Source organism: Pongo pygmaeus, chromosome 5 (genome assembly GCF_028885625.2).
Source record: "Pongo pygmaeus isolate AG05252 chromosome 5, NHGRI_mPonPyg2-v2.0_pri, whole genome shotgun sequence".
NCBI lineage: Eukaryota > Metazoa > Chordata > Mammalia > Primates > Hominidae > Pongo > Pongo pygmaeus.
In genome coordinates this window covers 100139185-100283363 of record NC_072378.2, presented here as the reverse complement: position 1 = coordinate 100283363, position 144179 = coordinate 100139185, and the positions used below count along the sequence as shown (strand labels likewise).

Below are 144179 nucleotides of genomic sequence, written 5' to 3'. Positions count from 1 at the left end.
GAAGTCAGGTTCCCCAGAACTGGAGTCCCAGCTGTACCCATTTACCAGAGCTATGCAACCTTAGACAGTTTTCTTTACCTTTGTAAACCACAGTGTCTTCATCTGAAAAATGGTTTAAATTCAATAACTTACATTAAATGGTTAACAGAGTGTTTGACAAATAGTAGATGCTTAACAAACATCCATCCTAATCACGACTATTTCAGCAGTGCCTGTGAGACTCACTTAGCTGCCCTCCCCTTCCCTTTCCAGATGTCATCTCCAGGTAAACCCCGCTCTGCTTCCCCTATCTCTGCTCCATGCATGCTCATTTTAATTATTTTGACCGCGCACTTTGTGCCCAGGATTTCTAAGTCCACAGCTCTAGCCCATACACTGTCTCCAGAGCCCATTTTCACCTGAACTTCTTGGCTTCATAGTAGCGCCTCACTTAAAATGTGTTCAAAATTAAATTCATCACCTCCTCTCCAGCTCACTTCTCTTAAATAAATGACAACCCTATTGTTTTTGCTAACTAAAATAAGGTTTTAGTTGTAGTATAATTTTATAAGTGGATACAGTGCTTGAAATCACATTTCCATTCTTCCAGGGCTTGTGATGACAAAGAATTCCGAATCAACAACTCACTGAAATTGATTCCAACTTAGTAGAAGAAAGTCTCACACACACAGTCAGCCCCCATTCATGTTTCCCCAACACTCAGAATCATCCTAGCTTTGTCTGGTAGATAGAGTGTCAAGTAGAAAGTGGATAAGAGGTAAAGGGGTATTAAGTATTTGCCTAATGTTAATGTTAAGCTGCTAATGAATGTCAAGGATAATTTATCCTCCATGTACTAAAACAACTTTTATTGTTTAGATCGCTGAGTATTAGATCCCTATAAAGGACTTTGGGGATTACTTTGGAAACTCAGGCATGCTCTCCAGTTGTTACCAAAGGCATCCCCAGTCTGGGGAGGAGCATATACCTGTTAGTCCTTATCTGCCAGGAAAACTGCTGTAAAAGGTAGTGAGACACAAGGAACTCCTCCTAAGCTCAGTCATATGAAGTATATCAGTGCAAGCTACCAGGACTCTCCAATCCATTTGCCTGGACCATCCCTTGGCCTTAGCCCCTGTCAGGTTTGGATCTCTGAATAGTCACATGGGCTTGCCCACTCAAACTGAAAACCAGGCCCACAACCTCCAGTTTGGCCTGAGATGCAGGATCTGTCTTTGGCCTTGTTCCCTGCCATCTTGTACAGCAGTACCCCCTTATCCTTAGAACATAGTTCCAAGACCCCCAGTGGATGCCTAAAACCATGGATACTACAGAACCTGATTACCATCAATTAGAACATGTTTCTGTTCATGTCTTCTACCCATACATTTCATAACTTTCCAATCTTAACTAAGCATGTATCATGCACTGAGGCATAACTTCTGCAGTTTGAGGTGTGACAGCAAAACTAACATAAATTTATTTTTTCTTCTTCACAATTTCATGGACAGACTATCCTTCCTTCTTATTGTATGCCTTAGCAACCTCAGCATATGATTTCTTTTGTTTTCTTATTAAATCAAGAACATTCACCTTTTCACTTAAAGGAAGCACTTTACAGCTTCCCTTTGGCGTATTCAAATTACCAGCATCACTACTCTTATACGTCAGGGCCATTATTAAGTAAAGTTAAGGTCTTAGAATATATTCCCCACAGATAAGGGGGGATTACTTTATGTTTATCTGATGTTAAAACTGGTTTTTTTCTCCTGTACCATACTGTATTTGGTAGATGTGCAATAACTTAGGCAGAATGTTGTTATGATCACTGTAATTAGATTTTTACCTATATTCTTTAATAATTATTTCTTGAGTGCACTGTGCTGGGGCTAGAATTACAAGGAATGATTCCAGATTCTTGCCATCAATAAGCCTATACTTTAAAGGACAGATGGGTGAACAGAGGATTAGAAAAGGATGATGGTGGAGTGTGTCAAGAACAGCAGAGGCATAGGAAAAATACTGTCATGCATCACATAACAGGGTTGAGTTCTTAGAAACGTGCCCTTAGGCAATTTCTTCATGTGTGAACATCATAGAGAGTACTTACACAGACCTAGATGGTAGAGCCCACTACACATCTAGGCTATGAACCTGTATAGCATGTTAGTGTACTTAATACTGTAGGAAATTGTAACACAATGATATTCATGTATCTATACATATTTAAACATAGAAAAGTTACAGAGTATATGGTTGTATAGTCTTATGGGACCACTGTTGTATATGCAGGTTCATTCGTTATTGATCAAAACATCATTATGTGGTGCTTGACTGTACCTACAACTATCTGGCAGCTTCATTGTAAAAAGTAGCATTTGAATGAGACTTGTTGGATGAATAGGAATTTCCCAGAGGGACAAAGTACAAGGAATTGTATTTGTTTAAAAAAAGAAAAAAGAAAAAAGAAGAAGAAGAAGGAGGAGGAGGAGGAGAAGGAAACATTTAAAAGCAAGAGTCATTGTGGGAAAATATCAGTAGCTACGTATTGCTCTACTAAGAGTACAGAGGGGGACATGGCCAGAGTGAAAAGCAAGGATCAGACAGATCAGAGGATGCTGACTGTCATTCAGAGAAGCATCAGTTTTTTTATCCCCTACACAGTGTAAAACCATTAAAGAAACGTAAGCAGAGGGATGATATGATCACTTCTACCTTCTTACAGTTCACTTCAGTAACACCATAAAGTACAGATTGAAAAGAAATTAGATAAGAATAAAGAATAATTAGAATTTTCCAGGAGAGAAACGAAGGTCTGCACTAAAACAGTGGGGGCAAAGAGAACAAGACGACTAGGGAGTAATTGAGCAGAGAAACATGTAGCAACATTTTGGTTCAACTCAGTTGGGGAGCTGCAAAACCTTTTACCATCACAGATTCTTGGTCTCTCCACTTATGTTTTCTCTAAATTTAAACAAGATAAATAATAGTTTTCTATTTATTATATGGCTTTTTTATTTATTTCATATAAGTAGCGAGCATGATTTTTTTACATTTTCACATCTGGATCCTACAGTGAAAAATTGTGGGGAAATCTCATAAGTTTTATGAAATCTTTCAACTTCATCATGAAAACTTCAAAGTTAAGAACATGTGGTTCATCCATCTAGCTCTTCTAGTATGTGAGCTTTTGGTCTGGAATTTATTTGCAGTCAAGTTGCAATGTAAAATCACAAGTAAAATTGCCATAGTTACTCCACATTGCAAGTTCTGACATCATCATAATACTGCATTAGGTATAATTACTCATTTCTCTTTTCCTTTTCTCTTCCCTTTGTAAGACTCAAGAGTTGTGACTTGTGGACTACTCTTTTTTTTGTCTATGAGTAGCATTCATCATGACCTGTTGTCTCATATACTTCAAAGAAAGACAAAGTATATTATCCTGCTGTACAGAGAAAAAGGAAGAATATAAGTGGATTTTCCCTAGATTTATAAATATGTACATTCATACATGTATACACATTCATATACACACACATATATAAATATACCTATTATACCAACATTCTGCCTTTATGATGTATATCTAGCAGGTTAATGGATGCTAAAGACCAATTTAACCATGCCATCACATGAATCATGATATCCAGAAATTTTGATCCATTTCTCTGTAATATACTAAGGAAACCATAGATTCATTTAGCCAGATGTTTTTTAAACTTTCACTTTTTGTAAATTAGAGAACAGAGTGGGATATTCAATGCTCAGAAAGAAAATGTTTCTCCATCAACAGTACTAAGTAGTATAGCAAATTAATTTTTACAACATAATATGCGTTAAAAATTATTTCTAAAAGTCCACTAACAACAGATTTTGTACATTTTATAAATATTTGGCTGTCATTGAGATATTTACTATTAAAGTATCATTTTAATTATTTGCTAGGCATATCTAATTTCTCCTGTCTTCATATCCTCATTTCCCAAAACAAGAGTACAGTACTAAAACTGCATAAAATAGCTACCTAAGATCATGATATTAACTTATGTGTCTTTAAGTCAGCATTCTCCAGAATCTAATTTAATTGAAATAGCTTTGCCTGTGTAAACTTCGCCTTTGTTTAAATAAGATTTCACTGTTTAGTTTTGCCTTAAGCAAATGCAGCCTTTTGTTTGTCCATAAAACATTAGATTAAATGTATAGACTAATATGAATAGCTTTTCATCATTCCACATGTACCACTAGCAGTTGCCCACTTTGCTAGTGTGTGGTGTGGTGTATTATTGACAGAAAACCAGGCCTCTATCTTTAGCCTGTTCTTTGGAGAAAATAAATTTTTGGCAAGAAAAACTATCTCCTTACCATTATTGAGTTTAAATTTGAAAGACTACATGAGATTCACTCTTTAAATGCAGCTGCTAATGTTCTTAATACAGTGAATTATATGAGTATTTGCTCTCATAGTAAGTATACTGAGTTTTTATCTTTGTTTTAATGCTAGCTACCAATATTATGTAGCTATCCCTGCTGCCCTAACAAAACTTATTATTTGGCCCTTTTTAGGAAGTAATGTACAGTAAATGCTATGATCGGATTTGTTCCCTGCAATCCAACTGTGATTTATTTTCTGGTTTCTATGTTGATGAATAGTAATTTAGAGATATAATGCTTGGTTTCTTTGTTTTTTGTTAAAGCTAACATCAGAATCCCAGTGGAGGGGGCAAGTACCATGATATAATTCTTGTAACGTGTGCATTTTCCCTGGTCAGGCAATGCTGGACGTGGCTGCAAACCAGGGCTGGCTGGTGACTGTCCTGAATATCACCAACCTGATTCAGATGGTGATCCAGGGTCGGTGGTTAAAAGACTCTTCTCTTCTTACACTACCAAACATAGAAAACCATCATCTTCACCTTTTCAAGTAATTGTTTTACTTTTCAATGTAATTGTTTTGTTTTGATTTCAAAAAAATATTTTTTATATATGTACTCACTGAAATTTTATGTTATGCAGAATACTGATTATTGACATGGAAAATACTCCTGTTTCCCAGAGTGAGACATGGCCAAGTGACATAACATTCTTGTTTGGAATTTGATCATCAGTCCCAAGCTGAACTACAGTTTAAACTTCTCCTATCTAAATCATTTTCCATTTGAAGCATTGGAAACATTTTTATGTTAATTGTGTTTATTCCTTTACAATATCAATCTTCATTTAAGGAGACATCATTAAAATGCTTTGTGATCTAAAGCAAAATAAATGACCAATGTCTGTTATTGTCGAGGAGACTTGAGATATCTGAAATCCATTGTCAAAAGTAAATTGTGCATCTGCAAAATGTCCCAAACTAGGTGGTTATATATATTAGGTGCTCAAGATATAACCTATACGTAAGAGTTTATGTTAGCATCAATTATTTAACCCGTAAGTCTCATGTACATGACTGAAATATGTTTGCAAGGAAAAGAACAGTGTCTAATACAAGCAGGGTTGGCAATGTTTAATTGGATATGTTTCTTTCACACCAGTGTTTCATGCCAGTTAAGAGATACTTTGCAGCCAAAATATTGGTTCACAGTCATGTAGACAAGCAAAACAATCTGGCTGTAGCTTGCCATCATGCACTCCCTACTCCTGTTCATCTGGATGAGGGGTGGCAGTTATTTGAGACATCTAGACACAGATGCCAACAAGAACCTCAGGCACACACGAAGTCTCCTTAGGAAAGTCCCTCAATTTGATGCAAATATATTGGGTTCCAGGGCAGTTGTCTCCATAGTACTTGGGTTCTTACCATGGGATGTCCCTAGAAACTAAAAGACACTCAGAGAGTGTGCCATACCAACAGCAGGTGGCATGGGGAGAAAGGCAGATAACCTCCTGCGTGTCTGCAGCTCAGTTTCAGGAGCCCTTCCAGTATGGTATAAAAGTTATGGGAGTAGGGTTTCAGCAGTAAAGAACGCACATTAGGGTACTACCACACATAGCACGCAGGTCTGCTATGGTAGCTGCTTGGGGCCTAAGAGATTTGATACAGTTTTCACAGCACTCTTAAGAATGCTGTATTAATGCAATTTCAATTATATTTTTCTTCTTACTGGAAAATTTATGTGGCCTGTGTTTCTGGGATCTAGCACTACTTGTGCTGTAAATCTCAAAAATTCTCAAAATGAACTTTTAACTTTATGTTCCCAACAACTTATAATTTAAAACTTTATTTAAGTAATTATATTAAAGACATTTGCTGTACCCATTAAGCACATGTCGGGGGTCCAGATCAGTACTTCATCTACATGGAAGCATTACTTCACATTAGTGCCTTCCTGTGGAAAGACACCCAATGTCTGTGAACCCTAAGTATTTACTGAGCTCACACATAATTAATACATTTGATGCAGTGATAACAGTATTGCCTTGGGCTGTTATTCTATACAGAATGCTGGCTGAATTTTTAAACTCAGCATAATGGTCTTAAAATGTTATTTCTTAATTAAAACAAAAAAAAGTTACCATTATATAAACCACCATTGTCAGAAAATCTTTGTGCTGTGAAACAATTATTTGGTTGGTTTGATATTATTTCCTAGGAAGTGGAAGCCGATTATGAAGGGCCCACATGCTAGGGGTCGGACCTCCATCGAGTGCCTTCCTGAACTGATCCATGCCTGTGGAGGGAAAGACCATGTATTTAGCTCCATGGTAGAAAGTGAGCTACATGCTGCAAAAACGAAACAGGTAAGACAATCTCTTAAGTGTTTTGAAGGCTTCCCTACTCTGAGAAGGTGTACCAAGAGTTTTCTAACTTAGAGCATGGATTTTGGAACCAGGCTCACCTTGAGTTAAATTGTCTCTGCCATTTACTACTATGATTATGAACATGAAAACATACATGTCTCAAGAAGTTCTTGTGAAAATTAAGGAAGATACTCTTATGTAAACTGCTTTATACAGTTCTTGACATAGAGTAAGAACTCAATAAATGAATACTAAAAATAATGACAATAATAGTAATTAATAGTGGTATTGGCATTATGAGAAGTTGTTTCAGTATAAATGCTACTAAGCTGGCTGTGAAAACCCTCATGTAGCTTGTCCATCACTCATCTGCATTATCCTAGCCTTCTACTCCCTCTCTTCAGGGTAGTGTTTCCTTCTGTATGCTTGGGTATATTTTCATGCACTGCCCTCAGTTATTTGTTTATGCCCCTCTCTTATTATAATCACTTTGCTTCTAGATTCAAAAGTATCCTTTCAAATAAACTATGTGTGTATGTGAACCATATAACTTACATAGAAAGCTAAATCTGTATTGCGGAAAACAACAAGGATCATGTCTCCAAACAATCTTTAGGAAGACCAAAAATATGAATGAACAATGCCAGAAATATTTGGCTATCTAGACTTCAAGTCTTAAGCAGTTTTACCCTAAACATGTCAAAGTAAACGTTCAGGATTTATAACATAATTAACATATTGACTTGCAAATGCAGGTATTAAGAAACTTCTAAACCATGTCTTTTTTTTTCCAAGTGGAACTTATTTTTGAGCAAGACTTGGAAAAAGTGTAACAGGCATTAATGTCTGATTGACTGTTCAGTTTCTGTTGAACCCAAGATTGGCACAAAATACTATTTAAATATTCATAATAAATGCCTACCTTTCTAACTAAATTATCATCAAAATTATGAATAAAAACAATATATTTAAATCAAAACAAAGCTTCTGTTAGCAACAACAGATTTCCAACATAACATACATTGATTTCAAGCCAAGTTTTAGATACGATGAAAAATTAGAACATTGTTATAATTAGTTCAGGGAGAACTCAGAAGTAAACTTACTTAATTTATTTGCATAAATTGCCATTCTGTTATCTTTAAAACCAAATGCAAATTGGCTCTGTCTGATATGATGATGGTTATTTGGCTCAAAAGTGCTTCAATTTGCAGAGCAATCTGGTGCCGGCTCTGCAGTGAGGCGATCCCAGGTAACATACAAATCCCGAATTATTCCAGAAATTAGTATGTTTAAAGCATCAATTTAAGTGCTAATTGCAGTAGTAATGAGAAAAAGCAGTACGACTGTGAGATTTGCATCTTCTACCCCATCAGTATGCCTGGAACGGCTGCTGACTGGCAGAGGATTTGGCTGCTAATTAAATAATTGTATGCATGGTAGTGCTCTTGCCTGATTCAATAGATGAAGATTAATCCTCAGATAAATATGTTTGGCTGGTATTGAAATGTCTTAGCAGTTTCTTTAAAAATAGTTCATGTTTTATATACATAAATATATATATATATCTCCAATAAATATATGTGTACACATTGTAGATTGAAAATAATAATAACATTAAGTCCTACAAAAATTACATATATATAAAAGACAGATATGACATTTGGGGACTTCGTAAAGTAAAATCCCAATGAGTTACTAATAACAGAACATTATATTGGTAACTAATTTAATGGTACAGGTAAAGAAACATAACAAGCCTTGCTTCATGGGGTAAATGTTACTTGTGCTGTCTGACAAAGTCAAATGCTTTACAGAAATTGTGTTTTTAAGTCCCCTTAACCCCTTTTCCAGACTGGCCAGTCCTAGAAGAACATCTAGTGGTACAGCTTCTATACTTAGTGACTATGGGTTCTAGCAGGAGATAGACCATCCTTTGTACAGATTGTACAGATTGAAGTACAATCTGTGGCTTGACTACTTCAAAATCCAGTTCAAGACATGACTTCAGATTCATAAGACAAGTTATAGGATTGGAGTTGAATTGAAAATTTGCATTGAATTTACATTTTTTTTAATTCCTAAGGGGTAGTTTGGTTCATCAGGACTACTTCATTTCAATTAGGTATACTCAGCAGCACTAAGCAAATCAAAGCCTATAAGGAAATATATAGTATATACTAAAGGAATAAAAGAAAAACCAAAATTAAAGTACCATGTACTTTTAAAAACTAACTTAGAAGGTAACAACTGATAAAAAAAAAAAAAAAAAAAAAAAGCCAATGTATTGAGAAGTTTTCTTGACTGATGGTGATATTGCCATATAATTGTATATGTTAGAAAAAGAGACCTCAAGTTTTTTGTTACATCTTTTCTGTAGACCTAGGTATTCTCATTCATTCATTCATTCATTATTGTTGAGCACTTGCTATTTGAATACGATTTTTTACAAATGTCTTTCCACTTCAAGAGCAAGTATAAAGTTAGGTAAAATATCTTTTAATGTGTCATTTTAATTGGTATTCTCAGTATGATGATGCCAAAAATTCATATTTGTTTCTAGAAGGAACCCTAGACTTATAGAATTCCTTATGATATATAGAATATAAAGAATTTTTTTCTGAATAAATAGGGCAAATTTGAAATATGGGCCAAAAAATGTACAATAAGTGGTCAATGGAGGATTCTAACATCAATAATTGAATTACAAAAATTTTTTCAGGTTTCCCTTTTATCCCCAAGTAATGCTCTCCATCTTAGAAGCCACATGAATGTCTGAATAGATGCTTCTGTAAAACAAACCAGTTCGACAACAAACATTTTTTAACTTGTTTTATTTTAGTATAGTCAACAGCTGCTCAATATCAGGAGGGATTTACAATAAAGGAATCACAAGTTTAAATAATGATAAGCCCTCTTTTAGTTATTTTTACAAAGACATTAAAAAGACTAAAAGCACAATATTCTTACACATACATACATATAGACACAAATACAAGAAAAATTGGGGAAATCTGAACAAAATCACTGGATTATGTTAATGTCAATATCCTAGTAGTAATAAGTACCGTAGTTTTGAAAAATGCTACCTTTGGAGGCAACTGGGTAAATGGTCCACAGAATGTCTCTGTATTATTTCCTGCAACTGCATTGGATCTAGAATTAATCTCAACATTAAAAGGTTAATTTTCTTCTAAAAGCACACTATTTCTTAATTGATCATTGCATTTCACAGAAACTTCCTTTATTATGTTTCTTTTCTGTTTTTATTTAGGCATGGAATTTCTTATCTCACTTGCCAGTGATAAATGTTGGCATAAGTGTTAAAGGCTCGTGGGATGACTTAGTTGAAGGACATAATGAACTCTCTGTCTCAACTCTGACTGCAGACAAACGAGATGACAACAAATGGATCAAATTGCATGCTGACCAAGAGTATGTGCTTCAAGTCAGCTTGCAGAGAGTCCACTTTGGGATCCACAAGGTATAGTGTTTGGTTTCCATTCTCAAATATTTCACACCAAATACCAGCATGCGCCACCACACATATCTGTTATATGACTAATGTACCCGTGTCATTCATGAATCCTGCTTTCTCAACTGGTCTTAAGCAGCGAGAGTTAGTCTTTTGAAATTTGTGAGTTCTCCTCATGTGCCATTTTTCAGCCCCAGAAAATCTACCTTACATAAGAATATATTGCCTAGAGTACTATTCTCAAAGTATGGTATACAGACTATGGCCAGCAGAATTTCCTGGAGTGCCTTTTAAAGTGCAGATTCCTTGGCCCCACTCCAGACTGGCTGAATCAGAACCTCAAGGAGGGGGGAATCTCAAAATCTATACCTTCACTCAGTGCCCCACATAATTTTTAAGGGCCTTAAAACTTGAGCAGTACTGCCCTAGAGGCACTTTGGTATACAGGAACCACATTGGGCTAGATGTAGATGAGACTGAAGCTTTACCACTTAGCTCTGTGAATTTGAATAAGACATTAAGCTTTTCTGAGCCTCAGTTGCCACATCTGCCTGCGTCCTTCATTATAATGCATAGGAGAGCTTTGTCAGTGTTCATACAGGCCAAAAATGTACAGTATTTTTATTTTAGATTACTATGCTCTTTTCTGTTGCCTCTGATTATCTGGTCCTCTAAGAATATTAGTACACAGCAGGTGGGCAGATTGGTTTTTAGTGCCATAATAATTAAAATAAGAAAGAATTAGTCTTCTTTTTGGTCCAGTGGATTCAGGGCTTTCCCATATCTAGAATAAGCCCTCAGGGGTGAAGCTGTAGTTCATTAGTATTGTCCCTTCTGTTCTCACACACAAAATGATCGGTAACTTTCTATTCTTAAGATGTTCTTTCAGTATTGTACCTTCAAGTCTCATCTCATTTGATTTCTAATTCTAAAAAAATCTGTCAGTGTAAGTATTAACTGATTGGCCTCTGGCATTTGAGAGGCTTTAATATAAGCTTTTTTTTTTTTTTTTTTGATACGAAGTCTCACTGTGTCGCCCAGACTTGGCTCACTGCAACCTCCACCTCCTGGGTTCAAGCATTTCTCCTGCTTCAGCCTCCCAAATAGCTGGGTTTTACAGGCATGTGCCACTACACCCAACTAATTTTTTGTATTTTTAGTAGAGATAGGGTTTCACCATGTTGACCAGCTCATCTCGAACTCCTGACCTCAAATGATCTGCCTGCCTCTGCCTCCCAAAGTTCTTGGATTACCGGCATGAGCCACCACACCTGACCTTAATATGAGCTTTCATTTGTTGGTTTGTTTGAGACGGAATTTCACTTATGTTACCCAGGCTGGAGTACAAGGGTGCAACATCAGCTCCCTGCAACCTCCGCCTCCCGGGTTCAAGCAATTCTCCTGCCTCAGCATCCCGAGTAACTGGGATTACAGGTACCTGCCACCATACCCAGCTAATTTTTTGTATTATGTTGGCCAGGCTGGTCTCGAACTCCTGACCTCAGGTGATCCACCTGCCTTGGCCTCCCAAAGTGTTGGGATTATAGGCGTGACCCACTGCACCCGGCAATATGAGCATTTTTTAGATGACTTAATGTATTCCAACTTATAAAAAAAGTAATAATTATAAACTAATAATAGTAATAATCATAAAAATAGCAATAATCATAAAGATAAAATCATGGGGGAAAACTATGATTTTTTTACCCTAATACTCTACTTAAAACTTAGATTTAATCATGCCAGAAAATCTCTTAATTTTTGTTTCTGAATGCTGTAAAAATATATTACTCTCTGACCCCCTTTTGAAATACTATAAGTGAAACATCTCCCTCTAGAATACTGAGTGAAGTCTGAGAATGTATCATTATTACTATATTTTATGCCATAAAGTCATTGTCGTAAAGAATCATTAGAATAATCTTGGATTTTATAAAAATTTATCTAAAATAAAGACCTCAAGTGCAATGATTATGTTTATATCTAACTTTGGATTGTGGTGATTAATATATTTTACAAATTGCTTGACTTAAAATTGCCCATTTCTCAGAGAAGGGACTCTTTAATATTACCATATTAGAATATGTGCTTTTTTATGTGAGTTTTATTCTTGGATGAGGGGGAAGGTATGTATTTGATATAGCACTCATCGTCTTGGGGTCCAGAGTCTAGTCTTGATTGGCTTTGTGTTTTTGTTTGTTTGTTTTCTTAAGCATTCTTTTTTTGTGAATAAGGTTTTGGAAGATTTGATTAACAGTCTCAATTTGTTCATCTACCAATGTGGTATTAAAGTTAATTGTAGGAATAGCATGAGAATTTGCTAACTTGATATCAAGATCCAGAGTTTTTATTCTAACTGGCCAAATATTCTGATAGTTACAGCCACGAACTAGTGTCTATAATGTGCTCTGAGAATCTTGAAGTAAGTTAAATAATTGCATATCAAAGACACCAAACCAGAATGGAAGAAAATTTAAAACATCTCAGATAGATATGCTGAACTATGTAGATATAGGGCCTTCAAGTAAGACAACGTAGCCTTAACCGCAACCAAGTGGTATAGAAAGTCTAGATATTTTTAATGTTGTATCTTTTTTTCTGGTATACAGGGAAAGCCAGAGAGCTGTGCAGTTACTCCTCGATTTCCCAAATCAAAAGATGAAGGATGGTTTTTGATATTAGGAGAAGTGGACAAGAGAGAACTTATTGCTTTGAAAAGAGTAGGATATATTCGAAATCATCATGTTGCTTCCCTTTCTTTTTATACCCCTGAAATACCTGGAAGGTAAGAAGAATCCTACTACCAAAGTTCTTTTTTTTTTTTTGAGATGGAGTCTTGCTCTGTCACCCAGGCTGGAGTGCAGTGGCGCGATCTCTGCTCACTACAAGCTCCGCCTCCCGGGTTCACGCCATTCTCCTGCCTCAGCCTCCTGAGTAGCTGGGACTACAGGCGCCCGCCACCGCGCCCGGCTAATTTTTTGTATTTTTAGTAGAGACGGGGTTTCACCGTGGTCTCCATCTCCTGACCTCGTGATCCGCCCGCCTCAGCCTCCCAAAGTGCTGGGATTACAGGCGTGAGTCACTGCACCCGGCCTCCTACTACGAAAGTTCTGAAAGAATTAAATATGACTGTGATTACAAAAGTGGTTTAATATTTTTCTTCTATGTTTATATTTTAGGTATATCTACACATTATATTTCATGAGTGACTGCTACCTTGGCCTGGACCAGCAGTATGACATCTATCTCAACGTTACACAAGCGAGTCTTTCTGCACAGGTCAACACCAAGGTCTCTGATTCCCTGACTGACCAGGCATTAAAGTAACTTGACCTGAACAATCCATTTGAAAGGAGTGGCTGAGAATTCTCTCTGTTCAGTCATCTAGACAACATCGAATTACTTGATGTTTGCCTTGAAAGAATCAACTTCTAACCTCAACCATCCAGGAAATTGACAGTGGCTGCAGTATTGACTCCAGTGACATAAAGTTAACCACAGTGGCCTTTTAACAAATGTTGCCTTTTATAATGTTATCTTTATGAGTTTCTTGATATGTAAGATGAAAAAGCATTTAGAATAATCTTTTAATTTGTGTATATTTGAGATGATATTTAGGAGCTATCAATCAAATTTTACATCTCACAATGTACTGTTTACATGGATATTGGCTGCTTTTTCTTTTTTAAGGAAAACTGCATTGAGGTGTGACAAGTGTTAGGACTTGTCACAGATTTCTAACTCTGCCGCATAAAATATAAATCTGTAAGGTGATACACAGTGTGTCTTGTTAGCAAAATTTATACTTTGATATGATCACATGTAGAAGTAGCTTCAAGAATTTCTTGTAGTCATAAATGTTTAATAATATATGATGTAAAATTATATTATGGAGCCTAATGATGATAACAAAGAAAACAGAATATACTGATCTTAGAAAATGTAGATACAGTTCACTGGGAAATAAAATATAGAGTGGCACTTAAAGACAAGCTGACTCAATGTTTTCTTCTGCTCCCTTTAAATAATATCCCCTTACTCATCTGTTCTTCTTTTCTTTCCCTTCTACTTCAAGGCTTTATTTCCATTATCTTTCTGACATATTTATTTACACAAGGAGAGAAGTATAATCTAATTCATGTTGTAGCACTTAGAGATCATATAGTACAATTATTTGTCTTTATGCTCTCCAGGAAAAATCTGAGACAGAAAATTTTTCACCCCATGGGTAGGTTTTCACCTGTAATAAAGAAAATTTCTCTATGTCCAAACAAATTCCATCTTGAAAAATACTTTTTCAAACTAAAAACTTGTTAAAATTCAATGTTCATATAATATGCATTCTAGTGGAATGAAATTCTACCTTTGTGAAATAATTTCAGTTTTCTTAGCCCTAAAATGAATTATTTTAAAACATTTTCCAGTGTCATTGTTACAAGTACTAGAATTTAAGTGTTTCTGGAATTTGAATGTATTGCTTGTATATATCCTTTTCCATGCTTAAATAAAAAAGAAGAAGAAATAAAAGTAGGTTGCAGGGGAACCAGGTATTCACTTCCCAAAATTAAATCTAAGTAACTATTGTGAGCAAACCAAGTATAGTGAGAATGAGGTGTCCCAAGGACTCTAGTCTGAGAAATTTACTTCATATAAAGAGTTCTCTCTGTTTTTTCTTTGGCAAAGTTTATTACCTAATTGGAATTTATATCTTAACCACTGTTTTAGTAGAATTAAAAGAAAATGAAGAATATATATAGATAACAATCACCAGTCCATACAGGAACCTGAGGGGTAACAATCTCACTGATTTCATGTTTACCAACATCATTCCTTTTTATTAGAGAGCAAGCCGACTTGGGAAGTCTCCTTCACTGGACATATGACACAGGACGTAGGAACAATAAGAAAGTATTTCTGTTGTCCCCTTTAGAGAGAAGAGAAATAATGTGACAAATTTAAGTTAATCTTATTCCAATGAGTGACCGACACTATCTACAACTTTATTCACACTCATTACTCAACAAAAATTGTAGTGTTAAATGTGTCTTAGAATATATGCCAACATATTCAGATTAGCACTACTATTTACAGATCTGCAAGTCATTCGCTTCTCATAACTTTTTTAGTGGCCAAGAATTTTGTCAGTGTTTAAAATAATTCCAAATGCTGATTATTGAGAGAATGCATTTGTTCTAAAGTGTCTTGGGTGGTTTTGTTTTTGTGAAGATAAATATTGTGATAAAAAGGTTTCAGGGCTGTATTATAAAGTGCTTTCTTAACTGATGTACCCACAGCCCACTTATCTCAGAACATGCACCTCTGGGCTGGCTATTACACTATACAACTCTGTTTTCATGGCAGGTCATTTCGTATTTCTCTGGAGTTTATCAAGTCAAAATAATTGAAGTTCCAGTCAAGGATTTGTTGTAGGCACTGTGTTGAGTATTCTGATACCCACATGAATCAGAAACATATCCTGCCTTCACAAAGGGTAGCCTGGGGATGAAAAGATGTCATAATTATAATAAAAAAGTAATCGCACTAATACTAGTGATGGGAGGAAATGCTATGGGAGTTCAGAGGTAAAATATTACTTAGAAAAATCATGAAGTGACATTTAGGCTGTTTTTAAGATGCTTAGAATCGGGAAGGCACAGACGAAAGAGGACCTTCCAGGTAGAATGGGATTAGCAAAGTTTGGATCTAGCCCAGCCTGGAGTGGCTACATCTACATCCTCAGAGACATGAAAGGGATCAATAGGCAAGAAGAAGTGGAAAGTCTGTGAAGTGACTGTGAATTAGAAAGTAAAGACCATAACTCTTATGTGAATACAATGGAATTTCTTGGCAAGTCACCAAAGGTTAGGGTTTGGCTATGTGGGAGTTTTCTTTATGAAAATTAATCTGGCCTAGATGTAGAGATGATATGACCAAGCAAGGAAGTATAGCAAGAAAAGCCAAGGAAGCAACATTCAAAACCTAACTGCAGTAAGGAATCAGGTAGGACCAGAGAAGGTTATGATGAAGAACATTCTGAGAGTGGAACAGCCAGCCAGTGCAGAGAGGAGACAGCCAGGAGCCTGGCAGGACATGCGTCGATGCCTGTGGTAGGTGATGAGTACTAAATACTGACAAGAGGTCAGGGAAGTGAGAAGTCAAGGGTCCTGACTTTGGGAGCGGTGGATCATGAATGATTGTTAAGAGAGTAAGTTTAGCTAAATAGGAAGAGAGAAAGCTGAGATTTCAGGAGGTAAGGACCAGAGTGGGCAATACTGGAGAGGCAGTGAATGAAGAAAGTAATTCTACAGGCTTCGTTCAGCAAAGATCCAGTATTATCACCTGCATTGAAGAAGGTGATGATAGAGCAGACAGGAATTGGTAAGAATCAGCTTGTTTTCTTTCAACGTTCTCCCCTGCAACCACCATTCCTGAACACATACAAATATATGTATTTGCCCTCATCCCCACCATTACCACTATCAAGCTGAAAGCTAAAACTCCTCACACATTTCCCAAAATACTTGGGTTGTCCTTAGTCTTAACTCAAGTCAAGGTGGATTCCAGTTGCCTTGCTTACAGGCCTTCCTCTTTCTTGTTACATTTAGAAACAACTGGAATTCAACTTTCATAAACAACCTTCACATCCCCACAACCCCTGACACCAAAACACAGGAGACTTTAAGTGTGGGGATCCTTCAGCCCCAATAATAAGAAAATTTAAAGAGGGAAACTACCTATTTCCTTGACGTGAATAAGAAGCCCTTCTCGTACTTTAAAGTTCCACTGCTAGCTTTGATGGGAAGAGAATATAGTGGTGGGATATTCAGTCACCAAAAATCATCTGTCTTCTCTTCCTTTTACACACACAAACAACACAACAAAGTCCAAATATGCGAGATTGACCCCCTCCCTCTAATTTTGACTGCCCCTTCTCACGATTTAATCCAATAGCCTTAGAAAATTACGTGTCACTTCCCAAGCATATGCTCCACACATACCTCCAGTTGCTCAGAACCAAAACTTTGGAGTCATTACTGACTCTGCTTTCCTAATCTAATAGAAATGTAATTAAAAAACCTCAACCTACATCTAACCTGTCAGCAGACCTTTTCAACTCTACCTTTGAAATCTATCTGAAATCCCGCCACCTTCCCCACTGCCACCCTATCCACTCCACCTCCTGGCTGGCCTCTCTGCTGCTACTCTTTCCCCTTTTCAGTCTTTACACAACAATTTGTTTTTGAAACATAGGTCTGATCATGAGTTCACGCTGCTCAAAAGCTTCCAATGCCTTTCCATCTCAGAATAAAAGCCAAAATCCTTACAGTACCAAAAGTCCTGCACAGTGTTGCCTTCTCCCCTCACTACCCTCTGACCCTCCTACTCGCTACACACCAACCACAGGAGTCACCTCCCTGCTTGTTGAACTTGCCATTTCTACTCCCCCATTTGGATGAGTGTTGCCCCTAATCTCCATATGTCTCACCATCTTATTTTAAATGGCAAACCCACCAAACCTCCCTATCCCCCTCTCCTGTTTGGTTTTTCTCCGTTGTTTTATCAACACTATTAAAATATGTGTTGGCTTATTATTAGTCTCTTCTGACTATGCTTCAGGAAAGCAGGGATTTTTGTCACTTTTGTTCACTGCTACAAAGAGGGACCTACATTTCCTGGCATACGGTCACTCGATAAATACTTTCTCAATGACTAAATGAACACAGAGGCACACGGGAATTCTAAACTACCTCTGCCCCCACCACCACTACTGCCTCCACACACACAGTTAACCACCTATTCATCTAGAGATTACAAGTACTCTCACACTCACCAAAAGCAAGGTACTAACTGATCGTCTTGTATCTTTTGTCAACAGAGGAAAGGTATACTTAATTGGTAGTTTTATGATGATGATTGTTATAACTTATGGAAAAGGGAATAGAATGAGTTTCCGTGTAGTAATGGATCTGAGGTATTACAGATATTTTAAAACTTCCAATGATCATAGAATCTTTCTCACCTGAAGTTTTAGCTTTCTGTCTTCTCTCACCAGACCCTTTCCTTCCCTCCATCGCTGCTGCTATTTACAGTGAAAAGACCCCCAAATAGGATCTCCATATAGTTAAGAGTATAGATTGATAGTAATTTTGGGCCTTCTGTTTTTTAGAAGTAATCCAAAATGAATAGGCAGAAATTATTTCATGAGCTAGCTTCTTAAAAGAAAAACCTGAATTAAGTTGCACATCTTTCAATTGAGCATTACTGAATATAGAACTTGGCTTCAGAGATGTGGATTAAGCCCTTGGATTAGCTTTCTTTTTCTGGCTTCAGAAATAGAAATTCTAAGTCTAAGCAACACAGGAGATAAAAACATTTTGAGTTTCATAAGTTTTAGTTATATTATTTTCAGGTACTCAAAAATGCCGAGAATGAATGCTGATTCCAGGTTGCCCTGGAAGCCTGTTTTTTAAGCAGTGGAGGAACAGCTATCATGAGTTCTGGAAAGATTTAGTCCCACAATTTCAGCTTCAGTCCTTCCACTTTTCATCATGGAGCATTCGGTACTATTTCTGAAAAATAAAGTTGTTCAAACTTGAGGCCTTTAAATGAAGTTTCAGGGATTCTATTTTGCTTGAATATTCTTCCCACGACTTTGCATTCCAATTTGAGAAAGATCTTGCAGGGGTGCTGTTCAGATATTAGATCCAGGCTGACCCAAGGTCAAGCTTTTGGCTAAAAAGACAGACACATTTGAATGGATACTTAAATTTGTATCATTATTATTCGATTGCCCTGTGATTTGGAGAATGTGTTTAAAATGCACCTGATTAAAGTTTCCTAACACTGTGGCTGTAAGTTGTTAACCATTCCATACCATTCCATGGAGACTTCCTGAAGAACATGATGGACCGTAGATCAAACCATGGTGGTTGAGCAGAATCACAACTTATAATTGAAAGTTCTTTGAATCCCCCAAACCCATGTTTGTTTACTTGTTACTTTTATTACTTGGGTGTCCTTGATTTTACTGATACTTGCTAAGCCATGTAGGTGCCACTCTTGACCATTGAAAACAAGTACAGTCACCTTGAATGATCATACTTTTTGGTTCCAAGTTATATTGGAAGGAGTTTGTAATAATGTGAGGATTGCAGAGCTGAGCTAAGATGAATTTCATGTGTGAGCTTCCATCCCAAGTGTGGCTGGCTCTTGGCCTCACAGAACTGTAGTTTCCAGGATGTAGAGGATTGTTCTAGCTGGTTTTGGAACTACCTGCAGCTGATAGTTCATTTTTCCAAAAGGCCTAGAATATGCCAAATGTTATTCCTTTGAGGGATGAATGGAGATGCTGAAATAACCAAATAATTCCTGAGAATTAGACAGCTAATAACACTGAATAATACTGACTACCATAAAAAACAAAACTGCTTTTCCTATGATGACACTAACTGCAGTCAGAAGGTTCTAAAAATGTTCTTTATGTCAACACACCAGGATTGGTGCATATTCTCCAAAGTTCACCTGAAAGTTTATTCACCTAAAATGACTCAATTTATTTGAATGTGTAAGTTCTAGGTTTGTGATTGCTTTTTAGTCAAATAGCATGCGTGGGTTATTACTTTTTTTTAAATGTCACCAGAGTGGACCACCAAAAAAATAAAGTGTGTTTAAATTACGGAAGAGAAAGTTTGGATTGAAGTGAGAGAAAAAAATACAAAATCTTCATGACACAATTTTAAAATAATGAACAAGCAAGCTACCAATGGAGATCTTCATTTATCAAACATGATCTGCCTTAACATAGCTGTCTCTTTCCATTGGGCTCCTGGACACACTCGAAGCCCATCCTTGCATACTTCTTTAAATGTCTGAAACTGATATTGCATGGAAGTGTCTAACAGTAATTTTAACAAAGAATGCCAGTAACTTCAAATGAGCTTTCAAGTAAGCTCAAGTACATACAAAAGTGGCCTAATTACAGGCTGTCTACCAGGAATGTGCATCTCTACCTGTGTTACTTTAGCTGGTAATTATTATCAGAAAAGATATTTGCCTATTAGAACACAATTTCACCAGGGATCTGGAAAGAATAAGTTTTGTTTTTAAGCTAGGTTTGCCATATCAAGAGAAGCAGTTTAGGGTTTTGGCTTTTTTTCTTTTTCTTTGTCTTTTTTTTTCCAGACAGATGGTCTTGCTCTGTTGCCCAGGCTGGAATAGTGCAGTGGCGCAGTCACAGTTAACTTCAGCCTCAACCTCCCACTCAACCAATCCTCCCATCTCAGACTCCTGAGTAGCTGGGACCACAGGCACATGCCACCATGCCTGGCTAGTGTTTTGCTTTTTAATGAGGTTCTGAAATGCTACCTCACCATATGCTATATTTGGTGATCCGGCCACATTTTGTAAGATTTAGGACAATGTATCTGATCAACTTCCTTCTATTCCCATTTCCTCACCTCCAAAAACAGAGGTAACACCTGCCCAGGCTTCTCTCAGAGTCATTGGCTCCATCATGATAAGAAGGGCAGTGAACGTCATTGCTGTACACACAGTACCTAGAACATAGCAGGTGTTCAATTAATTTTGTTGAATGAATCATTTATGTGAAAATGCTTAGAAAATGATAAAGAACTATAAAGAGAACTATAATGTAAATGGAAGTCTAAGATGATCGATAGCAAACAAACTTATCCTCAGGATTGATTTTATGTGTCAATGGGGTGGTAAGCTAAGAGCCCCACCTCACCATCTCTACCCCCACCCCAAACAGAAAAATCGTTGTGCCCAGAGAGAGATTTGTGCTCCATTCCTTTTTTGCTACAGGATTCCCACCTGTCAAAATGCAAAATACATGTACACTTTCAGGCGTAGCTCAGCACTCACATGGGAATGTGAATTACTTCTCAGAGCACTTTTTGGGAACATGTTTTGATGGGACAGTAAAGGGCACCTAGGATATCCAGACAGTGGAGGTGAAGCCTGACTGCTTTATTACTTCCCCTCTGGGTTCTAAGGACAAACTTTAGAATCTTGCTAAGGGCCATTTTTTATATCCAAATTAATCAGAAATGGATCACTCTGGAAGCAGAACAACTTTTGAGAGCAAGAGTGGAGGCAACTCACACTCTCACTGAGTGTTTTGATCATAAGGTATGTTGCACCGAGAGTGAAATGAAAATTTTAAGCAAGTTCTGTAATGTTCTTTAAAAGCATTAATGTACTTTCCTTAATATTGCAAGCAATACCCATTCCATCCAATCTTCCTGGCAGTCATGTTGCTTTCATGCTTGTATAAGCATGAAAATCAATTTAAATATATTCAGTAAAAACCTAAACCCTTCCCTTTTAAAAGCAAATATCTGATTTTTCTTTCAGAAGCAATCATTTTTACAGTATTTATTCAACTTCTGAAACCTAATTCTATCCAAAAAATAAGGAGAAAAAAAAATATGCTACTGGCTTCTAATATAGGGCTGTTGTTACCAGAAACAGAGAATAATATAGACATCTTAATAAAACCTCAATCTTATTTCCTGAGACTTTAGAAAAATGCATTCCTCTAAAAGCACATTACCCCACAAGTGGCCTTTGGAGAAACTGAAACATTGAAGAAATCCTTGGATTGCAGCAAAGAACATTCTCCGTGGACAATTCTAATCAATTATAGAAACATAACTGTACCCAGATCATGTAATATACCACAGTGATGATCCTGGCTTCTGTCCATCTTATAAAATGCTACAACTCATAACATCAGACCCACTGCTGTTTGCAGCAATCCAACCCAGAAAGATTTACTCTCAATTGATTGTTACTTTTCATGCTGAAAATGATTGTACATCTGCATTTTCTATTTCAGTTTTGTCATTTCGTTATCTTTGCCCACTGTGTTAATTATTTTTTGATGCTTCATCCCATCCCCAAACAATATATTTGAAACACTCATGAGGATGCATTGCATAAATATTGAATGTGCTAAAGACAGAGTCTGAGGTAATTCAGAATGAATTTAAGTAAATTGATTGGAATCAGCTTTTATTTAGGAAATCTTCTAGGGACAATCCTGACATATTTAAAATAACTAACAGTTCACAGAGATGCAATCTGCAGGTGCATTTCAATGAATCCATGAATCGGCAATCAGAACAGAAATGCTTGATTTTAAGTTGTCAGAAAACAGCTAAAAAGGGAAGCAGAAAGACATTACCAATTACAGCAATAAAAAAAAATCTGGAAAAAGTCCTTTGGAAAAAAATGTTTTTTAAAAAAATCAGATAAAGATAATGTAACAATGAGTTGCTTAATCCCGAGTTCCAATTTGATTGCACTGTGATCTGAGAGACCGTTATGATTTCCGTTCTTTTGCATTTGCTGCGGAGTGTTTTACTTCCAATTATGTGGTTGATTTTAAAATAAGTGCAATGTGGTGCTGAGAAGAATGTATATTCTGTTGATTTGGGGTGGAGAGTTCTGTAGATGTCTATTAGGTCTGCTTGGTCCAGAGCTGAGTTCAAGTCCTGAATATCCTTGTTAATTTTTCTGTCTCATGGATCTGTCTAATATCGACAGTGGGGTGTTAAAGTCTCCCACTATTACTGTTGTGTGGGAGTCTAAGTCTCTTTGTAGGGTTCTAAGAACTTGCTTTATGCATCTGGGTGCTCCTGTATTGGGTGCATATATATTTAGAATAGTTAGCTCTTCTTGTTGCATTGATCCCTTTACCATTACGTAATGCCCTTCTTTGTCTCTTTTGATCTTTGTTGGTTTAAAGTCTGTTTTATCAGAGACTAGGATTGCAACCCCTGCTTTTTTTTTTTCTTTCCATTTGCTTGGTAAATCTTCCTCCATCCCTTTATTTTGAGCCTATGTGTGTCTTTGCATGTGAGCTAGATCTCCTGAATACAGCACACCAATGGGTGTTAACTCTCTATCCAATTTGCCAGTCTGTGTCTTTTAACTGGGGTATTTAGCCCATTTACATTTAAGGTTAATATTGTTATGTATGAATGTGATCCTGTCATTATGATGCTAGTTGGTTGTTTTGCCCATTAGTTGATGCAGTTTCTTCACATTGTCAATGGTCTTTACAATTTGGTATGTGTTTGCAGTGGCTGGTACCAGTTTTTCCTTTCCCTATTTAGTGCTTCCTTCAGGAGCTCTTGTAAGGCATGCCTGATGGTGACAAAATCTGTCAGCATTTGCTTGTCTGTAAAGGTTTTTATTTCTTTTTGCTTATGAAGCTTAGTTTGACTGGATATAAAATTCTGGGTTGAAAATTCTTTTCTTTAAGAATGTTGAATATTGGCCCCCACTCTCTTCTGGCTTGTAGGGTTTCTGCAGAGAGATCTGCTGTTAGTCTGACTGGCTTCCCTTCATGGGTAACCTGACCTTTTTTCTCTGTCTGCCCTTAACATTTTTTCCTTCATTTCAACTTTGGTGAATCAGATGATTATGTGTCTTGGGGTTGCTCTTCTCAAGGAGTATCTCTGTTGTGTTATCTGTATTTCCTGAATTTGAATGTTGGCCTGTCTTGCTAAGTTGGGGAAGTTCTCCTGGATAATATCCTGCAGTGTTTTCCAACTTGGTTCTATTCTCCCTGTCACTTTCAGGTACACCAATCAAATGCAGGTTTGGTCTTTTCACACAGTCCCAAACCACTGCTCAAGGAAATAAGAGAGGACACAAACAAATGGAAAAACATTCCATGCTCATGGATAGAAAGAATCAATATCGTGAAAATGGCCATAGTGCCCAAAGTAATTTATAGATTCAGTGCTATCGCCATCAAGCTACCACTGACTTTCTTCACAGAATTTGAAAAAACTACTTTAAATTTCATATGAAACCAAAAAAAGAGCCTGTATAGCAAAGACAATCCTAAGCAAAAAGAACAAAGCTGGAGGCATCATGATACCTGGCTTCAAACTATACTACAAGGCCACAGTAACCAAAACAGCATGTTACTGGCATCAAAACAGATATATAGACCAACGGAACAGAACAGAGGCCTCAGAAATAACACCATATATCTACTACCACTTGATCTTTGACAAACCTGACAAAAACAAGCAATGGGAAAGGATTCCCTATGTAATAAATGGTGCTGGGAAAACTGGCTAGCCGTATGCAGAAAACTGAAACTAGACCTGTTCCTTACACCTTATAAAAAAATTAACTTGAGATGGATTAAAGACATAAACATAAGACCTAAAACCATAAAAACCCTAGAAGAAAACCTAGGCAATACCATTCAGGACATAGGCATGGGCAAAAACTTCATGACTAAAACAGCAAAAGCAATGGCAACAAAAGCTAAAATTGACAAATGGGATCTAATTAAACTAAAGAGTTTCTGCACAGAAAAAGAAACTATCATCAGAGTGAACAGGCAACCTACAGAATGGGAGAAAGTTTTTGCAATCCATCCATCTGACAAAGGGCTAATATCCAGAATCTACAAAGAACTTAAACAAATTTACAAGAAAAAAAACATACAACTCCATCCAAAAGTAGGCAAAAGATATGAACAGACACTTCTCAAAAGAAGACATTTATGTGGCCAGCAAACATATGAAAAAAAGATCGTCATCACTGGTCATTAGAGAAATGGAAATCAAAACCACAATGAGATACCTTCTCACGCCAGTTAGAATGGTGATCATTAAAAAGTCAGGAAACAACAGATGCTGGAGAGGCTGTGGAGAAATAGGAATGCTTTTTTTTTTTTTTTTGAGATGGAGTCTCACTCTGTTGCCCAGGCCAGAGTGCAGTGGCATGATCTCAGCTCACTGCAGGCTCCACCTCCCGGGTTCATGCCATTCTCCTGCCTCAGCCTCCCGAGTAGCTGGGACTACAGGCGCCTGCCACTATGCCTGGCTAATTTTTTTTGTATTTTTAGTAGAGACGGGATTTCACTGTGTTAGCCAGGATGGTCTTGATCTCCTGACCTCGTGATCCACCCATCTCGGCCTCCCAAAGTGCTGGGATTACAGGTGTGAGCCATGGTGCCCGGCCAGGCATGCTTTTACACTGTTGGTGGGAGTGTAAATTAGTTCAACCATTGTGGAAGACAGTGTGGCGATTCCTCAAGGATCTGGAACCAGAAATACCATTTGACCCAGCAATCCCATTACTGGGTATATACCCAAAGGATTATAAATCATTCTAATGTAAAGACACATGCACACGTATGTTTATTGCAGTACTGTTTACAATAGCAAAGACTTGGAACCTACCCAAATGCCCAACAATGATAGATTGGATTAAAAAAAATGTGGCACATATACACCATGGAATACTATGCAGCCATAAAAAGGATGAGTTCTTTCCTTTGCAGGGACATGGATGAAGCTGGAAACTACCATTCTCAGCAAACTAACACAGGAACAGAAAACCAAACACTGCATGTTCTCACTCATAAGGGGGAGTTGAACAATGAGAACACATGGACACAGGGAGGGGAACATCATACACCAGGGCCTGTTAGGGGGTGGGGGGCTAGGGGAGGGATAGCATTAGGAGAAATACTTAATGTAGATGATGGATTGATGAGTGCAGCAAATCACCATGGCACGTGTATACCTATGTAACAAACCTGCATGTTCTGCACATGTATCCCAGAACTTAAAGTATTAAAAAAACTGAGAAGTTAAAATGAAAAAAGGGATATATAAAGTACACCAAAACTGTAATTATGCACATGTTTTATAGATTCAGTAAGTAGACAGAAAAATAATCTGCCCTGGTGAACAGAGGAAGAAAAGTGGCAACTATAATTAAAAGTCAAATATCTTGGATTGGAGTTGAAATTATTTCTTGTTTATGACACCAAAGGCACAGACAATAAATGAAAAAATAGACACTTGGACTTCAAGAAAATTGAAAATTTTTGTGCATCAAAAGACACTATTAACAGAGTAAAAAGATACCCCATAGGATGGGAGAAAATATTTACAAATTATACATCTGATAAGAGATAATATCCAGAATACTCCTAAAACTCAACAATAAAATAACCTGATTCCCAAATTGACAAAGGTCTTAAATAGACATTTTTCCAAAGAAGATATACAAATGGCCAATAAGCATGTGACAAGATGCTTAACACCACTAATCATTTGAGAAATGCGAATCAAAACCACAATGAGATACCACTTCACACTCACTAGGATGGCTAACCGAAAAATAATAAAATGAACAAACAAAAAATAACCAGTGTTGGTGAGAATGTGGAGAAATTGGAACCCTTATCCACTGATGGTAGGAACGTAAAATGGTACAACCACTGTAGAAAACAGTATGACAGTTCCTCAAGAAAATAAAAATAGGATTACCATAAGGTCCAGCAATTTCAGAAAAATTGAAAGCAGGGTCTTGAAGAGATATTTGTATACTCATGTTCATAGCAGCATTGTTCACAATAGCCAAACCTTAGAAGCAACCCAAGTGTCTGTCAAAGGATGAATGAATAATCAAATATGGTATATACATACAATGAAATATTATTCTGCCATATGATATGATGTGAATGCACCTTGAGGATATTACACTAAATGAAATAGGCCAGTCACAAGAAGAAAAATATGCTTTGATTCCACTGATATAAATTACCTCATATATATGAGTAGTCAAATTTACAGAGACAGAAAGTAAAATGGTGGTGCCAGGGCCTGGGAGGAAGGAAAATAGGGAGTTATTGTTTAAAGGGTAAAGAGTTTCAGTTTTTCAAGATGAAAAGAGTTCAGGAAATGGTGGTGGTAGCTGCACAGGAATATGAAGGCACTTAATACCACTAAACTATATAGTTTAAAATGGTTAAAATGGTAAATTTTATGTTATATACATTTTTTACCCTAACACAAAATGTTCACTAAAAAAAAAGTCAACTGCTTTGAATCAAAGATGAAAAATTACAAGAAAAAAAATGGCACCTGATATAGTTTGGCTGTGTGTCCCCACCCAAATCTCATCTCAGATTATCTCATCTCAGATTGTGATCCCCACATGTGGAAATGTGGAAGGAGGGACCTATAATCCCCACGTGTCAAGGGAGGGAGGTGATTGGATCATGAAGGCCGTTTCCCCCACGCTGTTCTCATGATAGTGAGTGAGTTCTCACGAGATCTAATGGTTTTATAAGCATCTGGCATTTCCTTTGCTTGCACTTCTCTCTCCTGTCACCATGTGAAGAAGGTCATTACTTCCCCTTCACCTTCCGCCATGATTGTTTTTTGAGGCCTTCCCTAGCCATGTGGAACTGTGAGTCAATTAATCTTCTGTCCTTTAAAAATTACCCAGTCTCGGGTATGTCTTTATAGCAGTGTGAGAACAGACTAATACAGCACCCACAGGTTTATTTAAAAGTTCTGGATAATACATTATGGAGTCAGAGTTCTATATAAGCAAAAGCAAACTTTCTAAACAGAAAGCTTACCGGATCATTTCACCAGTTTATCCCATTGAAAACATACTTCAATAACCTATTAAATGCTGGATCTGGAAATCACTGTTTCTAGATATTTTATTAAATGGGGTGGAGCAACTAATTTTCATTCGTACATCCTTTGCTACTCCTTTTTCTGCAAGAACCCACACCCACAAATTAGGTGAGTCAGGTCTTCTCACAGTATGAGGGTGAATTAGGATCCCTGACACTCAGCCTAAGACAATGCTAAAAAGTTATTGGTTGGTTGAGTAGCAGTCACTTTGTGACACCCAAGTCCCCAGTAAAGTGAAACCCAAGCAAAACTGGCAACCAAAGAGCCAGGTCTTCCTTCTCCCTCATTTCCAACATCTTTTTGTCAAACACTTGAACCCAACATTTCAAGCCCAAAGGAAATAGCATAAAAGGGTTTTAATTATCTGTAATTTGCTCATTATTTTTTATTATGAAATATTTCAAACCTATCTAAAATGAGAAATTAACAAATGGACATCCCTCTATTGTCTCCCAAATTTATTGTATTATAACATTTTCCACACTTAATTTATAAAAGAGAAATAAAACATTAGATGTATAGTTGGTGTCCTGATATACCCTTTTCCAATGCTGTTCTCTTCTTCCATTCCAAAGCTAGTCCTTATTCTGAATTATTATCTTTCGTGTACATGTTTTAAGCTATTACTGATATTACCACATAATTTTGTTCTGTGTTTTTATACTATTCTCACATACCGTATATCCAAAAGTAATACACAGCAGTTGTGGTGTGCAGCCTCCAAGATGGCACCCATTGATCCATGCCTCCTTGTGCTCACACCTGTAGGCAATCCCTTCCCCTTGAGTGTCTGCTGGACTTAAGAGATTCACCTCTAATGACTAGAATACATAATGGGATGTCACTTCCAAATGTAGGTGATAAGAAGACTAATTTCCATTTGGGTACTCTCTGTCTTGCTCTCTCTTAGTTGATCACTTACAAGAGAAGCCAGCTGCTATGTCCCACTTTGTCATGGGGCAGGCCTGGGGAAAGACCCACATAAGTATACATGGAAGTAGATCTACTGAGGCCTGCAAATAACCATGGAAGATAGCCTGGAAGCAGCCTCATGAGAGATCCTGAGCCAGAAGGAACCAGCTCAACCACTCCTGAAGCCTTGACCCACAGAAACTGTGATGAAATAAATATGTATTCTTTTAAGCTGATACATTTGGAAGTATTTTGTTACACTGCAATAGATAACTAATATGGCAGAGTCTAGCATGTTTGTAAACTTTTTTCACTGAATATGGTTGTTGAGATTTATCAATGTTAATACATGCAGCTGTAGTTTAACTACATGTATGAATATATCATAGTTTATTCACTCATTTTTAAGTTCATGAGCTTTTTTATTTGTTTCCAATATATGCTACTACAAGTAAAATTCCTGCAACAAATATTTTTCTCACTTCTCACCTAATCATTTTTAATTTCATAACAATCACAAAGCCAACTAATATTCAAGTGCAGATTCTTCAGTAATCAAAATAAATTAGACACGAGGAATTTATTATTTGTCTATACTAGTATGACATGTTTACATTTTTAAGGCAATATTTAATCTACCAAGGTGAAGCCCTGGATTTCTCCACAAAAACCGATCTAAGTAGGTGATATTGGAACTGTAGAATAAAGGTGACCATTGAAGCATATTCCAATCCAAAGCTGAGTCACACAGGTAGCAGTTTCTAATAATTAGCCCTGATTTGAAAAAAATTGACCTAGTTAGCATGCTTTTCCTTCTCTGCTGTTCTAAGCTGAGATGTACTGCAGAATTTCCCAACAGATGTTTCTTTTGTGACTGAGTAGGAGACTTCTCACAGGTGCATTCTCTAGTAGTCACAGGAAGAAAAGTCAAGATGCAGAGCCCCTCCACACTGCTCTCCTGAGCCAGGAGATGGCCGGCTCTGCCCCGCGGCTATGCAGTGGGGCTCCTGAGATGCCTGTTACGCTCTTTGGACTACAGGGGTGAAGATGAAGTTGTAAACCTCCTAAGGAATGGGAACACGCCCTGTCATGTTCTCTCCTGGCAAAACAAGACTGGTTAAAATGTCATCATGAATTAACAAGCGTGCCTGCATGCTTCATGATGTGACAAAGGTCTTAAAAGATTCTCTTCTATTTTCGATTTACAGACTTTTGAAGCTGACATTAAATATTATTCCTCTCATAAAGTGTATTTGGTAAAATGTTATCACTTTAGCAGGCTCAGTTATTGTATTAAACATATTTCTTGATGTTTTTATATTTCCTATCACATATTGATAGGAAAAGAGAAACTAGCAAATGATGACCTCCCAGTTTTAGCTATAGCCATAGAAGTGGAGCACCCCAAACACCACTACCGCCCCCGTTGAAACATAAAAGTGCTAAATAAAGAAAAGACAGCTTTGATGAGAGATTTGGCAAATACAGTAACACCCCCACGATGAACAGCCTTGAATGACTGTAATTTTGATGCACACCCAAATGGGTGATCTATTTAAAGGGATGTCAGGCTTGTCAAAGCACCTCAGTAACCATTTCACCACAACCTAAGATTTATTCAAGAAAAATCAAAAAGATCACATATAACATTCCTTCATTATTTGAATCCTTTTTAGAAGCAATCCATATCTCTCTCAGAATATGTACCACAACTCATGTGCATCAATAAAAGAAATACATACTAAGCAAAACCTGCAACCAAAATTGTGTTATCCAGATACTTCTGAACAGAAGAGGCAACAAAGATCGGCCATAGGCGGTCTCCCTGGCCCTTTGGTCCTGTGCAGCTTCCACCTCGGTCTTGCACACTTCGGCCTCCCCCCGAGCCTGCCCCAAAAGCAGAACCCCTCTCAGGACATGAGTTTACTTTGTCTCCTCACCTGCATAGCACACAGCCTTGTGTATCAGAAGTGTTTGAAAGATGACTGTGGAACAAATACAAATTTAAACTTACAGGCTTAAGGATTAAAATAGACAATCAACTGACAGAGAAAAATGAACTTAAAGTTTTCTTGAGCACCCATTATGCTCATTGTCCCATCTTCTTTTAAAAGGATCAGTTGAGGTGTCTCCGGCGAAGGTCAACAGAACAAAATGAGGTTACCAAATATCCTTCCTGCCTGCAGGTCATTAGGCAGACAAATGCCTTCCTGTGGCGGGAAAGCTGATATGAAAGAGAGCAAAGTAAGCACAGAATCTAGGAAATTAAAGGTATTTTTCAGGCAATGAGTTCAGCGGTAAAACCTAGTCCCTGACGTCTAACAGACCCTGCTGGAGAATATTTTACAGCCTCCACCCCAGACTGCTATTCATTTAACAACACATTCGTTACTAAATGTGCATTGTCTAAAGAACTCAATGCTCTCCATAGAATAATTCTGGAAGGCTATCAGAGGAATTTATGAGCGGTGGCTTCTGAGGAAGGGACTGCAGGGAGAGACTTAATGTTTAATGTTTTGCACCATTTGATTTTTTTTTTAACCTTATGCTTACACAGTTTTTTTCCATTAAAAATAGTTGTTTGAAAATGTTTGATTTAAAAAAATAAAACACTCAAAATCATAATATGCCTCAAACGAACATAACAAAGCCAAAAGATAGCACTTAGTGTTTCCCTTACAAGCTGCTTCACTAGCTGTACATCTGAGAGGTCCGTGGAGAGTTAAGGAGAAAGCTTTAATTTCCTGCCGAGGACAGCTTTGGGGGAAAGGGGGTTATTTCTTGTTCACACATGTGAAAACACCCTCCTCAGAGGAGACACAGGTTCTCTGAAGGGTTTGCAGGGTATGGAGATGTCACAGTTGTGCCCAAAGCCCTCAAGTCTTCTACGACTTTAACCTGAGTGGATGGTCACCAGGGCTGACTCCGTATTAAAGGATGATTAAAACAAAGTCAGATTCAGTATTGTTCTTTAGGGAGAAAAACTGAATATTTCTGGGAAAGGGTTTTTTTTTTTTTTATGCATTTTCTACTTAAAAAATCTCAGCCAGGCGGGATGGCTCACACCTATAATCCCAGCACTTTGGGAGGCCAAGGCAGGTGGATCATGAGCTCGGGAGTTTGAGATCAGCCTGGCTAACATAGTGAAACCCTGTCTCTACTAAAAATACAAAAAATTAGCTGGGCATGGTGGTGGGCACCTGTAATCCCAGCTACTCAGGAGGCTGAGGCAAGATAATCACTTGAACCCAGGAGGCGGAGGTTGCAGTGAGCCGAGATTGCACCACTGCACTCCAGCCCAGGCAACAGTGCGAGTCTCTGTCTCAAAAAAAAAATATCTCAAGGTGATTTCTTTCCTTTCACCCCTGTTCTGGGTTGAATTGTGTTCCCCCCAAATATATGTTGAGGTTCTAATTCCCAGGACCTCAGAATGTGACCTTATTTGGAAATAGGGTCTTTACAGTGCCTTCCACAGTTAAAAAGGGGTCATTAGGATGGGCCTTAATCCAACATGACTGCTGTCCTTATCAAAAGGGGAGGTGTGAACAGACACACATAGAAGGCAGATGATGTGAAGAGACACAGAGAGGTTGCCACTGGAACAAGAAGGCCGAGATTGGAGTTATGCTGCCATGAGTCAAGGAGCATGTGGGGCTACAAGAAGCCAGAAAAGGCAAAGGAAGATCCTTCCCCTACAACAGCAGTCCCCAACCATTTGGCACCAGGGACCAGTTTCTTGGAAAGCAATTGTTCCATGGACTGGGAGGGGAATAGTTTCAGGGTGATTCAAGTGCATTACATTTATTATGCACTTTATTTCTATTATTATTACAGTGTAATATATACTAAAATAAATTATACAACTCACCATAATGTAGATTCAGTGGGAGCCCTGTGCTTGTTTTCCTGCAGCTAGACAGCCCTATCTTGGGGTAATGGGAGACAGTGACAGATCATCAGGCATTAGATTCTCATAAAAAGTGTGCAACCTAGATCCTTGGCGAGCACAGTTCACAATAGGGTTCATGCTCCTATGAGAATCTAATGCCGCTGTTGATCTGACAGGAGGCAGAGCTCAGATGGTAACACGAGCAATGGGGAGCATCTGTAAACACAGATGAAGCTTCACTTGCTCACCTGCAGCTCACCTCCTGCTGTGCAGCCTGGTTCCTAACAGGCCAGAGACCACTACTGATTTGTGGCCTGGGGCTTTGGAACCCCTGCCTTTCAGGTTTCAAGGGAGTATGGTCCCCCTACTGACACCTTGATTTTAGACTTCTAACCCTTGGAACTGTAGCACAATGCATTTCTGTTGTTCTAAGCCATTCAGTTTTTGATAGTTTTTAATGGAAACCGTAGGAAACTAATGCAATCAATCATTCCCTGTAACTTCTGTGTTTCAGAGGCTCTCGGTGAATCCTGCAAAGTCTGAGGGCCTGCAGCCTCTTGCCTCATTCAGTGCCTTGTATTTTGCCTCACTGCTCTTAGTCCTCTCATGCTTGCTGCACCTATAGGCCTGGCTCAGTTAGTCTCTGTGCTTGGCAGACCTTTCACCCCTTTGTGGCAGTGGACCTCTTGCTTATCCTCAAGTGTCAGCCCACAGGCATCTCCTCAGGCTGGCTGAACATTCATTCCCTGCTCTTCCCTCATCCTGCCTGTACCTCGTGGCTGCACCTGCCATGATGCTGAAAGCATGTATGGATCTGCATGGCTCAGTGGAGGGCAACCACCCCCTCAAGCCCTCAGAGCAGGTGCCAGGTCTCCTTCATCTTTTACTCTTAATGCCCAGCACATAGATGCTCCATGAATTGTTCCTGAGAAGAACAGCCTTCTTAGTACCGTCAGTAGCACACCATTAAGGAGAGACACACTATTTCCAATCACCTCCAATTAAGAGACAAGGCCCAGAATCTCAGCAGTCTTGTGGTGGACTAGAAAAGAAGTACACAACAAGGAGAAACTAGGCCATCTAGTGTGTTTCTAGCACTTCTGCAGCAATTGTTCCTCCCCACTCAGAGGCCACATGAGATAAAAGAGCCCAGAACAGTCAATGAGACCCCAAGAATGGCATCAGATGTAGGTTATAAATCTGTCTGGGGTATTTTTACTCCCATTGTCTCTCACTTGTCTACATGTACATCTGCATTGATTTCATTCGGTCATAAGTTCCTTTGGGGCTGTAACCTCCACCTCAGACAGTGCCATTCAGTGTCCTCTGGGAACTGAATAAATGATTGCTGAATTGAAACTCCAAAACAATGGAGACCAAACAAATGGGTAGATGTGAAAGCATTCCCCGAGCTAAGTGGTGGTTTCATTCCTCACTTCTCTAACACCAAAAGAACACGTTTAAAGAATTAATGATTTTGAAGGCACAAAAAAGAAAAGTAGAAATAAAAGCCCTATTTTTCTAATAAAAATTTTTCTCTTGATCATCCACAAATCATAGGACTACATATATTAGCATTCTATCTCATTAACAAGTTACTGCCAATTCTCCACAGTGAACGAATAAAGAAAAAGTTCACCTAATAAAAGAGGTTAGCTCCTAATTAGGACCAGGCTACAGAATTTGCCAGGTGTAATTTTCCACTTCGAATTGTTCTCGGGTTGACCTTGGCTGGTATTAAGGACATGGGTTTGAAAACACATCTTTCCTTTGCCAGCACGTCCCCATAAAGCACCAGCACCTTCCACAGACCGTTATTGAGTCTGTCTCCTCCCTTAGTACCCAACTCCCCATCACCCCGCATTGCCTCTAGCTTTTAGGAATCTTCTCAAAGAGGAATTAACTTGCACTGAGACCCAGGGGGTAGCAGAAAAGGCACAAGACTTGGAGTCAGACAGGCCTGGTGATTCTGCAATGCCTGTGTTGCGTGTCCCTCTGACTCTGATTTCCCAGTGGTATAATGAAATCATAACACCTACTTTCACGGGGGTTAAACACGAGGGTGGTTTATAATGGTATGAAGCAACTGCTCACACATGTTACTTCCTTTCTGTTTTGAGTCCTGTCATCAGCTGTGGCATTCCTTTCCATTCTGCCCTAGACACCCAGAGAAGCTATGTAAATCTCCTAAGAATGTGAAACTAACATACGGTAAGGGCAAGATTGAAAACGTTGACCCCCAAAATGTTCAATTTGGCTCTGCTGCCCACCCCATATCTCACCTTGAAAATTGACTGCACTAAGCACACTGTCTTAGCCATGTCTGCCATCCTTTGGGGCTCAAGCAAGTGAGTTTGGAGGGGAGGATGAGGCAACAAGGTAGCCCTGTGCAAGGACCCTGTACCTGCTTGGAACCCCAATGTCCTGGCGGTGCTGACACAAAGAATCTCCCTGCTTACCCTGCTACCTCTGCCCCACTGGATTCTGAGTAGATGGTGTAAATCCCTTGAAGGTATTATTTATTTATTTCCAGGAAATCATCACCACTTATCTTCCTATCCCATCCCAGTTGGTTCTCCCAAATGCCCCGTGAGGTCCCAGGTATGATTGATCTGTGTGGTTATTTCATAATGAGGCAAGGGTCAGAGCTTTATACAATCACTTCATCCATATCGATTGCCTCACCACATGAATAGAAAACCCATGGAAAAGTTCTATAAATGCACACCAAGCAACCCAGCTTCCTAAGTCAGCACTTTGGAAAACTTTGGGGCTCTGAAAATTTTCCAGTGGTTCCAGAGATGTCAATGTGACTTTCAGGGACAGGACAAGGGTGTGGAAGTTTGGGAGGAATGAAGGAACAATGATTTAGAGCTGAGGCCAATTCTGCGCCCACATTACTGTAATTGATAGGTATCTGGGAAATTCTTACAGAACTTCAGACTTCCCTCGATTCCTTTTAGGGCTTGTTATCTCTGTTTGTCCCAAGTGGGCCCTACTTTCTCAGCTTGAGGACTATGATCAAGAAAGTTATTTCAAGGAAAAAATCAGTTAAAATCTCTACAATTTAGAAATCAAGGACTGTAACAGGCTGTGGAAGACAGCAAAAAGAATGAAAAATAAGTATAGGGAGATAATTTTTCTTGGCCAATACTTATAGACTTAGCAGGTGATATAAGTTATTTTCAAGAAGATGAAGAACCTGAAAGCAAAGTTCTTAACATGCCAGTAAGTTTTAAAGGGGGAAGGAAAAAGATTTCTTTTTCTCTTGTATCTCAAAGGGAATTGTATAAATTTCAACAATCTTCCTTTAGTTAAAAAGACTTACCTGAATTTGGTTATATAGATACTCAAGTTTACAAGGGATAATTATAATACAATCCAACTTTTAGCAAACCCCCAAAATTGCATTTAAATTACTGTTATTTCCTTCAGTGTAATCATCTCCAAAGCAATTATTACCACAAGTTTTTTAAAAACTCCATTTCAGAATTATTTTCAGAACCTGAGGGATATTTCTCCTCATTAGTGGTAAACATTTGTTCTTTGAGAGAAAATTTAATTTTTGGAAATGGCCCAAAACCGATGTGATCAGTTTAGGTAAAAACAGCTTTGGTCAAATAACAAGATGAGACCGAGATTTTGTAGTCATTGATTTCAAAACCAGTTCCCAAAGAGAAGTTTGAAAGTGTATTTTCCACAATGGTAGCCTTGTTAAAATAGGTGTTTTCTTTCCCAAGATGATGGTGTTCACTTAGCTTTATGAAAAGCGTCCCTTCTCTTTTTGAGCCTAAATCTCAGTATTGCATTTTTGCTAGCTGCTTTTCAAAAACTTTTAATTAGACACTCATGACTTGATGATACTACTTCTTTCACCTGGGATCAGTAATTTTTTCTTTTATAGTGTGGAAAATTAGTTCTCTTAGAACTCACAGAACTAATTAGCTAGTAGAAAGGCCACTGTGGATTTGCTGGACTGCCTTATTCTTTAGTTTACAATATTTTCTGGCATTTGTAAGCTGTTAAGATTAGTGCTAAGTTGTAGCTTTACCACGTTTCTGACTCCAATAACATGTAGAGGTTAGGTGGGCCTCCTCTCTTCTCTAATTTAGGAGCTTATTAAGAGACTTTTACTTACTTCAAAAGTGCACAACCATTAAGGTTATCAAGTGCTAATCTCTGCCATGCCATCACAAGAGACAAGGAACAAAATTTTTCTACACCCACAGTGTTTATGCATGCTTTTGGCTCAGTTCCTGTGGCAATTTCTCTACATTCTGGGGAAAGATCTATGTTGGTACCTATGGGAAGAAAAGAGATACAGTTATTTAGAAATGATGTTCTCTCTGGACTCCTTTGGAGCATCTGTGTATCTCCCCATGGTCCAAGCCTGCCTTTTAAATTCAGTTGAGTAGAACGTACATGGGCATCTTCTCTGCTCCATGCTGAGGCCACAGCAGGCTGAGATGGGATCCTAGCCGAGTGTTTGGGAACACAGTGGAGTTACCCAGGCTACCAGGGGTGCCTGTTCCACAGAGGTCAGCTGTCATGAGCCCATCTGAAATTGGCATCAGGCTACAACAGGGTGTGTGTTCCCTTGGGCCATAACAGAGGAGCACACTCAGAGGAGGAGCCTCAGGCACCTTAGAAAACTCCAAGTTAAGAGGCACAGAGAACGGCCTGCACAGAGTCTTTTGGATGGCAGCTCCTAAGGGTGAGTGTTCCACCTACTGACCCAACCCGATATTTTGGGATTGGGGGTAGAGGTTTTCCACCCCATGAACAAGGAGGATGTTCGATGCCATGCTGACCTACTGTTAATGTGAGTGTTTACCTTCGTCACTGATGCTTACCTGGGTATTTTCATTTGATTCATATAATTTATTAATGTATGTAAATTGAGTTTGACATTTATATTCTTTTATTTACATAATTAAAATTTTGTGCCTCTAGATTAGAAAAGGGTGTCATGTTTATCCCTTTCGGTGGTTATTTGACATCACTAACCACTCAGAATGGCTTATCAAAATGGAAAGTGAAGACAGTTATTCTTCTAAACTAGTATCAAGTGAATCACTTGCTCAGGAAGTTGGAGAATATAAAGTTAGATTCTGAATTGAATCCCTAAGTTCTCAGTAATATTTGTATGTAGCACATTCTACCTACAAGTTTGCTGCAACTTTGAAACAGAATAGAATCTGCCCTGGAAAATGAGTTTTGCCTGGAGTCAGTATTTTCTGGTGGTCGGCTGCCTAAGACAGGGAAAGTACCAAAGAAGCCTCAGAATAACTGGAAAGATCACATCTTGTGTGCCTTCCCTCCTCTGTTCCTCTGTTGCTTGTTTCTCAATCTTTGCTTCAGAAGCTGGTGGTAACTTAAATACACATTGTTTATACAGATAACTCTACTAATTTGTCACTGTATTGTCAGCACAAAGAAAAATTTATTGAGAGAAATCTGCTTGCAAAATACCTCTCCTCCCACTCTGCTCACACATCAAAATATCCTCTGTTTTTGACACATACAAATGTGACTTTAATAAGAGAATAAAATATAGACTCGCTAAGCATTCCTGTACCATTTCCCATCCTTTGTTTCTTCAGCCTCTCTCTCTTTCTCTCTCTCCTCACTATTCATCTTTGAGTCTCCTGATTTGTTGGGGTGGAGAAGGGGTTGATAGGTCTAGTGTGGGGACAGCAGTGATGAAAATCTCTAACTCCTGAGAGACACAGGTCAAATTTCTCTGTGTGCTGGCAAAGAAACACACGGTCACTGCCAAAACCACAGAGTAAAGTCTTCTAAAAATCCCCTCAGACAGCGATGTTTTAGAGTTAAGCCTTTTCATTTATATTTGGATAACCACCTGTTGACTTCTACTGGCGCTTGTCAAGGGCGGGTAGATGGCGGGAACCTGGAGCAGAATTAGCCCATTCAAAGGGCTTGGTATTCCCCTTTGAAGAAGCTGCCACTGTTTTTAACTGAGCCTAGTCAAGGCTCATAAGATCAAAACATGAAAAACAAAAAGGAAAGCGTTTACTTGGGACAGGGTCTCACTCTCCTCTTTGAGATTATCACAGCATTCTCAGACCATCCCTTTTAATCCAGGAATCAATTAGAGCAGTCTTTACAATGTATTTCCTAGTCCTGAAAGGCAGTCAGTGAGAGCCAGGGGAAAAGACAAAGGAGAAAATCCATGCTGGATGTGGAGGGTGCAATGGTGGGTCCTGCCCGATGACTCCTGCTGTGGCCACACATTTTCCAGGGCAGGCTTTTTCTCTGCTACAGAGGAAGAAGGTGGGTTGGAAGCACATGAAGCCAGAAGTGAAAGAACGAAGTGCAAAGTATGCTTCAGTTAGGAAAGTCTCATTTCAGCCAAATTGCAAGTTTGTGATAGGAAAAGTGCCTGCCATAGGTTGACATCTTTGGTGAGATGCGGACACTCAGTACTGACTGAGTTACCTAATTCTCCAGTTGACCTAGATTAAGCCATTCCACCTACATCTCGGGGTTTATAATGAGCTCCTTATGTCTCAGGGGAATGGATCTTTGGTAGGTACTTCAAAGGGCAAATGAAAAACTGCAAATGTTCTATTGCAGGTGGTGGGGAAGAGTAGACAAGTCTAAGAAATGAATTAACAACAATAAATTCAAGAATTTATGAATGTATACTATACTCTAAGTCCTAAGGAAACACATTGATGAACCCATCATGGATCCTGCCCAAATAAAGGTATATATTATTGATTATTCTTAACAATCCCTAAACGAGATAAGAAGCTAAAACTCAAAACTGTTTAGCTGGCCTGGCATGGTGGCTCATGCCTGTAATCCCAGCACTTTGGGAGGCTGAGGTGGGAGGATCACTCAAGGCCAAGAGTTCAAGACCAGCCCAGGCAATATAGGGACACTTCCGTCTCTACAAAAAGCGAAAAAGTTAGCCAGGCATAGTGGCACACACCTGTAGTCCTAGCAATTTGGGGGCCTGAGGTGGGTGGATCCCTTGAGCCCAGAATTTAAGTCTGCAGTGAGCTGTGATCATACCACTGTACTCCAGCCTGAGCAACAGAGTGAGACCTTGTCTCAAACAAAATAAAATGAAACATAACACAACAAAAATTGTATAGCTGTTTTTCCAGAATAAAACATTCCAATGTCTCTCTTCTGGAAACAATCTTTTGGCCAATTCAAGAGCATAAACAGTGGATGATGTCTTTTACTTACCAATGTAACATTTATTGTGCACCTCTGCAGCGTCAAAATTATGCTAAGGGCTAAGAAGCATACAGGCAGCTGGGGTGAGAAAGGCATCTTCCCTCCTGCTCTGTGAGCTGCGACATTCTGACAAGGGCAGGCATGAAGGTCCACCAGGTTCCTCCTGTACCATGGGGGTGGGTTTTGCCACAGCTTGCAATTCATTGCCCTTTATTCTCATCCATGCCTACTCCAGCCACTCTTCAACCTAGACACTCAACTGAGCTTCCACAGAGCTGGGATAAAATAAGCTGGCTCTGCATGCTGGGGACTAGGGGACCAAAGCCAAACCCAGATGGTTTGTCCTTGACCTCAAAGTCAACATGGTCAGTAAATCAGGGTTTCTGTGAAGTGTTATGGGAATATGAAAGGTAAATATTTGCTTTTGGTGGGAGAGAAACAGAGACTTCTATAGTCCTGATTAAACACAAGATCAGCTACAACCAGGCTTGGGACAGGGCTGGAGCTGGCTAAACAGGATTAGAGCTTTGTTGGAGCTATGAGAGCCAATCGGGTGCTCAATTCCTCAAATTTATTTTTTGGTTTCTTGGTTACTTAAAAGTAGCATTGGGCTTTGAAAGCAGATAATGAACAGATGTGTCACCTAGACAAGGTAGCCTGTGGCAAGAGCAGGCACTCTGTACAGCAAAGAAAGTACATCTACACCTGCCCTTCATTTCCACCCTCACTTTGCTGCCCGTCATAGCCCAGTCCTTCATCGGTACTCTTTGTCTAGGTGGAACTCATCCTTGCCAACCATACTGCATCCTGCAGGTCGCTGCCAAATCATTTTCTCCAAAAGGCCCTTTGCACCTTGTCATAGCCAGATTCCAGCAGGAACAGATGGGCATATGCACAAAATTTAACTGGAAATAGTTTAATGAAAGAACTGTATACAGAAGTGGATCAGGATTCAGATACTACCAAAGGATGTCAAATACTGAGGGACTAGCAAAAGTAAGATCTTGCCCCGGTCTGAAAGGCTAAGGGGAGAAAGATGGACTCCCTCAACTAGTGAGAGCCATAGCTATAGAAGAGGGACTGCCCACCAAAGTCAAGGCCTAGAAAAATATGATCACTGTAAAAGCCATGGCAGGAAGAGGATGATGCAATGAACATTCCAGCTTTTCTCTCCCCCATCTCTCAATGGTTACCCACTGGTTAAACCCAACCAGAAGCTGAAGGGAACCCCGCTTCCCTCTGGAGTCCCTGCATGGGTTCAGTGTCTGTGACACAGAGCAGGGTAGAAAGGGTGGAGAATGAATCTGAAGGGGAAGGAGTTCTTTTATATCAGTATCTCATATAATTCCTATGGCTAAATTGTAGATTGGCATCTTACCCATTTTACAGATGATGAAATGAGGCTCGGTCCGATTATACATCTTAACAAAGGCCTCACAGCTAATAATATGGCCACAAAGAGTCAGAATTCAAATTCAAATTTGTTGTATGACTCCAAAATCTGTGTGCTCTAGCCAGGGAAGCCGCACCGATGACTGGACTAAGGGATTGGTGGGGTCTAGGAAAGGAGGAAGATGGGAGATCTGAAGATGTCATTCAGGGGTTGATTCTGTTGACTTTGATCACGTTGAGGCCATGAACTGAAATAGGAAAACCAGGAGGGACATATTAGTTTTATGTGCCCACCCATGCTGAATCTGAGGGCCCTAAGGGAAACAATCATTTAGTGGATGTGTCTAGCATGCGATGTGAACACAGGTCTGGAGTATCCGGAGGGCTCAAAGCCAAAAAGAAATATTTACAACCATGGAGTAGGGTGATGGCTAATACCTTGAGGGTAAAGGACATCACCCAGGGGACTTGCTGGGCAGAGATGAGATGAGGACTCAGGCAGGGCCATCCAAGACCCCTGCACTGAGCATTTCCTCATTACCAAGGGATTTCAAGGCATTTCATAATGCCTAGCCTGCCACAAAAGGCCTTCCTCCACTGGGCCCCAGACTTCAGCATTCTTTCTCACTGATTCCAGCAACCAACTCTCTTCTCTGGTTAAACCTACCCGCACTCTCCCAGCTCTTCCACTTTCCCATACCCGAAGCCTTGACTTGTCCATGCTCCGTTCCTCCTTTGAGGCACACTATGCCCTAGGTGATGGCTCCCTTTTATGACCTTCGGTAGTCCCCACATCTTCACCCCACAGCACATCCTGTCTTACAGACCCTGTGTGTTTTGTCTCCATCTGTATGAAGAATTAGGTGCTCAGCATACATTGGATGTAGATAAATCGAAAAATACTAGTTGGCTTAATCAGTTGCTTATTTTGGAGATGGCCAAACATCAGTAAGGCCAGCTTTTTTGTTTTATTCAAATTAGCTCACCTTGGCCAGGCATGGTGGTTCACACCTGTAATCCCAGCATTTTGAGAGGGCAAAGTGGGAGGATTGCTTGAGACCAAGTTAGAGGCCAGCCTGGGCAGCATAGCAAGATCCTGTCTCCACAAAAAATTTTAAAAATTAGCTGGGCATGGTGGTATGTGCCTGTAGTCCCAGCTTCTCAAGAGACTGAGGCAGGAGGATCACTTGGGCCCAGTAGGCTGAGGCTGGGGTGAGCCAAGATTATGCCCTGCCTGGGCAACAGAGCAAGACATTGTCTCTTAGAAAAAAAAAAATAGCCCACCAGTTTGGGCTACTTTATGTCCAAAACAGTGATCCAAACATAGTAATGGCAATATTATCAGAATATCTGGGTGGGCTTCCAAAGGGACTATATGAAAGGGAATGGCACTTATTGGGATATATATTATAGTGCCTAAAGTCATGATGGGCGCAGTAGGTAGTCACTGGTCAACTTCTGACCATAGCACATACTTCCTTATAATTTGGGGCAAGTTACTAAATTTCCCTCAGTCTCAGTTTCCTTACTTGTAATAGTGTCACTTATTTAATAGGTTTACCATGCAGATCAAATGAGATAATGCTTAGCCCAGGCCTGAGAGCTAGTAAGACCTTAATAAATGCTAGAAATCATTGTTATTATAATTACTTCAGCCCATCGAGTCTAGCTTATTAGAGCTAGAAGGAACTGCATAGAAAATTCAGTCCCAGCACTTAATTTATAGATGAGCAAATGGATGCTCAGGTGTCAGGACATGATCTGGTGGAGCTCAGATATAAAACAAGTCCTGTGTTCCTTCGTCCACTGGCCAGCACTACTCAAGAGTCTGTGTCACATTTTATACCTGCACAGGCCCATGCTTTACTTGTATTACATGCAGTGAGGCAGAGTGATCTAGATCTGTTTTTTGTTCATTATCTGAAGAGATACAACATTTATGTCAAATCCAATCTACCTTGATCAGACAGGAAAATATAATAAAACATTTAAGACAAATCTTTATAGAGCAAAAGTTATACCAGTTTGTAGTTACAAAAATCATTGCTGTGACCCTAATTAATACCAACACTTACGGGAATAACGAAAGCAAACATGTGAAGAGTAAGGTTGAAGTGAAAGTCACAGGGGTGTTTTGTGTATGACTGGTTTTTTGTCAGTTTTTGGGTTTTGTTTGTGTTTTTAGATCACTGTCTGGGTCAGAGAAAAACACTTGTAATGAAAATGTCCACCTATAGGTGGCAAACTTGTACTGCTGTCATTCTGTCCTTGAGTGCCCTTGCAAGTAAATGTCACTGGGAATGGAGATGAAAGTGAAATTTGAAGAAAGAAAACAAGAAATCTAAATGGATCCAGAAACAACATTCTCACAAAAATTTTAAATAAAAAAAAAACACATAATAATCTCACAAGATACTTAGTCTGATTCATCTGCAAGAATACCTCATGAAATTGCACCAAATGCATTTATTCAGGATCCATTTCAGAGTTCCTACAACATAGCACACCCTGGTTTAGAGTGGGAAAGACACATCCCTGCCTTGAGAGTGCTGACAGCTGGGAGCCTTCCACCCGCAAAGCACTTCCAGCAACTTCTCTCATCTGACTTTTGCTGTTGTCCCCGATGTCACAGATAAGAAGAGACGCTCAGAGACACCGGGGGAGTGGCAGACTGGAGCCCAGCTCCTTAGAGTCCAGGTATGTCTCTGTCTGCCACTTTATGCTACTTCAATGTAAGGCAGAAAGTGACAAAGTGATCCAGGACTGGGGGCCAGGAATAACTAATTCTTTGGGGTATATCACTCACAGGAAAGCCTCAGTGGTTCTTCCAGAGCCTTTGTAAATAGAATGACCTTGGACTCTCTCATTTCTGCCCTTCACCCTGGCTAACCAACACTTACTCCCTAATCGTGAAAGGGGGGTTGTTTCCCAGAGTGAGGGTCAGGATCCCCTGGGGACTCTAAGGAAAGTAGTGAAGACTTTAATTTACAGTGGCCAGGCTTGGTGGCTCACATCTGCAGTTCCAGCTACTCAGTGAGGCTAAGGTAGAAGGTTCACTTGAGCCCAGGAGTTTGACGCTGCAGTGAGCTATGATTACATGCCACTGTTCTTCAGCCTTGGTGACAGAGTAAAAAAAAAAAAAAAAGACTTTATTAACGAGAAATAATTCTTTTTTTTTTTTTGAGACAGAGTTTTGCTCTTGTTGCCCAGGCTGGAGTGCAGTGGCGCGATCTCGGCTTACTGCAACCTCCGCCTCCCGGGTTCAAGAGATTCTCCTGCCTCAGCCTCCCAAGTAGCTGGGATTACAGGTATATACCACCATACCCGGCCAGTTTTGTATTTTTAGTAAAGATGGGGTGTCTCCATGCTGGTCAGGAACTCCCGACCTCAGGTGATCCGCCCACTTCAGCCTCCCAAAGTGCTGGGATTACAGGTGTGAGCCACCGCACCCAGCAAGAAATAATTATTCTACCCTACTTTTAAAAACTTTTGATATAGTATACTCATTTAAATGTGTTTAATTAAAACAATATTGAGTGCCTGTTTAAATGTATAAAGAGGGTACAATGTGTTTTTTCATGCATTCCTTGCTCCTTTGAAGATTTTCCTATGTATCATCCCAGGCTTATCCCTAAGTATTTACATATATGTAGATACGTTAAGTGTGGATATAGAGAGAATTTTCTTTGCCCAATTCATGTAGTACTCTGCTGCTTGCTTTTTTCATTTAACAACATAGCTTGGAGAGCTTTAACTAGAAATATGTTATGCAGTTTAACGTGGCATGGGGTTTATAGTTTGAATGTACCATAATATATAAACCATTCCCTTCCCTACTGGTGGCTGTCTAGGTTGTTTTTGTTTCTCACTATTGCAAATAGGTCTGTAGTTAAGTCGTTTTACATATACCTGTGTACATGTACAATATCTCTGAAGGATAAATTCCTTAAAAGAAAAAAATTGTTGGACCAAAGCATAGCTATGCATTTTGAATTAAAAAAAATACTGTTAAATTAACTCCCACAAAGGCTGAACTGCCTTTTTATTGACCCTACCTCTCTCTCATTAACTTTCTATTCACAACCTTTACTGTGGGCCACTTTTATTCTGTTTTAACTTTTGTTCTGTTTTGTTTTGTTTTGAGACATGGTATCCCTCTGTCACTCAGCCTATAGTGCAGTAGTGCAATCATGGCTCACTGCAGCCTTGACCTCTTGGGCTCAAGGGTATCCTCTTGCCTCAGCCTCCTGAGTAGGTGTGACTATAGGCACAGACCACTATGCCTGGCTAATTTTTACAAAATTATTTTTTGTAGACATAAGGTCTTGCTATGTTGCCTAGGCTGGTCTCAAACTCCTGGGCTCAAGTGATCCTCCTACCTCAGCTTCTCAAAGCTGGGATTACAGGTGTAAACCACTGCGCCTGGGCCTATGTTTTAACTTTAATCTTGAAGTCTTCCTTCTCCCTCTTTCTCTCACCACACACTCATTTCACCGAAAACTCTGTTGGATTTACTTTCAAATACATCCAGAATCTAGCCACTTCTCACCACCTACTCTGCTATCACTTGGGTGAAGCCACCATTACCCCTGCACTGGATCCCTGTAGTAGTCTCCTACGCATCTCCTTGCTTCTGTTCTGCCCTCCTTCAAACTACTGTCAACACAGCAGCCAGAGTGACCCTATTAAAACAAGTCAGATCATTTCACCCCTCAGCTCAAAATCCTGCAACGTATCCTCACTTCACTTCGTGAAATCCTTATGATGACCTCCAGGGGCCTATGTGATCTGCACCTACATTCTCTTCTCCTATATTCTCCTCCTCCCCATCTGTACTCTGCCATGGACACTGACCTTCTTGCTACTCCATGAATCCTCCAGGCACACCCCACATGAGGGTCTTAGCAGTCCTCTCCTTCCTGATATCCACTTGACTAACTTCTTCACCTCCTTCAAGTTGGCTCAAATTTCTCTTTCTCAGTAAAGCCCTTCCAATACCCTTATTCAATACTGCAAACATCCCCACCAGCATCCTATACTCCTTGCTCTTCTTTTTCTTTTCCCAGAGCATTTACAACCCTCTTACCTGCTATGTAATTAACTTTATTATGTTCATTGCCTACCTCTCCCATTTGAATTTCCATGCCACATGGGTGGGAATCTTTGCTGTTTTGTTCACTGAAAAAAATCTTTCATAAATATCTGTTGAATTGGAGTTGCCATTCCTCTCTCCATTGCAATGGTGAAATAGCTTTAAAAAGCTGTGGTTTTGACACTGAGTCATTCCCTTGTGGATGATGTTGTCCTATTGCCTTTTAAAGATAAGTTTCAAAAAGGAAAAAAAAATAGAAAAATTGGACATCATCAAAATTTTAAACTTTTGCTTGTGAAAGACTCTGTAAAGGGGATGAAAAGACAAACTACAGACTGGGAGAAAATATTTGCAAATCACAAATCAAACAAAGAATATATATAATCTCAAAACTCAACTGTAAAAACACCACACACAGGCAATTCAATTAGAAAATGAACAAAAACAAGAACAGACATTTTACCAAAGGGGATACAGAGATGGCAAATAAGTACATGAAAAGATATCTAACACTATTTGCCATTAGGAAGATGTAAACTAACAAACACCACAATGATATCAGACCTATCTGAATGGCTAACATAAAAAAAAAATCACGTCAAATGCTGGCCAGGCAAGGTGACTCACACCTGTAATCCTAGCCCTTAGGGAGGCCAAGGCGGCTGGATTGCTTGAGCCCAGGAGTTTGAGACCAGCCTGGGTAACCCTGTGACACCCCTTCTCTACAAAAAATACAAAAATTTGTCAAGTGTGGCAGTGCATGCCTGTAGTCTCAGCTACTTGGGAAGCTGAGGTGGGAGGATCACTTGAGATTGGAAAGTCGAGGCTGCAGCATGCCTGGGTGACAGAGAGAGACATGATTTCAAAAAAATAAATAAATAAAATGCTAGTGAGGATGTGGAGAAATCAGATCACTCATACATGATGGTAAGGATGTAAAGTGGTACAGTCACAAATATAGTTTTACTTTTTCTTTTAAAACCAAAAATGGACTTCCCATACCACCCAGCAGTTGTACTTTCAGGCATCTGTCCCAGAGAAATGCAGACTTATGTTCATACAGAAACTTGTACAGCAATGCTCATAGCAGCTTTATGTATAATATACGAAAACTGGAAACCACCCAAATGCTCTTCAACAGGGTGAATGGTTAAAAAAACTGTGGAACATACATACCATTGAATATTACTCAGAAATAAAAAGGAATGAACTACTGATACACGTAACAATATGAACTGATCTCAAGAGGTTGTGCTGAGTGAAAACACCAATCTCGAAAAGTTACATTATATATGATTCCATTTACATAACATTCCTGAAACAAAATTATCAATGGAAAAGAGATTAGTGGTGTCCAGGGTTTAGAGATGGGGGTGGGGGGAAAGAGAAAGCTGTAGCTATAAAGGGGTAATATAAGGGAGTCTTGTGGTGATGGGTGCAATTCTGTACCTTAATTGTGGTGATGGTACACTAAGCTACACATGTGATCAGACTGCATAGGTCTATGAGCACACACACACAGATACACACACGCAGGCACACACACACGCACACTCATGAGTACAAGTGTAACCGGAGAAACCTGAATGAGCTCTGTTAATTGTACCAGTGTCACTTTCTTGGTATTTATACATACTGTAGTTATGCAAGATGTTACTGGGGCAGGCAAGGTAAAGTGTGCACCAGAATTCCCTGTACATTTCTTTGCAACTTCCTGTAAATCCATAATTATTTCCAAATTGAAAAAATAAAGGGCAGGGCGTGATGGCTCATGCCTGTAATCCCAGCACTTTGGGAGGCCGAGCACTTTGGGTGGATCATGAGGAGAGGAGATCGAGACCATCCTGGCTAACACGGTAAAACCCCGTCTCTACTAAAAATACAAAAAACTAGCCAGGTGTGGTGGCGGGTGCCTGTAGTCCCAGCTACTCGGGAGGCTGAGGCAGGAGAATGGTGTGAACCCGGGAGTCGGAGCTTGCAGTGAGCCGAGATCGCGCCACTGCACTCCAGCCTGGGCGACAGAGCAAGACTCCGTCTCAAAAAAAAAAAAAAAAAAAAAAGTTAAGAAAAAAGTTTCAAGAAGAAATCCAGGTCAGCTTTCAATTGGGATGTTTTCCCGTGGGGTTACTCTCCTTATTTCCAATACATCTAACTTTAACTTCTTTTTATTTGGTCTTTTTCACTTTTCGAGGGAAAGCCCGAAAATACTTACTTGAGTGAACATTATTCTTACGTGGTTCTGGGTAAGCTACTCAGCTCTCTGTTCTTCAACCTTTCCTTTGGAAACTTGGGGGAATATCATCTGTCCCCATCCTCATGGGAATGTAGAGAGTTACAAACTCACAGAAGTTCCAATTAACTCCTTCCATGCTGAAATCATAGAGCAAGTGGGAAGTGAGGTGAGCATTCTCCTCCAATAAGCACCCACCACATTCTGGTCACTGCACAAGCACTTCAAATACACTGTCTCACTGGCCAGGTTTCAGCTCATTCGAAAAAGATGTGAAGGTCATATATAAACTACAGCATTGCTGACCACTGAAGAACTGATAGCTGATAACATTGCTAAACAGCAAGAGTTCTTACTGGGTTTATACTTCTCAAATTTCCAATTAGTCAAAGCTATAGTAATATTTAAGTTGCTTTTTAAAAATGCACAAGCTAATTCTCTAATGCAATTTTCAAAATAAGCATACTTGGCTCTTTTTAAAGCATTTCCCCTTGAATTTGATCAATAGATTTTGGAACCATTTTAAACACGTGGATGTCCATCTTTTTGTAAAACTTTCTCCTCGGTGCTTCCCACCTCCATGTGTCCATCTCTTTTTCTTCCTCACAGTAGCATTTCTTTTCCTTCTCTACTTTCTCTGGGATATGCCCTCACTAAACAGATTTGCTCTGTCACCTCTATTCTTATACTCCCTGGGAATGAAATGTTACTTGTGGGTCACCCTTTAAGCACTGAAACTACTGCAAGATTATTCCCAATACATCATGACAAACATTCTTTGAAGTGTGTCACATGAGCCCTGAATCAGCAAGGAGGATAGTATTGCGAGGGCTGTTGCTAGACTATACAGTGCCTTTGTGCAAATTAGAAAAAGACCTCCCTCTGGATGGGACACAGGACTGAGCCAGGGCTGAATTTCAGTCTTTACCTGCATGGATGAGACACAACCTCCTCAATAAGATTCAGAAGCTATGGAAGGAGCTCTCAAAAGTAAATTCAGCTCATTATCACTTTTGTACCCAAATCCATCATTGACTTACAGTGGTTCCAAGAGTGATCACTTGACTCATTTGTGACCCAATTTTTTTCTGTGTTAGACTAAAAATCTATAAAATACTTAGACATGAGGTTTTACAAACCTGTCCTGGACACATTTCTTGTTTATCATCATGACATTTATCATCTTATTTATCATCATGACAGTGGTGCCAGTACTCATTGGGAGATCAGCAGATCACTCAGCTTTGGGACAAAACAGAGAGTTTTAAGTAAGACGGGGGTACACCAGATATTTTTATCCTTGTTTAGTTTTCCTCTTCCAGTGCAGTGGTCTCTGACTCAACAAAGCCCAACATTCACAACCCGCTGTCAGGGGCCTGATGCATGCATTGTCTTGAGTTGAATGAAAACATTTGACTCTTTCTGTCAATTTGCGGTGGAACACACCTTCCAGACTTTCTACACTATGTGATACCAGCTCTGAATATTTCCTATTCAGTGTTCACCTCTGTCAGCTAGTCTGAAAATTGGACCCAGAAACACTTGACAAATCACTGGCCACATTGTGGTTACAGGCGGTGACACATTGCTGCTGCTGCTGCTGCTGCTGCTGCTGCTTATTCATGAAACTGGAGATTAACGTTCCATTTCTGAGATGTAAACTAGGGAAAACCCCATATAAAGCACCAGCACTGAGCAGAATAACAGAAAGACAATTTTCAACTGAAATGCCAGTTATTAGAAGTCATGTGGAGTCAGGAGTTGCCATGGAATCTATTTGTTTCTAAACTGGCTCCTCCTGCTGGAATAGTTTCTCATTATCATGTCTTTCTTATGGGGTTGGGGGAGAAAGAAAGTGAGAGTGCCATCTCATATAAAACTATGTTATAATTCCAAAGCACTGAGGCCCTACAATGAATAGAAAATTAAAAGTTTTAAGGAAAGTTAATGTAAAATTTTAATACCCATTTATATTGTTGTTTGGCTTGGAGTAAAACAATCACATTGCCATCAAGATTTCCTTTCTGTGACTTTTGATTATTCAAGGAGAATACACAATGGCTTATGGTACAAGATTTATCTTCACAAGCTAGTTATCAGATCTCCAGGAGTGAAAATAAATGTCAAAGCAGATCTAAACTGAGATGGGCTGCACATTTGCAGTGCACTTGTTTTCCCCTGTTTTCTCCTACGTATCATTTTTATTTAGATTCTTAACCAGACCATTATGGCTTTTCCTCCTGTGAAACTGCTGATGAGTCTATCCCCTTGTTTCCTCCAAGTTATTTGTTCAAATCACAAGAAGTGATTGGCTGGCATATGTTAATTCTTGAGTTGTTTCTGTGGTAAAGTCTCCCATGTGTTTATAGGTAAAATACAGAAACAGATTGATCAAATATCAACTTGGGACAATTAAATTTGAAAACATACAGAATCCAGAAATTAACCACTGTTTTAACATATGTACAATATAATTGATTATAATTAGACAGGAGATCTGTTGAATGAAGATACATTAGAATTATATTTGCATATTTATCTTATTCTGAGTTTTCTATGAAAGAATATTAAATGTTTCATGTGAGTAAAAGTGTTGGTAGATGACTCCAGAACCTTGAACCTGTGTTTCTCATTGTCTCGACTTCCCTATGTTGACCAGTGAGCTCACCCCAGGGATTCAAGAATGGTTCAACTGTATTTAAAACCAGACCCCACCTCATCCTCCTACCCAAGGATTTACCCACCTCAGAGCCAAGAGGGCCCCCACCCTCAAATCATTTGGGTTGACAGTTTACAGTAGAAAAATGCAAGCAGCACTTAGGCATATCAAAAGATGCCAAACCTCCCTAATAACAGAAAAAAATTAAAAGTCAATTTTCATCTATTAGACTGGGAAAAAAGTTAATAATGTGCTTCATTCCAAGATTGTAGGGAAACAGTCACCCTCACACATTGCTGATGAGAGTGTCAATTGGCAAAACTGTCATGGAGGGCAATTTAGCAATATTTATCAGGAGTGCAAATCCATGTATCCTTCGATATAGCAACTCCATTTTTGGGAATTTGTTCCGTGGGTGTACTTGTACACAGGTAAATGACATGTGCACAGTTATCCACTACAGCATTGTTTGTGAAGCAATAATGGGAAACAAACCTAAATGTCCTCAGTGGGTGAAAGGTTAAATAATTTATACTGGTATTACCTGGAATGCTATACAGATGTTTAGGAAAGAAAGGATGAAGAAGCTTTCTGTATACTGTCATGGAAAGTGAAAAAAAATCAAGGTGCAGAACGGTGTGTATAATATAAATCTTAATGTTTGCTTGAAACTCCAGAAGAGTAATAAGAAGCTAAGTAGTTGTATAGCTGCAGACATAAATTGGTAGCCCAAGATCCACTTGCTTGGTTTGCATAGTGTTTTAAAATTGGATTTCACTTAATAATCTGGATTTCTAGGTAAAGAAAATAAGTGAAGCAGGCCAGGTGTTAAGATAAGAAATGGTGCTGGTAGTCTAATCTGTCTGGATTTTCCACTCGGTTTTAGGGTGGAGGGATTCTGCAGTGGGAGCCCTGAGGAGATGAACAGTTTCGTTCCGGAAATGGAGCTGTGACTCATGGATAGAGATCGTCATCCCAAACCTCTCTCATCTGAAAGGGGCTTAGGAACCACTGCTGGGAAAAGGCATGCCCAGCATCCACATCATCCCAGGTGTACCTAGGAGCAGCACTGGCTTATCCATTTCGCACAATAGTCACAGTGCCTAGGGCCCATGTAGTTTTATGGCCTGAGAAAAATGTTTCAATGTTTATTTCTTTTACCATCAGAAGAAAAAAAATAAATATGTAAGAATAACGAATATATGATAATGAAACCAATCTGAATTACACTGATCTGTTTACCAATGCATTTGCAAAATATAATTTTAAAATATTTTCTTATGCAGGATGGAGCCATAAAAGCATGACAAAAGTGCTTAAGGATCAACAAAGCTGTGTCATAACGTTGACCCTGCACAAGAGGAAGCCCTTGCCACTTGAGGGGAGGCCTAGACCTCCCTGGCCCAATGCATCCAGGCAGGGCCCCCTCCTCTAGCGACCACTCCCCCTGCACCAACATCACACACACACACACACACACACCTTGAACCCTTTATGCCTAAGTGGTCTTGAAAAATGAGGGAACAGGTTTGAGGCCAAAAGGAGAACCAATGCTTGTCTGCTATATTTCCAGTGTGTCCCACACCTGGTTGACTGAACCAAAGTCTCTGGACTTGTTTCCAGCAACATAGCTGAGAATCCTGAAACACTGGAACATTCTGAGAGCACCCTGTGTATTTCCCTGCTCTTCTTAAGCCAAACTCCCCATGGAAGGTTGGTCTGGCTAAGGCCCCGACTTCCTCTCCCTTTTTTGAGACTAACCACTTTCCTAAGGAGGCAGGAATAAGCCATCATCAGAGACCCCATCCTTATCACAGAGGACAGCCTCACTCCTGGGCCTCAACCAGACCGCCCTATCATTTTATGCTGTATGTTCGAGATCCCACAATACTAGGGCCATCGCTTCGTATATTTTCCCTCCTCACAGTCTTCTACTTCAAAAGCAGGCTGAGAAAAAGCAGACTAAGGCAATGGTTCTTAAAGTGCGGTTCTCTCACCAGCAACATCACCTGGGAACCTGTTAGAAATGCAAATAAACTATTGGGTTCCTCCCCAGATCTACTGAATCATAAACTCCGGAAGTGAGGCCCAGCAGTCTGTGTTTTAAGCAGCCTTCCAATCAATTCCCACGCACGCTCAAGTTCCAAAACCGCGCTAACAGCAAAGGCGCCCAGATATTCAAGGGCAGATTCCCATGTCTCGGGCCCAGAGGCGATGAGTTTAGGGTGGGACCCAGGCATGTGCCCCAGACTTCCGAAGCACCGGGTCTCCGGCCCAGACGAGCACAGTGGTACTTTCCCGGGGTCCCGGGGTTGCGACGCGAAAGCGCGAGCAGCTATTGGAGGCTCACGACTTGGAGACGCAACCACCTCAGCGGGGCGGCGCCCCCAACCGGGTTAAGCTGCGACTGTCACTGCGTCTCGGGGCGGGTCCACGGCCCCTCACTGCGCAGCCCAGGGTGGTGCCGGCAACCCTCGCTCTGAGCTCATCCTTGCTCCCGCTTCCCCGCATTCGGAGCTGCCTAGTGGCCCGAGGCCCTCCGCTCCCTTACGGAATGCCAATTCCCGATTCGGACAGGGATTTCCTATTCCTAAATCAAGGTGGGGCCTTAGGGTTTATATTTAAAAGCCGCCCTCCTCCCCCACCTCCATGCCAAGCGACCCAGAGTTTGGTCTGAAATTCGGGAACCGATTTAAGAATCAAAGTGTTTTTCAACCCGAGTTTCCAATCCAGTGTTCATCTACAGAGTTAGAACGCCTCAGTTGTGTGCCTGTATTCAGCGTTGCTGAAATTTATGTACACACAGCGTCCTCAGCTCGATTTCTGGAAAAGAAAAGCGTGAAAGCGCAGGCACCTGGAGCGGCAGGCACCCACCTGCTCCCATCCTCAGAATGCACAGAATCAGACCTCTTTCCCGCTAGCTATTGTATTTTAAAATAATTATATTCTTTAAAGCTTAAAATTTATGTCTGCAAATACAGTGGTGCACAATTCAAGATGCACTTATTTCCCAGCGGCCATTCAAGGTTATATATTAGACCACGGTTTCCAATATCTGGAAAATTAACCAGAATATTTAGAGAAACTATATGAAACTCTTACTTGTATTCGCCAATCTCATTTTCCAACTTGGTGCATTTTCTTTTTTTCTTTCTTTCTTTTTTTCCAGTGTGTAACCACTGAAGTGAATTTGGGGGTATTTCACGGGTCAATTTAGGGAGACAACTGAAAAGCAGTACCTAGGAAAAGGGTTTTTTTATATTTATATACATAAAATATAGTTTTCAAAACGTCCTGATCAGACAAGTAATATTTACCATAACTTCTAAATAGCAAATATGACCCTATTTTGGGGGGCTCCTTCTACACTTTGTTTAGGGTCAAGGCTACAAGTGGCTCTTGTTTCTGCCTCAACATCATAACGACTCTCAGAGATGTAAATGTCTAAATGTGGTAAAAAAAAAAATGGGTCTGGGACAGGATTACATTAACTAATATACTTGGAAGTAGAAAATGTTAATATTTCCTAAGACAATAATATGTCCCTAGATAACTTGTCCTTTTCAGTGACAGAGTGAACATCTGGATGTAACATACTGAGTTGTTCGAGTGACCATCTTCAGATTTTGTATCTTGGTTATAAATATATCCTTCATCCTGACCTTGGACATCGAGCAAAATCCATGTCTGTGTGCTTTGTGCAACTGTGCATGTGGGATGCGCGAGCATGCAAAAGTGTATGTGTGCGTCCCTAGCAGTCTGCAAAAAAATAAAGAGAATGGTGGTGGACAGAAATCATTCTAGTTTTGATAAGATGCTCAAACAGCCTGGAGCAAAGAAGAGTCATTAGAGGAGTTTTCGGAAGACAGGGTGGAGGTCTGTGCCAGAGCAAGTGTCGGGGGCCGAGGCATTGAACCCCGGTTCGGCGGTTTGCACCGGAATTCCAGTATGTGTTCACTCGTTCTCTTACAACCGAAAGTTCACCTTCTCTAGTCTTGATTTTGCCTTTTGCGGGGAAGGGTCAGAAGGCCCTTGAGATGCCCGCTCCCTCTTCTTTCCGGGTGCGCGCGGCATGCTGGACATTGCTCACACAGGGGAGTTGGTTCCAGAATCTACCCGGGCTGGCTCCCCTGGGGTAGAGTCACGGACGCCTGCATGTCCTGACCTCCGGGGTCCAGGGCAGGCTCCATGAGGGCAGCATCCTGGGTTGCCCCAGAGGTGGCGGGGACTCTTGGGGGAACAGTGTCGCCATCACACTAGGCTGTTCGCCCTGCTTGGTGGGGGAAGGAGGGAGATACTTTTTTGCAGCCCCGCATGGGTTTTCTCCCACATCAGGATCGCATTCTGGGTGCCTGAGGGCCAGAGGCTAGGTTTTAAGGCCACCGGCTCAAGGAGGTGGCGGCCTAGACTCTATAAGGATCTCTATTTGGGGTTAGTGGGTCGCCCGTGACCGTCTCTTCCTTCCTGGGGCTTTTCTCCTTATATTGGCAAAGCGAATGGTACGATTAGTCTCTGAGCTTCAAGAAATTCATTTAAAATTTCCCGTGCTAGAGGCGAACGCAAATTCGCAGAACACGTGGGAGGCACCTGAGGTTCCGGTTCACGGTTCACGCCTCCGGCTACAGGGCGCGTGGGGGGCTGGCAGGCGGGGTCGCGGGGAGGGTGCAAAGCCGGGTCCCTGGGCCCGGGCGGGGGAATGAAGGAGCAGCGTTCCGGCTCCAGCCTAGGTTCAAAGATTAGAAAAACAGGTGTTACGTCGTCATGCTAATTCACTCTCTCGGTAAACGCGGCTCAGACAGTTGTGTGCTGAGGACTTAGCGAGAGGCCGTCACCTCGTGGTCGTGCATTCACTTTGTTTATTAAACGACATCTACTTGGCTCATTGACAACTGAGCTTCACTGGGACATTGGAACAGCCCGCCCAGCGCCCCCAGGACGTCAGCCTTAAGCGTGAAGACTTCCTTACTCATTTTGCCCATCTTGCTTCTGAAGGCAAAATTACTGCATTTCTTCTTCTGGAAACCCAGCATTACCTGACTCCCTACCCCCACCCCCCGGAAGTCCCTGCTGTGGACACAGGTTTCAGACCCCAGAGAGGCACTTCCACACCGGCATGTTGTTTTAAGTAGAGATAGGGTTAGAGTAACCGCGGTCTTGACTGAAATCCTCTCTAGAACCCAGTCGAATAGAAAACCACCTCTTAACCCTAAGTGTCACTGATTCGCCTGGCAGCTATATGTGACCTTGTTGGAGGGGAGAGGAGGGTCAAGAAAGGTTATTTCCCCTCTCCACACGCACCCTCCACCGCCGACTTTACATGTAGTAGCCAACTTGACCTTATCTGATCTTTCTGGAATCTTGTGTATAAGTGAGCCACAGTGCATCTCTCGCTATCTTCTAGCTATGTCTTGTTAAAAGTGCATCATTGGGTGGTTGGAAGGCGCCCAGAACCAGATCTCTAAGTGGCTACAGCCACTGGGGAAATGGCTCCTCCTAGATTAGAGTCCATTAGCTGGATTCCAGTTTTGAAAGATCTACAAAATCTCCGTGCTTGTTTCTTTTTCTTTCTATCCAAAACGTTCACCTCCTCCCCCCAGGTGTTGCCCAGATGTGTAAATAACACCAGAAAGCTCCTGTTGTCCTTCTACGACTATCTTACTGCCATCGGGCGGCAAGGAGGTGGCAGATGTCTGTATTTTTGAACAAACACTCTTAAAGTTGTTCTGAATATCAGCAGAATGGCACACACCCCTCTTCAAAGTATTTATTTTCTCAGTGGCAATTAGCGCCACAAACGAGAGGATGAGTGTCCCGTCACTGGTGTTCTCACTGATTTTTATGGCAGATGAAACAACTCCCTCCAAACACACCTCCAGGAGCCGAATCTGGTCACCGGCAGTACCAAAACCAAGCCGGGAGTCGAGTCTGTTGGGGGTGATTCGTGAGGACAATTGTTTTTAGGACAATTTGACTTTTTCTTGATGCTATCTGTTGTGTTTTCTCAGATGAGAGAAAGAGAAGGCGGTTCAAATTAGAGGGTCTCTAAGAGATAATTAGTCAGCAAGAGTCCTGGTGAGCGTTTGTTTAAACAGCTCCTATTAGGGAACTGTGAGCATCGTTAAGTTCATTCATGTAGACTGTATCCTTCCTGTAAGGAATAATCATGTTGGACTTTTGTTTCCTGAAACAAAACCCGACAAAGAGTTGGCTAATGTTTAAGATAAGGGACTGTTGTGAGCTATGTATCTCTATATATCAATCATTCTATTTTGCCCTGAAATGTAAGCTTTTCCCCTAGTGTCCCCCTAGCTGCTCCCCATAGGAAAACTCCCCGACCGAGCTTTCCACGGTGAAAAAAATCAGCCCCAAACCCAAGCCATTTCGAAAAAGACGCACTTCTTTGGGATTAATTTAAAGACAGTTATTGTATTTATTTCCTCTGGCAATGAATTCCGTGTCGCCATGGTTTCAGAGAAACGAAAAAGAGAAAATAAAGCCCCAAACCGGCCTCGCGCACGCCGTCGGCCAGCGACTGCCAGCGGGATGAGCCTTTGGGCGAACCCGGCTTCCTCCGCCAGTAGACCTAACCCGCCCGCCTGACCTCCGCTGCCTCCGGACGTTCCCGGCTCTGCTGGGCGGCCGCGCTGGACTGAGCGCTCAACCACCCGACCCCAGGGAGCCCGAGGAGCGCGGATCGCGCACGACGTCGGGAAGGCCCGGGAGGCCGCGAGCAGCGGCGGCAACCGGACAGCGCCGACCTGGCACCCTGGGCTCATTAGGAGTCCAGCGGCCGCGCCGGCAGTAAGATTCAGAGCCCGGAGCCTGGGCGCGCGGGGGCGGCTCGGGGCCGACTCGTGTCACTCAGCCGTATTGGCCAATGAGCGCCTCGCCCTTGGCCGCGCCAGGCCAATGGGAGGCTAGGAGGCTTGTGAGTGGCATTGAGGGAGGGCGGGAGAGAGGCGGCCCGGGAGTGAAGTTGAAGCTAAACCCTTAAGCTATAAAGAAGTTACGGGGGGCAGTTTTCGGCTTCCAATTAGGAATAATAGTGAACTGGCTTCGTAGCAACTACGGAGGACCAGGATTCTAAAATCACCTCACTCGTCCCAAAGCTTGCATCCTCCTCTTTCTGCCACGCACCCCTCCTCCGATTCATGATCCAGAAAAGGGAGCCGGGAATGTTCTGCTCCTCTCTGCCGGTGGGAAGCGGAGAGGCCGGCGGAGTCGCTGGGTTGGACGGTAGGCATGAGAACAGTTAAGAGATGGGCGCCCCCGAAACCTCTGCCGCTTGTGGGGACTGAAGGTAGGTGAAGCAGAAGACACCCCGCGCCCGCCCAGCAGCCCCGCAGCCCAGCGGTGGTGTGGGAGAGGCCGCGGCGCCTCCCACCCCTGGGGAGCCTGCGACGGGCTGTCGCGAGCGCGCCACCTGTTAACCTGGCGCTGCCGGGCCCCGCTTGTTGCCGCCCCTGCTGGGCAGCCAGAGCGCTGGGTCGCCTTGGGAGTCCCGAGGGACTTGGTGTGTAAGTGTCACTTTTTGAGGAATCCCTCAGACTTGAGACCCAAGTTAAAGAGGTAGCCAAGGTCCAGATCTGCCAAGGTTGGCAGCTGAAAGGCCCCTGCCGCGCCGTGGAGGAATTCTGATTTGCGGAAACCTGCTTTCCTGGGACTTGCGCCCAGCCTGGGCGCGGACTCGGGGACCTGCGGCGGAAGATCCCTTGCGGGTCTTCAAAAATATGCATTTTGTTGTTTGGGCAGCTTCCCAGGGGTCTGGAGGATGTGGCTGGCATGGGTGAGGGAATGCCAGCATTATTTGCAGGGGGCTTTCTCGCTGCCGATTTACCCGTTTCTTTAAAAACAAACCCAAAACGCCTGGCTAGGCGCACTGAGGCCCTTTCCGGCGGTGTTTTTGGAATTGGGACGAGTGTGTGAATACTTGTGGAGCCGCAGATCTCTTATGCTCTGATGCTGTTGTCTTCACAGGGCCTTGAAAGAGTTGTCTGGGGTTCCTGCTCTTCCCAAAGGGGCTCGAAGATACCTTAAATGCCGCGAGACTGAAGAGCAAACGTCAGGGATTATTATGTCGATTTTCCGAGGACCAGGGTTCGCAGCTCGCAGTAGAAGAAAAGACTGGCTCCTTAGGGGTCCCACTGGCATTTGATACCCCGGACGGCCCCCAGGATTGCCCAAATTCCGTGGATCAGCAACTTTCCTATACTGCATCCCGCATTTTCAAAGAACATATTTTCCGTTCACCCCGGCTGGTCTTTTACTGCCATCAATACACTGTTCTTGGTGCAAATACTTCAGCCTCTTTATTCAAAGTATGTGTTATGTTTTTGCCAAATATGATCTCTAATTGAATATTTATTTTTGGTTTTGGATGAATCTGCGGAGCTTAAGTTGTGAGAAGAAAGGGGGAACAAGACACAATGAAAGAAAAGTCCAAAAATGCTGCCCGGACTAGGAGGGAGAAGGAAAACAGTGAATTTTATGAACTGGCTAAATTACTGCCTTTGCCCTCGGCTATCACCTCGCAGCTGGACAAAGCATCCATAATCAGACTCACGACCAGCTATCTCAAAATGAGAGTGGTATTCCCAGAAGGTAAGTGACTTTGCCCGGATGGAATTTCAAAGGCAGAAGGGGCAGGGGGTTTGCCAGGCAATGAGCCGACACCAGTGACCAGAGAAATGCATACATATTTACATATATATTCTGCAAAGGGAAGTTTAGCTCGGCTGCTTCACTAAGGTCCTCACTGAACTCAGAATTTCTGTCGCTTTTTTGAGGCTCCCTCTACTTCCCCATCAATACTTTCTCTTCAGTCCATCAGATATGTTTGGTTGGGAAGCAGCCCAACAGTCCTTTTGTCAACACTTCAGATACTAGGCTCAATTGAAAGTACTACTAATCCAAACATGACTTTCTTTTTTACTCCTCTTGTTAGAATTTTGTCCAGTAAAAACCAGGAGCACTGCCTAATTCTGTATTTTTTTGCCAGGTGTAGATAGACCCAGGTACCTGGAGCTAGATAGGCCAGATAATAATTTCTCTATACGGCTAAAGCTTTGCAAATCAGTAACACGCATATTTGTGAACAAGTGTGCCTGAATTTACTCAGGTTCTTAAATAAATTCTAAGCAAATTTATTCTGAGTTTTCAAGACATTCGCAGATTCTGAAACTAACTCTGGAGCTTGATGATTTGCAACTGTGGGCTTGATGTTATCTGTAAGATAATAGACTAGTCCTAAAATACATAAGATTGAATTAAGATGGCTAGCCCGCTTAGAAAATATCTTCTGGGTGGCAGGTTGGCAAATAGATCCTGAGAAAATTGTCTTATAACGCCTAGAAGTTAGAATAGCTGAGCTGTTGACAGGATTTAAAACTCACATTTAGATTATCAAGATTCACTGTGTGAGGACAGAGCAGCTTTCATAGAACACTGTCCTGTATACAACCATTTACACTTACTAGAAAAGGACACTTTTCTATTTGTCCATCTTTTCCTTTACTTGGATTCAAATAATGCAAACAGATTTTTAAAAATATTTTAGGTATGTCTTTGCTGGGGGAAGGGCATTCAGAAATGTAAAAAAGGGATTACTGAACAAGCAAGCAAACAAAAATCCAAGGGAAAGAATTGTGTTTATTTACAAATGAGAACTTCTGATTTGACCCCTGGAGGTTTTTGTTGTTGTTGATTTTAGATGTTTGGGGTTTGTGGTTTTCCATTAAATGAATGGATGGGCAGGAAACAGTCATTGGGTTTGCAGTTTCACTTTGCTTGATCATGACATAAAAGTTATTATCTAAGTCAAAAAGCCTGCAAAACATGCTCCAAATTAGTGGAGCATACAAAACATGCTCCAAGCTAAAGGAAAACTTTCAAATTATAGTTCAGTTCTACCTTCAAACTACAAGTGATGCTTTAGTCGTTCCCTCCTAAAGCAGTTCCTTGAACAGTCCTTCTCTGACCCTGGAAACAGCAGGGAAAAAAGAAATCAAAGCCTAAAGTACCTGAAAAGTAAAAAAAAAAAAAGAAAAAAAGAAAGAAAGGAAAAAAAGAAGAAAAAGAATGGGAACTTATATACTAAAAACCACATTTCCCATTCAAACTGTGCTATGAATTGTTGATGGGATAATTACCATTATACCACACTGCCTTCTATTTAAAAAAGAGATCTCGTTGTCTTTTATACTGTCAGTGCCTACTTTATAAAAATAAAGCTATTGCGAACTCCGCTGGCCGCACTGTTCTTAACAGGATTATTAGCAGTGATTTGTCAGCCCCTGCGGTCTCAGTGGGCTCCCTTTCTGCGTGATTTCCAGCCGGTCTCGTCAATTATCGGTGCCGATGTCGCTCGCTGTTTGATCAGAAGCAGCATATGGTGTTGCTTGTGGGGCTGCGAGTAATCGCGGGAGGAGAAGAATAGCAGGGCGGCGCGTTCTGGGGAGGGCATCGAGCCGGCCGGGAGAGCCCGGGGAGTCCCGGCCATGGACGCTAGTTGGCTTGGTGTAGACCCCGGGCAGGCGCAGCTGGGAGGATATCGGGCTGTTTTCTGCTGTTGTTTTGTTTTTGTTTTTAAAAGAGCAAGCCTTTTTGCTTAATTAAGTGCTAACTCTACACATTATAAGTCGCGTTATAAATAAATAGGAACAAAATAAACTCCCACAGCCAACCTCTCGTTATTTTTAAAGAGAGCGCCAATGAAGGCTCCCGCTGGAGTCCTCCTGGTGGCCAGAACGGTCCCCTCTGGCTACTTTAACAGCGACTGTGCTTTCTGCAGCCCCCTCACCTTCCCCCAGCCCCGGACCCCTCCTTTCTCTCCCTTCTGTGGGTGAGTGTGAGTTTATGGGGAGGAGGGGGTGGACGATGTGTGAACTCTGGGCACATCATTTGTTTCTCTAGCTACTGTTGAGCTCATAACTCACCCTCAGCCTCCACCCAGTGAGCTAGACAGGGTCATCAGAACAGCTGGCTCCTAGGGATGAGGTTTTAATTTTGACGGTGGACGAACTTCAAAAACCCCAAGCCCAAACACAGCTCTTTAAAATATTGAAGAACAACAACAACAACAACAACAGCTTTCCAAGGAATAAAATAGTCACAATCGCAAGACCAGGCACAACCTATAGGGGGTGCCAAATTTAAGTTCAGTGCTGACTGAAGGCAGAGAGCGGACAAGATTGGGATCCAAGGCAGTTGGGGAAACTGATCACTTTATATGGATGTAATCTTTTCTAGTGGCGTTAAATGGAATTTGTTGGAAGATGAAATTCATCTTTACGTTTATCTTGAAGCCACCCTAGTACATAGTAGGTCCTCAATACAGCTTTAAGGATGAGATAAAGATAGGTATAAATGTCTTATCACAGGTAATATATGGATTTTATAAGGTATATAATCTAAATAATTATTAATCTGGTGACATAGCTATAGGTATAAAAATGCTGTAAAACTTCAGTTTTGTTCATATACTATTTCATCTCTAACACACTGTAATGCCAAAAGGCTATAAGTTAAATGAACAAACAAAAATCATTTCATAATTATATTTGAAAGAAGAAATATCCTTAAATACACCTTAAATACAGGCAATTTCCTTCCCTTCTCATTTGCCGAATACACTTTTTTTTTTTTCTCCCAAGTCTAGTAGCTTCCTTGTCTGGGGGCAAGTTTCAGCTTTTATTTGCCTGACTAGATGAAATTAAACTGTTTAGGTGAAAATGGTGGAGTGGGAGAACAGACAAATGGAATATGGGTACCTGGAATAATTAAGAATAAAGCATTAGATTGGAGATTTCAGAGAAAAAAGAAAATTAGGAAAGATAACTGAGAAATCACTAACACTTCATATTTGCCAATTAGTGACATATTCTATTCCAAAGTAGCCTTGCAACGAAAAAATTGACGCACATAGAAATGTATAAATCTTTGGTATTATCAAAGCCAGAGGGGCAGGATCTAAAAAATAGCATGACTTTATTTGTGTGCAAAATAGGACAAATTCAACTAGAAAGAAATATATATTTGTTATCCAGCTATAAAGCAGTTTTGGCTGGGGGTGTGGAGGCGTTCATAATAAACTTTGAAAGGATCAGATATATTTTCTAATCTATAGCTATTCAGAATCTTGGTATTATCACATTGCCATTTCATTGACAAGATGTCTTGGAAAAATAAAAATAATCACAGAGTCGAAATTAGTAACTACTCAGGAAAGATCGTCTCTACAAGGGTAATTAAACAAACTTCCACAGATGGTTTCTATAATATTCACCTCAAGATTGAAATTCTTAATGGTGTTATATTTTTTTGAGGCAGAGAACTGAAAAAGAAAAAGAGGCCCCATGTCCCACGTGGGTCGGTGATTTAAGGCTGTTTTTCTTGCTTCTTGGGGAAATGACTGAGCATTAGGTTTCCATGTTTATTTTCTTACAGAAGTTTTTCTCATTTAAAGGCCTTTAAGCACAGTTTACGCTCCAAGCTGGTTTTCTGTGTTTAATTCCAGTTTTGATGTTGACTTAAAATGTGGAGTGCAGAACTAAACTCCGTGCAGAGCATTTGCAAGGCAGATTTATATGGTAGAAATTGTAGATCAGATCAATAAAAAAAGAATACCTTTTTCTTTAACGGGAAGGATCACTAATAAAAACAACAAACAACAACAAAAACAGGTATTATAAGCTATGGTGGGATGCTTTCAAGCAGGGTGTAATCACCCGTCTAATGATAAAACGGGGCTGAATTTCTACAGGACAAATCTAATTTCTAGGGGAGTTGTTGTCCAGTTCTAAGAAATCTTGGCAGCTTCCAGCTATTACAGACAGAAATGTGGACGCAGAATGAGAGCCCATAGATTCTCACCGCATTTCTCCGTCCCACCAGGTATTTCTCAGGAAAATGAGGCTTGTACCTTGCTAACACCTAATGATTTTAATGGGCCACCCATTGCCAGTCTCTGATCCGTAAAATTTTAAAATTTTGTGTGGAGGAGGGAGAACCTCAATTATTTAGGAATGGTCCTGCTACTCTGAAAGTGCTAAAACAGTGTCCACGGCAGAGTAAACTTCCTTTCGCTGGTAGCCCCACCGAATAGGCGGTTCCTGCGCCTTGTCACTCTGCCACGGCGGCTCAGGGCCGACAGGGGACAATTATGTCGAGGCCCCCGTCGCGCCTCCCGCACCGCCCGAAGCACGCAGTCAGCCAGGTCTGCGCGGTGTGTCCCATCCTCTGTCCGCGGTGGCCCCAGCCAAGGGCCTAGGTCGTGGCCTCAGCACAGAGTCTCCTCACTCCCCAGGCCGGCCCAGGTGCCGCCCCCTGCCCGCATCAGAGGTCCCGCCGGTGCAGGTGTGTGCCAGCAGCCCCTCCTGCCCTCCCGGCCACTGACCCCGAAGGGCAAGCAGTCGTCTAAACCTTAGGTCCAGATCCAGTCTGTTTGGGCAGTTCCCGGGAAGGCGGGTTAGGTGCCATCGTCCGAGTCCCTGCGCCCAGTAGAACCTAAGTGGGATTCGCCCGCGCCTTCGGGCTCGGCCGCGCCAGCGCGGGCCTCTAGGGAGGTGGCATCGCCAACGCTGGGCCGCATTCGAGGACCCGGAGTCCCAGGGCGACACTAATTGACGTTTTTCGGCCGTCACGCAGGACTGTCTTATGAACGCTGCATGAATTTCGCCCCGTTTTAGTCTGGCCGAACCCCGCCCTCCTTGGGTTTCTGCAGTCTTTTCGCGGCTGGCTCCAACTCGGGCAGCCAGGTTGGCCCGCAGGCTCGATCCCTACGGGAAGCCCAAACTCGGGGGCTGGAGCTTCGCGAAGGCAGAGAGAGAGAGAAAGAGAGAGAGAGAGAGAGAGAGACAGAGAGACAGAGAGACAGAGAGAGAGATAAAGAGAGAGACAGACAGCGGTGTGACCTTCGGCCTCCACCCCACATTTACAGTAATATTAGTGGATTCCCTGGGCGCGGCCGCGGTGTCTCTGGCACGGGATCAGCAGGCAGGAGAGATCAGGGCACTGCCGTGTGCAGGCACACTCTGTGGGGTCCAGGCTGCTGCATGGAACAAGACCTGGCCCGGCGAGCTCGCCGATGCCCTCAGGTCTACCACACAAGCTCCTTAGCCGGAGAGGGCCCCAGGCAGGGCGGGCAGCAGCGCCAGAGGTGGGGTCGGGTGCGCCTTGGTGCGTGAAGCGGCCTCCTGCCAGTGACTGCTCTAGGAGCTTGATTCGGGCTGGTTGCACCCATTTGCTGTCCCTTTTTTTCTCTAAAGAGCCTGGCCGCGGAGGCGCCCGGAGGCTGAACACGAAGGCCACTCGACGCCTCAGCCCGGGGACGACTTGGACAGTACACATTTAGCGAGGATGCGCAGGCCCGGCAGGATACATGGGATTTGGGGTTTTCAGGATTACCGCCTGGGCCAGACTCTCCTACACACTCTCAAGGGATACACAGTCGGTTGAGACAAGCTGTTCAGGAACCGCAGTGGCCTCGGCCTCGGAGGGCTTTCCCCTCCTCAGTCACCAAGTCGTGGTCAGGTCATGGGACAGCGCCTCCACCACCCTCCCCCATTGCCTACAAGGCACCTCAATTAGTTGGGGAGGTGAAGGTTCCCGGGAAGGACTGCAAGGAGGATACATTTCTATTGAGATGTAGCGTTTATTTATTAAAATAAAGAAAAATTTTAAAAGAACAGAACACACTCTTATCTTCCTCCTCTTCCTGTCAGAGTGAAGGCGGTGCTGATGTCGGGTCTGTAATCTATATTTTGTCAAGGGTATGAAATTCATTCCGAAGGAAAAGCTCTATCAATTTATTTTTGCTGCTTGCAATAACACAGCTGGATGATGCTTTGAGCTCACGCTAGACTGGGGCTCATCATTCATTCGCCAAGAACGGGCCTAAATGGTGCCTGTGGGATTAGGCCAATTTTAGTGGATCTACTTCGCCTCATTTGGTTACTAATTGGTTTCTTGTTTTATAAATCGAAATCTCATTTTCAGGAAATTACAAAACCCGTGCAGTCAGTCCATTGAGGTAATCCTTGGGTCAGGGGGTATTTAAATGGAAATGGCTCAACTGAGCACGGAGGGTAAAGCCACAGTGAAACTTTCCTGAGTTTCACAGGAAATGTGAGCTAGCCCTTTAGATCCATAATAGATACATCCCTTCTAATGCTACTTATGTAAATATGATAAAGCAGACTTTAAGGGAAGAGGGGGGCCTGGGAGAAGCAAAATTTATCAGCTAAGGTTAATGCGGCATTTCTTGGAAATCTTCCAAAATAGATTCTGTTTTCCTTTGTCTTCGGCCACTTTAGCTGAGGAAAATCCTTTTGTCTAAAACCCGATTTAGTTATCGCCTCCCTCACACAGCTCCTTTTCTCCTTTGCAAAACCCCGTTCCCTCGGCCTCACCGAATTACAAGAGAATCTTTAGATCTTGTTCCCACTGTAATCCCGCCGCAAAGGGAGCTGGTTTCCTCCTCATTTTAAACAGACAATCAAAGGATTTGCGAATTTTCTGCGGTAGGTCAAGTGCAGAAACGAAATCTCAGCTCACCCCCTCGCCAACTGAAATTGGGTGTGCCAGAGCGCGTCACCGAAGGCAGGAGGCGAGGGGCTCCAGGGAGAAGGTCTCTACCCCACTTCGAGACTTTAGGGAGGGGGGACCCCTTACTAGGACTTGGGGAGGTTCCTTCGATATTAGATCGGGAAAGCCCGGCAGGTAGACGAGAGTAGCCAGTCCCTTATAAAACATTAACCCAGACACAATCGTAAGATTTCTACAGCGACCAGAAAGAGAAGGCAAACCTCCGGGAAGGCAAAAGGTTCCTTAAAAGGTGGCGGGGGTGGGGCAGGAGAGGGCGAGGGAGGCTCCTGTTAACCTGTGCCGGACAGGTTGTTTATTAACCTGTGGGGAAGTCTCATTTTCCCTCGTAGGCGCATACTAATGAGGCCGAAACCTGAAACAACAAACAGCCTAGGCTGGCGCCGGGAGTTCTGAACTAGAATTTATCCCGAGCCCAGCCTGGGGGATTTTCAGATCATTCTGGTTGGGAGGCCGCTTCGGGGTGTCTTCCAGCCGCTTTGGGAGGCCTTCAAAATGTTAGTTTAAAGACATTTTGTTGGTCTTCAGCGCAGGCTTCGCACCCTTCGGGAGCCGCGCGAGACCTGCCCCCAGTCGCAACGCAGTCTCTGCCCGCTCCGGGCTCGCTCGAGTGCCCCGGCCCTTCGTCCCCACCAAGCTTTGGGGTTTAAGGCCTCCGTAGGCCCCAGAGCGCCCAAGGGCCAGGGTCGCCGGCGTCCTCGGCTTTCCCAACAGCGTCCTTTCTCCTTTCCCCCGTGTGGCCTCCGCAGCCAATCCCTCCTGCCACTCCTTCTGAGTGGGTATGTCGGAGCCGGGATTTAAAAAGAAAAGAGCAGGTCGTGACAGAAACGAAGGAGAATAGGTTGGCTGAAACGGGAAGAGCGATAAATGTGATAAGGCGAAGGGGTGTGTACAGGTGGCTGTGGCGGGGGCCCTCCCAGAACGGTCCAGGAGGACCCCAGGGACCAGGGCAGTGGAGTCACTCCGGGGAGGAAACCTGGGGCGGGCTAAAGAGTTGGGAGGAGTTGACCGGGAGCCAGAGAGGTAGAGGAGTCCCGAGTGCGGGCGGGGAGCATCAGTGTTTGCAGAGTGGTGGGGAAATCGTTAGATTTATTTAGATGTTCAAACAACTAGAAAGACCGGATTTGAGCTTAAGGGGCGTTCACGGTTCCTCCTTACCAAGGCTTTGATCGCTTGCTTAGGAAGCAGCTCCTAGCCAACACCTTTTAAAAAATCCAACTCCATGTTTTATTTTGAAAGATCTGCCCCCAACCTCATATTACAAGGCGAGTGTTCATCATTGTGTACTTCTTGGTGATTTGCTCCTTAACGCAGTAAGTCACCTTTCTGAGGGGTGCGGTGGGGGAGGTCACGTTAAACTTTGTTTAATGGTGTAAGAATAAAAGGATTTAACTACCTAGTTAAAATAATTTTAGCAGCAGCACTATTAAAAAGATAATACCCATAAATAGCTTAGCACAGGTCTTCGAAAGTTTTTTTGCCTTCTTTTTTTTTTCCGCAAAAGGGTACTCTAGCAGACTCCATATTAAATTTTTAAAACTCTGCCACAAGAATCCTGAGAGTTTTATTTTTTTAGGCATCACCAGAGAAAGTTTGCGGCAAAGCCTCCAAAGATCTTAACGGGGAAACACCGAGGAGAGAAAGAGATGGTCTTTGTTAATAGAATACAGTACCTGGAAAGTAGAAAAGTTGAATGAGTCTCAATTCGAGAAGAGAACGAAAATATTACAAAAAGATTGTTAGCACCCAAAGTGACTGACTTGAGAAAAAGCCCATGCGGGTTTTGGTGATAGGGGGGTGGGTAGGGGACATGAGTTGTGTGTAAGGCAGAGGGCTAGGAGGGGAAAGGAATAGGAAGATGGGTTGAGCAGGGATGCTGGTAAACGTCAGTCTGGAAATCATCCGCCAGGGAACTAATTTTGCCGAAGGGGATTAAAGCCAGAGGCCAAGGGGAGGAGAGTGGCTAGAAGCCCCGCAGCCAATCAGAAAGCCCGCCAAGGACCGGTTGGACCTGGCCGGTCGTCTCAGGTCGCTGCGGGCTGGCAGTGGCTTTCGCTGGGTGTTGGGACAAGCTCGGCCTCGGGAAATGGATGACGATGAAAACTTTGGGCGAGAAGCAGAGTGCCCTTACCCCCCGTAAACACACTGGTGAACCTACGTGAAAGTTATCGGTGGGGTGCAATGTTGGAAGCTTTTTCCGAGCCTAGGCCACTTGGAGTCCTGCCAGGGGGCCCTTGGCCTGAGAAACCGGGTTTAGTTTAGAAGAGGAAATCTAACCTCTGCTGAGAAGCTGAGAGGACGGACTGAAATGTACACGCTCCCATCCCCCGCTGTCCACGTTGAGAGGGATCCCCTATGGTATCCAGTCAAAGGTCCGGCACTCGGGTAATACAGTCGCGGGACTTGGTCACAAACTGCCTGCCAGGTCCGGGTTCAGTGGCTACAGGATGTTTCTGTGTCTCCACAGGGCTCGGCGAGGCGTGGGGCCACTCAAGTCGGACCAGCCCCCTGGACAACGTCGGCCGAGAACTGGGCTCCCATCTGCTCCAGGTACAGGTGCAGGTCTTCCGGCAGCACATAAGCTTTGAGGGTCTGAGTGCCTGGCCCTGAGTTGAGCTTTTAGTTTCTCAGAAAACAAAAACAAAAACAAAAACAAACAAACAAACAAAAACCCCAAAACAGGGATCTGGACTGCACGTGGCCCTCTCAGAGCCCAAGAGCTGCTGCAAAGTAAAATTTTAGCTTTTGCAGATGATGCCTCAAGAGGCTGAGAGGGAGGCAAGGTGACAAGTGAGAAGTTGGGTTTGGAATGTAGCCCAACGAGGCCCCTAACCAAGGGAGGGGGCACCATTTGTCTCCATTGGGCTGAGGGAACTGGAACACCCCAGATCAGGCAGAAGAGGCAAGGCCACAGAACCATCCCAAATGAAGGATTTCCAAAGGAAATAACAGGAATCTGGTAAAAAGACCTGTCAGTGCTTTAAGCCCACATCTTTCCGATTCAGCTACATCTGCAACTGGTTTCGTGTCCCTGTAGTGCCCAGGCTCCCTCTTCTCTTCCTATTGCCTTTCACTCCAAGCCAGCCCAGGCTGTGTGCAGGACCTTGCTTAAGCACATGCACACCCCCAGATAATGAGTTTAACTAATGCTAGGCTCCCATTACCTTGTGGTTTGTAGTGCTCACAGTTTTAACTTGCTCTTTGCCTACTTAAGTCACAGAACAAATATTTTAAATTGCAAAACCCCGGTGGCATTTTTAGATTTTGCACTTGTCCCAACCCTGCAACATCATCATTATTATTATTATTCAAGCCCACTGGGAGCTACTCTCCTGGGAGCCTTAAACCTAAGCAGCATTTGGGGAATCTAAGCAAGTTTTCCCTGTGGGCTGGCATGAGTGGCATCTCTTGACAGGAGCTCCTTCTCCTACCACTACCCTATACCTTTCTCCTTCCAAGACACCAAGAAGATTTTAGTTTCCTGGGACAAAGAAAGGGGTTGGGCAAGCATTCCCTCACTGACCTGGCCTTCACACCTTTGAAATTATCTAGAAAGGCACTTAACTCTAAGACATCTTCTGTCAGATTTCCCTGTGTCCTTCCCCCAATATTTTCATATTCCCAACTAGTTTTCCTCAGAAACATAAACAAGAAAACAAAATCCAAACTGTCCCTGACACTTTCAAGCTCTTGCCAATTTATTTCCTCTTCTTCACGTCACATTTCTGGCAGGACTGACTTACATTCTCAATTTCAATGGCCCACCCCCTCCCCATTCACTCCCACATCCCTGCAGTCTGGCATCTCTCCCACCCATCATGGTCTTCACTGACTCCACCACATTTTGATAGCAAGAATTAAATGCTCATCTCTTATCCTAATGAAGCTCACTCATTCCACAAATTTAGGAGGGGCAATTGCATGCCAGATGGAAAGCCCTGCTCTCATGGAGTTTGCATTCTAAGGAGAGCAGTTTACAAGCCCACACTAGTACACTGTATAGTGTACCAGGTGGTATAGGTGCCATGGAGAAAAATAAGGAGGAGAGGAAGAAAGAGTAGTGCCTTTTAAAATAAGAGATGGTTGGAGAGGGCTGCACTGAGAAGGTGACATTTGGACTAAGACTTGAAGGAGGTGACACTGATGATTTAACATTCTCTCCTTCCCTCAGTTTCTAAAATAGCACTACTTTCCAGATTCTTCTCTCTCTCTCTGCCTGCTCCCTTTTGATTTCCCCACCACTGGTTGGCCTGCAAATGCTGTAATTTCTCCTAGGTTTCAGCTTGGTTTCTCCTGTCACAGCTTCAAGGCCACCCAGGTAATCTCACCCAACACCAGCCTCTCAACTCCTTTCTCCACATGAAACCAACTGGTTTCTCTAGTCTAGACTCTCCTTCTGAGCTCCAGATTTTTGTTTCCTACTGCAAACTGGACACATCTAAATGGAAATCTGCATACACTTGAAGTTTAGCATCTCCAAAACAAGGAGGCATTATCTCCCTCCCCCAGAATTCTACTCATACAAAATCACGCTAAATCTTGGTTAACGATGTCACCTTCTGCTTAGTGCCTTCACTGAAACCTTGAAGTAAACCTCTCTCTCCTACCAATGAAGTCCATATCCAGAACCATCTTTGAAACAGATTCTCCCCTTTCTATATTCCCCTTGTGACTACCCCATTTCAGGCTTGACCATCTCTGCTGCAGCTGTCTTCTCTGATCTCCTCTTCCCCTCTCCTTCCTCCTCAGATCACTGTCTGCATTCTGCAAAACAAAATAAAATTAAACAAATGCCAATCTAAGCATGCTATTCTCCTGCTTAGAAACCTCTGTTAGAACTCTAGTGCTTATAGAGCAACTCCAGGTTTCTCAAATTGACATTTCAAGCTCCAAAATCTATTGCAGGTGTAGCCCCTCTGCAGTCTCTGGTACACCAAATTCATCACCTCAGAATACACTAGATTGGTCCTATCCCCAGACCCAGCAGACTTGGCCACTTCATTCCTTCTGCCTAGAAGGCTCTTTCTCTCTTCTCCAATCCAAACTTCCTGTTCAAGGTTCTGCTCAAACGTCAGCTCCTCTAAGGCCTGATTGTCCCCCAGGCCTCCGGTCACTCAGGCTCTGGGCCCCCTGCCTATTCAGCACTATCTGTTCAGCTATGTGGTCATTATATCTGTCTTCAGGCCAGTTGCTCCTGTTGGACTTCCTGCTCCTTGAAAGCAGGGTCTGACTCGTCTTGTCTCTGCCTGGACTGTGGCCTTATTCACAGAGATAGAGACAGTGAAAGTCTTAAGACTTTCGTTCATGGAGAGCCTGTCAGTTTGATGTATCAAAGTAAACTTACACACACATATACCCTATGGCACTACTCTATGGACTTGCTCCTTGTAAAGCCTCTCATCTCCTAAACACCCCCTGTCCTGAACTCTTTCCAGAGTCACTGGCCAGCTTTCTTCTGTCTACAAACTTTAGACTGCCAGCCCTTCGAATATTGATCTACCAATGCCTACTGCACTGCTATTCCCAAACCCTGCTATTACTCCTTCCATTATAGAACACATAGGCTGTGATTTTTCCCCCTAGAACTGTGTGTGTGTGTGTGTGTGTGAGAGAGAGAGAGAGAGAGAGAGACAGAGAGAGAGAGACAGTGTGTGTGTGTGTGTTTTATGGGTGTATTTTCCTTGTTCGTTTCAGTGGATCCTGAGTCTTACAGGGCACTAGCCTTGTCCACCAATTACTCTGGATCTTTCCCTTTGGGCTGCATGCCCCAGTTGTTTACAAATTTAGAATGAACAAAAGGGCTCATGTGGCTAGTTTTCTATGCCCTGTTTCCTGCCAAACCTGCTCCACTCCATCTCTTTACACTTTTAGCTGAAAGTCACTAACTTCTGTCCTCTTGCTCCCATTTCTCCAGATGGCCCAGAGGGCTCTCTATTCTCTCTATTTGTGCCTCCCCAGACCCTAGATGGCTTCATCTTCGTGGTAGCCCCAGATGGGAAGATCATGTACATCTCAGAGACAGCCTCAGTCCACTTGGGTCTTTCTCAGGTAGGTGAGTGGTTCACATATCCCACCTGCAGTGTTTACAGCCAGAGCTGGAAGCAGGGGTAGGGGGCTGGGTTGGGGGCTGGGTGTGCTTCTCTAAACCTGGAGCTGGACATCTCACAGCTAGCAGGAAGACTCTTAAATGGTTCTGGGTCTCTCCATTTCTCCACTTCCCTTCTCCTTTACCTTCCACCCTAGGCCCAAACAATGGCTACTTTTTTGAGTCCCTACCGCAAGCCAGACAACATGAGAGGAGGTTACATACTTATTTCATGATGTCTTTATCAGAACTTTGCCAGGGAGCTGCTGCTGCTGTTGCTACTACTACTATTACTACTATTATTATTATCATCATTATTACTGCTATTTTTATTATTATATAGACAAGGAAGCGGAATCTTAGATAGGCTGCAATAGATAGCAAGAAGCAGAGCTGGCATTGGAACTCAGGGCCAATTCCAGAATTCTGGCTGCTGTCCTCATGGTCCTGCAGATCCCCTGGCCTAATCTTTCAGTCCCTTCACCGGGCATTCCACCGCCACGGCGGCGGCGACATCCTCCTCTTTACAGGTAGAGCTGACCGGAAACAGCATTTATGAATACATTCACCCGGCAGACCACGACGAGATGACGGCGGTGCTCACCGCCCATCAACCCTACCACTCTCACTTCGTGCAGGGTAAGGTAGACACGTGCCTGCGACTCTCAGGCCCATCGCAGTCCGCTTGTGGTTTTTCCCCAATTAGTCGTGGCAGAGACGCGTGCCGCCCCACGCCGCCGGTATCACACGTCCTGAGCTTCCCTTCGTTCCTCTCTCCCAGAGTATGAGATCGAGCGCTCCTTCTTCCTGAGGATGAAGTGCGTCTTGGCCAAGCGTAACGCCGGCCTCACCTGTGGCGGCTACAAGGTGCGTAGCTGGAAGATCCGCTCCGGGTGGAGTCAGAGGAGGCGGGAAGCGAGGCGCGTGCGGCGTGGGAGGAATGTCCCTACCTCTGGGACTACCCGCAAGGGCACCCCCAGCTTGCGTCAAGGAGCCGCAGGCCAGGACGCTCCACAAGGGCCACGAAACTTTGTGAACAGCTGGGGACTATGTTTAAAGACAAAGTCTGACTGGGTCCCAATACTGGGTGGCCGCGGGGGCTATGAACTTGTGACCCGTAGAGATGGGCCTTCAGGGTCCGTAAGGCCTCTGAAGGGGCGGGTAACTTTGGTGAATCCCTAAGAGGTTATGCATAGCGTTACATAAGAGGTTAGAAACCAGAGCTTTAGTTCGAAGCTATGGGTCTCACGTTGAATGTCGTTGAACGTCATTAGTAGGTTTCAGGGACCTACTTCGCTATTCGGACACGTTAGGGTTGGTGGGGCCAGGCCTCTGCATTTTTACGTGCTCCCAAGTGAGTTCAGTGTGGCTGTGCAGTCACTTTATTAAGACACCTTAGAGCACCAATAAGTTTGGATTCCTTAGTGCATGGGCGTGGTCAGCACAGCTTTGGGGCTAAGTAGAGTTTCAACATGTTTCAACCCCTTCTCCACATTTTGGGGGCTCTTCTTACCTGTGGCTGAGTCTCCCTCCCTCTCCCTCTGCCTCAGGTCATCCACTGCAGCGGCTACTTGAAGATCCGCCAGTACAGCCTGGACATGTCCCCCTTCGACGGCTGCTACCAAAACGTGGGCCTGGTGGCCGTGGGCCACTCGCTGCCTCCCAGCGCCGTCACGGAGATCAAGCTACACAGCAATATGTTTATGTTCCGCGCCAGCCTGGACATGAAGCTCATCTTTCTGGACTCCAGGTGGGTGGGCAGGGCCGGAAAGGGCCTCTCCTAGCCTGATGGCGGCCCTGCTTAGTGACTGAGAGCTTTCTGTCTATCCTATGAGCCCATTTTGCAGATGAGGCGACTGAACCGGCCCTGGAAAGTGAGGGCGGACAGTTAGGTCTCAGACGGCTGTCGAGGGTGTGTGGGAAGGGCATCCCTGCACCCCCGCCTGCATTCATCCTGCAGGGATTGCTCTCCTCAGGGTGGCGGAGTTGACGGGGTACGAACCTCAGGACCTGATTGAGAAGACTCTGTACCACCATGTGCACGGCTGCGACACCTTCCACCTGCGCTGCGCGCACCATTTGCGTAAGGCGCCACCCTGCCCCGTACCCAGGCAACCTTGGCGCATCCCCTGGTTAGGGGGTGGGGGAGCCACGATTTAAGTCCCTCCCAAGAGGACAGGTGGGAGCCCAGGGAGCCGGGTGGTGGTGGTGTGTGAGGCCTCCTGAGGGACTGCTCCGACACTGGGCCCACCTAAATTCTCTAACATCCGCGGGCCGCTAATATAGGCGGAAGAAGCATTTCTGGGCGAAATACGTCCCCCGCCCCCGGCGAAGGTATATTACTCTCCTATTGGTATTTTTTTCCCATCTGTGAACCACACTAAAGATGAACAAAAACCAAGGCTGGCGCTCACTTGCGTTGACTCGCCTGGCTTTTGATACAGCTTTGCTTTGAGCATAATCTGCCCGGGCAGGGATCGTGAGCGCCAGAGCTCAGCTGCCCAGAGCCTTACTTCCGTAGTTAGAAAAGCGAATCTGGAGGAACCCCCCCAACTCTAAATGTTCCTCCCTTTGCTAATGGTGAAGACATCTGGCCACCCCAGTATCATCCCAAGAAGGGTGACCGGAGGGCTCGATGCAATACAACGGGACAATCAGTTCCTTCGGGAATTTGCCTGTCGTCTCTCTCTCCTGCCTGGTGCGATTATTAGGGCCCACAGGGAGCCCTCAATTATCACCACCAGGGATTGCATTTGGGACCAGTCCCGGGCAGGCTGGTTCACCACCATCTGTCTCCTGTCTCTCCGTCAGTGCTGGTGAAGGGACAGGTGACCACCAAGTACTACAGGTTCCTGGCGAAACACGGCGGCTGGGTGTGGGTGCAGAGCTACGCGACCATCGTGCACAACAGTCGCTCCTCCAGGCCACACTGTATCGTCAGCGTCAACTATGTCCTCACGTGAGTGCAAGACTGAGACCCCTTCACCCACCCCAGGCGACCCTGCTCTCTGCGAGAGTGCGGGTGGCGGCACGGCCGGGTTAGACAAGGCTCGGGCCACGGGGAATGCCATTTTGACCCTCGAGGGCTGGCTGCGCCAAGAGGAGGCAGGTCGAACATTTTCATCTTTTTGAAGAGGCTTTCTTCGTTATATTCTAGAGAAAGATTTAGGAGTTTTTCCATCACAGTCCATATTTGCTTTCTTCTCTTTCTTTTTCTCTCTTAACCTTTTAAGCGAACTCTGCATTAAATAAAACTTAATGTGGCAGAAAGAAAGAGACAGAGAGGAAAGGATCCAACGTACGGAGGCATTTATGGTTAACAAACAGGACATCTGTTTCATTTTTTCAAATCTGGGGTTTGAAGTTCTTAATTTTAACCAGAGTCTTCAATCAAAGTTAAGAGTTCGGAGAGAGTGGTTTCCCCCCTGAACCACAAAGGGGGCTTAAGTGACCAGGAGGATCTGACTTTAACTCGTAGAAAGCTAAGGGACCTAAGCGAACGCTGCAAGTCTTGGCCGGCGCCCAGGCCCCGCGCCGGGTGTAATTGCTTCACTGAGTGAGGAGCGGAGCTCTGGGTGCCACCTGCGGGCGCGAATGACAGGCAGGCTGCAGAGGCCTGCATTTGAGCCTTATTCTTTCTAGAAACAATAACCGTTTCTGGTTGCCAGTGTGGTCCTGCAGGCTGATCACGTGGCCTGGTGTGCGGCTGGTGAAAAAAGCGTGTTCTGTACAATGTTTGTGAAAGTTGAATTGCTTAGGGTTGAAGCCTTTATGAAGAACTCTTTTGTGTGTGCTGTTGCGCTCTCCCCACCCCTTTTTTGGTAGAGATTGAAATTCTTGTGATTTTAGGGGATCTCCTGGGTTGTTTACTTTGGAAGCTGGAAGTGTTGACACACCAGGCACTTAGTAGAATGCTATTTAGACATTAGGAAGTTGGTGAAGGGGTGCTATTTGGAATCAGACTATACTGTAGGTGATAAGGACTAGATTCGTTTCACGTTGTTTTAAATTGCCAAATTAAAAATGTAGTAGTTGGAAATATTATGCTTGGCAGTAAGACTATTTGTTCTGTGTCTTGTTTAATAAGAAAATTTAATTCAATAGACTTAGAAAATTTGGTTTAGATGAGGATTCAACATTCAAGAATAGTAGCTGACGATTAAGAATAATCTTTTATTTTTTTATCTTAGTAAACAGTGTTAATATTATATAATTCTTGTAATATCAAGAAGGCTGTGTATTTTAACACAAAACAAAATTTACCAATATTTTGGGTTTCATGAAACAAAACTATCAATTTCATGAATACAGTTCTTCATATTATTAAAATAAATGCAAGAGAGAATGGCAAAGCATAGTACATAAAATAGGCCCCTCTGTGAAGCAGTAGTATTAAAGGGTGAAAAATTATGTCTGCTTACCATGGAAAGGAAACGGGCATTCTTTAAGAAGGTGCTTTATATGTCTGAGACATCACAAGCATTACCCATACACTCTGTTCTCTGGTGGGTGCCTGTGGTTAGTAATCATTTTTTATCAAACAGCAGGGTATATAGTCACACAGACCCATATAAATGATCCAAATGCAAGTTAGACCTCCCAATGGGTAAACTTAATTTATGTTTGGAGTCATTTTGAAATATTCTGTTTTGTTTTCCAGTAGATAAGTGTACATTTTTTCTTCTGTTGATTCTGTCATTCCTGACTTTACATACTCCTTCAGAACTGTATAATTAGATGATCAACTTTACATCAAATTTAAAAAGATGTAATGAGGATAAATAAATGATTAATAGAAGGAAAAAGAGCATGGTGCACATTGTTAAAACATTTTATACCTCTGAATGAAAACGGAAATAAACACACAGAAGCATATATACACAGCACACGAGATGAAAAGCTGAAATTGATTACCCTTTTATGAGTCTCAGCTTCAATTTCTTGTAGAAAAATTCTTAGGACAATTTTTATAGCTGCAAATGTGGAAATTGCTTTAGATGAAATGTCATCAAGTGGCTCTGTGTGTGTTGACAGGATTTTCATAATGAACAGGTTGCAGTTTGTTTGATGTGCATATCATACATCTGGCTGGAAGTTACTAATTTACATTGTCTTAGCAAATTAAATAGATGGCTATTGATTCTCCATGGTTGTAGTGAACTACCACATACATTTGTTTTTTAGGGCTACTTCCCTATGAAGCCTGAGAAAGATAAGTGAATTCTTTCTAAATACTCCACCTCAAACAAAGTACTTAAAACCACAAGCTCCCAAATAGTTTGACATGCCAGATGTTTTTCAAATTTAAACGTTTCAATAGCATACATTTTAAAGGGATTTTCATGTCATGAAAATAGAGGTTTTTAAATAAGCCTTGGTCAAATGAGGTTGTGATGTTTTGGTGGAGGCAACATTCATAAGCTCATTGATTTTCTAATTTCCTGATTTATTGCTGAAGTTAAAATATGCCTAGAAAATAAGTTATTATTATCTAACAAAAGCAACAGTGAATTATTTGGCAACCTTGTTTTAATAAGCAGTTGCAACAGGGCATATAGGAAAACTGGATGATTTTAGAGGCAGGTGGTATATGCCTTGGTGCTTTTTACTGACTTTTGTATGCCCACCATATGTTCTGAAAATCTGGAGAGGAGAGTGAGAAGATACTATGATTAAATTCTGAAAATTCCCTTAGTTTCTCTGGGTCTCCGAGGTTCAGTGAAGCTTCTATAGCTCTTCATTAAACCCTTGCTACAAAACAAAAGAAAACAAAACAAAACACTGATCAGTTCATGATTTTCTGTAAGACACACATACCCTGTTAGCTTTACACATTTAAAAAAGATTTTTCTTATAAGTTATGAGTATCCTCAGGCTTTGAAATAAGTGTTAAGTATGACAGGCCTTGCTCTCTGGTTATTTTCAAGAGGGTAGGTGAATGGAACTAGTGTCTAGTAACAAGGATGTCGGGGAAAGTCCGGAATATATGGAGTATACTGTGTAAAGACCTACGTGAGTTTTCTTGAATTCATATTTTCTTGAGTTTAATTAGTATTATTAATTATTCATAGCCAGTTCAGATGGAAAGCTTTAGTTTTTAATGTAAAGAAAATTGAAAATGTAGAACACCTAATAAACTATGAAAAACAATTTCTAAGAAAATTAAGAGTCTTGGTTCTATTTATGTTTTTAGACTACATGTATTTTTAAAATAAGAAATATTCTGCCACTTTTAAAGATAACCCACTAGAGTATAAAATTCCTATTTAAAAATATTTTAAAACATAAACTTTGCAAATATAAAAGTTAAAAGAGAAGTAAATGAATATCCATATTCACATCATCTACATCCAACAACTGTTAATATTTTCCTATATTTGCTTTGTATCTCTCTCTACTTATATGTGTGCCTATTTTTAATGTGTATTTTTTTTCCTACTAAATCACTTCAAAGTAAGCTACAGATATCATGGTGCTTCATCCTTGAATAGCATTTTCCTATGTAGCCACTGTACCATTTATGATGACACATTGAAAATGTTAAAAATTATCGTGTGTAGAGCTTGCAAAAATATAGTTGAGAGCTAGTTTACTGGTGCCGTTAAAAACAATCTGCCACAAATGTTCATCAAGTACTCATTGGTGTATGATCTCAATTAGGCTGATGGATAGATGATATTTTGTGAGGAGACTTTCGTAGGATAGAAAGTTCTAAATGATACTGTATTTTAAACTAGCTTTCTAATAAGACTTACAAGCTAATACAATTCTGACATTATGTCTGGAAAGTAAAAGAGAGAGAATAGATTTAGTGAGTAATTTGGAAATTTTGGAATCAGACAAATTTAACATCTCAACTTCTTTTTCTTAGCAAAGACAGCTTCTCTGCTTATTTATTTTCTAAGTTTAGGATGGAACATTGCTTTCCTAGAAAATCTCACACGGTGTTTTAGAGTGATTCACTCAACATACATGAGGAAGTAGTTTTCTGCGTTAAAACTTCTATTTCTGTGTTACTAAAAGCAGAACAAATAGAGACAATTTATATTGGTAGTGTATATAACATTTGCTGTCTAATAAATACCCCTTTTGAATTCATAGAAAAGTTAGGCCAAATACCAAAAGTGACATACAGTACTTCCTTCATGTCAATGAAAAACAAAGGGGGCTCTATATTGTAATTACTGCAGATCCTATACTTTTTGTTGTTGTTTGCATATGGTATGTTAACCACAACAACTTACCATTATGAGAACCACTGTAGTTCTTAGAATTAAAAAGGATTTTAAATGTTAACATATTCTGTAAATATAAAACCCGACATATCCTTGCCATAAAGCAACAAACATTAAAATATGTTCATATTGCTTTCCTCTTTTAGGTACATTATTGGTGCTGGGTTAATTTGGGTTTTCAAATTTTTAAAAATTACTTATTTAAAGACCAGTGCTATATTATTGTTATTACTAGGAGTTTTTAGAGAATGCTTTAAAAAAACTTGACCAATAACATATATAGTTATTGAGTACACTTTATTTTCCTGTTTAGCAAAATCACTATTATATTACAAAAATATAAATACAAACAATATAAAATGAAACACCTTTTCACTTAGCAAGCTACAGAAAATATAAAATAATTTACTCTCTGGAGCATTTGTATAGACTTAATCTTTTGATCTTCCAAAATAATAATCATGCACTAATGTATACCCGTAAATTAGATTTGATCCTTAATTGTGTTTAATCTTTACTAAGATAATATTGAACATCAGAGTCACAGTTGTTCTTTTCAGATGATCTTTCATGTAACTTAATGATTATAAAAACAAATTGAAGACATATTTGTATTAATACTAATTTTATAACTACCAAAACACTTAGTTAAAAGGAAGAGCTGGGAGATTTAGTCTCTTTTGAAATACATAATACCAGTTAAATACTCACTTAAATAATCTTATTCTTCATACACTTTTTCCTTATTATAGTATTTTATCAAAAGGATCTGTATTTGGTTTTGAATTCATCTTTTATGAACTTACAGACTTTGTATTTTTTAAACAAATGCTGAATTCATATCTGTTTCAAAGTGCTGTCACACTGGTTACCTGACTTGCTGCTTTGATGGCTCTGCACAGTGGCTGGATCAGAGATGGCTTTTCGTATTTTTAGGTGTGGAAACTGAGGCTCAGATATGCTGAGTAAGTAGTGAAGCCAGAATTAAAAGCTGGTGTGTCACTCCTACTGCATCCTGCTGTTCTCTGTGTATAGGGGTGGAAGTGGAAGGTGGTTGTGGGAAAGATGTCTGAGAGACAGGGATGGATTTGAATGGGTGAGGCCTGTAGTGTTCAGCCCACAAAACTTCAAGATAGGCTTTGATCTGAATTCATGACGGAAGATTAAGAAGCTGCCTCTTTGTGGTTGCTTCACAAGGGTGCGCAGATATTGACATTTTCCTAGCTAAAATTTAGCTGTTCTATCTTCTCAATGACATTCAATTAAGAATGTCTCATTTTTTCCCCATAAGTTTCACTAAGGACATTTTCATTTTGTAAGAAGGAAATGTAGCCTGCAAACATTTTAGTTTTTTACTGAATTGCTTGGTTCTAGATTATACAAGTACATTATTGCTATTACTAATTATTCTATTTCTGCAACCAGATTTAACATTTTATGTTTTTGCTAAACAAAAGAGTTAACCCAAATGTCAGTAGATTTGCAAACCAAGTCAAATGTGATGCAAATTGCCTGCTGTGGCAGGGGTGCATTTCTTATATGGTGTGTGTGTGTGTGTGTGTGTGTGTGTGTGTGTGTGTGTGTGTGTGTACATCCCCATGGGGATGGGATGGGAGGAAAGAATTGACCCTTTTCTGCCTTTGAGAGAGAATGGAGGGGATATATGGCAGCAGGGGAGGCCCCCTGGGGGTTCTATTCAGAGGCCTGGGATAGAGAACTTCCTAGTGTTCTTGGGGCTGCTGTGCCATCCTCTGGCCCCTTGGCACTGCCACTATCCAACTGCTTCTCCCTCCCCAGGCCTCTCTGGCCTCCACTCCTTCCTCTGTTGTTGCCCTGACCTGAAGGATACTGATTCATAGGAGTTTCCCTTTAGTTCTTGGGTAGAGGCCAGTTGGTGTGTACTGAATGACCAGCCTGTCTACTTTCCTCTGGCTTTCTCTTAGTCTGGCTGTTGGGAAAAAAGGGTTTTGATCTTTGACTCACATTGTAGACAAATACGGATCACTGCCTTATATAAAGGCAGGCACCCATACATGTTATTGTGAATGGATGGAGAATTTCAAGGGAGGCTTTACTTGAACTCCAGAAAAACATGTTTTTGTCTCCTGACTTAGTCTACTGACATGGGAAACACTGTTATGTTTGATACAAGATGTGTGTGTGGTGGGGGATGGGGTGGATTATGCATATCTTCATAATTTAGTAAAAGGCTGCCGCTGCTCTCACCTTTACCAATACTTCCTTCTCTGTTCTTGGCTTATGATGTCTTTCCAGATGAGCAGGTGATCATAGAAAATTCACTAGAGTTGGAATGCTAGTGTCTATTATTGAGCCTTCGTGCAAAAAAGGATTGGTTGGAGTTTAGATGAAATTTGGAATTCCTGAGTACCTGTCAATAGAGGAATTTAGCATTCTGGCTTGCCTGAGGGAGTAAACTCCCCAACTCCATCTCCCTTTCTCCTGCCTTTGGCATTGCCAGGACAGGGAGCTGGCGGCGAAGAGGGCTCCTCCTTGGTGATCATGGAACTGAAAGGAGAAGTTACTTGGTAGGGCATTGACAATGTTTGGGGTCTGGCTGAGCCTGGGCCATCTCCAGAAAGTGATATTGCAATAGGATTGTGATTTTGTTTTTATAAAGACCCACAGTATCATTTTCCAAGCAATCTGTGAAACAAAGGCATGGACTTTAGTGCCAGATGGGCCTGGGTTAGAATGAAGACTCCGCTACATAATAGCTGTGAGGCCTTGAGCAGATCACTCTACCCCTTTGACCTTCTGTTGCCCCATATGTGAAATGGGGACATTTGTACCCACCTTTTGGGGATTTATGGAGGATTAAATGAGATAATATATAGAGAGAATATAGCACAGTATCTGACAGAAAGCAGGTGCTTAGAATTTCTTAGCTGTTTTTACTAGCTCTTGCCAATTATGTAATGTCAACTAAAATACTTTGAAAGAGAATTAATAGTTTTCTCCTTAACTTGACTTTCTGTAAACTCAAATCCATAAATTTAGGTGTTTATTTTCCCTTCCCTCCCCAATCCCTCAACACACAAACCTCCAAGTTTTGTGCTGTTTGTGTGTGGTGATTTCTGCAGTTTGGTTTGGCTCACTCTGTTTTTCACTGTAGTCCTGATACTCTAAGGGGAGTAGAGATTTCTATGTGGAGGGAGAAAACACAACATTTACTGAGCACTTTCTTTGTGCTAGAGAGTGTGGAAGGTGTTTTACATAGGTTAGTTTCTTGGGGAAAAAGAGATCATAAGAAACTAACCAAATATCTAGGGTAATTTAGTTGGAATCAGTGTTTTGTCAACTTTACCAGTGCTAGTAGTTATAATTTAATGTGTATAAAACACCAAACACTGACATTTCTGATGGTGTTCAGTGGAGCCTTTTGTATATTCCTCATTGTTCTACATGGACTGAGTGTGGCTGTATACCAGTGTTTCACAGAGTATAGCAGATTGCAATGATTAATTGCATGATTACATGAAGTAGGAATCTTAGCATTTATCAAGCAGTTGACAATTTAGTTGGCGAAATAGAAGAGTTCCACTGAAATCTTTGAGAAGTCAGATTAGCTCAGTTTGCAATGTTATAGTATACTTGCACTATTTGCTAAGGACACAGAATACAAAGGAGCTCAAAGTGACAGTGGAGCTATCAGGGAAAGGATGGAATTTTAAGGGTTGGAAGCAGAAGTAGGGTGTTTTGAGATGGGTCAGTGACCTATATACATTTGTCATGTTGTTCTTTTCCAAGTAAGCACTCCTTGTAACACCGTTAGTATCACTCTTCAAATTAGATTCAAACGGTGATGGTCTTACTGCTCTTGTTTAAGCTAGGTTTTCTCTCTTTCTTTACATTCTTTACCTTGAACTTCATTGTTGAAACTGAGCATGTTTCTTTTTTTTAAATTTCAATAGTTTTTGGGGTACAGGTGGTTTTTGGTTACATGGATAAATTCCTTAGTGGTGATTTGTGAAATTTTAGTGCACCTATCACCCAAGCAGGGTACACTGTAGCCAATATGTAGTCTTTTATTCCTCACCCCACAGGGTGGGGTTGGGAAACCCTGGAAGCCCCAAAGTCCATTATACCATTCTTATGCCTTTGCGTCTTCATAGCTTATCTCCTATCTATAAGTGAGAACATGTGATATTTGGTTTTCCATTCCTGAGTTACTTCACTTAGAACAGTGGCCTCCAGTTCCAACCAAGTTGCTGCAAAAGACATTATTTCGTTCCTCTTTATGACTGAGTGGTATTCCACGGTGTATATATACCACATTTTCTTTATCCACTCATTGGTTGATGGGCACTTAGATTGGTTCCATATCTTTGCAATTGCAAATTGGGCTGCTATAAACATGCATGTGCATGTGTCTTTTTCATATAATGACTTATTTTCCTTTGGGTAGATACCCAGTAGTGGGATTGCTGGATCAAATGGTAGTTCTACTGTTAGTTCCTTAAGGAATACCCATACTGTTTTTTATAGTGATTGTACTAATTTACACTTCTATCAGTAGTGTGAAAGTGTTCCCTTTTTACCACATTTACACCAATATCTATTGCTTTTTGATTTTTAAATTATGGCCATCCTTGCAGGTGTAAGGTGGTATCTCACTGGGGTTTTAGTTTGCATTTCCCTGATGATTAGTAATGTCGAGCATTTCTTCATATGTTTGTTGGCTGTTTGTACATCTTCTTTTGAGAAATGTCTATTTATGTCCTTTGCCTACTTTTTGATGGTATTATTTATTTTTTCTTGTTGATTTGTTGGAGATTCTTGTAGATTTTGAATACTCGCTCTTTGTCAGATGCATAGTTTGCAAATATTTCCTTCCAATCTGTGTGTTGTGTGTTTATTCTGCCGATTGTTTCTTTTGCAATGCAGAAGCTTTTTAGTTTAATCAGGTCCCATTTATTTATTTTCATTTTTGTTGCATTTGCTTTTGGGGTCATAGCCATGAATTCTTTGCCTAAATCCATGTTCAGAGGAGTTTTTCCAATGTTATCTTCTAGAATTTATGATTTCATGTCTTAGATTTAAGTCTTTGATCCATCCTGAGTTGATTTTTGTACAAGGTGAGAGACAGGGATCTAGAACTGAGCATGTTTCATCAGGACTGGAAACTATTTTCTCTATATCCTCAAACCCACAAATTTAGGTGTTTATTTTCTCTCCCTTCCCCAGTCCCACAACACACAAACCTCCAAGATTTGTGCTCTTTGTATGTGGTGATTTCTGCAGTTTGGTCAGGCTCACTCTGTTTTTCACTGTTGTCATTGATACTCTAAAGGGAGCAGAGATTTCCATGCAGAGGGAGAAACGTCAGCATTTATGGAGCACCTTCTTTGTGCCAGGAAGGCACAGTCTCTTGCCTTTCCCAAACTGGTACTGATATATAATTAACAAGTTCACCCAGCTTTAGTAATAAATATGTTTTTTTTTTTTAGCATCTAGACATAAAACACCATTAAAAATTTTTTTTTGGATATCAGTATTCTGAATGTAAATCTTATTGAAACGAATACACTGTGCTGCCATATGTATGATGGGTATATTTTAAAAATTATTTTCAGAAAGAAAATATGAGGTATATATTAGGATGACAAACACCAGCAGATTGGAGAAAAGGGAGGTTCAAAGTCCCTATACAGCTGGTTCCAGATTTGCAGGGTCAGAGAGTCTCATTTGATATTATAATCCTGTTGTTATTAGAATATGATGCAGTCTAAACCTTAGGCTTCTTAGTTGGATGTTTCAAACTCTGAAAAACATAGGAATGCATTACAAGGTATTTGAAAAATATGTTATCAAATGAGGTATCATAATATTTTATCCTGTGACATGGCATATTAATTAAGAAGTTGGGCTCTAGAATGTAGAGTCTATTGTCTGTTCCCTAGCACTGCCACTCATTAGCCCAGTGACTATGAACAAATTGCTTAACTACACTATTTCTCTATTTTTAAAAAATCTGTAAAATGGGCCGAGTGTGGTGGCTCACGCCTGTAATCCCAGCACTTTGGGAGGCTGAGGTGGGTGGATCACGAAGTCAGGAGATCGAGACCATCCTGGCCAACATGGTGAAACCCCATCGCTACTAAAATACACAAAATTAACCAGGTGTGGTGGTGCGGGCTATAGTCCTAGCTACTTGGGAGGCTGAGGCAGGGGAATCACTTGAACCTGGGAGGCAGAGGCTGCAGTGAGGCAAGATCACGCCACTGCACTCCAGCCTGGTGACAGAGCAAGAGGCCGTCTCAAAAAAAAAAAAAAAAAAAAAACAACAACAACAAAAACCTGTAAGATGCAGGTAATAATAGGTTCTACCTCACAGAGTCAATTGGAACATTTAATGAGATCATGTGTAAGGTTGGCGGCCCTGTGCCCAACACAAAGTAACACTGAGTACATGTGAATTATTACAGTGGTTATTTTAGTGAAATTGAATAAAATAATTTTTGTCCTGCCAATGAACACAAAATAAATGTGTGTGAGTCTTTGGACCAATGGAGGGAAAGCATGAGTCTTAGGAAGCAGACGGTGGCCCAAGAACAAGAAATCAGCAATTATCTTGATGCATCTGGAAAGATCCTCCTTCAATTGGTTAGGACTAGTGGCCTTTAAGCATTCATAAAAGGCTTATTGAACACCTATTATGTGCCAAGCACTGTGCACAGTTCAGAGGACATCAAAATGAGTAAGATAGTGTCTGCAGGAAAAAGAAATAAACATATGTCCAAGCTGTATCCTAGCCTGATTTCCCTGTGCGCTTGCTGGTAACTGAGATGCCTTTATGGAGGAAAATGCGTCCACTCACAATTGGAAGGAAGAGGGCCTAAAGCACCTTGGCACTGTTTGGGTCACTCCTGAAAAATGAGCTCACAGGTGTGGTTAGACTGCTTTCTGGCTAGATAGTAGGAAGGGAGGAGAGACAGTGGGAGGAGTTGGGCACCTTGGGAGGGGGATGTGTGTGTGTGTGATGTGTATGGTAAGGGAGTTCATGACTGGCAGCAAGGTAACTGGCTACAGATTAAGGAGTTCAACTTTAACTCTCTCAAGGACGTTGCCCAGGGTGGGCCCTGTTTATCTCATTGCCTCAGGGAGAGAGAGCAGTTGTGTTGATTTTTGTCCTGTTGGAATGATGTTTTGTCCTGCTGCAGATGGGATTTTTCAAAATTTTGGGGGTTGAGTTCTGATAGGATTATGAACCTCAGTGAATTTTTAAATTAAAGAATCATTCTAGATTCAAAATAGTCTTTGCAGATGTATTACATTTTGAAATATATTGTCAATTATTTTAGATGTTTATTATTTTTTTTGCTTCTTTTTTCTTTTATAAGAGGTAATTCTCGGGTATTGCTGCTCTGTCTGGGAGAGACTGGGAGGTGGTTGTTAGCTCTAAGCTGAAAGAGGCATGGCACGTTGTTTTGTTCATTACATGCTTAGGAAGGCTGAGGAGTAAGACAGACTCACATCTGAAGGGCGGCTGCTTTGTGTGAGAGGTCAGAGAAGCTAAGTGACTCAGCCAATACAACATAGCTAGTGAGTGGTCCAGGGAGCATACCAACCCAGGGTCTGGACTCCAGTATCTACCTGATTTCCTCTTTGGCATGCTTTCTTTAAGCGGATAATGCTGTTTTAGGGTGAACCATATGAAATTGTCACTTCTATACATTAAAACAGTTCAATATTGGCAATTTCATATGATTCCACCTAATACTTACATAGTCATTTATGACATTTTGCCAATATTTTGCACGGTCTATGGACAGTTTACTCTCTTTTTTAATATGGGGTCGCCACAAGGTGACTCAGTTTCTTCAGAGTTTGGGTATACTTGGGACCTGCTCAATTGCCAGTCAATATCCTGAGCCCATCTCTTCTTCACTAATTTTAGTATCAACAGTCATGATGTTTTCACAAAACAACAATCGACGTATCACCCACAGAAAATTATTTTATTTAGAACATTTAATATTTTACCAGGATTCAAATGGGAGCTGCTGTCTTTACTAGAAGAATATTTTTTCTTTGATTGATTGCTAAACGGATAGGGCCTGTGAATGGATCCTTCCCCCACCCCCCCGCCCCCCAGGGATTTCTTGTTCAAACAGAATTTGTTGTATCCGCATCAGTAAAGCCGTGCTAATATGGGCTGCCGGGCAGATTGTAGAAATAGCCTCATTATATTGAACTGGATATCATAATGGTACTCATTAAGGTGGGATTCTCTCTGTGTTTGTGCTTTTAAACCCAAGTCCCTTGCCACTTTTTACATCTCTCCAAGAATAGCAATATTCTCTGGTAAAATGCAATCTTAGAATGTGCTGTCTCTCACCTCTTCCTACTGAAAATCATTAACAAAGGTAGAATCCCTGGTTCTGAGCATTCTTACAGGTTTGCGGCTGCTCTTCAGCCATTCATTTTACTCTCGTGCTTGTAATGACTATAACGTGTTCTTGTGACTGAACCAGGAGCTTCACTTGTTTCAGTACCTCCCATTAATTGATATTGGTGTCCAAACAAGAGACAGGCAAAGAGCTGCTTGTTATCAGATCAAGCCAAATGCAACACAGAGTTTTTCATTTTAATTTTGATAGGCCGTTAAGAGACTAATAGTGTTGGAAGGCACAGTATTTATATTCACTGTTGAAATCTTACCACAGTCCTGGCGTAGTGAAGTATTTGCTGTGTTGGATTTGGGTAATGGACCCTTGCAGGGTTACAGCTCAGGAATGCTAGCAGAATGAAGCCCACAAAGGGGAGGGCAGAGTGAGTGTCAACTTCATTCCTCCAATTAGAGCAGTTAAAGAAATAGCAACGTGCAGGATAGCATTTTATTGTGAAGGCTAATTGAAAACCAGGAAGAAAATGTTTACAGACGTTACATGGCACTTTACAGAATAATCTCTTTCCTATTTGTGTCTCTTCTTGGTTGACTCAATAGGACCTTCATTACAAACAAATTTCTATCATTAGAATCAGCTTAATCTCTGTTGTTGTAATTAAGGTAACGGTAAGAAATGTTTTAGAGTGTAGCCCTTTCTATGACAAGCTGGGGATGGTTCACGCATTCACTCAGCAAATATTTCCCCAGTGCCTACTGTGTGCCAGGCCCTGGTAGGGCTACAGTGTGGTTTAAAGAGACAAAGTCCCTACCCTCATGAAATGTAAATTTTTAAATGTATATGTATATGTAAAAAATACACATTATATGTGTGTGTGTGTGTGTGTGTGTGTGTGTGAGAGAGAGAGAGAGAGAGAGAGAGAGAGAGAGGGTCTTAATCTGTTGCCCAGGGTGCAGTGCAGTGGCAAGATCATGGTTCACCACACCTCGACCTCCCAGGCTCAAAAGATCCTCCCACGGCCTCAGCCTCTGGAGTAGCTGGGATGGCATGCATGTGCCGCCACACCTGGCTAATTTGAGTATAAATTTTAATATACTTATAAAGTACTTATAAAGAAATAAAAAAATCATATAATATCAGAAAGTGATAGGAGAAAAATTAAGCAGGAGAAAGAGGTAGGGTTGGTCAGAAAGGTTTCTCTAAAGATTCATAAATGAAGGAAGGGAGCCAGCCATGTGGAGTCCTACAGGGAAAGTATTCCCGATGGAGGGAGGTGAATGCAAAGGCCCTGAGGTGGAAACCTGCTTGGCATGTTGAGGAACAGAGAAGGTCACTGTGGTGGCCACTGAGTAAGGGAGGGGGAAGAATGGAAGGAGATGATGCTAGAAGAATAGGCAGGGCCAGATTGCCTTGGATCTTGAAGGTTTTGGGAAGCCATTGGAGAATTCGGCACATGGGCATGACATGATCTGATTGTATAAGAAAAGATCATTCTGACTGGTTTGGAGAGTAGGCTTTTGGGAGTATGGATGGTGGAGATGGAGAATACCATTGAGAAATGATTGTAATTGCCTTGGTGAGGGAAGGTGATGACTTGAAAGATGGGGTAGTGGTGAGGGGTCAGATTTGGCATATGTTTTGAAGGTAGGCCCAATGGGATTTGCAGATAGATTGGATGTGGGATGTGAGAAGATGAAAGCAGTCAAGAACAACATCTAGATTTTTTAGCCTGAGCAACTTGGGTAAATGGTGGGAAGGAACAGTTTAGCAGGCAGAGGCGGCAACGAGGGTTGTGTGTGGACAACATGTTTAGCTTCAAGATGCCCGTCATTCATCAGAGTGGAAATGTCATGTAAGCAGTTGAATCTGGGGGGCTGTGGAGTTGGGAGGTCTGGCCTAGATACTGGGGGTAAACAGTGTATGGAATTTAAAGTCAGCAGAGTGGATGAGATCCCCAGAGAGTATGTGTTAATAGAAAAGAGAAGCATCCTGAAGACTAAACCCTGCAGCTCTGCAATGCTTTGGGGTCTGCAGAAGTAAGAGGCACTCAAAAGGAGGTTAGGAGGAAGTAAGCAGTTGGGAGTAGGGGTGGGAGTACTTCAGTGGAAGATATGCAGTGAGGTACGCCTTGGGGAAAGTGTGAAGCTTGAATTTTGTCCTTGGAACCCTCCCTTTTCAGTGGTTTCTTATCTTCTCTGTGGGCCCCTTTCATCTGATTCCTTTCATTTAAACAACAACAACCACTCAGATAACAACTGCTTTAGCTCTCAAAGTATGGCCCCTGATTGCAGCATCAGCACCACCCAGTAGCTTGTTAAGAATGCAAAACGTTGGGCTCAACCCCAGACCTACAAATGAGAAACTGTAAGGGAAACAGCCCAGCAAGCTGTGTGTTAAGACACTCTTCAGGTGCTTCTGGGGCGTCCTGAAGTTTTAGAACTACTGCTTTCAGGAAAAGAGCTGATAAACGGAATCAATAAATGATAACAAATGAGGCATACACTATTATCTCTCTCTCTCTTTTTAAGAGATAGGGTGTTACTCTGTCACCCATGCTGGAGTGCAGTGGCATGATCATAGCTCACTGCAGCCTCAAAATGCTGGGCTCAATCAATCTTCCTGCCTCAGCCTCTCATGTAGCTAGGATTACAGATGTGCACCACTATGCCTGGCTAATTGTTTTTTATTTTTTATAGAGATGGGGTCTTGCTATGTTGTCAAGGCTGTTCTTGAACTCCTGGCCTCAAGCAATCCTCCCACTTTGGCCAGTGAATGAGCCATCACTCATCCAGACCTACTATTATCTCTTTCTGGGCCATCGGCTTAAGACAAATAGATTAAAATATGAATAAACGAATTTTAAGCATCAGCTATTGGACCACTATTGAGACATCTTCATCATGGCCAGGGAACTTTCTCAAGCCCTATAAATCATAAAAACCGGCTGCTGCTGCCTATTCTGTCTTTGGTAATGGGCTCTGTTGTTAACTATGTATTCTGTGTAGTATTATACAAGTTCTCTGACGTCAAGGATAGAGACAATGAAAATTTTGGTGTTTTAGTGGGTAATCCAAAATCTCTAGCAAATACTCAGAACTTACTTTGTTTAAACACAACTTATCTACCAGGCAATTTAAAATAATGTCTGAATACTGAAGCACAGAATAATACTAATAATAATGGTAGGACATTTGTTGAATTGTGAATTTTTATTCATAAAATAAATCTCAAATTTATTTTAGTCATTTAAATAATAGAGTTTAATGTATATTTAGCCAAGCATTACAGTAGTAAGGGCTTTAAGAAGATTAGAAATAAATGAATCCAATTAAAGAACATGTCTATGAGATTTGATATGTCATAGGTATGAATGAACTGTTTGCACAGCAACTGTAAAGAAACCATTAATGATTAACTATCTAGAAGAGGTTTAATCAAGAATAAATGTTATAGGACATATTTTAAAATATTTAAGTTAAACAAATGCAGATTTGTGCATTTGAAAACATTGCATCATGCCATCATTTTTTTGCGGTGTCATTTCCTAGGGAGTTCAGAATCTGAGGCTCTATTTTTCTATAATCTACAGAAATGCCAGTGTCTTTGTGTTGTACAGAAAAGGGCAGAGCTTCCAACCGTGCTGTGTGGTTTGGCCTTATGGGGTCTCCCCACATGAGATCCTGTGGGGAATTTGGGGACTCTGTGGCCTTGGGTATGGGGTCTAAATTTCCCAGTGTTGTGGAAAATTATTTTATTATTACAGGTATTTTTTTTGTTCCTGGAGTTTGTGTAGAGCTGAAAACAGGAGGTATGCTCCCTTCACCACTCCACCAGAGGATACTTTTAGGGTTTAGGAATCAGTTTTGCTAAGAACTAGGTAGGAAAGCTGTTTCTGTGATAACAGAACCTCAACCAAATATAAGGTGTTCAATAATGGGATCCTCCATTACTTATCTTTCTTAGGTATTGGAAGACTTTTAAAGGGAACATACACTTGAAAAACATTAGTTTAATAAATGACAGTGAAGGGTCTGGTGAGGGGTATGGACACAGAAGGTGGGGAGGTGGGAAATAATGGAAAAGAGACAGCCAGAATAACATATGTGTATTTTATTTCCTATTTTTGAAAATAAAAGAATTAATATAAATGTGATTGATATTAATATGATATTAATATTACCTTTTCTTTATATTTGATTCTTTTCTAGAAGTGGGCTACAATTAGGGGTTTAGATTGTGGAAGAAGAGACTGACAATTTTAAATATATGCCTCATTTGAAAGGGCAGCATATTTTGTGTTTATTCAGATCTAACTATTACAGACCAACACCCTCCTCCATCCTCCAAGAAAATAAGAAACAGAAAAAATATAAGATCTGTCGAATGCAGAACTTCAACCTGAAGGATTCACAAATATATTTAAACCTTAGTAGCTAAATATGGAATGAATTTCTGAGCATAATAAAGTTCCTCAGAACAAGAAATGTGGCCCCCACATTAGGGTTTACTTCATTTGAACAATGACAAATGTACCATTTATAAGCCACATGACACTAAATTGTTTTAAGAAACTACATGACAAGACTTTCTTTTTTTTTTCAATTATGGTAATAATTTAAATTATATTCTCCTAAGAAGGAAACAGAAAGTCATATAGCTCACATGAAAGGCTTCAGAGACAGATCATTCTACAAGGGAGGAAGGGTGGTAAACAGATGAGAAAGTGAGTGAAACATGCAGGCACTGAGACAACATGTGGATATTTTAAAATTACAGATGGTATACCTGAGGAGCTGAACCTCGAGGAAAATAAATTTACTAGTGCTTTCTCTTTTGTAATTTAATATACAGAAAGAAGAAATTCTGGAAATGTAAAGAAAGTTTTAATATGAAATCAAAGTATCTGAAATTTCCCTCAGTTAGTGTTTTTTTAAAAAGAAATATTTTTCTGATTATAAAAGTCACACATACTAGAGAAAAAATTAAGGTAATGCAGAGATGTTTAAAGAGAAGATGAAAGACATCTTTAATGCATTTTCAAATATGAACTAAATATTTTAGTTTATTATCTCTCAATATGCATATATAGTACATGTCAAAGAGAGAGAATTTTTTACTTTATTATGGTATATTTTATGTCATTAGAGTCAAAATATTTAATAACTGCATAATATTTTATCACATGGATATATCATAATTTAGTAATTCTATTATTGTTGGTTCTTCTTATTTGATTATTTATAATTAAACTTAAGAGATTATGCTGTGATAAACACCCTTGTATATAGTGTGTGTTGTTTTTGTTTTTTTTTTTTTGAGTGCAGTGATGCAATCTCGGCTCACTGCAATCTCTGCCTCTGGATTCAAGTGATTCTCCTGCCTCAGCCTCTCGAGTAGCTGGGACTACAGACATATGCCACCACGCCGGGCTAATTTTTTGTATTTTTTGTAGAGATGAGGTTTCACCATGTTGGCCAAGTTGGTCTCAAACTCCTGACCTCAAGTGATCTACCCGCCTTGGCCTCCCAAAGTGCTGGGATTACAGGCGTGACCTACCGCGCCCAGCCCTGTATACAGATTCTTGATACTTACCTCTAATTATTTTTATAAGATATATTCCCAGAGGCGGAATTACCATAGTCCCCCCTTATCCACAGTTTTGCTTTCTGTGGTTTCAGTAATATGAGGTCAACTGTAGTCCAACAATAAGTGAGTGCAATACAATCAGATATTTTAAGAGAGAGGGAAAAAGAGCATGTTCACATGCAATTACAGCATGTAGTTATAATTGTTCTATTTTATTACCAATTTTTATTGTTAATCTCTTATTATACCCTATTTTAAAATTAAACTTTATTATAGGTATATAATAAAGTGTGTGTGTTTTCCTATACATACATTTCCTATAATGCAGGTACAGGGTTTGGCACTATCCATGATTTCAGGCACCCTCTAGGGGTCTTACAATGTACTCCCTTGGATAAGGGGGGACTAGTGTGCTGAATTTAAGGTATGAACATTCTTAAAACTCTTGATAAACACTACCAGTTTACTGTCTTACTAGTAGTATATAAGAATGTCCATTCATTTCACCTTATCTTCATTTGGATTTATTGTCATTTAAAATTTTTTGCTAATTTGAAAGCAAAAATGGCACCCGTTAGCTGCTTTAATTCATATAGCTGCTTTAATTCATTTTACTCACGAGGTTAAACCTTTAAAAAATGTTTCTCAGCAGTTCGTGCATTGTTCATATCCTTTTCTTATTTTTCTATTGCAGATATATTGTATTTATTATTGATTTGCAGAAGTTATTTCTCTGGGCGTCTAAAACACTATCTTTCTAACTCCTTCAATACAACTTTAATAGTCCGAATAAATGGTTGAGGATGAAATTAATTTAAAATTCCAGTTTGGCTAAGTATCACATATGCTGAGCCTGAATTATAATTTCATAAAAATAAGTACATTTTATTAATGTGCATAACAATAAAACATGATTTGCTTTTTTAAAATTTAAGACCTCACAGAACTTCAGAATGATCATTATTAATTCTATGAGAATTTAAGAATCTCTCACATGAACTCACTTACTTAGTAGGTATCTCTTTCTCATTTATATAAATATATTTACCAGTACTTGAACTTTTATTCATTTGGATTTGAGATGAGCAAAAGTTTATTAAAAGATAATTATTTTGTTAATCTCTTGCAAGTGAGCATATGTTCTATGTGAGATACTGTCTAGACAGTAAATAAAGGCTGTTATAAGAGAAGGAATTTAGAAGGAGGCTATCAAGATATGAAGCCACCACACTGTAAGACAGAACATTAGAAATGCCAGATGAGTGGTTGAGGCAGTGAATGGTATAGGAACTCAGAGGAAGGAGCTGGGAGAAATCACTGTGGCCTGGAGGGGTGAGGAAACAAATTTAGATGTAGTATGATGGCAGGTCTGGATTTAGCTATATTTCCACTTGTTTCATGGGTTGGTATGAAGGTATTACACAATCTCTGTTATGAGGCTGACTGACTTTGCCACAACTTATCAACATTTCACAATTTTTTTTACCTTATTTTTTGGCTGTTATTGTTTGCCTGTTGATTACACTCATGTCTTTCCTTCTTGAAATTACAATGTGATAGCAAACTTTGTGTCTGAACCATTCCTTACCCTTGTGGTGCCATCCACTCCATAGCATGTTGGATGAAACCTTCAAAGTGGAGAAGAAAGATGGTTTCTAGGCAGAGGCAATGTATGTTTATGTAAAACCAAAGACTTTGGGAAAACTATTAAAATCACCAGATCAAATGGAGAAAACTACAAGGAGCAAACATAAATCCACTTATTAGTATGAGACTATTACATTCCCAAGGGTGCCTTAGCCTAACTTCCCAGCAGATTGTCTTAGTCTGTGAGCCCCTCGCAGTATTCCTCCTTGTCAGCTCTCTCTGCTGGGCTCCATAGGAGCTTGAAAATGAAACATAAAGTAGGTCTGTCTGCTGTGGAGGTTTACCCAGTGGCCAGGCGGTAACTCTGCCAGAATATAAAGAAGGTCATGCACTTCATGTAACAGTGACTCTAGAATCCAATTAAAAAGTTTAGTGTAAGGCGCAGTCATTCCCACCTAATCCGATCATGGTTTAATGCAATCCTCTGCTTATTTCAATCAGCGCCTTTGGAGCCAAATCAATTGTATGTCTTTGTTTCCACGTTTTCCTTGGTAATTTGATCACCTTCAGCTGTTTAAAAAAATAGCTCAATCGGGAAATCTGGCAACCTCTTTTAAGAATTGCCACATAACATAAAGCCAACAAAGAACTCCAGATTGGCCAGCAGACTCCAAATTGACATGATAGAAGCAAAAATAAGGTAATCTGAAATGAAAGTGGGATATGGTGGGGTGGAAGAGAAAAGTTCTTGCAAATAATCTTGAATCAACAAGAGCTGATAAAATGCTGTCGATTGCTTTCTCTGTACACTCATTCAAACTCATTGAAATTGTAAATAGTTCCACATTTCTTTGTAAATTAGTTTGGCTATTGGTATTATGGAGGCCATTCTCCCAGTTGAAATGATAGAAATAATGTTAATGCATTTCTCTAAAACTGACAATGCCTTTTTGTGGTGAAGACACCTTCTACTGGCTTTCCAAGGGTGTCACGCTGAGCTTCCCATATGGCATGTTGGCATTTGCCTCATGAGTGGTCACGGTGCATTGCTTAAGGGAATGCTGAGGAAGCCCAGTAATACAAAAATGGCCCCATTTTCTCTATTGGAATTTGAGTTATTTCAAATATGTACATGACTATTATAAAGTTTAAAGTAGACTCAGATGGTTAATTCTGCAAATGGAATGATTTCTGTCTGCCCATAATGGAATAAGAGGATTACTTTGGTCTGTGCAAATACGGGTGAGACTGACAAGCTGCAAGTCCTAGTGATTGCAAATTTCCCATTTCAGACTGCTTTCAGAGCTGAGGCACCTGAAGATGTCTGGAGCTCTCTACAAATCATTGAAGGGAGAAAAAAATGTAACTTTTCCTCAGTAGCCTTTTAAAGGATATGTCAAATGGCATGCGCCACAGTTCCTTTCCATATGCCAATCATGTCTGAGAGAACAGCATGAACTGCCCTTGAGAAAGTTACCTTACGGAGCCCCAAACAGGGTTTGTGTGGCACTTTTCAAGAAAACTTTAGAAGGAGAGCAGTGCTGTCCTTCATTTAGAAAAATCAGATAAGTCAAATTTTTTACCACACTGATTTAAGAGTCTAAGTTCTGTGCAGCTATTTTATTTTGTTCCACTCCATGAGGAAGCATTAAATACATGATTCTACTGAGCATGCATGTAACTTTGAGGACATATGTGATACCAGAAAGTGCCTCACCAAATGAAAGGAAGAGGGTAGGGCCAGACAATTTGTGTCTGGGTTAGGAGAAAGAAAATGGAGCTCATAATGTGATTCCCATCAGCATCTAGCCCTTTAAGCTATACAAATGAAACGCTCAATTTAATAGAATTCTAAAAGTAAAACAAATGCTTTGTTCTTAGTGAATCTGCCATTCAGATTCACTCTTGGCAGCACATCAACCGTATTTGAAATGGCTTTAAGTGGGTATTTTTTATTGTGCTTTCCATCCTAGCACATCTTTTGAGCTGTTGGAGTTTTGAACAGAGAAGAAGGAAGGCCAAATTCCTCTCAGAGTGACTGTGTTGCCATAAGGTCCCCATTTGCTGACTTAGCAATAAAGAATTTACCTTAAAAAGTATTCTGGCCATACTGCAATAGATTTTAGAGGCTAAAAAGTAACAGAGTAAATTAAAATGGTCTAGGTTTGTATTAGCCTGTTTTCACACTGCTGATAAAGACATGCTCAAAACTGGGAAAAAAAGAGGTTTAATTGGACTTACAGTTCCACATAGTCTGGGATTGTATTAGTCTGTTTTCACACTGCTGATAAAGACATGCCCAAGACTGGAAAAAAAAAGAGTTTTAATTGGACTTAGAGTCCCACATGTCTGGGGAGGCCTCAGAATCATGGCGGGAGGTAAAAGGAACTTCTTGCATGGCAGTGGCAAGAGAAAATGAGGAAGAAGCAAAAGCGGAAATCCCTGATCAACCCATCAGATCTCGTGAGACTTATTCACTATCACAAGAATAGCATGGGAAAGACTGGCCCCCATGATTCAATTACCTCCCCCGGGTCCCTCCCACAACATGTGGGAATTCTGGGATATGCAATTCAAGTTGAGATTTGGGTGGGGAAACAGCCAAACCATATCAGGGATAGAAACGAAAGAAATACAGCAAAAGGTTTTTATAATGAAATGTATTGTAATCACTATCAAAGTGAAACTATTGTTCTGGGGAGAGCAGGTGCCAAAAAATTGTCACACAGTTTGGGAGGTAAGATATAATACTATTTATTGAGCATTTACTATGTTCTAGGCACTTTGCTATGAGTTTTTTACAGAATATTTCATCTAAACTTCACCAAATCCAAGGCTCGTCATGGTGGCTCACCCCTGTAATCCCAGTACTTTGGGAGGCCAAGGCACGAGGATCGCTTGAGCCTGGGAGTATGAGACCAAACTGGGCAACATAGAGAGATCTTGTGTCTACCAAAAATAAAAAAAAATCCGTCGAGCATGGTGGTGCATGCCTGTAGTCCCAGCTACTTGGGAGGCTGAGGTGGGAGGATCACTTGAGCTGCGGAGGTTGAGGCTGCAGTGAGCCGAGATTGCACCACTGCACTCCAACTTGGATGAGACAGCGAAACCCTGTCTCAAACAAAACAAAACAGAACAAAATAAAAAAATTCACCAAATCCATATGAGTTACAAAAAAGAAATTGAGGCCTATACATAGAGGCAGAGGTTAGCTTAAACCACTGATCAATCAACCTGCCATCATGGTCTTCCGTTAAATTTTGGTGGATTATTTTTGTATTTTTGGTGTGTACCAAAGCATTGATATTTGTATTAATTTATCAAGAGTGTTTGTATACCTCTTCTTGTATTTTTTAGTTTTCATGTGAATATGTGAAATTTAAAACCATGTCTTGGTTTTAAATGTTATTTAAACCTATTTAATTTGAAGTATTTCTGTTATTAGAAGCCATGCAAAAATTTTGGTAAGACTTTTTCAACAGTGAGATGCATACCCTGGGTGGGGGGTGGGTCGGGGGGTGGGGTCTGAAAGTGTGCAAGAGAAAAATAAATCCTTGTTTATTCCCTGCTTATAGCCATAAAATCCCTGGGCTGAGATGCAGCATCAGGAATGGGTTTACCGAGTTATTTGGCCAAACTTTCATAGGTGCACAATTCTTATTGTCTGTCTAGATCCTGTCAAGCAGGAACTAAATGTCTACTGGACTATTGTCCAATGAACGGAAGTGCATTTGACACAGGAAATGCCCAAGGGTGGAGGCTCTACCTCCTGTTAGAGTCCAGTTAACTTGGCTCACTGATGTCTAATGGCAGGTAGGTCAGAGAACTCACAGCCCATCTGAGTTTTTTCTCATGCAGAAAGGATATTGGGTTGAAAGTTATTAGTGGTCACTGGGGAAAACAATCTTTCTTAGTTTCATCCTTGTTGTCTTCTGCCTCTTCCTTCTATGTGAAATACTGTGCAAATGGCCATTGGAATATAATAAAATATCTCTTAACTCTTGTCCTCTAGGGACTTAGAATCCACTGAGAAAGACAAGACATAATCACTTGAAAAGTAAGGCTAGAGGTGGAAAAGGATAGCTCTTGTTCCTTCCCCACAATACTAAGGAACTGGCCCTGATACCTTCTTCATGAGGGGTAGGAACTTAGTCCTTGTGCTCATTGATGTTTCCCTGCCCCCAGAACAGGGCCCCATACAGAAGAGACACTCAGTAAATATGTATTGAATAAATAGCTTTAGCAGTCAGGAAGGGATTCATAGAGGCAAGTGGGAGTTAAGAAGAGTTTTACAGGTTAAGAAGAACCAAGAGAGTTTAAAGTCAATTCAGGGACAACTGTTTGGATGAAGCAAGGGGTAGATGAAGGGAAATTTTGAAATATTGTCAGAAAAATAAGTGGCAGCCACATTTTGGAGGATATTGCATTTCTGACAGAGTGCTCAGAGTCTATATGGTCCTTAGAAGGAGTTGATGAGCTGAAAAGCAGACCAGTGATGGGATCGGACTTCCCAAGCCTGAAAGACAAATTGCAGGTTCACTTTCTAAATTTTTACTGCTTATGTAGAAGAACATTTTTTTTTAAAGAAAGCTTGCATTGAGTGGATGGATTATTTGATAGTAAGCCATTGTAATTTGCTGATATACATCACTACCCTGTGTTTGGTGGCAGTGATATTGTTGGAGCTGTTTTAGCTGGTTTCTATTCTTACTCACTTAAGAGACTCCTTGTCTGAATTATATTTTGTCCATTTTAAATTGACAAGTAAAAAATGTATATCTGTGATGTACAACAAGATGTTTCGATGTATGTATACATTGTGGAAAATCTAAATCAAACTAACATGTGCATTACCTCATATATTCATCATTATGTGTGCGTGTGCGTGTGTGTGTGTGTGGTGAAAATACTTTAAATCTACTCTATTAGTGATTTTCAACTACTGAATTATATTTTTGCTTTTGCCTGATCTTGCTATAGAAGAACCAATAGGGACAAAGAAAAGAAGATAAATGAATATTTGCTGATCCATGGAATGTGCTGGTCACTTTTACATTTATGATTTTATTAATTTATCAGGTTTTAGGCTGGGTGCAGTGGCCTACACCTGTAATCCCAGCACTTTGGGAGGCCAAGGTGGGTGGATCACCTGAGGTCAGAAGTTCGAGACCGCCTGGCCAACATGGCAAAACCCTGTCTCTACTAAAAATACAAAAATTAGCCAGGTGTTGTGGTGGCTGCCAGTAATCCTAGCTGCTCGGGAGGCTGAGGCAAGAAAATCGCTTGAACCCAAGAGGTGGAGGCTGCAGTGAACTGAGATCACGCCACTGCACTCCAGCCTGGGTGACAGAGTGAGACATTTGTCTTAAAAAAAAAATTATCAGGTTTTATATGCTTCTCAATCCAAAGACTATTAAAAATGCATGTAAAAAATTTTAAAAGGCAAACCCATTACAGAATCAGAGAAAGTGAAAAATAAGAAAAATAAAAGAAGCCAGTGGAGTTTGTTGCACAAAGTGCATGCCGTGAGGACTTTGTACACTTGCTAGAAGTGATTATAAATCAGACTCAGGGCTTGGGGACTTTTTATTTTAGTGCAAAGAGGGAAACGTGAGGAGCTATATGATTCACAGTGTTTATGAGATCAAAATAAATCAATTACCCAGGGGCAGCCCAGCGAGTTCTTGTACCTGAGAGAAAATTCTTCCATGAGTCTTCATAAAGAAGACTCTCGAAAACATTTTATTTTGGCTGCCAGTGGAAAGGGTTAATAACCTCTTATGAAAACTGAGGAGTCCGATGAGATTCACTGCTGCCAGCAGAGGTTGTATCTATGGGCAGGCCAAGGCTGTCATCTTCAGCCTCTAGATATGTCAAGTATACCTTTGCAGTGAGCTTCCTAAGATAAGCTTCATACCACAGTCTGCAGTTATTATGTATGTTTATTTGTTTACTGTTTCTTCTCCCCAATATATTATAATCCACACAAGGGCAGGGTTTATAAGTATCTTATTTATTCTTACATCCCCATGTAGCACAAAGTCTGGTATATATTAGGAACTCAATAAATATTTATTGAATAAAGGAAGGAATGGAAAGAATGGTGGTAAAATGTACCAAAAGTAACTGAACTAACCTGTTGAGAGGAATTTTTAACTATTTATAATCCTGCTTAAACTAGTTAGCTAACTTTAAAAATGCTTTGAATGTTTACCAGAATGATTGATCCTAGAACAGCTGAAAGTAGACATTCTCCTTATATTGGTGGTAGACATGCTACCAATAATCTGGTAGCATCAGATAACCACCCCACATAAGAAACCTGTAGAGTAGGCTGTTTAATTCATATCTCATCAAAGAGCTCACAGAAGTTCAGAGAATTTGAATTATGTGTTTATTTTCCACTTAACAAAAAAAAAAAGAAAAATACATTATTATCAGCACACTAGTTAAATGTTAGGCCTTGCTAGAATAATCCAGATGCTTGTGGAAGCTAGTTATAGGTCTAACTTTTGCTTGCCTTCTTTTCAAATTCGTATTACTATCATTCCTGATGAGAGTATGCATGAATCCATTTCCTGTGGTGGCTGATTAAGGGCTTTGTCCTCCCACCCTGCAGAGACACAGAATACAAAGGGCTGCAGCTCTCCCTGGATCAGATCTCAGCCTCCAAACCAGCCTTCTCCTATACCAGCAGCTCCACCCCCACCATGACTGACAACAGAAAGGGGGCCAAATCCCGGCTCTCCAGCTCAAAGTCAAAATCCAGGACTTCCCCATACCCTCAGGTAAGTGCATGGCTGTTTTGCAACTTTCTTTTTTTGGCGACATGGTTTGAACTTGAAGTTGAGAAAGTATTAAAACTGTTTGGAATGAATTATCTAGTTTTAATAACTAAAACTTCTATAAATCTGGAAGGTTCTCTAAACTATCTGCCTCCTTTTAAAATAACTGCTAGTAAAAATTTGAAATAATTTTGTGGTTTACTGCATTAATATAAAGGTCATGAGAGTCTGGTTGTTGTCAGAACTATAACTTCTTTGTGATTTTGAGGAGATTGATCCTGAATTTCCCTCCCACCCAGTGAGTGACCAGAATGATGTAGCCAGCATAACAAAATACAGGAAACAAGAGCTCGATGTAGAAAAATGAATCTTGGGACGGGAACTAAAGAAGAAGAAAATTAAGAGGGGGAGGCAAAGGATCAAGGATGCATGTTCCCATGCAATTTGAACACAGACTGGCTATTTACTAGAAGGAATGAAATAAAGAGGGTCTTCCAGATGGCAGGAATGGTAGGAAAAGCAAACTCTGCTCATCTTTGCAAGGTGGAGAGAAGATGAGACTCCGAGAAGTATCTAGAAACACTGCAAGGTATGAATAGGATTCCTGGTTCTTGGAAGAAAAAAAAAATTATTTTTCTGTTCAGTCACAGACATATAAACTAGACTGTGTGAAGGTGTGTACACAGCTCTCCTGGCCTGAAGGAAGTAGGACAGGACTGAGAATTACCCACTCCCAATATCCTGTGGCCACCTCACCTCCATCCTTCTCTTTTAATAGCATCATGTCACATCTCCTGCAGTTCACTAGAGTAGCTCAGCAAATTCTTCCTGGGCTAGTATAAAACCAAACTGGAGGCTGGGCACGGTGGCTCATGCCTGTAATCCCAGCACTTTGGGAGGTCGAGGTGGGATATCACTTGAGGTCAGGAGTTCAAGACCAGCCTGGCCAACATGGTGAAACCCTGTCTCTGCTAAAAATACAAAAATTAGCCAGGCATGGTGGCTTGTGCCTGTAGTCCCAGCTACTCAGGAGGCTGAGACTGGAGAATGGCTTGAACCTGGGCGACAGAGGTTGCAGTGAGCCGAGATTGCACCATTGCACTCCAGGCTGGGCGACAGTGAGACTCTGTCTCAAACAAAAACAAAAACAAAAACAAACTGTTTTCTGAGTCACTTATTCATCAAGGTGGCCTATGTCATTTATTTTTAAATATATTTTGTAAGTAAAAATGACAATCCAGTAGGTATAGAAACTATTGTTTTCTTATTTGTCAGTTATGTTATTCTGTTGATATCTGTAAGTGTATACTATTTGAGAAAATGTTGTTCACTGAACCAGTGGTCACTAAGAGGCTACTATTTGCTAGATTATTTTAGTGGCTTGGTGTATGAAGATGAGCACAACATGGTCTCTGCCTCTAAGAGACTTATGTCACATGGTTTGAAGTCTTCCACAGAAGATCAGGTTTCTTTACTCAGGCAAAAGAAAGGAGAGTAGATGTGTGATGCCCAGATGTTTTTCAGTGTACAACTTCCATTGTAAGTACTGAGCACTTAACTTACAAAATATATGTTTTAGTCAAAGTCACTGCAGAGAAGAAGCTGCTGCTGCTGCTTCTTTTTTTTTTTCTTTTTTGAGATGGAGTCTCACACTGTTGCCCAGGCTGGAGTGCAGTGGTGAAATCTTGGCTCACCACAACCTCCGCCTCCTGGGTTCAAACGATTCTCCTGCCTTAGCTTCTCGAGTAGCTGGGATTACAGGCACTGCCACCACACCCATCTAATTTTTGTATTTTTAGTAGAGACGGGGTTTCACCATGCTGGCCAGGCTGGTCTTGAACTCCTGACCTTAGGCAATCTGCTCGCCTCAGCCTCCCAAAGTGCTGGGATTACAGACGTGAGCCACCACGCCCGGCCAGGAGCTGCTTCTTTTTATGGAACATCTAATGAGAAGCTTTTCTTATTGCTATCTTGTACCTTGGCAAGAGAGTTTTATGGTTTATTTTTACTGCTTGGAAAGATGGATTATGGCTTTGGGTAGTTCTCTCCTTTAATATAGAGATGTGTTGGACACATAGATGAAAGAAGAATTTAAATTAGGAGGTGCTAAGTAGAAGGAGTTTGTCTATTGTTATATAGAAATTAAGCTACAAAAATAAAATCTCCCTGTTGGACCCCCAAATCCTCACTGTCTAGTCTTTGTTTTATTTCATACTCAGCTCTTAACATCTAACATTTCTATTAGTTTACTCTAACAGGATACTAAATGTTATAACTACCATTAGACTACCACTTCCACGTGGTGAGGGTGGGCAGAAAGAAGTTAACTGGAAAGTTATACACATTCTATGATTTAAAGAAAAGGAACACAGATGAGGAGAAAGTAGAAAATTTTATTTTTTAATTTTTTATTTAATTAATTAATTAATTAATTTATTTATTTATTTATTTATTTTTGGAGACACGGTCTTAGTCTGTTGCCCAGGCTGGAGTGCAGTGGCAAGATCCTAGCTCACTGCAGCCTTGAACTCCTAGGCTCAAGCAATGCTTCCCTGTAGTATCAGCTTTGTAAGTAGCTGGTACTACAAGCACACAACAATGCGCCCCATTAGGAATTTTTTTTTTATGTTTTGTAGACATGGGAGTCTCACTTTGTTGCCCAGGCTGGTCTTGAACTCCTGGCTTCAAGCCATCCTCCTGCATCAGCCTCCCAAGTGCCCATTTTTCATTTTTTTTCTCCAAAATTGTTCTTTCTTCTAGAAATGTTCTATGAAATGCACATGTACATACATATGCCCATATAAGATTCATCTTGAAGTTAGTGTATTTGTTATTGTGGTTAATGCTTATATAAACTAGTCCTTAGAATTTCAACCATACATCTCATTTGAAATTGCACAGTCATAAATTAAGTTTACTTAACATTTATGTGCCTAGTTAAAGTTATTCTTTAATTGTGTTTAGATAATCATGGTGCTAAATCAATCATTGACTGAGTTCCTACTGCATGGGTTGTGGATAATCTAGAGATCAGAAATGGAGCATGCTATCCTTGGTGGTACAGACAGACAAGCGAGAAGGCATTTACAGTGAATTGTCATAGGCTGAGTTTCCTCTGGGGCACACTGGAAAAGCATGATGTCCAGGGCAAACTAATCACCATTTCTGTTGGAAGAAGCAACTTAGAAATCCTCTATCTTGGATTCTAAATTCTCAAATTTTTTTTTTAAATTAGCTTCTCAAAAATCTTATCTGGTCCAAATTGTATATTGTTAAGGAATAATTCACTTTTAATTTTCACACATCATTGCTATTCTGTGTCTTTGAGTTAACAGATGCTAGCTGAATACCTGCATTAAAAAGATACTTCTCTGGCCATCATAATAGTTGGGAGTCAGGAGTTGGATTAAAAAGTGCTAGACTATAAGGAAGTGGTAAAAGAAATATCCTTAAGTTTTGCAGTACAGATGAAGTCATAAGTTATATACAAGAATAAGTATTGTCTAGGAGATAGTGTATACAAAGGACATTGCTGGTGGTGTAAGCAATACGGACTCTGGCCTAGCTGAGGAAAGTGATGTGAAAGACCTGGTGTCGAGGGTAGAACTCAGGTATATGGGCATAAGGGAGAAGAGACGGGACTTCAGGAAGCCTAAGATTATGAGGAAATGCAGGAATAAATTGTTAATGTGATTGGGTCTGGAGGTGGAGTGGAGGAGGGTTGGTGTCTTTTAATGAGAGCAAAGAAAAAGTGGTATATTTGGAAACACAGATTGGTACCAACTATATGCTAGGCCAAAGAGTTTAGAGTTTGTTTTGTTGAGAACTAGTAAAGGTTTTGAACAGGAAATGAGAGGATTAATGTGATTGAGCAAGGAAAACTATTTAGGGGACTAATTTTAATAGTCTGGCGTGAGTCTATGAAGATCTAAACTAAAGTTCTCTCCTGAAATAAAAGGGACTGTAGAGGAAGAATGGATAGAATGTTTTATCCTTTGTTGCTTGTATCTTTTCTTGTCATAAATATATTCTGATCATTGTGGATTTAGTTGGAAATTATAGTTTCAAAGCTTACTTTTAGTAGTTATTGACATACATACCAGATTCTCGTTTCTGTGTTAATAGCTGCAAAATAAATTCCTTTTTAGTGACTAAATGATAAAGCTTTTAATTGTATTTAATTTTAAATATTTCTGTCCATTTTTTCAAAAATAAGATGACAGTCTTTTTTGTTATCTACATATTTACATATTTTTGGCATGCAAATTCTCATCAAAATTTTCAGGAGGCAGTTTCCAGAGCAAAAGCAAAATTGGACTCATAGGGGAATGTCTTGTGCCTCTTTAGCTACTTATATAAATGGTAATTTAATGATTCTATCACTATTATTCATTAGGCTTTTTGCTGTAATACGTATTAGGCATATCTAGATTTCTAACAGATACCTAACAAATGGCTGACAGTAACACTGCTTTTTGGAATTATTTAGGCACCCTTATACGAATATTCAAGACATGCACAAATTGTAATTTGCTACCACTGTAAGAATTAAAGAAAGAGGAGAGAAACATGAAGGGTGGCTCTCCAGTCAACAAGGACAGGTTTATTTTAGAAAATGAACTTGAGAGGGACTTCTGGCTGAGTTAGGTCAGAGCCACACTGTCTTACAGACTGAGAGTTTTTAAGGATTCAGTATGACAGAGTTTATTAGAGGATTGGACTGCTTCTGTGTCTCTTTGTTGTGCTTATCTGGGAGGGAGAGTTGTGTGTCTGTTCCCATACATCTTCATGCAGCTGTAGGCATCCCCCTGAGTCTGCTTTTAGCTTCCTTATCTTAGTGAACCTGAAGGAAAAGGAATGTGCTTATTAAGGCCCCCTGTTTTACTGGGGCCCATTGTATGAGGGTAAAGTTTGGTAGTTACCCGAGAGACTTTCCCACCACCTCCCTCTGTACCCAAGCTGTCTTATCTGTATTTTACTGTCTGCTCTTTCTGGCTGCTTATAGTTAGAAGGAAAGTGATTTCCTTGAAATGCATAAGGCTAGAAAAGGAGCTGGAACTTAAAGTGGCAGTGTTTGTCTGAGATGATGGTGCTCCTGCTCTGTCAACCACCACCCAGTTTGTCTGTATTAATAGATGAAACTTTAGGTCCCTTTCTGGTATGAGATATCCTTAGGAATGATTTTAGACTTGATTATATTATGGCCACTTAATGAAGGACTCAGTTACCTTTGTACCTCTAGGTATTACTTGGGACAGGAGAGGTCAAAATAAAATTGTTTTGGATGGTTTTGGAAAAATTGTAAGAAATATTACAGTTAATTTCCAAAGATTCTGCCCATAGCTACTGTGGTGCTGTATGGTGGCAATCTTACCATTATGACAGTTGTATTTTATTATTATCACATTTGTTAGGCTTATGAAAATAGCAATGTATTTTTCACAGTTCTGCTGAATTAGAAATACTGAGTTTATAGAATTTATTTCAAAGACTTTATCTGCTAGAAATTGCTGCAATATTTTCTGTCTATTTTAATAAAACTAGTTATAGCTACATTAACACCAGTTGGATGTTATCTTGCCATGGTTTTGTCATGTCAATCATGAATAAATTGCCTCCTCATTCCAGAGTTTCCTTTTAAACTTCTCACTGGCATGTTTATAGTTACATTTATTACAGAAAGTGCGTGCCATCCTGTTTTATCGTGTCATCCTGCCCTCCTCTTGCCTTTTCCCTAGTCAGTAATAACCAATACACTATATAATTCAGTAGTAACAGTGCCTACAGAAGACTGTATGCTTCTGAAATCTGAAAGTATTTAATCACTTGCTACAGATACACTGTAACACTTGCAGATTTTATTCCACATCTGTTACCTTAAATAATCCCACAGAACCCTCTTAATTTTCATTGCCAGCAATCTGGCTTCCTTTTGGTGAAGGTAGAAACTCTTCCTTTGCAAAGGTTTTCTCTGGTCTCAAAAATATACCAGTGACTACTATGCTGAGAGACTGACTTTTTAAGTCACAGATATCAGAAGGGTCAATAATTTCTTAAGCATAGTTATCCCTTTATATATAGCACTTTATTGGTATAGCTATTCCTTCATTTCATGTTTTATATGTAACACCCAAATATGTAATCCTCGACCATTAACAACAAAAATTTTTAATGCATTTTGCCAGAAAAATTTAGGTTATCTTCCTAGAAAGTCTTATATTAGATAGGTTTATTTGTATTTCCTGTCCATGGATAAATTTGAGATTAGTCTTCCTCTCCTGTTGAAATTTTAGGAGATTATTAGAGTAGATCTTTATAATATTTTTAGATGGTTTTCATAAATGAATCTTAGATTATTATTCTAGAAAACATTTTACTCAGTGGGGTGAGGCCTCTGTAGTTTGGTTTTTACTAACTCTTGCATTTAGTTAAATACTATGATGTGCAATAAAGTAATACAGGTGAATTCTTAAGCGACTAGGGTCTAGTTGGGGAGGCAAAGCTAACCTGTTAGAGAGGAATTATAAGATGTCGTTGGTCATAGGGCCTCAAGGCCACAATTTCTGCCCTTTTATTCTCTTGGCATATGACTGAGGCAAGGGGCAGATAGTGGTGTCCAGGAACTGTTGGCTTCTGCCCATCCATCCCTTTTCACAAACAGGGTTTCTCCATGATTGCTTTATGAAATCACATTCTGTTCACACTATTCTCCATTAATTAACTTCCTTATAACCCCAAATGTGTTTGTCACTATCCTGTTTTTCTATCCTGGGTCTCAGGAGGAACCAGGGTGCCTTATTTCAAATAGGTTATAGTGAAGTCTGCTATGAAGGACACACAATCTTGCTGAGTGAATATGCATGGTAAGGAGCATAAAGAAAGGGAACATTTTAGGAGACAGTGTGCAGAATGGTTAAGAGATGGAAGGGAACTAACAGTAGGGATAGGCAAAAGTGGTTGTTTCCAATGCAGTTTATCTAAGCCATTATAGAGAACTTATTTGGCCTTAACCTTGCTTTGGAGCACAACAGTATAAAATAGATATTTATGGTAAATAAAGTAGGTACATGGAATCAGATATAGGATTGTATACCTTTTTGTTTGTTTACTTAAGTGGGTGTGTGTCTTAGGTATAATATTTTATTGATGTTTACTATCATAACATCATAATACACACTGATACATGGCATTTAGAATGCATTCCTAATAGTGAGGATTTAAAGATGATAAATCTCACAAAAATTAAGTAAATGGATGGCTAGATTTAGTCACATTAGTTTTCTAAGTAAGGCAGCAGGAATTATTGAATAAGAAAAGACCAATAAGAAGAAAAAATGAGAAAAAGTGGCATACATGAGGAAGGTGAAATTAGACCTAGCAACAATGACATGGTAAAAGGAAGAAATTTTGGGGCAGTAAAGATAAGATTCATGAGGATAGGAGATGTTGCCCTTGGTAACCAGATTGCCATGGCCACCTAGAAGTCCTTAGCAGATATTGAGTGAGCGCATGAGTGAATGGATGGATGATTCCCACCAAGGTGATGAGGTAGACGGAGAAAGAAGCAGGAGAGTGATGAGACATGTTAAGTCCTGAGGATACCGTCCTCACCCCAGAGAGCTTACAGATTCAATGGGGAAGATTAAAATGTAAACATCGTTAAAACATATGTAGTATTTAATGAGATAAAGGATCGTGGTGGTGTCAGTGTGGTATCTGTGGTGGTGGTGGTATGTGTTGGGAGTTGACCTGCCCTTCCAGCGATGATCTGGAGGCAGGAGTTGGGAGAAGATAATGACAGAACCAATAGCCCCTAGGCTTAGAGAGCTCACATGTTAAGGGGAGTTATCAGCAGGATTGGGTTTATCCCTGTTTACAAGATTTGCAGAGGGGCTGCAGGATGACAGTTAATAAACTCCTGGTGTAGCTTGGGTGCCCCTTCAAGGACCAGACTCATGATCACTCTCAACACCCGTCTGTGACTTTCCTTCCTTCCTTCCTTCCTTCCCTCCCTCCTTCCTTCTCTCTTTCTTTCTTTCGTTGGTTCTTTCTTTCTTGAGACAGAGTCTTGCTCTGTCACCCAGCCTCGAGTACAGTGGCGCTGTCTCGGCTCACTGTAACCTCTGCCTCCTGGGTTCAAGCAATTCTCCTGCCTCAGTCTCCCTAGTATCTGGGATTACAGGCCCCCACCACCACAGCTGGCTAATTTTTGTATTTTTACTAGAGACGGGGTTTCGCCATGTTAGCCAGGCTGGTCTTGAACTCGTGACCTCAGGTGATCCACCTGCCTCGGCCTCCCAAAGTGCTGGGATAACAGGTGCAAGCTACCATGCCCAGCCCAAGATGTGATTTTCTATGCTTTCACTCATTTGATCTTCTTTCCCCCACTGCCCGTGTCCTGGGAGCTCCCTCAGCTTGGATGATTGTAATAGCATCTTAATTTTCTGCCTATTTTGGAAAATTTTCCTCCCCAGTCTGCCATGTCTCCCAGACCATGATCAGAGACCACTGATCATGTTAGTGCTTGGAGACCCACCACTGCTGTAGCTGTTCCTCAAGGTAATTTATAATTGAGCCCTAAATAACCTTCCTCGCATTCTCTCTTGTTGGTCCCCTACCTGAACTTTGTGATCTAGGTAGACTGGCCTACTCACTGTTTGGTGAATGCCTTGTCTTTTTCTGCCCCCATGCTTGTGCTTATGCATTTATTTCTGCATGCATTGCACCTATTTTTCAAAATTCTGCTTAAGATCCAGATTGAGTGCCACCTCTTTCATAAAATATTGCTGAGTTATATTTCTCCTTTGGACCCCTATTAGAATAATCTGCCTTCTACTGCCTTCTAGACATGTCATATCTCCTCTCTTGGACTATAATCTCTTTGAAAGTAATGACATGTCTTTTTCATATCCACCTCCCTCCCCCTCCATTCCCCAGCATCCGCGTATTTACTCACTAAATGGTAATGGAATTAATGAATAAATAAATAAATTTAAAAAGTGTGCGGACACTTTGTTAATTGTCTGTGGAGATATAAAAACCCCAAGAGGAGGGGAACATACTGCTGCTAAGAAATGTATAACGTCTGTAAAGAGACAAAACAACCTAGGGATGGTCTGACAAATGCCACATCATGTAGTAAAAATCAAACACCTAAGTGCTGAGGAGGAATTAGATGTGGTAGAATCTAAGGGTTCTTTTGAGAATAAAACTTTGAATGAGCACTCGCTGTCTCATACTCCAGGGTTTCCAGTCCTGAGCTGGGCTTTCTAGTCTTCATGTCCTCACTGTCATCTCCAGTACAAAATGGAAATACGTGACAGCTGATATTTACTTTTTATGTGTGTTTTGATAATAAAATAATTGCATTGGCAGTTGAGTGGCTGTGTAGGAAATGCCATTTGACCCTATCTTCCATCTCAGTTACCCATGTTTGTTTATGGGCTCAGCCCTAGTTCCAGGGCTCAGTTCTCATGATAACTAGTCTCTTTCTAGATTACATTCTTATTCTTCTTCTAATAGTTTATATACATTTTTTGTTCTACATCTTTAATAGTGTTATGCTTATGAAAGATAGATTTTCTCCACAATAAGGGGAAAATAATCTTAAACTATTTTCTGTTTGTTTGGCTTGGTTTTTGATATTCTGGACATAAAAGGCCTTGTGAGGGTCATGTTCCTTCATAATGTTTCTTGACTCTTGTTCCCTCCTCACTGTCTTTGTCTGGTTCCAGGCTCTCTGGAAGAGGACATCACATTTAGAGAACTTCATCTGCCTCTTTATTGTTCTTTTGGTCTCCGATCATTCCTGCGAGGATAAGATTCCTGAAATATGATTTTCATTATGCCTTACTTTATCTGCTTAAATACCTACAGAGCCACCTCATTGATTATAGTATGACATCCAATCTTGACAGTCTGGCCCATTGCCTGCCTCACTCTACCCACTCCAGTCCACCTGCCAACCCTGCCCCCATGTCAGCACTCCACTCTAGCTAGAGTCTGTTTACTCTGCCTGAGGATAACTTCCTTCTCAAATCCTATCCACCCATCAAAGCACAGCTGCAGCTCTGTCTCTCATCCTTACAGATTCCTGGATATACATCATAATTTATGTTCAGCATGTCACAATTCCATAGTGTAGCGTGGTTTGAATCTGGGGAAGAGTTAGTGTCAAAAAAGAAATTAGGCAGAGGGTGGAGCAACTGTGCTAAATCAAATGGGAAGCCTCTGCTTCTGGCTTAATGGAATTGATGCTGCAATTTGTGATTCTGCTCCCCAGCTTAAAAGAAGAGAGGAGGAGAATGGCTGAATCTACTATCAGAACGTATCTAGGGAAATTTATTTTAACAAAATCTATAGAATAAAATATTATTAAAACTAAAGAGTAAATTTAAAGAGAACAATGCCTCATTTGACAGTTTATGGTGGGATTTGACCCTTCTAGAGTTAATGAAGTTGAATTTGGATATCTTTAGCTAAGAAATATAGATTTCTTTAATTCTTCCTTCTTTCACGGTTTTTTTAGGAAACTCCCTTAGCATATTACAGTGCATGGAATTGCTTTGTTTTTCCATAAGGTCAAGGTTCTGATGCAGAATATACATTTTTCTCAAGCTCATGTGGAACATTTTCCAGATAGGTCATATGTTAGTCCACAAATCAAGTCTTAATAAGTTCAAGAAGGTTGGACTTACATCAAGTATCTTTTCTGACTACAGTTATATGAAACTAACAATAACTAACAGGAGGAAAATTGAAAAATTTGCAATTTCATGGAAATTAACAAACTCCTGAACAACCAATGAGTCAGAGAATAAATAAAAAAAGAAATAAAAAATATCTTGAGATGACTGAAAATGGGAACACAACGTATAAAAATGTCTGGGTTGCAGCAAAAGCAGTTTTAATAGGAAAGTGTATAAACACTTACATTAAGAAAAAAATAAAGATCTCATGTAACCTAACTTTACATCTAAAGGAACTATAAGGTAAAGAACAAATTAGACTGAAGTTTAGCAGAAGGAAGGAATTAATAAAGATTGGAGCAGGAGTAAATGAAATAGAGAATGAAAAACAATAGAAAAGATAAACAGAAGTAAGATTTGGTTTTTTGAGAAGATCAACATAATTGACAAGTCTTTAGGTAGACTAACCAAAAAAAAATGATAGGGGACACAAATAAAAAATTATAAATGGAAGAGGAAATATTATAGCTGATACTACAGAAATATCAATGATTATAAGAGACCCCTATGAACAATTATATGCTAACAAATTGGATAACTTACTCTTCTGGATAAATTTCCAGAACATACAGCCTACCAAGACTGAATCATTAAGGCATAGAAAATCTGAACACATCATACCTAATGTTAAATGACGAGTTAATGGGTGCAGCACACCAACATGACACATGTATACATATGTAACTAACCTGCATGTTGTGCACATGTACCCTAAAGCTTAAAGTATGTAAAAAAAATAAAATCTGAACACATCAATAATGTGAAAGGAGATTAAATCAATAATCAAAACCCTCCTAAATAAAACAAAGTCTAATATCAGATGACTTCGCTGGTGAATTCTACCAAACACTTAAAGAATTAATGCCAATCTTTCTCAAACTCTTCCAAAAAACTGAAGAAGAAACATTTCCAAACTCATTTTACAAGGCCAACATTACCCTGATACTGAAGCCAAAAAGGACACCGTAAGAAAAGAAAATGATATGTCTGTATCCCTGGTGAACACAGACACCCAAATTCTCAACAAATTACTAGCAAACAAAATTGAACAACATATTGAAAGGATCATACACCATGATCAAGTGGGATTTATCCCTGGGATGCAAGGTTGGTTCCATCCACAAATCAATAAATGTTATATACCACATTAACTGAATGAAGGATAAAAATCATGTGATCGTCTCAATAGATGCTGAAAAAGCATTTGATAAAATTCAACATCCTTTCATGATAAAAACTCTCAACAAATTAGTATACAATAAATGTAACACAATGTAATAAAGATTATATAGGGCAGGCTACCATTATACTCAATGGTGAAAAGCTGAAAACTTTCCCTCTAAGACCAGGAATAAGAAACGAGAGAAATAGAAAAAAAATTCTCAAATTCATATAGAACCAAAAAGACCCCGAGTATCCAAAGCACCTCTTGAGAAAAAAGAACAAAGATGAATGCATCACACTTCCAGGCTTCAAACAATATTATTATACAAAGCTATAATAATCCATACAATAACAGTACCAGCTTTAAAACAGACATATACCCCAGTGGAAGAGAATAGAGAGCCCAGAAATAAACCCACATATATAGGATCAACTAATATTTGACAAAGATGCGAAGAATGCAAAATAGGGAAAAGATAGTTTTTTCAATAAATTGTGCTGGGAAAACCAGATATCTACATACAAAGAATGAAATTAACTTGAATGGATCAAAAACCTAAATGTAAGGCCTGAAATTATAAAGTTTCTAGAAAAAAACGTAGGGAAAAAGCTCCTTGACATAGGTCTTGATAATGATTTTTCAGACATGACACCAAAAGCACTGACAACAAAAGCAAAAATAAATCAGTGGGAGTACATCAAACTAAAAAGCTTCTGCATAGCAAAAGAAACAATATAATGAAAATGCAGCCTTTGGAGTGAGAGAAAATATTTGCAAATCATATATCTGATGAAGAGTTAAAATCACAAACATATAAGGAACTTGTACGACTCAATAGCAAAATAAACAAAAGAGAAAAGCGGAAAAAAGAAAGAAAAGAAGGAGGAAATATTTGATTAAAAATGAGCAAAGGACCTGCATAGACCTTTTCCTGAAGAAGGCATACAAATGGTAAACATGTACATGAAAAGGTGCTCAACATCACTAATCATCAGAGAAATGCAAATCAAAGCCTCAATGAGATATCACCTTGTACCTGTTAGAATGGCTATTATTAAAAAAGACAAGAGGTAAGTGTTGACAAAGATGTGTAGAAAAGGGAAACCCAGGCAGTTAGTGGAATGTAAATTGGTACAGCCATTATGGAAAATGGTATGAAAGTTCTTCAAAAAATTAAAAATAGAGCTATGATATGATTCAGCAACTTCACTTCTTATATACCTGAAGGAAAAAAAATCAGTATGTTGAGGAGATGTCTGCACTCCCATGTTCGTTGCAGTGTTATTCAAAATGAAGACATGGAAACAACCTAAATGTTCATTGATGAATGAGTGGATTAAAAAATGTATCTATGTACAGTGAAATATTATTCAGCCACAAAAGAAGGAAATTCTGCCATTTGCAACAAAATAAATGAAACTGCTAAGTGAAATCAGCCAGATAGAGAAAGATGAATACTGTATGATTTCACTTATGTATGGAATACTGTATGAATAGATTAAAAAGTATATATATATACAATGAAATATTATTCAGCCACAAAAGAAGGAAATTCTGCCATTTGCAAAAAAATGGATAATGATGCTAAGTGAAATAAGCCACATAGAGAAAGATGAATACTGCATGATTTCACTTATATGTAGAATCTAAAAAAATCAAACTCATAGAAACAGAAAATGATAGTTGTCAGGGCTTGGAGGGTGGGAGAAATGGGGAGATATTGATCAAAAGGGTACAAACTTTCAGTTGTAAGATGGATGTGTTCTGGGGATCTAATGTAGAGCATGGTGACTATAGTTAATAATATTGTATTGTACACTTGAAAGTTGCTAAGAATAATCTTAAGTTTTCACACCACACACACACAAAAGGTAACGATGTGAGGTGACGAATGTGTTAACAAACTTGTCTGTGGTATTCATTTCACAGTGTATGTGTATATTAAATTTATGGTGCTGTATACCATAAATGTATACAATTTTATTAGTCAATTATACTGCAGTAAAGCTTGAGGAAAAGGTTCTGATGTATGTTGTTTAATATAGTTTATATTACTTTAGTTTTCCTCATTTTTACTGTACTTGACTTAGAAGAAGAAAAGGTAGACTTATCCTTCCATTCACAGTTGCTCAACTTGGTGGAGGGCCTTTAAGCTTCAATTTCTTTTTACAAAATTACAAATCTGATAGACCTCCTCTTTCAGCATGCAGAAGGTTGGTAATATGCCTGCCAATCGGTTGGCCTAGTTCTAGGACACTCCCAAGAACAGCTTGGGCAGTCCATGCTTTGTCCAAACACAGAATCAAGCAGTAGAAGACCAAACAAAGCTGCAACAAGAGGTTGGAGCAGGTGGCACCACCTGTACCCATCTAATTCAAACCCATTTAATCTGCCACTTACATGTGAAAAATCAGAGAGTGAGTCAGAGCATCAGCGAAAGGATCAAAGTGATTCTGGCACATGCCTGAAGCTCATCATGGAAGATGGGCTACTTTAAATTAAAATTAGTGCTACTGGTTCTGGAAATCCAGGATTTTACCCAGTGGGCTTGAACTATTTCTATATTATCTATGCAAGTTGGGATATACTTAATCATTTACAGCCGTGGATGTCATGACATGAAGGACTTAATTAAATATTTATTCTAATTTGTTGTTACCTGATTAAAATCTTCAGTGCAATGAAAACGCTTGCAAGTCTTTAAGACATCACCTTTGGATTTACAAAAGAGATGGACTGTAGATTTCATGGTTTGGGAACAACTCTCTCCGTATGGAATCCTATAGGAGATTCCTTATAGAGTTACACTGAAGGAAACCCAGCCCTGGGTCCTGCGTGCTGATTCCCTTCCAGCTGCAGATCACCCTGACAGCTAATGAGATGTGGACTATGGTTACTTTTCTGTGAGAAAAATGAGTGAACCAAATCCCAGGAACATTTTTGTAACTTTTTTGGGGGGTGGGGTGGATTAAGAGAAGGCCTATGACATTTCAAACCACATTTGAGGCATATTTTTAAAACTTCCCATGTTTCTACTTCATGAAATATATCAGAGAATTTACAGGTATAAAAGATTTCTTGCCAGAATATTTTTTTGAGCTAAATATGACTAAAATATGGATAAAAGGTAAAAAAATCACAATAAATAATAGATTAAACTATAAATGGATCAAATTATAAAATAATGGGGGAAATCTTGTGAATAAATACTTTAAAATTGGTTCTGGGAAGCTGATAATTCATATTATTCTTTAAAATGAAGGAAGAAATGGCCAAAATATTTAAAGCTTTTATTAACCGGATTTTGATTCAGTATTTACCATCTAATTATTTATAGTATAAATGAGTATATTTACTGCTCAGTTCATCTAGCAAAATTATCCTCAACTCTGGAATGTGACTCAAGGTTGATGTAATTTTTCTTTTAGAATACATTCTCCAACTTTTCTTGAAGTTTTTTTAAAGCTTAATTCTTTAGGAACTATATGTAATTGAATTAAATTTCATAAACATATCTCAGGAGAGTTCTTTTCCAATGCTAAAAATTTGTGAGACTTGTCTAGAAATCATATTATACTTAGTTTTTGTTAATATATATTATATAGACTTATTTTTGCTGTTTATTAATAAGATAATAAATTAGAAATGAAATGGCAGCAAAAATTTATATTATTTGTAGGAGTGCAGGAATGTAGAAAATAATTTCTACTTGATATTCGCTTTGCAGCTTTATTTAGTTGTGTTTTCTAGGTACTAAAATTTTTCAAGTTAGAAATGAACTTTATTATTTGACTGCTGTTCAGTTACGTTACCACAGGCACATGGTTTCCATCAGCCTCTCAGATTAGCAAAATAAGTTGCATTATTGTCATTTAAAAATACATTTGATTCTGACATTAGTTTTTCTCTTACTCCTGTGTTTATCCTTGAGAAAAATCCTGGCAATTTCCAATGTGTGTAAGCCAAAGCCATTCTTTATAGTAAACAGGACTCCTGTTTGAGGGAAGCATCCTGAGAAGTGGGGGTTATTTTAATGGGCATGCTGTATTACTTTAATCTAACCCTTTCACCATCTGTTCTTCCCATAACAGTGAATGAAAAAAAAGAACATATTTTATGTTTCAGGGTTACATTAGCAAAAAAAAAAAAAGATAAAAGTGATTTAAAAGCATGCATATGTTCTTAGTACAATGCAGTCTGCATCTGTGATTTTTCTTTTCTCATGGTTCAGACACAAATCAAGAGGAAAGCTGCTCATGCCTGATAGAGTGAAAGTTTTTCATGAAAAACAGGACTTTACCAGAAAAGGGTCTCTTTATATATTTTACAGCTATAAATGATAAAAACCTCAATGAGCTGCCAGAATAAAAATAGATAACTGTGACATCTATTGTTGGAACATCTGGCATTTTTCCTGGGCTGGGTGGTTGCTGCCACATCCAGATGAATGCAGAGCACCTGTCTGGAACATGCTGTTGAAGCAGGAATGAATCTTACGACCGTAATCAAAAGAAGAATATCTATCGGTGTACTTGTGGTACGAGACTGTTTGAGTGATTAGAGGACATACCTAAGGGTGTGTGGAGGTGGTTTATGGGGTGTAGAGGCTGGAGAAAGTCCCCTTTGTAAAAAGATTCTTGGGGACCTGAAATCTATTACTGTGTAGGGGGTAGGACACTGTTGTCTTTCTTATCTAAGTATAGTATATTGAAGTATGGGACAGTGAAAAGAGTAAGAGTTCTGGAATTACATGTCCCCTCTTAAACTTCATAATCATGCAACTTTGGGCAAAAAAATTTTTTTTAACCTTATTTGTTATGTCTGTAAAGGGATTAATAATACTTTTAAGATGTTGTTAGCATTTAATAAAACAATGTCTACGGAATCTGCATAGTGACTAATGCATAGCAAATGTTTTATAATGGTAACTGTTGTTGTAATGGGTATTAGTTAGCATAAGCAGATCATATAGTAAGTTGCTTCTTAATAAGTCACAGTTTTTTTCCTTTTTCCTGAATAACTTATTTACTAAAGGAAACAGTAATGTTTTCCTTCTTTGAACTCCTATTTTGTTTTTCTCTCTATTCAGGTCTTTGCCTTTTCTAAAGTGTATTAAAGTTATATTCTGTGCATTATTTATATCCCTCTTAATGTGAACACTTTGAAAGTGAGGCTGTATTTCTCCTATCACCTGGCATGCCGCCTTGCAAAGCAGGCACTTAATAAATATTAGAATGAATGTTAGAATGAATTTTTGTAAATAGTTCCCATTGGGTGCATATTAAACCCCAAGGGATGGCTCAGGCCTTTAATCTGATGAACTATCAGTCTCTTCTAGAAGGAATGATTCTGTTATAAGCTGAATTCCAGAGGAGAGCTGGGGGACCGTGGATGTCATCTGAAATCTAGTTTTGGCAGTCATCTGAGCTTTTTGCTTGCCAGCCTCAGCCCACCTTTGGTGGCTGGCATTTGGTTGCATGTTTCATGAGAACAAGGGCATCCATCATCTGACTCATATTTTAATTTGCAAAATGAATGCTTGTTTTGAAAATTAAAACTTAAATATGAAATTGAGGTAAATTAAGGTGCATGGTATTCAGAATGACAAAAAATTTTCTAAGAAGAAAGAGGTTTCAGCAAAATTAAAGCTAGATTTTTACTGAACTTTCTTAATTGATTGGTATAATCTAATGAAAATAAAGGAATAACTCAGTTTCTCAGCTTTAAATATAAGAGAAAACACTGTTATCTTTTCAAAGGAAGAAGAGCAAATACTCTCTAGCTCATAAACATGACTGTTTTACTTGAAAACAGTCAATACTGGCCCGGAGCGGTGGCTCATGCCTGTAATCCCAGCACTTTGGGATGCCAAGGTGGGCAGATCACGAGGTCAGGAGATCGAGACCATCCTGGCTAACACGGGAAACCCCGTCTCTACTAAAAATACAAAAAATTAGCCGGGCGTGGTGGTGGGTGCCTGTAGTCCCAGCTACTTGGGAGGCTGAGGCAGGAGAATGGCATGAACCCAGGAGGCGGAGCTTGCAGTGAGCCGAGATCACGCCACTGCACTCCAGCCTGGGCGACAGGGCAAGACTCCGTCTCAAAAAAAAAAAAAAAAAGAAAAAAGAAAAGAAAATAGTGTCAATACCAAGAAAGGCTAGGAGAACCATCCACAGGCTTGCTTGAAACCTAATTGACCATGATTCTCCTTCCTCTCCACTCTTAAAACACATCTATAGGCTCTTAATCAAAGTGTAAATGATAAAAACTGTTGGTACCAAACTACCTTCCAGCTTTGAAAACTGGAGTATTTGGAAGAAAAGGCCCTACTATTTAGATGACTGGCTAGTGGCCTGATTTCTTTCTGCAGTTGGGAATATTGATTTTTTAAAATCCTTTAACGTATATATTTTATCTTTTACCTGCCTATAAGATGGTACTGAAAACATGGTTTTTCTAGACAATATAATCTACAGCAGAAAATAATTTTTACAAGATGGTAACCATTTCTGTTTACCTAAGTGAAAGTGATTAATCAAGGACCTTTACATGACACATACATATCTGTACCATTTGTATTTTTTAGTGCTGTTAAAAGTATTATTTATTTGATTCTTACTGCAATCCTATAAGGTAGTCTGTTCCTATTCTGCAAATGGGAAAATCAAGGCCCAAGAAAAGTGATCCTTTGCACAAACCATATGAAATGGCAGTAGATCAGGATACGCCAATGTCTGAATCGAGGTTTGTTTGTACTGAAATTCCTAGTTGATAACTTTATATTTTCGTATGCAAAATATTAACATTCAGAAATAAAAACAAAGATATTTAAACAATTAAATTATAGCTTTATTAAAATGTTTCCATTTCTTCAGAAAAATGTTGTTTAAAAAAAGGCTTTGTCTGAAATGATTCTATAAAAATAAGACATATGTTTACTATATGGGATTTTTCTGATGTTCAAATATTTATTTTAAAATGATTACATACTTTAAGAAAAGTTGCAAGAATAGTATAATTGTACACTAGGTTCACCAGTGCTTAGCATTTGCCACATTTGCTTTATCATTTTTTTCTCTTTCCCTTCCCTCTGCCCTCATTATTATTTATTTTTTTGAACCATTTTAGAGTAGGTTACCTATGTCATGCCTCTACCTAAACCTTAATACATCGATGTGTATTTCCTAAGGACGAGAATATTCTCTTATATAACCATAGCACAATTATCAATATCAGAATATTTAACATTCATAAGATGCTTTTTATCTAATCTTACAGGTGTAAGATGTAAGATTTCTCCAGTAACGTCCCTAATAGCATTTGTTATTTTCTCTCTAGTACAATACTTAGTCCAAGAGTCTATATTGCATTTAATTTTCATGCCTCTTTCATCTCCTTTAATCTGAATAGTTCTTTAGCCTGGCTTTTTCTTTCATATTATTTGCATTTTTGAAGAACACAGCCCAGTTATTTTACAGAATGTTCTTCAATTTGAGTTTGTGTGCTTATTCTTCATGGTTAGATTCTGGTTATACATTATCCACTATCCACTGGAATACTTCATTAGTGAGGTTGTGTCTTCGGAGTGTCTGTCACATCCAGAGGCACATGATATCCATCTGTTCTGAGTTGGTTGGTGATGTTAATTTTGATCACCTGGTGAAAGTGTCACTTGGTTTCTTTACTGTATAACTGTTTTTTTTTCCTTCTAATTAAAAAGCAATCTGTGGGGAAACCCTTTAAGACCATAAAAATAGCCTATTTCTCAACAGTTTTTCCCTGAGATTTATCATCCATGATCATCTGTGCCCAAATAAATCTTTATTGACGTGATTGCAAAATGTATATTTTCTAACTCAACTACTCCCTCCATATTCATCAGTTGGCACTCTACTGTAAGGAAGATTCCTTTATGTTTCCCCATTTATTAGCTAGTGCGTTTACCAGTTTGGACCCATGGATTTATTTAGTGGGTTACAATTTATTCATTACTGTCATTTACTTTTGCTTAAGTTTTTCTGTATTTGGCCAGAAGGAATTCCTTCAAGCTGGCTCCTGTGTCGTTTTGACATGTCCCTATCACTCCTATGTAAAGCTATTCAAAGCTGTGTATCTCATAGGTCTGGATATGTAGTTTTTACCTCCAGAATTCTGTATTTAATTTACGTAATTTGTGTTTGCCTATTTTCCCCAAGGGTTATTTAAAAGTTTTTTTTTTCAGGTTGAAGCATTTTTTTAAATTTTGTTTTTAATTTCCATTTTTATGCATTGTGATCAGAGGGTGTTGTTTATATTTCTACTCCATGAAATTTACTGAGGTTTTCTTTGTGACCTAATATTTGCTTGATTTTGATGATTGGGCATCTATATCAAGAAGGTTTCTTCTTTATTATCAGTATGTGAAGTGATATATAGCCATACAATTTAACTGATTGGTTTTTTTTTTAAGTCTTCTGTAGTCTTTATTATTTTAAAATTTACTTTACTCTGTTACTGAGAGTGGTATGTTAGTCTTTTATTTGTCAGGATGTTTCTATATCTCCTTTGTATCTCCTATAGTTTTTGCTTCATATGGATGGCATTGCAATGTTATTTTGTGCATAAATATTCATAACATTTCTATCTTCATTGTGAATTCTGGCTTTTAGCAGCATAAAATGTCTTTTGTTTTGTTTGTTTTATTTAATGCTTTTTTTAAAGCCTGAATTCTACTTTGCTTGGTTTTACAATCCAAACTCTTGGTTTCTTATTGTCTACATTTGCCTTGTTTATGTTTGCCTTTCCCTTTATTTTTAGCCTTTTGAAACTGTGTTTCAGGCATGTCACATGATCAGTATAGAATTGGGTTTGCTCTATAAATTATCAGAAAATTCTTTTTTAAAATTGGTGATTTAAGCCAATTCACATTTATTGATGGGGTTGATATGTTTGACTCAATGCTGTCATATTATTTAATACTTACTGAATGCATTATGCTATATTTAATGTGTTTTCTTGATTTGTCTATTTTTCTGTTTTTAATCAAATTGTAATTTTGATATACTTTTAAATTAAAATGTAGGTATCACAGAAAGTGCCCGTTAACTCATTATCTGGTTTCCCCAGTGGTAACATCTTGCAGAGCTGTAGTACAATGTCACAACCAGGATATTGCATTATTACTATCATCATATAGAACAATTTCACTACCACAAGGATCCCTCATGTTGCCTTTTTATGACCACATCTACTTCTCTCCTACTCCTGCTTTTGTCATTAACCCTAGCAAGCACTAATCTGTTCTTCATATCTGTAATTTTGTCATTACAAGACTGTTGTAGAAATGGAATCATATAGCCTTTTGGATTGACTTTTTTCACTCAGCGTAATTCACTGGAGATTCATCCACATTGGTGCATGTATCAATGGTTCATTCTTTTTTATTGTTGAGTAATATTGCCTGGTATGAATATATCATATTTTGTTTAACCATTCATCTTTTGAAGGAAATCTGAGTTGTTTCCAGTTTTTGGTTGTTAAAAATAAAGCTATAACAACTCAATAACAACAAAAGCAACTCAATTCAAAAATGGGAAAAGGGCTTGAATAGACATTTCTCCAAAGATTTACAAATGACCAATATGCCTGCAGAAGGATGCTCAACATCACTAATCATTACAGAAATGCAAATCAAAACTGCAATGAGACACCTCTCACACTCATTAGGATGGCTACTACTACTACTACACACACAAACAATAACAAGTGTTGGTGAGGATGTAGATACATTTGAACCCATTGTACTATTAATGGGAATGTAAAATGGTGCAGCTTCTATGAAAAACAGCACAGCAGGTCCTCAAAGAATTCAAAATAGAATTACCATATGATGCAGCAATCCCATTTCTGGTAATATACCCTAAAGGATTAAAAACAGAGTCTCAAAGACATATTTGTGCACCCATGTTCATCGTAGCTTCATAGCCAAAAGGTAGAAGCAACCCAACCGTCATCAGTGGGTGAATGGATAAACAAATCGTGGTATATACAATAGAATACTCTCCAGTTTTAAAAAGGATGGAAATTTTGACACCTGTTTAAACATGGAAGAACCTTGAGAACATAATGCTAAGTGAAATAAACCCGTCATGAAGAGACAAATACTCTACGAATTTACTTATGTGAGGTACCTAGAATAGTCAAAGTAATCGAGACAGAAATTAGAATGGTGGTTGTTAAGGAACTGAAGGGAAGAGGGAATGGGGAGTTACTGTTTAATGGGTACAGAGTTCAGTTTTGTAAAATGAACAGTTCTGGAAATGAATGGTAGTGATGGTTGCATGGCACCGTGAGTGTACTTAATGCCACTGAACTGTATACTTAAAAATGGATGATAGTAAATTTTATGTTACTTGTATTTTGCCACATTGAAAAAGAAAGGAAACAGAGAGGATTTGGAAGTGGAGGGAGGTAGCTGCTGTAAATATTTGTGTGCAAGTTTTATATGAATATAGTTTTTATTCCTCTGGGATAAATTTCCAGGATTACATATAGTAATTGCACATTTAGTTTTTAAGAAGCTGCCAAACTGTTTTCTAGACTAGGTACAACATTTTATACTCCCATGAGCATTGTGTGAGTGATCCAGTTTTCCTACATCTTTGCCAGCAATTGGTGTTGTCATTATTTTTTGTTTTAGCCAGCCTGATAGATGTATCATGATATTTCAGTGTGGTTTTAATTTGCATCTTCCTAGTCACTAATGATGTTGAACATCTTTTCATGTGATTATTTGCCATCTGTATATCCTACCCAGTGAAGTGCCACTTCATATCTTTCACCCTTTTTTGTTGTTCTTGTTGTTGAGTTTTGGGAGTTCTGTATATATTCTAGAGGCTAGTCTTTTGTTAAATATGTAGTTTGTAAATGCTTTATCCGTTCCTGTAGCTTGTCTTTTCATCCTCTTCACGGGTTCTTTTTTGGAGCAAAAGTTTTTAATTTTGATCTAGTTCAATTTATCTTTATTTTTTCTTTTATGGATTGTGTTTTTGTTGTCAAGTCTAAAAACTCCTTACCTAGTCCTAGATCTTGAAGATTTTCTTTTATGTTATTTTCCATAAGCTTTATAATCTTATGTTTTGCATTTAAGTCTGTGAACCTTTTGAGTTTTTTTTTATATAAGCTGTGACACTCAGATTGAGATTTATTTGATTTTTGCCTATGAATGTCCAATTACTCTAGCACCATTTGTTGAGAAGTTTATGTTTCCTTCACTGAATTGTCAAAAATCAGTTGAGCATATTTGAAGTTTGTCACATTTTCTGCCTCTAAGTAATGCTGATAGTATGGGTCATGTGTGACTTAATTTGTGCTTCTTAATGACCTTATAGGTCTTGAGGGCAGAATGTGTGGACAGATCCAGATTATGGTGGTTGCCATTATCCTTCAAACTCAGAAGCCTCTAGAATATAATAATTTATTGACCAAAAGGCAGCATGTAATTCCTAACGAAATTGTGTCATAACGGGATACTTGGAGGGAAAATTGGCCTTATAGTAAAATTATAATTTACACAATAACTTTCTTTTTATAGTTATGACAATAAAAATTTGTAGACTTGGATTATTGTTCTCAATAATTATTTTCTTCCAGTAACTGAGATGTAGGGACAGGCACAGGAATCAAACATTTCAAAACTAAGAAGGATACCAAATAGTTATTATATTGTACAGAGTATTAGAGCTGAAAGACAAGTTAGATGAAGTCTAATCTAACCCACTACTGCATTTTTATGCAGCATTCATTCATTGCACTGCACACACTACATATAGTGTGGCTGACTGCCTTCCTCTCTTTCTGCCTTCTCTCTTTTCTCAAATATTTAATGAATACCTGAAACATTTTGGATCAAGTAATGCAGCTGTAATGTCCTCAACAGAGTTTACATCATTTTAAAGGGATGAATGTGGCTCAGAGTTTTGATGGTGCCCACTGGTGTAAATTTATAGGTCTTGAAAACAAAGGTTTACTGTGAGGCTTTTCCTCTGTATCTCCTAAGCAGTGTGAGGTCTTAGACTAACTGAACCACCCAACTTCCGCCTGCTTGAATATCTCAGGGCAATGCGCTTGGTGTTTTGTAGTTTCCTGCCTATTGACAAGAGGCTTATCCTTCAAATTCTTCTTTGGATGCTCTTGAAATGTATACTTCCTGTATGCCCAGGTTGTCTGTTGTTGAATTTTCATTGTGATTGAAGGACAGAATGTTCTTCTCTGTTGTGCCAATAGCACTTTCCCATACACACTCAGGGAAAGCTTTTCCCCCTCTTAACAGGGCTCAAAAGTCTTGACTGGAGTACCTCAGAAATAGACCTGGTTTATACTTTTATAAAAACAAGCAGAATCTGGGCAACTCCTAGCTTGGAATAACACTGATGGTCTGAGTTCCTCTGAGGCAAGCACATGGATGGTACTCTCAAGAAACACATGTATAGCACTTGGATCCCCACTCGGTAAGGTGAGGAAGCGCCAGCCCTGCTTTGGTGAAAGTGAAGGTGGTATCTTGTGAAAAGAGAGTCTGGGTTCACTGGAAGAAGAGGATGATGGCATGTGGAACGCATGATGTAGGTACTGAGCCCCAGGATGCCTTGATGTCTCCTGTTCTACAACCCTGCAGGGAAAGAAGAATTTTCTAATTTTTTTTTCTTGATGGAATATGCTGATAGTCCATATGTGTAGGTGGAAAATAATTAAAGTAATAATTAGAAATGGCAAAGGAAAAATTTCGACCTGGAATTTGCACAGGACTCTGTTGAGAGCATGCTATATTGGCATACTTTGGAGGTTCCCCAGAGGAACCTGTGTAGTTCATCTCTCTGTCCCCAAGAGCCCTCAGCTGAGTTGCCTCTTTGTACTGAAATGGGAAGAGCCAGGATTCTTGTTCCCACAGGGTGGGCCTAGTGGTGAGGGGAAAGTTTGTTTTGTCCTGTGAAGTCCTCATCATGGGCGACAAGGGAACAGCAGTGGAGCCTAGGAATTTTTCTTCTTCCCTCCACAACACCACACGTGCCCACCCCTGTTTATTCTGGGGTAAGAAATAAAAGTCTAAAATGGACTTGTATTTTGGTTCCTGGGACTGTGAAACAGTTCCTGCCCCTTCACTGCAAATCTCCCTAATATTGGATCTTTTTTTCTCTCCTTTTTTCCTTAGCAGTGTTTTATCTGAAATGTGAAATCGTGGTTTCAAGTGCAGGCTTTGAGACCAGATAGACTGTGAGGTGGCTGTGGCATCTTATTAAAACTTGTAGTAATGTCCTTTCTTCCTGTATTAAATGGAGCTATATTATGTTCAGGTGGTTGTGAGGATTAAATGACAAAATGTATATGGAATGATTAAATGACAAAATGTATATGGAATGTATATGGAATATTGCCAGACACGTAGTAAGCTCTCAATAAATGACATCCATCATTATCATAGTAGGTAATCTCTTTACAATACCTAGAATTGTTTGGCATTAGGCAACCAAAAACTGGTAAAAATTATTGTTATATTACCGATTTTAGTGGCTTGTGAGGGCCTTCAAACTGAGCATACTTCCTAGGGAGATCTATCAAGCACTTTATATTCTTTTTCAAAATCTGACCAAATAGTCTGGGAGTAGATAAGCCATTTAATTCCAACAAGGCACAGCAATGCCTGTGGCTTGTTATTTTCTGGTGACCCTATGCATATTTCAAGTTTTATCTTCTAAACAAGAGGCACATCCTAGTGAAGAGGCCCAACTCTTATATGGGATAAGACTTCTTAAGAGCTACATTGCAAATGAATTAGGTAAGCGCTTATTAACTATTCTGCCATCTATCCAGCGTGGCCTTCAGAGAGGAAACAGAGTTAACTTAATGAAGATTAAGTTTCAGGACATTGGTGCCTTAAACCTTAGGTTTTTGTTTGTCTGTTTTAATTAAGAAAAAATGTAGGCTAGGTGTTGTGGCTCATACCTGTAATCTCAGCACTTTGAAAGGCTGAGGCAGGAGAATTGCTTGAGCTCCAGAGTTCAAGACCAGTTTGGACAGCAAAGTAAGACCCTGTCTCTACCAAAGAATTTAAAAATTAGCTGTGTATTGTTGCACACCTGTGATCTCACCTACTCAGGAGGCTGAGATGGGAGGATTGCTTGAGCCCAGGAGGTGGAGGCTGCAGTGAGCCATGATCACGCCACTGCACTCCAGCCTGGGGGACAGGGCCAGACCCTGTTAAAACAAAAAAATACGTGGAAAGCAAATAGAAATAAAATATGGAACTTACTTGGAATCTCTCTTTGGCAATACTGTTAGGGTAGACGAAGAACCTGTGTCTGAATCTTGTTTCTGTCACCTGCTAACACTGTGGCTTTGGGCAAATCACTTTCTCTCTCTCAGTGTTAGCTTCTCTATCCATAAACTGGTGATACTAATAGCGCCATTAAGGGTTTACTACAGGAGCTAAGTGGATAGTTCATACGAGGCACTTCATTCAGTGCCTAGTACTTCAGTCGATGGTTGCCATTATTATTTTTATCTCCTGCTTTCATCAGCCAAAAGGATTTTCTTTGGAAGCATCATAATGAATTAATTCCAAGTTAGGTGTGCACAGCCATGATGCCAAAGCAACGGTTATTTTGACGACCTCAGGACAATGAGACCTTAAGGGTGCTTGTAGAGTAAACAAAGGCTGTTTTTTGTTTGTTTGTTTGTTTTCGCTTTCTGATCGATTGATTTTTGAAATGGACTTTTCTCCCCTACTCGGTTTCAGTATTCGGGATTTCACACGGAAAGATCGGAATCTGATCATGACAGCCAGTGGGGTGGAAGTCCCTTGACCAACACGGCCTCTCCGCAGCTTCTGGACCCCGCCGACAGGCCTGGCTCCCAGCACGACGTATCGTGCGCCTACAGACAGTTTTCGGACCGCAGCTCCCTCTGCTATGGCTTTGCGCTTGACCACTCGAGGCTGGTGGAAGAGAGGCATTTCCATACCCAGGCCTGTGAAGGAGGCCGGTGTGAGGCAGGCAGGTACTTCCTGGGAACGCCGCAGGCCGGGAGGGAGCCCTGGTGGGGCTCTCGCGCAGCCTTGCCCCTGACAAAGGCCTCCCCAGAAAGCAGAGAAGCCTATGAAAACAGCATGCCTCACATCGCTTCAGTCCACAGGATCCATGGTAAGAGCAGGTGAAATGGTTCCCGAACTCCAAGCATTAGGCCCTGGGCAGGTTCATCACATTGTGACACTAGAGTGAATGACCAAATAGTTATCTTCTTTGATTTACAAATCAGAACCAATGGGATTTAAAAAAAAGTTCACTCAGTTATTAATTTTGCTTGTATTTGCTAAATACATTTAGTTTTGACAAGTGAATAAAAACGATTCCTATTTTAAACATCAGAAAGTATAGAAATTACGTTGTTTATTATTGAATACGTCTATTGAATTTGTAGTGTGTACGCATTTACATTCCTCATACATTATTTTCTTTTGTATTTTTGTGCTTCAAATGTGGACTTGAATAGTCTGTAGGCTCATTTGGTCATAGCAGTGTTTCTCAATAAGGGCACTATTGATATGTTGGAGAGGGCCAGTCTTTGTTTTATGGACAGTCACACATACCTCAGATGTTTAACCTTTCTGGGCATTAAATGCCAGTAACTTCCCCTTTCCCCATCATTATGACAACCCACAATGATGATCCCGTGAGTAAAGGATGAAGCAGTATGTAGAATGCACTGGGATTTTCACCTTGGGATAATTATATGGCTTTATAAACACGTCGAAATGGACACCATAGCTAAAGCTTTGATTGTTGCTAATTTTTCGCTTTGTTCATTTCAAAGTAAACTGGTTAAGGAGAGCTCATTCCGTCCATCCCAAGCTTGGGTCCAGACCGGTCTTTGGAATCCTCCCTATTTCATTAAAAGTCAGTGACATTAGGATTGATCTGAAGGCCCCAATACTACTACTCTTGTCTTTAGAATGAGACATGTGCTAGACAATATTGTTTCTATTAATAAACCTTCCTGTCAAATACCACTCAGAAGCTGAGTAATTTTAATCTGTTTCTATTCTTGCTTTCTATTTTTCTGATTTTACTTTGAGTATCTCCAGTTTGGTAGACTGGTAATGGAAACCCAGAGCAAAGGGCAATTACTTGCCAAAGAATAGAGTTAAGTGAAAATCCTGGCTTAACCTACAGATCTGGAAGAAAATATTAGAAATAAAACAAGAAGAAAAGATCAAAGGAAAGCAATGAATAGTGTGATCCAGGCTTTCTCTGCTGCATTAAGCAGTTTACAGCTTTCATATATTCCTACTTGTTTCTCTTCTCTCTTTTTATATTGACTTCAGACTGTTTTGAGAATAATTTGGTTTATGGAATATACTTTGGATGCACTTCTCCTCCATATTTTATCTCTTTCCTTGGCTCCAAACAGGTTGTTATTAAAATTATAAATATTGTTTAAAAAAAATTTTTTTGAGACAGAGTTTCGCTCTTGTCGCCTAGGCTGGAGTGCAATGGCGCGATCTCGGCTCGCTGCAACCTCTGCCTCCCGGTTTCAAGCAATTCTCCTGTCTCAGCCTCCCAAGTAACTGGGATTATAGGTGCCTGCCACCACGCCCGGCTAATTTTTGTATTTTTTAGTAGAGACGGGGTTTCACAATGTTGGCCAGGCTGGTACTGAACTCCTGACCTCAGGTAATCCATCCACCTGGGCCTCCCAAAGTGCTGGGATTACAGGTGTGAGCCACCATGCCCAGCCTTATTCTTTACCTTACTTCAAAAACAATCTAAGGTACCTGAGTTACTATATGATTACCTGTAAAGCTGAGATGTTTACCCCTAAATTTGATAATATTTATGTTTTTATTTGGACAAGATTGTATCTATATCTATAATCTTCAGTTATATCCATCCATGCTTACACATATATCTATGTGAATAGGTGTATATTTCTAATCTTCAAATACTCTAAAAATGAACATTAGAGCTGTATTGTAACCGTACTTAAGATATATTAGAGCTTTATTTTAACTCTACTTAAGATATATTTAGCAATACTAACATTTTAGGTTATTTATTTGGAAGTGAGAGAATATTTCAGCCTGTATCATTATTTCCCTCAAATCCAATTGAAAACATTTTTCAAGCATCAATTTAACATAGCACTGTTCTACAGAATAACATAAACCAAATTCTATGCATCCTTCTCTTATTTCCAGTCAGACAGGTCTAATAACGTATATCCATGGAGAAGTATAAACGCACTTTACCATTTGCTAATTGTCATTCACAGTGAACAAGGTTTATCTTCTAAGAAACTTGTTATAAACTTGGTCTGCATTTAAAATTCACTGATTTTATATGAATCCAGTACAGAGAGTTGACACTCTATCATGTGAGCCTGTTTCAAATATTGGTGCATATATTAAAAATGAAAGATATAAAGTTTATTTTAATAGGTAAAGGAAATATACTTATTTTGAGGGTGAATTCTGAGATCACTTACTTTTGACTTTTTCTAATTTTTAGGGCGAGGTCATTGGGATGAAGATAGTGCGGTCAGTTCTCCAGACCCTGGGTCAGCCAGTGAATCAGGTGACCGATATCGTACTGAGCAGTATCAAAGTAGCCCACATGAACCCAGCAAAATTGAAACTCTTATAAGAGCCACCCAACAAATGATTAAAGAAGAAGAGAACAGATTACAGCTAAGGAAAGCCCCCTCAGACCAACTGGCTTCCATTAATGGGGCTGGGAAAAAACACTCCCTGTGTTTTGCAAACTACCAACAGCCCCCACCAACAGGTGAAGTCTGCCACAGCTCTGCTCTTGCCAACACTTCACCATGTGACCACATCCAGCAGAGAGAGGGAAAAATGTTGAGCCCCCATGAAAATGACTATGACAACAGTCCCACCGCACTATCTCGGATAAGTAGTCCCAATTCGGATCGCATTTCAAAATCCAGTTTGATCCTAGCTAAAGACTATCTGCATTCAGACATATCTCCTCATCAGACAGCAGGAGACCACCCTACTGTCTCTCCAAACTGCTTTGGCTCTCACCGGCAGTATTTTGATAAGCATGCTTACACATTAACTGGATATGCCCTGGAGCACTTATATGACAGTGAAACCATTAGAAACTATTCCTTGGGCTGTAATGGCTCACACTTTGATGTAACTTCCCATCTAAGGATGCAACCAGACCCAGCACAAGGACACAAGGGAACATCTGTTATAATAACCAATGGAAGCTGATGTTTTGCTGAAATATTTTGTTCTTTAAGGATCTCTGAAACATATTTATAGTTTAATACCCCATTACCAGCATTTACTATGCCACAGATTGTTAGAGAGCATAACTTAAGTTACTGGGTATTTGATACGTGTTCCTATAAAATCAAAGAAAACATAGCACTAGCATTCAGGGTTATACACAGAAAAGGGAGCTAAATTGAATACACAAATTTCCCCTCTAATTATATGGGAATCAGAATAGATAAATTTTGACTTGAAAAATATTCATGTAGATCAAGTGTGCATATATACTACATGAGAAGACTGATGAATGACAACATTGCATTGTGACTATCCAGTGATCCTCATACACACAAACTATTACTTACAAACTGCGGTATACATTTTACATATGGAAATATAGGCTATGTAATGTAAATACATCAAAAATGGGTAATTTTTTTGACTCTGTCACACTAAACTTCTTAAAGAAATTTCCATTCCCAAAATAACTGAGAAAGAGAGAGATACATCTTATAAACTGACTTCTTTGTGGTTTCAATTCAGCCAGCTCATTTGGTTCAGGCATAAATTAGAGAAATGTTTCTGGATATGGTGCAAAAATGAGTTTTCACCTGGTATTCATTATAAACAATCAGGAAGAGGTAATTTTTCACCTTGCTTTTCAGTTAGACAAGGACCAGGATTGCACTGACATGGCGCTAAGGGTTTTTCTAAGTAAAAACACTGAGATGTTGGGACACACATCAAAAACCTGGAGTGCTCAATTGGAAGTAGTTCTATGAATATGGAAAGGCCAGAGGCAGAGTGAAATAAGATGATATCTCAAAATTTAACACAATTTAAGGGCTCAGCATAAGTAAACAACATATTTGGGGTTTGCTTATAAAACCAACTAAATAAAAAATTCAAACCAATTCACCCAGAAAAAAGACCAATAAGTGCAAAAATAAAAGGAAAACCAGTGAAGTGCCACATGACAGCAGTGTAAGTGTTTGAAAACGTTTCAAAGCACATATGTGCCAATGTGACAACATGTGGAAAGCCTCAGGAGAGAGTCTAAGATAAAATCTTAGGCTGATAGACAAGTAGTTAAAAGCTACGAGCAGTACTCTGAAGGAATAAGAAAAATGTTTATTTTCCTTATTGTTTGTAAACAACAAACTTGGTCTTACATCTGTGTGGTATAATAGAAAGGCCACCTGACTAGATCTCCGGATTCTAATTTTGGCCCTACCTGTAACTTAATTTTGTGACCACAGTTGCATCATTCACCGTGCCTGGGCTCTAGTTTCCTGGTTTGTAAGGCAGCCCCAGCGTTCATGTTCTGTGATAGAGCAGAACAGAACTTATTACCTAATTAACTCTCTGCTATGAGTTGTCAAGACTGATCATTCTGGTTTTCTGTACACAGAAGTTTAGATGCTTTGTGACTTAAGCAGGTGTGTGGGCTCCTTTAGGCAGGTTACAGTTAACTTTCTAGATTTAGCCAAAATGTAGTTGGTAGAAATTTATAACAGAGAAGAAAAATAGCAAGATTTATTTAATGCACTATTCTCTAGTAATTAAAGCAAAATGATATAAGTGATTAGAGAAATTTCATAGATAATATTTCCTAGGAGTCCCATGCCCAAAACTCTTGCCATATTTAAGGAGGGGAATGTACTGGCAGAACATGACTTATAATTTTGGAAACAGAACATGAAATTGAATACTCAGGGATTAGTAGTATATTTTCCTCATTTAACACAGTTATTTCACAGTCCATAGGTAGGTGACAATCTGAATGATAATATGAAAGAAGAATACTGGGTTGTTTGTATATGAAAGGAGAGGCTACATAAAATTAAATAATGTTAACATTTGTGCTGTAAATGCAAAAAAGTGCAAGTAAGTGAGAAAGTTAGTGGTTATATATATTTTCAAAAAATTCAAAGTGCAGTTGACCCTTGAATAACATGGGTTTGAACTGTGCAGATTCACTTATATATGTTTTTTTTCAATAAAATGCAGATAAAAAACCCAGTATTTGGAGAAATGTGAAACCTGAGTATACAGAGGGCTGATGTTTTGTATAAGTGAGCGCCACAGGGCCAACGGCAGGACTTGAGTATGTGAGAATTTGGTTATGTGGGGGTGGTCCTGGAACCAACTCCCTGTTTATACCAAGGGGTGACCATACAATAAAAACTAAATTTTGAGTTATACATGCAAGAGTATTTAGTAATTTTGAGAAAATTATTTATGAGAAATCCTGGAATACATAAAATGGAGTTTTGATCAATTTGCAACATGAAGTAATGTCTTAAGAATGCTAAAGCTTTTGTAGAATTCTGTAGATTGATAAAAGTTTGGAAGAAAAAAATATTTGATGAATATGGTGTATTTTGGAAAGGTAATTTTCACAGATGGGTATTTCTCGTGGCTATATATTCTACCAAATGTGCCAGGGACAGAAGCTAAAAGAAATGGATACTTAAGAACCAGGGAAAATTAACTGATATTAAAGAAAAGGCTGTCAATAAAGGAATTTCAGTGGAATTTTTATATGGAAGATAGTTAACTGGTGAAAGGAAGAAATTATGAATTTCACGGATGAGAGTAATCAGAAGGAATAATGCTCTTTAAAATGACATGACCAATATTTTTAAGAGAATACAGAATTAACTAAATTATATCTTGATTCAAAATTTTGGTAGATTGACCCAGTTTTAAGTACCTAACCATTTTAAAATTTACTGAATGTCAATAATTTTATAGTAGCAGTTTTATTACATTACATAAAACGTCATATTGACTCACTGCATTGTATAGCTTACATTTTTTGCAATATGGCATGATCATCACAAAATGACCCAAGGTAAGTTAAGGCATTTGATGACAATGTACCTTCTTAATATACATGTGAATGTGTTAAAATGTGTTTATAATCTACATTATTTTGTTCTGTGCAGGAACATGTTTCCTCATAATGAAGATGTCATCTGTGTCTTTTAAAAATAGTATCTAAAATAACTACGTTCCCGATAATTTAATCAGTTAAACTTAATTTGGCTTTAGTTTTAATTCTTGATTTCCGTAACTTTGCCAAATTTTGAGAAACATGAAACTTGATTGAAATAGATAGAGAAGTATGATTTTTATATCACCTTGGGGATATATAAAAATGTGCTCTATCCAATTACCAGTATAATATGTATCAATTCATTAGATGATACATAGCTCATGGTTTTGTAGAATTCTGGTTTCTAGTGATAATAAGTATCTTTATTGCCCATTTCACCTGCCATACCTACTTTAAAAATTTGGATGACCAAAGAAGTAAATGAATGTTTCCCCAATCTTTCTTGGGAAAATTCTTTTTAAATTGTTATTTGGAATATATAGATTTGATGTGTTATTTTGGGATGCATAATATTAATGTCACAATCCCTACAGGTCAGATATTTAGGTGGGCTTTGGTCCACAAGTCTTTTGTCATATTGTGCTCTCTTACCTAAACTGTAATTGCCTGATAAAAGATAATATGACAGTGCTGAGGTGACATTCAAAATGAGACAGGATGCAATAAATGATTGCCTTCAGTATTTACACAGAAAAATCACTTGCTCTTTCTTGGTTATATTTTATAGGGCTAGATTTTTTCCACTGGGCACTATTCTTAATTCACTCTATACTGTGTTGTCACATGCTGCCTCTGGGCAGAGAATCCCACTTAAAATAAGCTATAAGGGATCTTCTAGAAAAGGGTGATGTGCTCCAATTTTTATTTCTCCTTCTTATGGGGGATGGAGATCAATTATAATACAAGACCATTTGAAAACTATGCATAGACATTTTAAAATGAAATACAAGGCTTCCGCCCTCAAGATCTAAACCAAGTAAGTGTGATGGATGGCAGCACAGATAAGGAAACCTTCTGAATACACATTTGATTTTTATAGCTCTCTCTTTCAAGAGTAGGATATTACTAAGATATTCAGTGCAATCTATCAGTCCTAGTAGTATTTGGAAGTGACAGAGTGAATGCTGATATTTGGAAAATTGAGCATTTGACCATTTTGGGGCCACTCACCTGGCCTAGTGGAATAGCTTACACTTTAATACAACCAAACGCAGTTTCTGATTTAAAATGTTTGAATGCCCAGATTTGGTTCCCTAGTTTCACTCAAATCATAGATGTAGACATACATCCTGTTTTCATAATGATTTTAAAAAGAATGTAAATCCTATGGTCCTCCAAATAAATGATTCAACTTTTATGTCAATGTCAAGTTTTTGTGAATAGGGATTTATGTCTAAGACAGAAAAATCTATTGAACTAGTTCTTACTGTGGAACTAATTGTGGATAAAACATTCGTTATCATTCTAAATTTTAAATGAATGATGGAACAGTTATGGACACATGCAAAAGGTATCAGACATAGAAAATATTCTTGGGGGAAATTTCTGTGTGGTGCTAATTTCTTGCAAGGGTTGTATGGATAGTGCTTAACTCAAAAAGTGAGAGTGTGGTCATTGCCAAATAGGGGTTTGCTCAGAGTTCCTTCTCTAGGACTGTATGCAGAAAGCATACACACACACATACACACATACACACACAGAAAAATATGATTTTTATATCATATTCATGAAAATGTGCCGTATCCAATTATAACACACACACACACACACACACAAATAAATAAATGATCGTTCACATAAGAAATCTTAATTGCTAATTTTAAACCAAACATTTGTAGTTTTGTTTATTGCAACTTTGCTGCATGGGACTTTGCTTTCATAAATCTATATGGGGTTGGAGGGAATTTGCCCTAATTTGCTGACCTGGGACCCATGTAATCACTGTTAAACTTACACCCCATAACCCTGATGTGTTTACATTTCAAAAGAAATGAAATTGGCCTGGAAAGAAATTTTGGAAGTACTGTAAGTTTTTTTCTTTTTTTTCCAAAGGGAAATATTTCAAAAAAGGAAACATTATGAGTAGACGGTTCAAAAAAGATGAAATATTTTACATTTGTTTTTTGACTAATGTGCTATAAAAAGGATTATATTTGTGAGAAAAGATACCGATTGCCAATATTTCAAATACCATCTTGCAATGTATAGTTTTTAGTGACATTGTAGTATAAAGCTGTAATTTGAAATTTTACTTTGGAATGTAAAGTAGAAAATATTAGCTATGTCAATGATATCTTGCAAAGTGTTCCCATTTATAATTATTTATATTGTAAATAGCTTTCTGAAGTAAATTCAAAGTTAATGTGCATAAAATGTATTTATTATGTGAGGAATTTTTTGGTTTAAAATATAGTTACCAATATGCACTTTGAGTCTGGGTTATTCATTGAAAGAAAAATCTCTATAGGACAAAAAAGACTGTCGACTAAAGGAGTACTATAAAGAAACAGGAACCATTTTAGCTCTAGATTCTATTGGAATGGGTAGCACTAAACACACACACACACACACACACACACACAAATATGTACACACACATACTGTAAGAGACCTGGGAATAGAAGCATATACATATATACAGCAACTATTAAATAAAGGGTCTGTTTTTTATTAGACACTGGAGAATGGTCTTTCAACATTTCATTAGGACAACTTATGCAGGACTTCTTTGTTAAATAAGGCAGAAAATCTGAAAGTAAAGATTACATTTTTAATGCCTCAGCGAAAAGAAAACCTATAATATTGAGATTATTTAATTTGTTGTCATTTAAAAATACTCTCTGAATAATTTTTGTTTTGGAATCCAAAGTATTTTAAAAATTCAGAATGAAGAATTAAGGTCAAACAAAAATAGATTGCCAGGTAGCAATCTATTTTACCTGGCAATCTATTTTTTTCTCTTTTAAGCATTTTCATAATGCCCAAACATGCTTTTCTTTTTCTCCCCTGGGAATTTCTGATTTGCCCTGAAGTATTCAGAAATTGTCAACTATTGGCCCATTTAATGAACTACACAATATCTGTCTAATGCAATGCAAATATAGTTTGCATTTTATAAAGCATTTTTTATGAAGCTGAACAAAATATCAAGATATCATTGTTATTAATATTACAGCATTTATCAGATATTTTCCAATATGATTCTTTGAAATACTTGTTTTAGGGCTTTTGCTTCTGCAAATAAAATTGTTTTCACCTATTTTATTTCCAAAATAACTGCACTTCCAATTTAATCCACAACTTTTATTGAATACCTATTATGTGTCCCAAATGGGATAGGCGCCAAGAATCTTTGTCATTGCAGGGTGTAATAAGAAAGTACATACAAGGAATCTTTGATTTTCTCTATGTGCTTTGAAAGTGTAAATTCTTTAGATAATAATAAAAATAACAAGCATTTATTGAACTATCATGTGCTAGGCACTGATTCAAGCTCAGATCATCATAGAAGTCTGAATAAAGACCATCACAGAAGAAGTACCAATATGCTCCGTTTGATTAATGAGGGAACTGAGACTCAAAGTCTCACTTGAGTAACTTAAGTCACAGAGCTAGTAAGTGGTGAGATGAAATTTGAACTCAGGACGATTTACTCTAAAACTTTACCTTACTTCATTATGCTTTCTTTATATATGTAATATAATATAATATTTAATATAATAAATCAGCCTGCTGGGATCAGTCTGTCTCTGGTTGCTATGGTAATCATGCAACCCACGGGTATTAGGAACTGAGGCAGCCTTCCAGGCCCACCCAGCCATCCTTTCTCAATTAACAAAATGCATGTTTCATATGTATACATATATATGTGTGTATGTATATATGCATATGTGTGTGTGCATCTATATAAAGAAAGCAGAATGAAGTTAGATAAACTTCATTCTGCTTTCTTTATATAGACTGTTTCTTTCATATATATAGATATGTCTCCTTACATACATTTTTCTTTCTTGCTGAATGAGGGTTCTGATGTTTCTTTTATATGACCATGATACCAAGAAAAGTTTAGGGCACAATAAGCTCACAGGAAAGTTATCCTAAAAGTTTCCCCATAATATTTGACTTTTTTTGAGGCTTTCTCAATTAACAAAATGCAAATGGCTTCACTAGTAATTATAAACTGTATACATGTTTTACCTAACATTTTCAGGACATGAGCCAAAACAAAAGTTTTACTTTTTCATCACAGTCATTAAATACTTTGTTTTGTTTCATGGAAAATTTTCCTTCCTCTTTGGATAAAAACCAACCAAAACTCACTCAAGCAAGAGTCAATATGTGTCAGCAACGACTGCATTATTTAAGGGCCTGGTTTTGCTATTTCAACTACCACATTATGTATTTTCCTTATTTGAGGGGGAACTTGTTGCAAGTTATCTGACCGGAAGGCTGCCCTTCTAAATGCAGATGATTCCTGTAGGATGTCTTTAAGCAATGATGCGCACCTGCTGGAATCAGTCTGTCTCTGGCTGCCTTGGTAATTATGTAACCCATGGGTATCAGGAACTGAGGCAGCCTCTCAGGCCCACCCAGCCATCCACCGCCACTGGCCTCTCTGCCTTATAGTGTCAGGAGGGTCGATTCTCTGTAGTACTTCTTGGCCTTTTAATAATTATACTTTATAACTTAATATGTGCTGTATTTACTGATGGAATTAGATCCAGGGTAGGAGAAATGTAAAACACCCCTGCTCTGGGAATTTGTAAATAATCTCTGCTTTTTTCAGCTTCCCGCAGGTCAGGCTCCTGTGTGTGAAATAATTCCATATGGGAATCTTACTTGAGTGCCATCTAACTAGATCTTAAAGGGAATCTCGGCAGTATCTTCCAAGCCATAAGGAAATCATTCTCAGTTTCTGATGAGGCTTTTCTGAGAACTTTGTTTATATATATATATCAACAACAAAAACCCAAACCAACCAAACAAAAAACACCTGAACCTGAGGAGCCCTTTGTGCATGAAGTCTCTAGGGTTAACTTGGAAATGGGTAATTAGGTTCTAACGTAAGAAGAAATCATCCAGGCAATAATTGAGGCTCATTATTCAGTGCATTTCTACATTTCTAATTTCCAATTTCAGCCCTTGTGTGAGTCATATGCCCCATTAGTTAGGCTAGACAGGGCTTGTCCATGGTAGCATACTAAAACTATTTTTTAATTTAAAAGGTCACAGGCATGTTTTTAATTCACATTTGCAATTCTGTTACATAATTAAGGGTTATTGATAGCTAAGAAAATTTTTTTCAGGGTGGGGAGTAAAAGAGATGAGCAGGCTGGCTTTTACACTGCTTAAATATGCCTTCCAGGCTCACAGGTTCCTTGTTTAAATACCCATGTCTGTTATCTAATTGACCTTGCTAGTTTCCCTACATAAAATTAAAATATAGATAAGAGATGCCTTGTAATGAATGACACAGAATGTCTTGTTTTTGAAATTTATTTTTATTTCATGACACTGCTGTTCCTTCGTGTAATGGAAATAAAATGGCTTAAGAATTCTGCCAGTCTTTCATGCACACTTTAGTTGGTTTATGGCCAGGTTTCCTTCATTAGAGATATTATGTCATATTCCATTGCTCCAAATTTTTACTTTTTTCCCAAGCTCCCCTTACCCTGCAGACATCATGTCATTTTACTTCAGGGACCATTTCTAAATGATAAGGACTTAAAAATACATATATAACAATTATGCCCCTCTCATACCTACCAAACTTAACAATAACTTATTGTCATCCAATATGTGACACTTTTTGAAAGGAGGCTATGATCAGGCATGAATTTGTTTCCTTCTGTCTCAAGGTCCTCATGCCTCCCTTTGGACATTCTGTCTTCGATGCTTCCACAGCTCTCTTTGTCTATTCACGCTTCTCCCCCTTCTCTCATTTTTGACCCCTCTCAGCTTCTTCTCAGGATATTTAGGTACACCAGTGTTCTTTTAACGCATACTACATACTTGCATACACACACATGCACACACTCCCAGATGGGACCAGTCTTCAGGCCACAGGCCTCATAGCTGTTCGGTTACTCTTCCTCAATCCTCACAGCAGCTGTTTTCCATTCTGAGAGCATCCTAAATACGACTCTTAGGTGAAGACGGAGTGCTTTATAGTCCTGCCTTCCCGAAATGTTTCAATATCTCTTCCCAACACTTCAAAATGTGTCTGTATCTTCGCCCTTCTTTTCTGCCTGCTTATCTCATGAAACAAGTGATTTTCCTTTCCAAGAGTAACTCCTTTTCCTGTGATACCGATGCAGTGATACTGCTAATTGTTCCCTTCTTTTCTCTATTCACTGACTCCTTTGTTTCTGCTAGATATGCTTCAGTCTCTCAAAAAAATAAAAATAAAAACAACAAGAAGAACAAAAATAAGGACAGCTGTTTGGATACTATCCTCTCTCTTCCTATTACCAACAAAAAAGTTTATTTATTTATGTATTTAGGTGACGTGATACACTCCTTACTTTCTATTTTACACACACTCCCAAACTTTAAGGTACAATTTTCCCCTTTTATCTTGTGGTTGCCTTATGTACAAGTCATCATCAGCTCTTCATTGTCTTTCATATGGCATCCTGACCCGTTTTCTTGGTATTTAAGATTTCCTCCAATCTAGTTTCCACTGCCATTTTCTTCGTTTTTTTTCTGAGACAAGGTCTCATTCTGTCACCCAGGCTAGAGTGCAGTGGTGTGATCATGGCCCACTGCAGCCTCGACCTTCTGGGCTCAAGGCCTGTGCCACCACACATGGCCAATTTTTCTATTTTTTGTAGAGACAGGGTTTTGCCATGTTGCCCAGGCTGGTCTTGAACTCCTGAGCTCAAGCAATCTGCCCACCTCGGCCTCCCAAAGTGCTAGGATCACAAATGTGAGCCATTGCATGTGGCTCTACTGCCATTTTCAAAATCATTTTCCACTACTCTCCTACGTAATTAGTCTACACCCAACACACAGGTGTACTCGTTGTCCCATATCACATCATTTGTCTCTCAGAGGCTGGCAGTGTAGCCTGTGTGCATGTGCTTACATGCTAAATCAAACTTAGATTTGAATCTCAGCCCTGCTACTTACTAGTGATGCAACTTTGAACACTCTGGCTTGGTTCTTTCCTTGGTAAAATGGGGATGCAGAAGATTCATATCTCAAAAAACCCTTGTGAGCATTCAAGCAAGCAATGCTTGTGGCACCCTCAGTATACAGCAAGTGCTCAACAGATGTTAGCTATTAGTGTTACGGGTCTCCAAGAATGCACTTCCCCTTCATTCATCATTCAGTCAGTGCTTAACTGACATTTATCAAGTGCCTCCACATACTGACTGACATTCGGCTAGTCCCAGGCCACTACAGACAAAAATCTGTGTAGCCCCTGACACACAAGGCTCACAATTGAGGAAGGTGGTGAGAGATAATCTCAAATGCCCTTCAGTCCTTTCCACCTGCGTAGATGCTGCCCTTCCTGTGAAGCCTGCCTGTTGTGGCCCCCTCCTTGACTGACCCCTATGCACTGCCTTGGGATGCACTTTTTTTCTGAACTCCAAATGTTCCTGGCCAGCTTGCCAGCTGTTTTCTTGTGCTCTCTAGTATGTTTGTATGGGCTCTTTCATCAGCAGCAAGGCCTTCAATGCAGGGACCGTTCCCTGTGCCTTCTGTTACCTTCAGCCCCAGCCCCTATAACAGCACCTGACACAGGACAGAAACATGATAAATATGCTGGGTGAGTGACTGTGTGCTGCCTTGCAAATGGTTATGTATTTCAGATTATTTCATCTGGTCTTCACTCAGCATTACAAAACCTCCAGTGGCTTGTGCAACCCCAAATAATCTCTGGATTGTATAAACAGGATTACAGCTTCTTCATGTTTTCTTTCTTTTTGTTGTGGGGGCAGAGGGAGGATTGCAAGTTGTTTCAACATTCTGATTTTAAAACTTGAACAGTAATCATTCCGAGTCTCATCCATGTTAATGATTTTTACTTACAACTTGCATTCTAAAGGAGATTATACATGAGACACGTTGGCACAGTCTCTGGCTTATGGTGACTGAACACCATTGTGTTCCACCTCTTCTTCCCTCTCAATTCTACGTTCTCCCCTAATTTGCCCCCAAATCTCTTTCTGCATTTGTGATGCATATTCCATATTTCTAAATTGTATTCCACGACACAAATCCATTTTAAAAAACACTTTTCCCAAATCTTACTCCGTTACTGAGTGAGATACCACCACAAATTCAACTTCCTCGCTTTCTTCCTTCAAATTCCCCCCAGATTTCCTTTCTCCCATTCTATACATCTTCCACACTGCCGACAGGGTCTTCTTCCCAAATAGTTTATGTCATTCATCTGCTTAGAAAGCCCTTTTATGTCCCTATAGCAGCTGAATGAAATTTAAATCCCTTGGGCTGTCACATTGGGTGCTTTACAACTGAGCCCTAAACTACCTCCTCAGCCTTATCTCCATCTGTCACCTTGGATACCACAGGTTTTTGCTGTATTGAGTTTTTCACTCTTCATGCAATATGCCATGCCTTTCACTTTCCCAGGCCTTGGCACACACTGTTTTCTGGCTGGAATGTTCCACAACCACTATTTATTGGGAAAATTCCTCTTCACCCTTCAAGGCACATAGTTCTCATGTGATGTTTAGTTCTCATTGGGAAAGTTTTATACTTCCTTTCTTGGCTCCCACAGTGCATGGTTCATATTTCT

The 144179-nt window shown here is 39.9% G+C and overlaps 2 protein-coding genes across 6 annotated transcripts in view; both read left to right on the top strand.

Annotated features, from left to right (window-relative positions):
• The window catches only part of ASCC3 (activating signal cointegrator 1 complex subunit 3), a 377366-nt gene extending 363184 nt beyond the window's left edge, over window positions 1–14182 (top strand). For all 5 annotated transcript variants that reach the window (XM_054490290.2, XM_054490292.2, XM_063666450.1 and 2 more), the window contains 5 exons: window positions 4752–4903; window positions 6573–6720; window positions 9995–10204; window positions 12805–12980; window positions 13375–14182. In XM_054490290.2, the coding sequence (XP_054346265.2) occupies window positions 4752–4903; window positions 6573–6720; window positions 9995–10204; window positions 12805–12980; window positions 13375–13522 (834 nt within the window). In that variant the 3' untranslated portion in view covers window positions 13523–14182. The remainder of the gene's footprint in view (window positions 1–4751; window positions 4904–6572; window positions 6721–9994; window positions 10205–12804; window positions 12981–13374) is intronic.
• A 43451-nt stretch (window positions 14183–57633) lies between these two features.
• On the top strand, window positions 57634–137844 carry SIM1 (SIM bHLH transcription factor 1). Its single transcript, XM_054493037.2, has 12 exons — window positions 57634–58379; window positions 59057–59680; window positions 69147–69229; window positions 72638–72731; window positions 73299–73403; window positions 73546–73631; window positions 74315–74514; window positions 74741–74847; window positions 75576–75723; window positions 102161–102329; window positions 129010–129412; window positions 131777–137844. Exons 2-12 carry the CDS (start codon window positions 59506–59508, stop codon window positions 132505–132507), a joined length of 2301 nt encoding a protein of 766 aa, XP_054349012.2. The 5' UTR covers window positions 57634–58379; window positions 59057–59505; the 3' UTR covers window positions 132508–137844.
• The last annotated feature ends 6335 nt before the right edge of the window (window positions 137845–144179 follow it).

Excerpts from the sequence above, each read along its gene's own strand:
- SIM1 (XM_054493037.2), top strand. The coding sequence starts at position 59,506 with ATGAAAGAAAAGTCCAAAAATGCTGCCCGGACTAGGAGGGAGAAGGAA. Across the intron at positions 73,404-73,545 it reads CCACTCTCACTTCGTGCAGG|AGTATGAGATCGAGCGCTCC; the intron begins GTAAGGTAGACA and ends CCTCTCTCCCAG. Across the intron at positions 74,515-74,740 it reads CTCATCTTTCTGGACTCCAG|GGTGGCGGAGTTGACGGGGT; the intron begins GTGGGTGGGCAG and ends TGCTCTCCTCAG.